Here is a 114894-nt window from a genome sequence, read left to right as displayed (position 1 = left end):
CACCCCCTTGGTAGATCGCTTCGCATCTCGAACCAACCACAAAGTCCCTCAGTTCTGTTCCAGGCTTCAGGCCCACGGCAGACTGGCATCGGATGCCTTCCTCCTGGACTGGGGGGAGGGTCTGCTGTATGCTTATCCTCCCATACCTCTGGTGGGGAAGACTTTGTTGAAACTCAAGCAAGACCGAGGCACCATGATTCTGATTGCTCCTTTTTGGCCACGTCAGATCTGGTTCCCTCTTCTTCTGGAGTTGTCCTCCGAAGAACCGTGGAGATTGGAGTGTTTCCCGACCCTCATCACACAGGACGAAGGGGCGCTTCTGCATCCCAACCTTCGGTCCCTGGCTCTCACGGCCTGGATGTTGAGAGCGTAGACTTTGCCTCTTTGGGTTTGTCAGAGGGTGTCTCCCGCATCTTGCTTGCTTCCAGGAAAGATTCCACTAAGAGGAGTTACTTCTTTCTATGGAGGAGGTTTGCCGTCTGGTGTGACAGCAAGGCCCTAGATCCTCGCTCTTGTCCTACACAGACCCTGCTTGAATACCTTCTGCACTTGTCTGAGTCTGGTCTCAAGACCAACTCTGTAAGGGTTCACCTTAGTGCGATCAGTGCATACCATTACCGTGTGGAAGGTAAGCCGATCTCAGGACAGCCTTTAGTTGTTCGCTTCATGAGAGGTTTGCTTTTGTCAAAGCCCCCTGTCAAGCCTCCTACAGTGTCATGGGATCTCAATGTCGTTCTCATCCAGCTGATGAAACCTCCTTTTGAGCCACTGAATTCCTGCCATCTGAAGTACTTGACCTGGAAGGTCATTTTCTTGGTGGCAGTTACTTCAGCTCGTAGAGTCAGTGAGCTCCAGGCCCTGGTAGCCCAGGCCCCTTACACCAAATTTCATCATAGAGTAGTCCTCCGCACACACCCTAAGTTCTTGCCAAAGGTTGTGTCGGAGTTCCATCTGAACCAGTCAATTGTCTTGCCAACATTCTTTCCCCGTCCTCATTCCTGCCCTGCTGAACGTCAGCTGCACACATTGGACTGCAAAAGAGCATTGGCCTTCTATCTGGAGCGGACACAGCCCAACAGACAGTCCGCCCAATTGTTTGTTTCTTTTGATCCCAACAGGAGGAGAGTGGCTGTGGGGAAACGCACCATATCCAATTGGCTAGCAGATTGCATTTCCTTCACTTACGCCCAGGCTGGGCTGGCTTTTGAATGTCATGTCACGGCTCATAATGTTAGAGCCATGGCAGCGTCGGTAGCCCACTTGAAGTCAGCCACTATTGAAGAGATTTGCAAAGCTGCGACGTGGTCATCTGTCCACACATTCACATCTCATTACTGCCTGTAACAGGATACCCGACGCGACAGTCGGTTCGGGCAGTCAGTGCTTCAGAATCTGTTCGGGGTTTAGAATCCAACTCCACCCCCCTAGGCCCATGTTTATTCTGTTCCAGGCTACACTCTTAGTTAGTTGGATAAGTTTTTAGGTCAATCTCAGTTATGTCCTCGCCGTTGCGAGGCCCAATTGACCATGTTTGTTGTTTTGAGTGAGCCTGGGGGCTAGGGATACCCCATCAGTGAGAACAAGCAGCCTGCTTGTCCTCGGAGAAAGCGAATGCTACATACCTGTAGAAGGTATTCTCCGAGGACAGCAGGCTGATTGTTCTCACAAACCCGCCTGCCTCCCCTTTGGAGTTGTGTCTTCCCTTCTCTTTGTCTTGCTACATATGAGACTGGCCGGCACGAGCCGGTTTCGGGCGGGAAGACGGCCGCGCATGCGCGGTGCGCATCGGCGCGCAAGGGCTAGCAAAGACTTTGCTAGTGAAGATTCCGGATTGGAGGGGCTGCTGTGGACGTCACCCATCAGTGAGAACAATCAGCCTGCTGTCCTCGGAGAATACCTTCTACAGGTATGTAGCATTCGCTTTACAGTAATTCTATAGGTAAAACATAGCAGCTAATCGTTTCTCAGTCATGCTACGCATACAATTTCCACCACACTCCCACAGTCTCATACCTGAAATGGCCAAGTGTTTTCCTCACAGTGCCTCACTTGACATCCGAAAAACTAGTCACAGACCAACTAATATAGCTGTTGTGACATCAGACGCTATCAGGCTGGTGACCAATGGTTGACCGAGTTTAGTAAAAATGACATCAAGCTATACATGAGTTTAAACCAATTGCCTAATCTGAAAATCCACTTTTGCTCCTGTTGGAGTAGAATCCTTCGAAAATCACCGCCCCTAACAAAGCAGAACACTGCTTGCAAGACCACACATTTTAAATAGAAAATTGTATGCTTGTGCTGTGTGCAATGTGTTACTGAAATTCAACAATTCTGTAGTCATACGGAAGGCTGATAAAGGTGGAGCTATAGTGCTCCAGGATAAAGATGATTATATTGCAGAGATTCAGAGATAGTTGCAAGTTAGTTCCGACTACAAGGTTACTTCCTGTTCCGGGGCAGAGGGAGCAGGGAACCAGCGGAGCCACACAGCTACTCCCAGCAGCTAAGAATGCACCCTGGAGGTGGAGGTTGATGTGCGGGGGGGGGGGGGGGGGGGGGGGTCGTTGCTCCAGAGGGGTGTCGTGCTGCACCCTGGGGGGACGGATGCCGCTGTACCCGGGCGGGGGTGCACAACAGCGATCCGCCCCTGGTGGCAGCCAAGCAAGGATCGTCACTGATCCCCTGGTAAATTGGGATTCAGAATTTCCTGAGGGGATTTTTATATAACTCTCCAGATTTTGTGTTCTAGGGCAGTTCTGGAGTACCCCCTTGCCAGTCAGTTTTTCAGGATATCCACAATAAATATGCATGCCATTGATTTGCATATACTGCCTCCATTACATGCAAATCTTTTTCATGTAGATTGTGGATAACCTGAAAACCTGAATGGCAAGGGGGTACTCCAGGACCAACTAGGGAAACACTTCTCTAGGTCCCACTGTAATATTTCTAGCACTGTCTTTTCATAGATGGGTTAGGGCTGTTATGGTGTGGTAAGTTTTCAGTATAGGTTTTGGGTGTCTTTTTGCAGGGGTTTGTGTTATTTCACAGTGTCTATTTGACTAGTGTTCTTCACATCCTGTAGAGTCACCACACAAACAAAAGCCCATCTTGATTTAAACAAGGTGTCTAGCAGTGGAAGGACTGGGTGTGCTATTCCTGAGGTGATGGTCACGATTTTAATATTTTTATTTGAAGTTAAGAAGACAGGTTGCCTGCTCTGGCCAATTCAGGGACCTCTTCTGTGTCCTGCCTCCTGATGTAACTTACTGTTTCTTTGTAGGCAGGATGCAACAGCGACAACCTGTATTAATCGTTGCCCGTCACAGCCCCTGAGCAACAACACAGACACTGCTGTCTAGCTGACACCAACCAGCGCCTATTTTATAAAAGTCTGCTCCCCCTGAGATGAAAACCTGGCTAGGCCTCTGGGTGGGATTGCCTGTAAATCCTGGTGGAGACTTTTAATTTTGTTGGCAAAGTATGCAGCAAAATCATTGCAGTTCAGTTTAGACTGGGCAGACTGGTTCTGTTGTGGGGGTTGCAGTAGGCTGTTTACTATAATGAACAGCTGCTTGGTTGAATTGGCAGCCTGTGCAATGCATTGAGAGAAATACTGTTTTTTGGTTGCTGTTAAGGCTTGGCGGTACTTTGCCATGTGCGTCCTGCAGTTTAGCCTGTCTTCATCCAGGTGAGATTTGCGCCATCTCCTTTTCAGTTTTCGTCCTTCGTGTTTAAGGATCCGAAGAAGGATACCTGTTTAACCTTAAGTCAATGGAGGAAAAGAGATATTGTGAGGGTCGGGACTCTGTGGGAACTGGATCCTGACCTTTTGAAGGGTTCTTTTACTGAGGATGTGCTTAATTAACAAAAGGACTGAAATGTATCTTTTAAGGAAATGTAATCTTTTTATGTACCTTTTGGCAATTATGCCAAATGAATGACATATCCTAGATGAAATATTCCAGTTCTTTGTGCTTTGAGCTGAGAAACTCTATATAAGTGCCTGGTCTAAAAGGCAAGGGTGGGCACTGACAGTCTTGGGTCTCTGGGGAGCCACAGGCTTAGTAAGTGCCTCACTTGCTGTTTTTCCCTTTGGCTTATGTATCCAATTTCCCCCTGCTTATTCTTGCTAAGAAACTAGTTTCTGCTTTGCTACTAAATTTGTAAGAATAAACAGTAAAATGTGATGATTGTTTTGTTTGTAGTTATCTTTTTGTGGTTGCCCAGGCTGGTGCAGTAGCGTAGCTATGGGTGGGCCTAGGTGGACACAGGCCCACCCATTCCTGGCTCAGGCCCACCCTGTGTGGTCTTCAAAATAGTTCAGCAGCGGCTGCCTCGCTCTCCTCTCTTCCTCTTCTTCATGCCCAGATCTGGCATTTGTCTCCCATCTGCAGCTCCACAACACACCCTTTCCCTGTTCTACCTCAGCACCTTCCTTTTACCATGCCCTGCCATCACTGACATCACTTCCTGTTTCCTCCCTGGCAGGACGAGGCAAAGGGAAGCATGTGGGGCTGGCCATGCAATGGATGTACATAGCTGCTGTCGAAAGTACGGAGGTATGGGTTTAGTTTCAGAGAGGGGGAGATGCTGGATATGGCCAGAGGAGTGGGAGAAAGATGCAGGACAAAGGGGGGGGGGGGGGGGTTTGGAAGGCCTACCCATCCAAACTCTGGGCCCACCCAAAATGAAAGTTCTGGCTACGCCCCTGGGCTGGTGTCCAAGAAAAATACAGCTGAAAGTATTTGGTTTGGGTAGGGGCTGGGTTTTGGTTCTGTGATCCATACAGCTCTGACAGGCCCCAACAGAAGTGAAACCTTTTGTAGCCTTGACAGTGAAAGAAGCCCATGAGAAAATTGTTTGGACCTCTGATTTATGCAGTGATATATTACAAAAATGCACTTGCCTTTTTTATTACTATTTCACAGGGGGTATTGAATAATGAGGGAAGGGCTTTCTTCATGCAGAAGTTACATTACATTGAGGACTTATATCCCGCTAATACCTGTTCAGTTCTAAGCGGTTTACAATCATCTTAGGGTTTTTTAATTTAGAACATTCCTCTGAGAATTATAGTAGGTTGCTTATGGGGTAGATAGGATACTGGTTAGAGTATGTGTTGCTTAAATAGGAGGGTTTTGATCTTTTTTCTGTCCAGTATCAGTCCTTTGAATGTATGACTAGAAACAAAAACATATACTTATTTATTCAATATCACAATTACTCATGTACACAACCTTTTAGGGTGGATAGTGTTCACAATGAGTTCTTTTTATTATCCACCAGAAAGGAAAGATAAGAGTTTTCAGTTTTGTCACAGTATAAGTAATCACAAGAACAAAACTAAGAAAACCAATGGACTTATAGCCCATTTAGTTATGGTTAAAAAAAGAGATCTGCATCATGCAGACTGCTTGAAACAAAATATATATTTTTATTTTGACTTATAAAATCACTTGTTCCTGAAACATGCTCAAAACAGAATAATCCATTTGTGTATTTAAAATGTAAACTTCTACAAAACAGATGAAGTGAAGTTGTAGGTCCATGTGTCCCAATGAAAGGAGAGTTTAATTTTACTTCCATTTAATTACAGTATATTCTATCTTTATAACACCAGGCTTCCCAAGGCAGATTACAACAGTTAAGATGAACCCGTCTGGAAATAGGATATCCTCACTGAAATTAGGCCATCTGTATTGTATAGAACAGTGTAGAAAAATGAGCATAAAATACAGAGATTATAACTGCTGTTTCTACCAGCTACAATAATTTTTTAAGCTGTTTTAGTAATATTCAATTTTTATTTCATGATATTTCTAACACTGTTTTCACTCAGAAGGTCTGCAGTTATTCCCCCCAGAAGGGCTGCTTCCTCCTGGATCCAGCACCTCCAACATTGCTGCATGTATCTGGATCTAGCACTGTTTTCACTCATAAAAGCTACATCCACTTGGATCCTACCCTTATTCCTTACACCCCCCCCCCCCCCAAGAAGGGCTGCTTTCCCCTGGATCCAGCACTTATTCCACCCAGAAGAGCTGCATCCACCTTGATCCTGCTCTCATTCCCCCCAGAAGGGCCCTATTCCCCTGGATCTAGCACTTACCCCCCCCCCCCCCCCCAAGGATCCAGCACTGTTTTCTTCCAGAAGAGCTGCAGCCCCTCGGATCCAGCAATCATTTCCCCCAAAAGGGCTGCATCCTCCTGAATCCAGCACTCATTCATCTGCAAAATTGCTGCATCTACCTGGATCCAGCACTTGTTCGCCTCAAACATTGCTGCATCTGCCTGGATCCAGCACTATTTTCTCTCACAAAGGGCTGCAGCCTCCTGGATCCTGCACTCAATCACTCTCAAAAGTGCTGCTTCCTTGTCATCAAGCAGATGAAGCCATTATGTATGGGTTGTGTCCATCAACCAGCAGGGGGAGATAGAGAGCACTCAACTTTTCACAGTGCCTCATGGCCAGCCAGCTCCACTGCCTCTTCAGTATTCTCTATCTTCCCAAGCAGGGTGGCTGCAGCTTCTTCGAGCTCCATCAAAAATCTGCCTGGGGGTGGCTCCTGGCTTGCCAGTTGTTAGCCGGGGTGTTAGAGGCTATAGCAGCTTCACTTTGAAGGCACATAGGTTAGCCCTTTCCCTGCCTTACCCATGCCCCCGTGGATGTGGACATATTAACTTGCTTTTCCCTGTCCTTTCCCACTCAGTGGATGCAGCGGTCGGGGTGGTTAGGAGGACAAGGAAGGGCCTTTTCCACTTGGGCTTCAAGCAGTCAGACTCGTCCCATTCTTTCACCCATACTTCATCCCCCACCCGAAACTGGTGCGTAGGGCTAGTAAGGACCAAGGGCCCTACACTCTCAGTGTACTGTTGGATGTCCTGCACTACATCACGTAAGGCTTTCAGCTGGTTTACTAGGGAACTCTCACCCTGTATCTGCAAGGAATCAGGGAAGGAAGGCAGAGGTGGTGGCCTGGAGTACATCATTTTATATGGGGTGAGACCAGTAGCTTTGGGTGTGCACCTAAGGTGCAGCAATGCTAAGGGGAGCAGGTCGGGCCATTTGGATTTGGCTTCTTGGCATAGTTTAGCTAGCTGGTTCTTCAGGGATCAGTTGGCTCTTTCCACTACCCCACTGCTCTGGGGTCTCCAGGCACAATGTAGCTTCCAATCGAGGCCCAATCTAGTACTAAGTTGCTGGGTCACTTCACTGGCAAATGCAGGCCCGTTATCAGAGTTGATCTGTTTAGGGAGACCGTATCGAGGCAAGATGTAGTGAATGAGTAAGGAAGTAACTTCTTTAGCCATCTCCGTCCTGGTGGGTACAGCTTCAATCCATCCGGTGTACGTACATACTGCCACGAGGATAGCTTTGTAGCCCCGGGCCGGTGGCATGTGCGTGAAGTCAACCTGGCAGACTTGGAATGGGCTGGTGCCCTGGAGGATGTGGCCAGGAGCAGGACCTGGTCCTGTCCATGGGTTGTTCCAGGTGCAAGTTGTGCACCGACTGGAAGCATTCTTGGTCCAGAGGGATAGTTTGTTGACGTAGTAGGTCTTCTCGAGCAGGCGTCCCAAGGCGTCTCTGCCCAGGTGGGTGCGGTTGTGTGCTTCCCTGACCACCGTCCAGGCCAGGGCTTCGGGTATCCATATTCGGCCATCCTGTAGTAGCCACCATCCATTTCGCGATTCCAGGCCCTCTTGCCGGGCCCACTCGGTTTCTTGTGGGGCATAGATGGGGGCCTCTGTGGGGAGATGGACGAAAAGCACGGGGTCAGAGGAATGAGGGAGCTGACTCGCCCTTTTGGCTGCATCATCCACCCGCTGATTTCCCCGGGCAATGGGGTCCGTCCGACCTGTGTGAGCCCTGCAGTGTATCACAGCTACCTTCTTTGGTTTCCATACAGCCTCGAGTAGTTGGCAGATCTCAGTGGTGTTTGCGAGCCCTTTTCCCTCAGCTGTTAAGAAGCCTCTTTCTTTGTACAAGGCCCCGTGTACCTGGAGGGTGAGGAAGGCATATTTGGAATCAGTGTAAATGTTCACAATTTTTCCTTCTGCCCAGAGGAGGGCCCTAGTGAGGGCGATCAATTCGGCTTTCTGGGATGATGTTCCGGGTGGCAGGGCCATTGCCTCGATCACATGATCCTCAGATACGATGGCATAGCCAGCTCTCCGGATTCCTTCGATCACTTGGCTACTTCCGTCCGTGAACAAAGTGATTCCCCCCTGCCAAGGCTGATCTTTAAGGTCGGGTCTGCTAGAATGTACAGTGGCCATTACCTCTTCACAGTCATGGAGTGGTGGTTCCGGAGCCGGGAGAAGGGTAGCAGGGTTTAGGTTGGTGGTGTCCTGGATTTGCACCTCCGGATTCTCGCATAGGAGGGCTTGGTACTTGACTAGTCGGGAGTTAGTCATCCATCGGGGCCCATGGCTCTCGAGCAGGCCACGGATGGTATGGGGCCACAAGGAGCGTCTGGCCAAAGGTGAGTTTGTTGGCCTCGTGTATCAACAGACATGCAGCTGCAATGCTTCGAAGACACCCCGGCCAACCTCTTGCCACGTTGTCCATGCCCTTGGAAAGGTATGCTACAGGTCGTTGCCAGGTGCCAACCATTTGGGTGAGGACCCCAAGTGCCAACCCCTTCTTCTCGTCGACAAACAAGTGGAACGGTTTAGTCACATCTGGCAATCCGAGCGCTGACGGGGCCACTAGGGCCTCTTTGAGGTCCTGAAGAGCCTTCAGTTCGTGTTTCTCCCACTGCAGGGTTTGGCCCTCGAGTTCAGGTCCCTTCAGCTTGGTGTATAAGTCCTGGGTCAAAACAGCGAAATTAATGATCCAGATCCAGCAGTATCCAGCTGCTCCTAGTAGCGCACGCAGTTCTTTCTTATTTGCAGGAATGGGTTGGTTGCGGATAGCTTGGGTACGGGGTGTACCGAGCCTTCGGGTTCCTTCTTGGAGGCGAAATCCCAGATACTCGACTTCGATCTCACATATCTGGGCTTTCTTTCGGCTGGCTCGGTACCCTTGAGCTTCCAGGGTTTTCAAGAGGTAAAGGGTAGCTTCTGCACAATCCGTGTACGTTTCCCGGGCCACCAACAGGTCGTCTACATACTGGACGACAGGCCCGTACTCGCACTGGTAGATCTTCAAGTCTTGGGCAAGTTGATCTCCGAAGAGAGTGGGTGAGTTCTTGAATCCCTGGGGGAGTCGGGTCCACGTGAATTGCTGCTTGCTCCCAGTTTGTAAGTCTTCCCACGTGAAGGCAAACAACTGCTGGCTATCAGCAGCAAGAGGGATGGAGAAGAAAGTGATCAATGACACTGTACCACTTGGTTTGGGCTGGCACTTGGGCTGGAATGGAATACGGGTTGGGTACAAGGGCAACTATGTCGGCCACCTGGTTGTTGACCTTCCTCAGGTCCTGGACAGGTCTGTACTCTGACGTCCCTGGCTTCTTGACGGGCAACAATGGGGTGTTCCAGGCTGATCTGGCCAGTCTGAGGACCCCTTGTTGAAGAAGTTTCTGTAGGTGCGTCTGCATACTGTGTCGGGCCGCATAGGGAATGTGGTACTGGCCCTGATTGACGATCTGGGCATGTGGTTTGAGTTCGACCCAGATGGGGATGGCGTTGACTGCAAGTCCTCCGTGGTTCACTTCTGCCCACACGCCGGGCACCCCGGCCATGAGGGTTCTCCTCTGCCGTGCGAAAGGGGTATCCTGGCAATAGCGGCAGTCGTCGGGGCCTGCAAGCAGGGGGGCGTGTAGTCTCCATTCTTCTCGGACAGGGCAGATAAGTGTTACTGGCCGGCCTTCGAACTGGGCTTCTACTTCTCCCGTAGCCTTGAATCTTAAGGTGGCTTGGAGCTTGCACAGTAGGTCCCGGCCAATCAGGGGGACTGGACACTCGGGGATATGTATGAACTGATGAGACACCATCGTTCCTCCGATTTGGACATGGCGCTCCTTGAGGAGCGGGGCCATGAGGGACTTTCCTGAGGCTCCCACAATCGGTATGGTTTCTTTCGTGGGAGGGGCTATGGCAGTGGTGATGACAGATCGTTGGGCCCCTGTGTCTAATAGGGCCCTCATTAGTTGTGTCCCCACTTGGATTTCCACCAGAGGGTCAGTGGGGACTCTGCCCTCCCGGTCACTTCATGCGGAATAGCCCTGGGCCGCGTCGAGGGCCATCTGCCACTCCTGTGGTTCAGTATGTCCCCGGCCTCGGCCTCGCTGCCCTTGCCTGGGGCCTCTTGGGCGGTCGTCGTCCACCCCCTCTCGATTCTGGTCTCGTGGCTTCTCCGGGCAGTCCGCCCACCAGTGCCCTTCTTGTCGGCAGTTGGCGCACTGGTTCCGTCCTATAGGGGACCTCGTCCCTCTACCCCTTCGGCCCCTTCCCCTGCCGCGTGGTCTTGATCCCAGGCGCTCTTCCAGCACAGCAGCCAGTACATCCGCATTTTCACGCATCCGTTTACTTGCCTCTTTTCGGGCCTCGGATTTCTCTTCCTGATCGCGGTATCCGAACACGCGATCGGCTATAGCCTTCAGTTGGCTTATGCTCATCCCCTCAAATCCTTCAGTCTTCTGGAGTTTCTTTCTAATGTCTGGCGCCGACTGGCTAACAAAGCTCATGACCACTGTGGGGACATTTTTTGGATCTTCGGGATTTATTGGGCTGTGCCTTCTATACGCCTCCATCAGGCGTTCTAGGAAATCCCCTGGGCTTTCATGTTTCTGTTGAACAACGTTGTGGATTTTTCCCATATTAGTGATTTTCTGTTTTCCCTTTTTCAAGGCCGTTAGATAGGCCTGCTGGTACTGGCGGTTGCGGTTCTGGCCATCCTCAGTCCGGTAATCCCAATCAGGACGTGCGGTGGGCACCTCCCTTCTTAAGCGGTCTTCTGTCTGCACTTCGTCCGTGTGGGCTCTCCTGACTGCTTCTTCCATATTCTGTTGTAGCAGGCGGCGTTCTTCAGTGGTCAGGATGTGGGCACTCAACTGCCTGAGATCACCCCAGGTCGGGTTGTAACTGTATATTATGCCCTCCACCAGTTCTACAAGTTGTTCAGGTTTTTGTTCGTAGGAAGGTCCATGCACCTTCCAGTTATACAGGTCAGCACTAGAGAATGGGACGTGGGTGTAGACTGTTGACTTGATGGGCTGGCCTTCCGGGGTCGGAGTGTACGTTGTTGATTGTCGAATCGGAAACAGGTCGGCGACATCCGCTCGCTGGCTTGGAGGAAGGGTACTTATTGGGCTCGACTGGGGAAATCGAGTTATCGGTTTAGTAACCCTCTGACTTTTCCTGGAAGTTCCGGGGGCTGCGGATTCGGGAGTTTCTTCAGCGTCCGACTCTGGGGCGGAGGCCCCGGCGGTACTCTGGCCCTCTGCCAAGTTCGCGAGGTTGGGATATATGGGACTGTAGGGGGGTGGCGCTGGGTCCTCCTCATAGGCCTCTGCCGTACTGAGTATAGGGGCCTTCTGAACCTTTTCAGGATTTTGGGAGCCCTGAGCTTTCTCTCGGATATCTTTCGGAGGTCTTGGGAGGGTACTAGTGGTACGGGGCGTAGTTTCCACGGTAGGGGTATTTCCTACGGCCTTTGCGACGGCCAGTGTAACAGGGGATGTAATGGCCCTGGGCGGGGCTTGGGCGTTCAGCCTGGTGGGCGGGGCTTGGGCTCTCAACTTGGTCTTGTGACCCTTCTTCTGTCTTATCACCATGAGGGCGGCCTTTTCCACTTTATGCTGGGCCCAGGCCGGCGGGTTCCGGACTACGTTAAGCCATCCTTCCACATATGGGATATCCTCGGGACAGCCTGGGTTTCCCTCAACTATAACAACATTCATGACTGCAGCCACTTTCTCATATTCGAATGACCCTTCCGGTGGCCAGTCGACAAATCTCCCTAATCCGGGCCACATAAATTTACATCGCTGTATTATCCCGGCTCTACTGCATTGTTCCTGGTCGAACACTTCGCTAAAGTGTTCCGTCATTAAGTCTAACGGAGTAGACCCACCCCCGCCCATCCTAACCTGAGTGCCAAAGGATAGGAGACAGACAAAGGGGGAAAGGGATGGTGGAGGAGTAAGTGGTCTCGTTCCACCAGACACAAAAGGGTCAACAGTCAGCCTGACCGGAATGCGGTCTCCTGATCCGAAACTGCAGGCCCACTCACTCAACTTTCACACGCCACAAGAAACCCTCCCGTTCGGTTCCTTCTCGGAGCCTAGTGGGTTTCGGGACCTAGTCCGTACTAGACACTGTCTAAGAGGGAGATCAAGCCTCTCTTCAACCCTTTACCGGGTCGGTCAACTACCCAGAGTATACTCGCCTGTCCGTCGTCCTCGGACGTGGCCTACCGTCGCGCTCTTCTCCAGAGATTAAAAAAAAAAAAAAAAAAAGGTGTCTTGGTGGAACCACACAGCCCCGCCACCAGCCAGCCCTCTATCCGTCTATCCGCCCTCCCTCGGAGGTGGACGCTGAACTCAGCGGTGGCCACTCACCACCGGCTCGGGGGGGGGGGGGGCGATTACCCGACCCGACTGCGGCGGGGGAGGGGAAAGAATATAATCCGTTTCCCTCTATGTGCTCCTGGCTGGCTCGCCAGAAAGATGTAACAGGACCCTCAGCTAAGTAAATCAGGAGACAAGAGGCAAATGGTTCCGAAAGCAAGGCAGCTTTATTGCTAGCAATGTACAGCACTGCGTTCAGTCTCAGGATACTGTGTGTCAGAACCCAGCTGACACTTACATTTATACCTCCCCTATGGGCCTGCGCATTTGGCCCCTTATACATCACAGCTGTCATGCGCAGTAAACATTTGTAGTTCTTGTAGTTCTTACAGTACATACACACGTCATAACACTGAAATGAAACTGGCAAGGAAAACGAAACTTATCACTCCGTTTTAGCACACACACACATAATCACACAATGCTTCTCTCACAGAGCTGATAAGGAAGGCTCAGAGATGCAGGGTGGGAGTGGCAACACTCCCAGACTATCCTTCATTCATGTAGCGCCTACGTGCAAGCTGACTTTGTGTACAAGCCTTGGCTATTAAAAGTTACAAGCGATTATCTACTGCCCTGCATTCTGTCTCAAACAGTTATTCCAGCCTCTTTAGCATATTACAGGCAAGAGCTGACAATTTGTAGGTAAGGCACAGTGCAAGAGAATATAAAAAGTTCTGCAAAAGCTCTGGTCTGGAATGTGGTACAAAATAGCCAAAGTCCTTGACCAAATCCGCACAGGTCTTGAGGTAGTCCCATCAGTCGTAAACCGGCACCGATACAGGCCAGATCCGGTCATCACTCCTACACAGGCACATTGGTTCACCTTTCCTTGCCTTTCCCACTCATCTAAGCCTCCGGAGTTCTTATTACCTCTGCTTTCCTCACAGCGTTTAAAAAAAAAAAATGGAACAGAGGTTTTCCTTTGATTCTTCTATGGGACCGGAGCTGTGATACTCGGTCCGGTGAGGTAAGAGTGTTTTCTAACTCCTCCGGGGTGGGCCCGCGATCGGGGCGTTTTTGGCACAAAACCGCCATTTTGAATTTTCCCGCCGTTTTTGGCGATGGCTGCAGAGAATGTAAAGCGCTGTTCCCGGTGTGGCAAGCGCAAATCAGCAGCGGGGCTCTGTAAACCGTGCTGTACAGGTGTAAAAGCCAGCCTGAGCATGGCGAGCGATGATTCTTCCCGCTCAGAGCTGGCAGCTGACGCCATTTTGAATTCTCCGCATGGCGCGGCCTCCGTAGAGACAGAGAGCCCTGAGTCTGGGGGGGGGGGGGGGGGACCTCGAATTGAGGCTATTCAGGGAGCGGCTAGCCCCGGACGGGATCTGGGTGCCCAGGGCGAGTTTTTCTCCCCTGATTTTGTGTTATTATTGCATAAAGCATACATGCTGAAAAGAGCTCTCCCTCAAGGGTCGTCTGAGGCCCCTTCTATTGTCCCCCACAGTGGATTCTGGCCTGGGACTGCCCGCTGAGGCTATTTCCCCTGATAATTGGCATAAAGAAAAGTGTAGAAGGGCTAATTCCCCTTCAGATTGTGGTGCACCTCCTTTCCCCCCCTCCCCCCGTGGTCGGGCTGTGAGGATTCGGAGAGTTCTGGCAGGCCTTCATGGTCTGAGGAGCCAGAGTCAGGTGCAAAATTACCACAGAATCTGGATAATCCCTCCGCGGTGAGGATTTTCCACCGTGATGAGCTGCCAGCGCTTATTTCAGATGCCCTACAGGTCCTTCCTGTTGAAGAGCCTGACAGTGGCACGGCCTCCTCTGTAAATCCTAGGATGGCTAGTACCAAAAAGCCTGCTCGAGCCTTTCCTTTGCATGACTCCATCCAAGAGCTTATTTCCGCTCAGTGGGCTGACCCCGAGGGACCTTTGAAAGTTTCCAGGGCTATGGGGCAATTATACCCTCTGCATGAGGAGCATTTGGCTCGCTTTGCAATGCCTAAAGTAGATGCCCTAGTCACTGCAGTGACAAAGAGAACTATCCTCCCTGTGGAAGGAGGAGTTGCCCTGAAGGATATACAAGACCGTAGGCTGGAAGCAGCACTTAAACCAGTAATGGGCAACCTTGTGAGCTTGGTGTGTCAAAATTCGCCAAAAAAACGAGCATAACTCGGGTGGTGTGTCACTTCGAGAAAAAAAACATAATTTCGCGATATTTATAGTTTAAATAACAAAAATGTATAATTGTAATATATAACTGTATTTAATAAACCAAAAACTAATTATTTAACTTACCTGCTTAGTGACTTCTTTGTTCATCTGTCAGTCGGTTTCTTTTGTTGGTCTTGATATTATTTAACTTGTGTGGAGTGCCGTGAACTAAGATAAGTGAGGGGGAGGGGGAATTCTTTAACTAATCTGCCTATTAGTGACTTTTTTTTGCTGAATTTCATTGGCTAAATCTTCAATTGAAGGTTGGTATTTTGTACACTTCAAGCCCAAGCAAGCGCTACTAACTTCATCTGTCAATCTGTTTATTTTGTTGGTTTTGATATTATTTAACGCTGAGAATAAGGTTTCACAAAAGTACGTAGAGGGAAAAATTGTGAGTAAAGCCATTGCTATATTTTTCAGGGTGCTAAAAGTGTCTGGTAATCGGTTCCAGGCACTCCAAATTTCCTGTTCGTAGTGGCACTCCTCTTGATTCTCCAAGCGGCACCTTTCTAGATTCTCAAGCTTTGACCTCAAGTCGACAAACACCTGAGCCCAGATGCTGTCTTGAAATTCTACAAGTTGCATCTCCAAATCATCAATTTGCATCCATTGGAAACCATTTAATTCCAAACTACTGTAGACTACTACATCAGGATACTTAATTATTTTCATGGTCTGTTCTAGGCTTCTAAATTGATTAAATCTATCACTGAACTGGTCAAGTAACGAGTCTAAAACATGCTGGTACTTTATATGCAAGGGTTCCATTTCATTTTGTATAGCTGCACTGGCCTTCTCAAAATACTTTGTTACTCGAGGAAAATACTTATAAGTTTTAGTTTTTACATCTCGCTTGAAAATTTTAAGTTTACTTTCAAAAGCTTTTATGTATCCAAACATAACGTCAATACTTTTGCCAAAACCTTGTAACTTTAAGTTCAGTTCATTAATATGAACAGAGAGATCTGTAAAAAACATCAGGGTGTTGACCCACTTATCATCATTGAGCTGAGGAAAGTTTCCCAGATCCTTATCCTCAAGAAATACCTTAATTTCTTCAAAGCACTCCACAAAGCGCTCAAGAACTTTGCCTCTGCTCAGCCATCTTACATTATTGTACATCAGCAGTCCAATGTAGGTGGAATCAACCTCCAGTAAAAGTGCAGAAAATTCTCGCTTGTGAAGGGGGCGAGCAGCTATTAAATTAACTATTTTTGTAACAACTGACATTAAGTCATTTAAGTCAGTGAATTTCTACTGAGTGATAACTCAGATATTCTCTTAATAATTGCATCTTTATTCTGCATATCGTGAAATAGAACTGGTGCACATCTTAGGAGAGTTTCTTTAATAAATTCTCCCTCACTGAGTGCTTTTCTATGCTGAGCTATGGAGTGAGCAATGCTCAAACTTGCAGATGTTAAATTTGTAGAACCTTTTACAAATTTAAGGATGGAATTAGATTGGCTCTTATAAAAGTGTAGCTGCCTGGAAATGTATTCCTTCCTTTCATCCTCACTTTTTTTCAAGAGCTGGGAATGATTAGTTTCAAAATGTCTATTTATATTCCACGTTCTGCTTACTACTGTTTCAGTACATAGAACGCAAAATGATCTGCCATTTTTTTCTATAATGCCATACATCTAAGTCCATGTCTCTTGAAAGGGTCGGCTACTGCTACTACCACTTCCTTTACTTAACCTTGTTTTTTTTATTTTTTGGGTTCTCCATCAGGGGGGCAGTGACAGAAGATAGAATTATAGATAGCCTGTTAGCCCTGCAGGCAATTAGGGGTTAACTAGCCTAACTGACCACCTTATGTAAATTAAGATGGCTGCCGCTATTTCTAATGGCGGGAAACGGCACCCATAGCACATGCCCTCGCCTCGCCCAGCCTCCCCCTCACCTATCTCAGTAATGATGGTCAATTAGAAATCCACGACATCCCAGAACAGTAGATTGGATGATGGTTGCTGTGGCTATGTGGTTGCTGGTAATGGCGATCACAGGGCCCCCAGAGATGCGTCCCCCACGGCATTCCGCTGCTGTCTGCTCCGCCGGCTGGAAGTGAGGTCATAGATCCCCTAACGGCCGTGCAGGAGCCGGGGCAGAGGGAGCAGCAGGGAGGGAACGAGAGGAGGACTCGGAGGGAGCCAATAGGAGCGCACACGGCACCCCCCCAGCGGGTAAACATGCACCGGGGGGGGGGTGATTTCGCTGGGGGGGAGGTCGCGCTGCATCTGGGGGGGGGGGCGCATCTGCGATCCGCCCCGGGTGTCAGCAAGGAACGCCGCTGCTTCTCTGTATGCGGCCACATGCGGCCGCGTGTCACCGAAAATGGCTACGCGTGTCAGTACTGACACACGTGTCATAGGTTCGCCATCAGGGACTTAAAAGGTCCTTTGAAATTGCAGGTCTTACTGTTCGGCCGTCTGCATGCAGTTGTTATGCTGCTAGAGCCTGCCTGGCGTGGTTGCAACAGGCAGTGGAACAGCCCGGAGATTGGGCAGAGCCCTTCTCGGATGTGGCTCCGCGGCTGGAGTCAGCCTTGTCCTTTTTGGCTGATGCCCTTTATGATATTGTCAGAGCTTTGGCTAAACAAATGTCAGTAGCAGTGGCGGCTCGCCGTCTTATTTGGCTACGACATTGGGCAGCGGACATTGCCTCTAAGCAAAGGTTGGTGAAGTTGCCCTTTCAAGGCCTTCTCCGATTTGGTGAGGAGTTGGGAAAAAAAAATTTGTTAAAGGCCTGGGAGATCCTAAACCCCAGCGCTTGCCCGAAGATAGGCCAAGGCCTTCCTCCAAGGGCCAGGCGGTCCACTCCTCTTATAGACCTCGCTTCCGTGAAGCTAGAAGGTACCGCCCGGGGCGTTCTGTTGGGTTCACTTCTTGTGCCCGTTTTTCAGCAGAGGAATTCCTTTCGCTCGGACAAGCGTTCCGCAGCCACCGGCTCTAGGCCTGGAGTTCAGGGGCGACCCTCTCAATGATGGTGCGCCGGCCCCCTCCTCGCTTCCTGTCATCGGAGGACGTCTTTCCCTCTTTGCCGAGGAGTGGGCCAATATTTCCTCAGATCAGTGGGGTCTGGACCTGATCAGAGATGGCTACAGAATAGAATTCAACGCCCCAGGAAGAGACGTGTTTGTGGAGTCCTGATGCGGTTCTGCCGCCAAATGGGTGGCGGTAGAGGAAACTTTGCAAGGTCTGATTCAGTTAGGGGCCGTGTCCCCGTTACCTCCCGCCGAACACGGCTACGGCCGATACTCCATCTACTTTGTGGTGCCGCGAAAAGGTGGGTCTTTTCGTCCTATTCTGGACTTAAAAGAATTAAACAAGTCCCTGAGAGTGCGGCATTTCCACATGGAAACCCTGCGCTCCGTCATTGCTGCGGTACAGCCAGGAGAGTTTCTCACGTCTCGAGACCTGAAAGAAGCTTACTTGCACATACCAATTTGGCCCCCGCACCAGAAGTTTCTGAGGTTTGCGATGTTGGGAAAACATTTCCAGTTCCGGGCCTTGCCTTTTGGCCTTGCCACAGCTCCCCGAACCTTTTCGAAGGTCATGGTGGTAGTAGCTGCTTTGCTCAGGCGAGAAGGTATCAGGGTTCACCCGTACCTAGACGACTGGCTCATCAGAGCAGACTCTGTAACAGAGAGCTATCAAGCTACAACCAGAGTGGTCTCAGTACTTCAATCTCTAGGCTGGGTCGTCAATATGGCCAAAAGTCACCTGACCCCCTCGCAATCTCTAGAATATTTGGGGGCCAGGTTCGCCACAGACTCGGGATATGTATACCTACCCGAGCTAAGGCGGTGCAAGCTTCAGAATCAGGTCCGTCTGCTCCTGAGGATGCCCCGCCCGCAAGCTTGGGACATTGTCCAGTTGCTGGGATCGATGACAGCCCCATTGGAAGTGGTGCCCTGGGCGAGAGCGCACCTGAGACCTCTACAGTATTCCCTACTTCAAAGATGGTCTCCAGTTTCTCAGGATTATCAATGCAGACTTTCTTGGCTCCCTGCGGCCCGACTCAGCATGGAGTGGTGGCTCTCAGACAGCATGCTGCGGCGAGGAACGCCGCTGCCGCTCCCCGATTGGTGTCTAGTAGTGACAGATGTCAGCCTGAAGGGCTGGGGTGCACATTGCAAGGGGAAGCATGCCCAGGGTCTATGGACACCCGAGGAGTCGGAGTGGTCCATCAACCGCCTGGAGTTGAAAGCGGTGTTTCAGGCGCTTCTGGACTTTCAAGTGACCCTGGAAGGATTGGCTGTCAGAGTGATGTCGGACAACATGACAGCAGTGGCCTACATAAATCGACAAGGCGGCACTTGGTGCAGAGCACTGGCCGCGCAGGCCGAACAGATTTGCCACTGGGCCGAGCTGCATCTTCAGTTTCTGTCGGCAGCTCACATTGCAGGTCAGAGCAACGTGCAAGCCGATTATCTAAGCAGGCATCAGATCGATCCAGCAGAATGGGAACTTGCAGACGAAGTATTCCTGCAGATATGTGCCAAATGGGGCAAGCCCGTGATGGATCTTATGGTGACAAGTTCAAATGCCAAAGTCCCGTGCTTCTTCAGCAGACGGAGAGATCCTCGCTCGGCAGGGTTGGATGCCTTGACTCAGCCCTGGCCTCCGGGCCTACTATATGTGTTCCCTCCGTGGCCCTTGATAGGGCGCGTGCTCCTGTGGATTCGGCTGCACCCAGGAGAAGTGGTCCTCATCGCCCCGGATTGGTCCAGGAGGCCATGGTATGCGGACTCCCGACAGATGCTAGTGGAGGCTCCCCTTCCTTTACCTCTGGTACCGAACCTGTTGTCACAGGGCCCGGTAGCCATGGAGGACGCCTGCCGCTTTGGTCTTATGGCATGGCGATTGAGAGGGCGCAATTGAGGGACAAAGGCTATTCAAACACAGTCATTTTCACTCTCCTGCAGGCCCGCAAGCGTTCCACTTCCGTGGCTTATGCCAGGATTTGGCACCAGTTTGAGTCTTGGTGTGCTTCAAAAGCGATCACACCCATGCGGGCTCCTGTCTCGCCGATTCTGGACTTTTTGCAGGATGGTGTACAAATAGGCTTGGCCTATAATTCCCTGCGGGTGCAAGTGGTAGCGTTGGCCTCCCTTCGTGGTAAGGTTGAAGGCGTGTCTTTAGCTGCTCATCCAGATGTGGCACGGTTTCTTAGTGGGGTGCTTCGGCTCCGGCCTTCCGTGCGAGCACCCTGTCCAGCTTGGAACCTGGGGCTAGTTTTGAAGGCCCTGCAGGCTTCTCCTTTTGAGCCGCTTCGGTGAGCATCGGAGAAAGATTTGACACTAAAGACCGTTTTTCCTGTGGCCATTACTTCGGCGAGACGGGTGTCAGAGCTCCAGGCGCTGTCCTGTAGAGACCCATTTCTGCAATTCTCAGAGTCCGGGGTCACGGTTCGGACCGTGCCTTCCTTCATGCCTAAGGTGGTTTTAGCGTTTCACCTAAACCAGCCTATTTTCTTGCCCTCCTTTGATAAGGAGGAGTTTCCAGAATCTTTTGGGCAGTTGCACCTGTTGGATGTGCGCAGGACTCTGCTGCAGTATCTGCGAGTTACTATCTCTTTCAGGATCTATGATCATCTGTTTGTTTTGCTATCAGGTCCTCACAGAGGGTCTCCAGCGTCTAAAGCCACTATTGCCCGCTGGCTCAAAGAAACTATCTTTTCAGCTTATCTGCTTGCCAGCCGGTCTCCGCCTGTAGCCTTTAAGGCGCATTCTACCAGAGCGATTTCTTCCTCTTGGGGCTGAAACTGGAGCACTCTCTCGTCAAGAGATATGCAGTGCAGCAACATGGGCTTCAAAGCTCTCTTTTGCCCGACATTACAGGCTGGATGTGGCTGCTAGGACGGATGCGCATTTTGGAGCACAAGTGCTAGCGCGTGGTGTGACCTGTTCCTACCCTATATAGGGATTGCTTTGTTACATCCCATACGTAATGGCTTCATCTGCTTGATGACAAGGAAGGGAAAATTAGGTTCTTACCTTGGTAATTTTCTTTCCTTTAGTCATAGCAGATGAAGCCTTGAGCCCTCCCTGTATGATTGTCTGTATGCTGTGAATCTGTTTCAGGTTCTGTTCTTGTTTCCTGAAGTTCCTTCCTTGGGAGAAAGTTGGAAAACAGTCTTCAGGATTCATGTTCACTTATAGGAGGATGAGTCCATTCCCTCCAGTTTATGTTTTGGAGGATGAGTTTATTCCGTCCAGGAGGTTGCGTGTATCCCCTCCAGTTATACAATAAGGAGGACGAGTTTATTCCCTCCAGGAGGATGTGTACATTCCCTCCTTTTGAGTTCATGCCCTTGTTAAGGGGCCATCATTCGCTGTGAGGAAAGTTCATGTTATTCCCATTGCGGTTTGCCATACTGCTTTGGAAGCTTCAAATACTGAAGAGGCAGTGGAGCTGGCTGGCCATGAGGCACTGTGAAAAGTTGAGTGCTCTCTAGCTCCCCCTGCTGGTTGATGGACACAACCCATACATAATGGCTTCATCTGCTATGACTAAAGGAAAGAAAATTACCAAGGTAAGAACCTAATTTTCCCATCTACCTGGATCAGGAACTGTTTTATCTCAGTGGGGCTGCATCCATCTGGATCCTACACTCTCCCCCCCCCCCCCCCCGGAAGGGCTCTATTTCCCTGGATCCAGCACTCATTTACTCCAAAAGTGTGGCATCTATGTAGATCCAGGACTGTTTTATGTAAGATGGGAAGCATCCCCCAGAATCCAACACTGTCTTTTCTCTGAAGGGCTACATCCACCTGGATCCATAACTGTTTTCTGTCAGAAAGGCTGCAGCCAACCTGGAACCAGCACTAATTATCTTTAGAAGGGTTGCTGACTCCTGGATCCAGTACCAATTCATTTTAGAAGGTCTGCATCCTCCTGGATCCAGCACCAATTCTCTTTAAAAGGGTGCGTCCTTCCAGGCACTGATTCTCTTTAGAAGGGCTGCAGCCACATGCATCCAGCACTTATTCCTCCCAGAAGGACAAATTCCCCTTGGATAAAACAAAGCTGGAGCCAGGTGAATGCAACCCCCCTGGGGAAAATAAGAGCTTGATCAAGGAGAATCCCTTCTAGGGCGAATAAGTGCTGGATCCAGGTGCATGTAGCCCTTCTGGGAGAAAATAGTGCTAGATCCAGGGTGCTAGGGCCTCTTGGGGGAATAACTGCTGGATCCAGGAGGATGCAGCTCTTGGGGGAGGGGGGGTGCTGGATCCTGGGGAACGCGGCCATTCTGGGAGAAAACTGTGCTAGCTTCTGGGAGGAATGAATGCTGGATCCAGGCGGAAGCAGCCCTTCTGAGTAAAAACAGTGCTGAATTCAGGTAGATGCAGCAATTGTGGAGGTGGATGAGTGCTGGATCCAAGAGGAAAGACCTCTAATGGGGGGGGGGGGGGCATGGGGGGATAAGTGATGGATCTAAGTGCATGCAGCCCTTTTGGGTGAAAATCGTGCTGGTCCAGGGTGATAGGGCCCTTCTGGGGTGGGGGGGATAAGTGCTGGATCCAGGGGGAAGGAGCTCTTCTGGGGGGGAATAAGTGCTCTGGATCCAGGTGCATACAGCCCTTCTGGGAGAAAATAGTGCTGGATCCAGGGTGCTAGGGTCCATGGGTGGAGGGATGAGTGCTGGATCCAGGGAGATGCAGCCCTTCAGGGGGCAATGAGTGCTGCATCCAGGGCATTGCGGCCCTTGTAGGGGAGAATGAGTGCTGGATCCAAGGGGGTGCAGTGCAGCCCTTCTGGAGGAAAACAGTGCAAATAAGTGCTGGAGCAGGAAGGCTCCGTCCCTTCTTTAGCGAAGGCAGGGCCATGCCAACACAGTAAGCGGGGTAAGCAATGCAGGGGGGCGCCGACCTCTGAAGGGCGCCTACCATTTCCTGAGGTCAGCTCACTTGCAAAATGTTTTACCTGAAGCTGTGATTCTTCTTTCTCCCCTGCCCTCCCCTCTTCGACCGCAGTGCTCACTGAGGCAGGCAGACTCTGCTGAAGTTATTTGAAAGAATACAACCAGTGCTATATATGTCTTTGGTGTGGGACGAACTCCTCATTCAGGGTGAGCTTGAACAACATTCAAATTAAAGAGAACAGCCAGGTTTGGAGGGAGGTGTGCAAGTGAGACTGGGGAGAAATAAAAACTAAATAGTGTAATTGTTAAAATCTGTAAGTGGTTCAAAGTTTTTTTGTTTTTTTTTCTCTGAGCTTGTACACCAGAGGAGGGCATGACTGCAATGATGTTTGCATAATTATCAGGTAACCGGATAGCTACAGCTAAAAGCCATTTCATTGGCTGATGGTTCCAACAGTAGTTTCAGAGGAAGTTTAGCTGACGTAGTGTAGAAGAGCTGGTAAGTGAAAATCTGATTGTTTTTTTTGGTGTTTGTTTTTATATAAAAGATTCTCCATGGATAGGAAGAGTCTGTGATATGTGAAAATATATTTTGCTTTAATGAAATTGCTAAACTTTAGAGTCAGAGACTTATCAATGATCAGAAAAAGAAAGTCACCAGACAACAAAGGTAGAGAAAAATCATTTTATTTTAATTTTAGTGTTTGGAATATGTCCACATTGAGAATTTACGTCTGCTATCTTATTTTGCAATGTATAGCAATTTGTTTCTAAGAATATTGCTGACAATTCCTGTCAGTGTGGCAAGTGGTGAGCGATCATTTTCACGGTTAAAAATCATAAAAAACTAGTAAAAAATGCCCGTTTCAAAAGGGAAGGAAATGGGCGCTAGCAAGGCCATCCCCCACCCTCCCTCCCTCACTGTTCCAGACTCTGCCGTCCCTCCGTTTTCACCCCCCCTTTCCGCGACCCAGTCGACCCCCTTCTCGGCGAAAACCGTCCCCCGCCACCGTCCAGTACCTGTGCTGACGGGGGACCCCAACCCCCATCAGCAGAAGTCCTGTGCTGGCCTTCAGGGCGTTGCTTCTTCAATGATTTTGTGTCCAAGTTGCTCTGCATGCATCTGACATCAGACGCACGCAGAGGAACTTGAACCGAAGATCACTGAAGAAGCAACGGCGCGAAGGCCAGCACAGGACTTCGGCTGATGGGGGTTGGGGTCCCCCGTCAGCACAGGTACTGGACGGCGGTGGGGGACGGTTTTCGCCGAGAAGGGGGGTGCAGTGGGCTGTAACACTGCTCCGCGTGTTTCCCTACTCCTCCCCTTGCTTTGTTATCAGCTGTCACTGACGTCAGTGCGTGCCTGCCTAGCAGACCACCTCCGAGGAAGGCATGGTCCCAGGCACATCCTGTTGGAGGTGAGAATTATTATATAGGATTATTTGCGATCAAGTATTTCGCAAGAAAGGCTTGTAAGCCTTGCCATGATTGCTATTGAGAATGATATATGTGCCCAGTTAGATATCAAAGATTTAATTACTAATTTTGTGAACATGAAAGCACGAAAAGCTAAGTGGTTGTAAACCCTCTATTTGTTCAGCAATCCCATAAAGATGCACTCCATCTTTCAGCTCCTATTTCCTTTGCATCTTGTGCCACACGGGGGGGGGGGGGGGGGGGGGGGGGGGCGCCAACTGATAGTCTGCAGGGGGCACCAGAGACCCTAGGCACGGCCCTGGGCGAAGGACTGCAATACTCTAAACAAAACAGCGCTCCGTTTTTAAGGTGGTTCTCTGAGAATCCGGAAGATCTGGAGGATCTAGGTTTTACCTTCCTCCGTATAGACTATTCTAGCTTTACCCTATTTCCTTGAACAAAGGAGATGAAGTCTTGATCTGTAAGTCCTAACAAGCGATTTAGCACAGTAACTGAAATAAAATAAGAACCATAGTAAGAGAGTTTAATCAGGAAGAGAACAAATGAGAGAGAACACCAGGCGTAAATCTTCCAGCTTCAGATCAATATATCCTGGGTTCGGAGGAGTGAGATTCATTCCTGTCATAATCGGTCGAAAACTAAGCAACTGGAAGACGTCGACCCTTCTATAAATCCTTGGAACAAGGAAGGGAAAGTTAGGTTAAAAGTTCCATCCAACCCTTGTCTTGTTTCCAAACCTACAATTTTGGGGCCAGGGGGAAGAACAAAACAAGACGCTCGTTTCCCTAGCAACAGCAGTAGCGTAGGATCCGGCAACGCCCACAAGTACGCTAGAGGGCGGAGATTCGGTGCCGACGTCGGAGCCAAGCACGGGACTCTCTCTGGCACTCAGCAGTGACGTAGAGCGAGCAGATGCCGTTGGCTGGGTAAGGGGTTGGTTGGCAGTGCGGGTGGGTTCCTGGTGGTGAGTGTTTGTCCTCCCCCCCCCCCCCCCCCCATTTCCCGCGTCTTTTCGGCTTCGCACGCTGGAGCCGTTTACAACAACATAAGGTTGAGGGTGGGCAGCTTGCTCCCTAGGCTGAACAGCGGCGGCGGCCTGAGCCTTGTCCGGGAAGGAGAGAGCACGGCGGCGTCCGGCCTGTCTGATGCTCTGGTGGTAGTTGTTATGGGCCGGGCCTGGGGGTGCCTCGCAGCCCTCTTTGTGGGTGTTTAATGTGAGAAGGGGGAGGGGAGTTGTAGGCCACATCTTTCACAGACCTGGGTCAAGGAGTTGTGTAAGGAGGGAGAAAAAAATGTGTTAATATTGCCAGTCAAGGAAGAGAGAAGGGTGGGAGCTCTCTCCTCCCCTACTTCACCCTTGTAAGCAAGTAAAAGTACTATTTAGAATAGTTCGATCGTTCTGATAAACTGCCGGCACCGTTAGCGTGCTCCTTTATACAGTAATTGGCTGACTGGCTAACCCACACTGGTTGCTGCTGACGCCTGTTTAACCCCTCTGTTTGAGCATCAGATCTTACTGAATAATGATTTTATTCTGTTTTGTTTATTCAGGTTACAGGAGAAGTGGAAAGAGACGCTAAGGGACTTCTCTCTCTCACTGTGACTTTTCACATGTCACCCAAAAAGGAGCAAGGCTATATGAGGTGGTCACTATGGGTGACTGAGAGCCGCACAAATTTGTACCTTTTCTCTTAGGGCAGGGCGTGTTTTATCTCCTTTAGGAGCTCCTAGTAGTCACTACAGACAAAGAGAAATGGAAGAAAAGGAACGGTGTGACCAGTCATTTTATTGAAGATTGAATATTAATTTGGGTTGGGGAAGGGGGATTCACTACAGCTACTCCTCCCTGTTCTCCTCTTCCCAATACACACAGTCTATTTTGTTGTGCTGGAAGTGTACCTCAAACTCTGTGACCTTACTTGTTGGCAGCATTCCACTAAGTTCTCAGAAGCCAATGTGGAAATAGTAAACTGGTTTGCTGATTGGGAAGGAAAGCTGCCGTTTTGGTGTTTGCTTTGTTATACTTCTTGGAAAGAAGAAACCAAGCAAGGATTACTGGGATTCAAATGATGAAACTGTAACTAAGCTCTTGCAACTCCAGAATAGGAGATTACAGGAATCTGAACCCCCTGAGGGCCCAAAAATGAGTTGTATGCCATGGAAAGGTGATAAATTGAAATTGGAATCAGAGCTTCAGGCACCCCTTCAGATTTACCATGAGAAACAGCGCCGTGAGCTTTGTGCACTCCATGCACTCAACAATGTCTTCCAGGATGGAAATGCTTTCACCCGGGAGACTTTGCAGGACATTTTTCAGAGGTATGCCCCAAACAGTGTGACTTGTTTTTATGACTGGGGTTTGAAGGTGAGGACATTACCATTTATGATATTTTGTACATATGGCTGCTGGTATACAATTTTTTAGATGGGGAGAGAAGGGAAATGCTCGTCTAGGTACTTAATTTTTCCACTTTCACGGCCTCTTGTGTGTTTTCTGCTTTAAGGCAATAACCATTACATAAGGGGGAAAACATTAGTCCCTTCTAAACATACTTACATGGCAAGCTTTAGTATAGTGTTGCTGTTGACTTCAAAGTAACATTTTTCTCTTACATCTTGCTGTGCATAAATTATTGGTAACTCTTGGCCTGCTCAGATGCAAGTTCTGTAGGTTGCTGTGGAGAGGATTTTAGTTTGTAATCTGGGCCTGGCCCCTACTCACTGGGTTGATAGGGGCATGGGATGCAGTAGAAGCAGTGTTGACAATCTATAGAGGAAAGGGGGAAAAAGCCGCAGTCATTGATCAACATAATTTTCTAATGACTACACCCAGGGACAGCTAAATATCTTTGGCCCTTAGTCAATGGCTGGACTGAGTTGGTAGAGTTATGTGAAAATAAAAAATCCTGGATAATTTTAAGTAGCAGGGTTATGGGGTCCTTTTACCAAGCTGTGTTAAAAAGTGGCCAGTGCTGGTGGCAGCGCATGGGTTTTTCGTGCACTGTGGCCATTTTTAGCATGGCAGTAAAATGGATGCCTTGTCATATTTTTCTCTAATATTACACACTAATTTCCCCATTAGTGTGTGCCATTACAGCAGGAGCTCTTATCACCACCTATTTAGGAGGCAGTAAGGGCTTCCATGCCACTCCCAGCTAATCGGGTAGCGTGTGGTAATGTGTCTGTGCAACCCAATTAGCACAGATATGCCTACTTTCTACCCATGGGCATGCCTCCCGTGCTGGAAAATAATAAAACAATTTTTCCAGTTTAGGATTAGTGCATGCTAAGTGGAAAACTACCTCGGGACACCTCTGTGTGTCCCGTGTTAGGCTTACTGAGCCTTAGTAAAAGTGCTCCAAAGTGAGCTGGGAGGAGATAATGGAGAAAAATCTTTGAATAGTGGTGATTGAAGGCTTCTGGCTCTTGAACCTATTGAAGATCACTAGTTTATTTTTATTTTAGTTACATTTGTACCCCGCACTTTCCCACTCATGGCAGGCTCAATTTAGGCAGGCAATGGAGGGTTAAGTGGCTTGCCCAGAGTCACAAGGAGCTGCCTGTGCCGGGAATCGAACTCAGTTCCTCAGTTCCCCAGGACCAAAGTCCACCACTCTAACCACTAAGTAACCTAGTGAACCAAAGGAAACTGGTTCAGAAAAAATGTAATTCTCATACTTAAAATTTATTGGGTCTACAACTTATGTACCCAAGAGGTCACTTGTAGTTGGTTGAATAGTAATGGAATCTTGGAATTGGAGTATGTGGAGATCTGTATTCTAGCTGTGTGTATGGTTAAGTAGAATAGAATAGCTTTTGCTTGCTCTGGACTACTGTTTGTTCCATGTTGTGGTATATACTTGAGCTTTCTCCTTGTTCACAGATTGTCACCAAACACAATGGCAATGCCACAAAAGAAGAGCATGCTGGGTAATGGAAACTACGATGTCAACGTGATTATGGCAGCACTTCAGACCAAAGGATATGAAGCTGTGTGGTGGGACAAAAGAAGGTAGCTAGAACTGTGGGGCCATCAATATCTGATACATAAAACTGACACACAGAGGAGTTGAATTAGCACAGGTTTGAAACTTGTGATCAGTAATGCCAATTGCTAAGGCTTAAACCCTGGCTACTGTTCATTCACACATCTTTCATATGTATTCATAATTCAGTCATCTATAAAACATCTGTCAAAAATGAACAGTATCTGTTGTAATTGACCTGCATGCTATTAAGTTTCTTACAAAACTGTATTCAAGAGGTGGGCAGGTTTGTGAATAATCAAAGGAGGGGGAAAGTGGGCTATTAGAGATGCCAATTTTTCCCAGGTTTTTTTTTTTTTTTTTTTTTTTGGGGGGGGGGGGGGAGTGCATTTCTCTAATAGCCATGTTTCCTCTCCCTCCCTGAACAAGCAGGAGATGAATAAATATGAAAGATACTCTCCCCTTCAGATTGACATTTTAAAGATGATTTAAAAGGTCTGTTAACCCTATCATTATTTTGGACAGTGACCAGTCCAGGTCACAAGTACTTGGCAGGATCCCAAGGAGTAAATGGTTAAAATAGTGACTTTCCAAAGCGTACATGATTATTAATTGTTCATGGACTTTTCCTCCTGGAACTTGTCTACATTTCTCTCTTTAATCCAGCCATGCTAACGCCTTTGACCACATCTTCTGGCAACAAATTCCACAGTATATTGAGTGAACTTTTTTTAAATTTTGTTTTAAATGCACTGTTTTCCAAGCTGAAGAGTCCTAATCTTTTTTTTTTTCATAGGGACACTGTTCCATCTCCTTTATTTTGGTTGCCCTTCTCTATACCTTTTCTAGGTTGACTATATATATTTTTTATTTTAGATGGGGCAACCAGAACTGTGCATGTGTTCAAGGTGCACTCGCAACATGGATTGATAAAAACATTATAATTTGTCATTTTACAATTCATTTCTTTATAACTTCCAGGTATTCTATTTGCCTTTGCCTTTTTAACTACCACCACACTCCAAACTTGAGGATTTCAATGTGTTTTTTAGTGACTCCAAGATCCTTTTCTTGGGTGCTGGCTCCTCATGTGGCATCCAGCCTCGTACATCTATAAGTTAAAATTATTATTTTCTTTATGCATTACGTTGTACTTGACCAAATTAAATTTCATCTACCATTTGTTTCAACATTTGTTTTGTTGATGATGCATCAAAATAAACAGCCAACAAGCTCAAAATACAACATATTACAAACCCAATTGTCTGAGTAAGAGCAAGACAATAATCACATCAACTATTTTAGCACTTTTCTTCCCACTCTATCCAATCCCATGGTCTACCCCTCCCTCAGGTTTTTTAAAAGGTCTGTTTGTTAAAGTAGCAGTATATGAAACACAGGAAATCACATTTTAAAATGATTATATGATCTGACAACAAAGAAGTCAAAGTTCAGTATAGCTGTGTATACCATTCAATATTTTGTAAGTCCTTCAACAAACCAACTAATAACCCAGGCAAGAGGCTTTGTTTCTTATAGCCTCCCATTTCCCAGGTAAACTGTGTTTATGGATGACAAGAGCCAAACAACATCATTGCTCTAGAACATACACCGCTTCAAATCTCAAGAACACTCAATATAGATATAGGGTCAGACATCAAAATACGAGACATGCTTCTTATCTCTAGTCGTAGACCCTTGATTCTGCTAATCAGTAATAACTATAGTAGAAAACATATGGGAAACATTCCAATTAGGATACACTAATATATAGACTTTCCCATCTGTGTAAAAGAACTGTTAACTTGTAGTTCCACCATGCCTCTATCTTTCCCTTTATATGTAAATTGTGCATATTAAGAAACATATAAGGCAACCTAATACCAATATAAGACTAATTGTTGGCATGTCTTGCATAATTAAACTGCTTAAAAAACTAGTCTTCTATACCTACCCCCCCCCCCAACTCAGGAAAGACAAGATAAAAAAATTCATCTGCCATTTAGATATTCAATCCAACCAGTCATTCCAGGTCTTCTGCAACTCCTCTCAGTCCACTTACAACTTTAAATTTGCAGATGACAAAATTATTCAGTTGCTTCCATTCATTTCCTCTTCTAGATAATTTTGTAAATATGTTAAAAATCACTGATCTTAGTACAGATCTCTGGGACATGCCACTATTTCCTTTCTTATAACTCACCTTGAGCTACAGGTGAAAAAAAGTCTGAGCCAAATCCAAAAATCCCTTCCATTTTTCCACTGAGTACTATTTAGTCCAATGCTCTTTCCTGTCCTTTAGCAGATTTCCAACCCACGACAGGGCGTCACCTTTTATCCCTTTAATTTCTTCAGGAATCTCTCAAGGGGGGGGACTTCATATTTTCAGAAAGCAGTTGATAACACTGTATCACCTTTATCCACGTTTGTTTACACTTCCAAAATATGTGGTAAACTTCCTTTGCTAAATCCATGTTAGCTCAATGCCATTAAGCCATATCTATTCAAATGGCCCAATAATTTTGTTTTTCAGAATGGTGGCTATCATTTTGCCTGGCACTAGCCTTGATCACCAGTCTGTAGGGGCTCTTTTACTAAAGGGTGGTAGGGCTACTGAGCACCAAAACAGCACCACCGTGGGGCATGCTGAGGCATCCTGCAGTATTGCTGTGGTCAGTGCACGTCAATCCCTGCAGTAGAAAATAGAAATTATTTTCTAGCGTGGGGGGGGGGGGGGGCAGTGCGAGGAGTAGGCATGCCATGTGCTAATCAGGTAGTGCAGGTACATTACCACATGCTAGCCCTTACTGCCTCCTAAATAGGTGACGGTAAGAGCTCCCAGCAGTAATGATCACAAGCTAATGGGGAAATTAGCACGTGGCCATTTAAAAACAAAACTGAATTCAGCCATTTTTCACCAGCTGTGCTAGAAAGTGGCCAGTGCAATCAGCAAACCCATGTGCTAACTGCAGCGTGGCTTAGTAAAAGGACCCCTTTAGTTTCTTGTCACCTTGGATCCCTTTTTAATACTGGTGTTAACAGTGGCCTTCTTTCAGTCCTCTGATACCATAGTTGATTTTGATAATTACATTTTACTAATAGGTCTGCAGTTCTTTCAGAACTCAGGATTGTAAATCATCTGGTCCTCCCCTGGGTGACTCGTTTTTCTTTATTTTGTAACTTTGCTCCATTATATCCAGTTGCTCTGTAATATGCTTCAGTTTTTCTGAATCAGCACCATCCGAGTGTTTTCATTGTGGGTATTATCTCTCTCCCTCCCCGCTTTTTGTTTTTCAGCGATGGCCTTGTCCTCTGGGTGCCCCTTTTACCCTTTTGTCATTTAACAGTTCAATTAATTTCTTCACAGGCTTTTTGTGTCAAATATACTTGGCAAAAGTTCTTACTAATTTTTTTTTTCCTCTGTGGCTATCTTCTTTTGGCCTGCCTTAATACTTCTGACTTTTGTCATTCTTTGTTCCTTTCTTCATTTTGGGTCCAATGAGTTCATTACTTTACCATTTAACCATAATGTTTTGTTTAACCCACAGTATTTGATCTAGGCTTTGAAGATATTTTCAAATAATGTGCTTGCCATATACAAGCTTTTAACCTTTGCTACAACTCCTTTTATTTTCTTTCTAACTAGTTTAATCATGTTATCATTAGTTGCAGTTTTCCTTAATGTCTTCTCTTGCTAAGGAGTAAAAGGTGGATTTCTGAGGGAGCTTCATTGGTTGCCAGTTTGTGCAGAATTATGTATAAATTACTATGTTTAACTTTTTCAAAATCATTTATAGACTTGCTCCAGTTTATTGGCTCTGGCACAAGTTGCCATTTCTGGGCAGTCTATTTAGATCTATTGGATTGAATGTCCTGCAGTTTCCATCTGTCCCAAAATTTTGTCAGTATTTTTAGATTCTCCTTGAAAACCTATTTGTACAGTTGTTGGCTTGTGCCTGGAAATGAGTAATATGTAGGGTATTTTTGTCTAGGAACAGTGTTCCACTTCTTTGATGTAGATAACATTTAAGTTTTTCTGGAGTTGTTTTTATGCGATGCTGTATTATTGCTTGTAGTGATGGTGTGCTTTATTTTCTATCTTTATAGAAATGTGATTTTGTGTTGTACAAGTGTTTTGTAATGTTTGTAGGTATATTTTGAGAGTTTTTTTTACATTGCCTGGGTAAAGTGTTTTATATTTTCACGTTTATACCATACTCTGCCTTGAATTCATGGTTGGCTAAGTGGATAATACATTACTAGATTAAATGCCACAGTTTATATGACCTGAATTGGCTCAAACTCTGCTGCACTATGCAGTCTCACTGACTCCCTCACATAGTGGCTAGGCATTTCCTGTTCGGTCCTGGGAAAGGACCAGAAGGATGCCATAAGCCCCTTAGAGCCAGGGGGAAATAGAAAACTATGAAGTTGATAACCAGCTGTTAGAAGATGACATAGCACTTTTGGAATCACAACCCCAGAGTGAGGCAAGCATTTCTAGACAGCGACCTTCAGTTCATGGCCTTATCTCATGAGCTGTGCATTGGCAATTTGCATCTGAGTGATAACATCCTCAAGGTAGTGGGACATGACCACTTCAGTTCATGTCTTATTTTTAGTAGGACTTTGAATGTAGCCTCTACAGTGGCAAGTGTGGATTCAATGGAATCAGCTTTCTCATCTGTCTGGGAAAATAAACTTAAATCAATGCATCACTTCTCCAGTGGTGGTCCAGCCTTGAAAATCTAAAAGAAAGTTGCCTCCTTTAAGAAGCGGTAGATCCAAATCACCTTTACAAAACCCTTGCATCCCCTTCACCTCAAAGATGCAGATGGACACCTAGGCTCAGATGCACTAAACTTTAACGACCCTTTAACGAAGAAATTTTTAACCGTAGCATGCATTAAAGGCCATTTTCCGACGACGCTAGCAGCTAACGAAAACGGAATGCAAACAAGTAACTATCATTGTAATGTGGACAATTTGGGATGCACTAACCATACCGACGATTGCACCGAATCATTTACCGCGATATATTTAACGTGAGGTCAGAGCTGTTGTTAAGGCCTGAGCTGCTCCCCGCTTCCCCCTGCAGCATAAAAATCCAAGCTGGCATATTTGAAAATATAAGTGAGATTAAATAAAAATGCTACCAATAAAGAACGACAAGGTGGATGCAGTACTTCATAGGCTTGCTTGCTTGTTTTGAGTGAACAGGGATGACATGACAGCTGCAGCATAAAAATCCAAACTTTAGCAGCCCCAGCCCCAGCCCCCCTCCCTTCCTTTCTTCCTTTGCTCTCCGCTTCCCCCTGCATGAAAAATCAAAAATTTTAGCAGCTCCGACCCCCCCCCTTCCTCTATTCCTTCTCTCTACTCTTTCTCCTGTAGCTCCGCCTCCCGCCATTCTCCGCCCCATGCCACGCCCCTGAGGTCATCGCCGCCGCTCCCCCCTCCACCTTACCGGGCCCGCGCAGCGCCTCTCACCTCTGTGTGAAGGCGCTGCACGGGCAAGAAGAACATCTGATCGCCGCCGAGTCTTCAGGACGTCTCTCGTTCCCTGACCTGGGCCCGCCCCCGTCTGACGTAAGTAACCTACGTAGGTTACTTACGTCAGACGGGGGTGGGCCCAGGTCAGGGAAGGAGAGACGTCCTGAAGACTCGGCGGCGATCAGATGTTCTTCTTGCCCGTGCAGCGCCTTCACACAGAGGTGAGAGGCGCTGCGCGGGCCCGGTAAGGCGGAGGGGGGGAGCGGCGGGGCACGGGGGCGGAGGATGGCGGGAGGCTGAGCTGCGGGAGGAAGGGAGGGGGTTGGGGCTGCTAAAATTTTGATTTTTCATGCAGGGAGCAGCGGGGACCTCGGGGGGGGGGGGGGGCAAGGCCGTCCATACAGGACGCTCCTGACGCGCGCCTTTGCCCCCTCCCGATCCTTTTTTGATTTTTGTTTTGATTTCTATTTAATGCAGGGGGAAGCGGGGAGCCACGTGTTTGTGTTGGTTTTTTTGTTGTTGTTTTGACATTTGTGGCATGTGCAGAGCAGCCAGCATAATGCTTGGCTGCTCTGCGCATGCTTTAGGGGCCGATTACCGACGGGGATTACACCAGTTTAACGAATTTTTAATGCATTGTACTTTACAATATCGCACCGAACATGTGCGACTTGTTTTTTTGGTGCATTCTTCGTTTTTTCAAATTCATTAAGGAATTTTACGTTTTAGATTCTTTTACTTTTGGTTGATGCATCTGGGCCCAAGTGATATGTGCATCACTGGAGCTTTAAGCAGTTTTCCATAGCCTCAAGGCATTTTATTAGTGATGTCAAAACAAGAAAGTCAAAATCAAAGCAGACAACGAAGTGGCAATGTTTTGCATCAACAGAGAGGTAAAGCACCCCACACACAGCAGTTAAAATTGGAATCTTGTACTTTCAATTGCAGATCAACTTCAAAGTACTTTAATAGAGCAATCAATTGGTAAACAGGCTCAGTTGTCAGTTAGGGCCTTCCCAAGAGGTGTCTTGATGACCAGTCTTTCCTCAACGTTTTTGATCATTGCACCCCTGTGGTCTTCACCTCACAGACCAACAAAATTGTTCCAAGAGGCAGCAAAGGGCAGACTATCCCAAGCCACCTTCAGCATTCCCTGGAGAAAGGAGATCCTTTATGCATTTCCACTGGTGTTCCTAATTAGGGTTATTTCAGAAAATTCTGTATGATCAGGTATATGGCATACTTACAGCCCAATGTTTGGTTGTAGCCGGTCAGTTTTGGTTCTTATTGTTATTAATGCTATTTCAAGACCTGCTTATCCACTTATATTGCAAATCCCTCCTGCTATGTCAGAATGAAGACAACTCTATTTCAACCTGAACTCCTTATCACTGATGGCATGGATCTTGAAAGCCAATTAATAACCTCCATGCCATTATCAGAAGATGCACCTACTATACTAAAAGCTTCTATAAACTAGATATGAGCAAATCATATAGTTCAAAGTGGTTTCCAAATGATGCTCACATAGATCCCAAAACTCTGCCGTCTGCCCTCTTTCCCTCCTATTATTGAACCTTTCAACTTTAAATTTAAAGACATACTCAGTACAGCTGCACTTTGACAGCAGTTGCCACTTATGAACTAATTGGGAAAACAGCCAATCTCCACCCACTCTTTAGTCACTAGATCCATGTTCAAGAATCCTTTCATGAAACTGCCCATAAAGCATCCTCCTCGACCCTGGTATCTAAATATAGTATGCATTCAGCTATCAAACTATTTTTTCCCAATAAGTATCTTGTACTAGGTTCTTAATGGTCATACACAAGTAACAGTAAACATTAGATATGAATCTTTTTTTTTTTGTTTTCTGTAAGCCTTTACAACCTCGTGCACTTTAACAACCATACCATCTTACCAACCCCTTTCAATATATATAATTCATTGTGGATACTCTGAAAACCTGACTGGCTGGGGTGCCTCCAGAACCAGGTTTGGTATCCACTGGTCTAGACGATCTCCTTTATCTTTCAAACACTGGTCTGAAGACTGTTTTAGTACATTGTCTTCTGGTACTGCTAGTAACGTACCATGACAAACTGGATCATTCATATATCTGTCTCCACCCATTGGTGTCCTGTTTTATGAAAAGGCTCTTTTACACTAAATTGCAAGTTTGAGACCCGGCTCTCGCATTGGGACCTTAAATGTTGTGCTCTTGCAACTACTCCAACCTCATTTCAAGCAGATGGTCCAGGCTTCCCTCACCCATCCTACAAAAAGACTGTATTTGACTAGAAGAAGGGTTGGTGCACTAGTGCCTGGAATTCACTATGTACTGTACATTTAATTTATGCACAACAAGGTTATTTTGCATGCCAAATTCTTTCCCAAAGTCATTTGGGCTCCAATGCTCAAATTCTGGCACTGTTCTGAATAGTACTGTTAAAATACTACCAGAACATCACAGAACAACAACACCCTAATGCTTGATGCTAATGAGATGCAAATATAGGTGCATTCATAGCGTTGAGCATTAGGGAGTTTTGGGGGGGGGGGGGGGGTGGAGAAGAGTGCCATGGTAAGCTCGGCTCCTGTGTGCACGTGCCTGGTAAAACCTGTAAGTGAAGCAGACATTGGCTTCTGTTTTCTGTGGTCTGAATATATTTGAATCATTTTTATTGAAGAATGATAACAGAACATAGGTACAAAAACAATGAAATGGGTCGTCATTCTGGTTAACAACCTTTCTTTCCAGTCCTCCTATTCCTAGGTCTCGCACATGACTTGATGTAAAGAAAGGCTAACAGAGAATACTCTGCATCTATATAAAGAATGCAACAGAAGAAACCTCTTTCCCCCCACCCTCCCTTCCTGTCCCCGCCCAACCTCAATTACAGTATCCACAACATGGGCGGCCTAATTAGGGTGGGGTTTGGGTTTTTTTTTTTTAAGCTTAAGACGCTTATATTTACTACTACTACTTATCATTTCTATAGCGCTACTAGATGTACGCAGCGCTGTACACTTGAACATGAAGAGACAGTCCCTGCTCGACAGAGCTTACAATCTAATTAGGACAGACACACAGGACAAACAAGAAATAAGGGAATATTAAAGTGAGGATGATAAAATAAGGGTTCAGATGCAAGAAACCGAAGCCAATGTGTGCTTTCGCTTAGTTCTGCTGTTTTTCACAGGCAGCTTTTCAGGGCTTGCACGAGCTTCCTTCTTCCAAAAGCAATCAAAACTGGCAGATTTTGCAGAGAAAAAAATCATGAGGGAAGCATGAGAATCATGAGATCCTCTCTTCTACCTTAATGCTTGCTCTGCCTCCCGTTTTATTTTGCAGCAATAAGGCAGTTTTGTTTCAGGTGCTCTTTTCTGAGCATTGGGGAGGAATACAAAATGACCTAATTTACATGAGCTTAACTGCATTTGCAAGCTATCTGCACTAGTGCCTGGTGTGCTCGTTTCCCATACTGAACCCCTCTGAACTTTCAGTGCTAAAGTGGCACTAATGGCCTCCAGCACACGCATTTACTTTCGAGCATTGAGGCCTCAGACTTTCACATCAACCAATCCATTATCCTACTTGTCGTCCCCACCCACAAAGCCTCGTTTCCAGCATGGCTGAACAGTCCCTGCATACTTTGGGGCTTGGCTTTGCTATCTCTAGAGCACTTCTATTCTACATCAGATTGCTGTCATTTTGTGACCTACGATCCAAATAACCCTGGAGCACCAGTATCTAAGCACACAATACCTCGCTGGATATCAGAATTAATTCATATATGTCAAATGTCATAAGAACATGTCAACACAGGGTTTCCTTCTCCAGGATCAGTAACAGCTCAGCTCGGAGCAGTGTGCATGTCCATTGCGCACTTTCTATCAGCAACCACTGAAAACATATTCAGAACAGCCACTTGATTCTCAAAATAGTACTCTATCAATGTTTCCTCTCAATGTGATACTTCATTTGTATAGTCAGTACTCCATAATCTAGTTGCCATTTAACTAAATACTTCCCTGTGTTTTTTCCTACATAGCTTGGGTTGTCTGTTCTCTGCAACTTCTTCTCGGACAGCCCTCAGCTTTGGAATCACCAACAAGTGTGCATGCATTGTTGTTGATGGTGAAAGCATAATTGCTTACTTGTAACAGGGATTCTCCATAGACAACAGGGAAATGCAGTCGCACTCCTGTCCACCTTCCTCACTTCTCTTCCATCATCTTCTACAGCTTTGATATAAACTGAGGTAAAGGGGAGGAGCCCAGCTTAGGTGGGGACACTTGTGCATGCATGGGGACCCTAAAACAAAAAAAAAATTCTGAGGTAGAGAGTATTGCCCATGATGCTCCCATAAGACATAACAATCAAGTGTGGCTGCATTCCCCTGCTATCGATGGAGAACCCTGATACAGATGAGCATCTACACTATTTTTGGTAGCAGTCGCATCAGCCTGCAAGATCACTGAGCTCCAGGTCTTAGTAACTGATTCACCTTACACAACAATAGAGTGTGGTCCTGTGCACACATTTTGAGTTTCTTCCTAAGGTACTGTCAGAATTCCATCTTAACAACTAATTGTTCTATGAACATTTTTTCCAAAACCTCATGCCCACAAAAGTATACCTTTTGGACTGCACTTATTGACCCCGCTTCTGTCACACTCCAGTTTTAAAATGCTCAAGTCCCCTTTCTAGTCATTGCTGCTTCTGTATAGGCTATGATGAGAAGCAACACAGCAATGCTAGATTCACCGATTTCTAGATTCACCACACACTTTGAACTGCAAGAGAGGCTTGGCCGCCTATCTGGAGCAGCCCAAAGCCCATAGAAAGTCCATCAGTCTTTTTGTTTTGTTTGACCCAAACAAGACAGGGGCTGCCATTAGCAAATTCACTCTCTTCAAATTGGCTAGCAGACTGCATTTCTTTCACTTAAGCCCAGATTGGGTTGACTCTAGAGGGTCACAACACAGGTCATAATATTCAGAGTTATGGCTGCACCAGTAGCGTGCTTTAGGTCATGAGATCAGCATCCATAGGAGATTTTCAAAGCCACAAAGTGGTCTTTAGTCCACACAGTCACATCACATTACCATTTGGAACAGGACTCCTGATGCAACAGTTGTTTTGGCCAGATGCTCCTTCAGAATTGATTAGAGATTTAGAATCGAGAGCCCCCCCCCTCCAAAAAACAAAAAAAAAAGAAATTTGAGATATTGCTTCTTGTATGATGTTTCATTTTATTCCCATTTTTTGTTGAAGGCAGCCTCTAGCTAGGAATGCCCGCATATGAGACTCTTGCTTTCCTGCTTGTCCTCTGAGAAAATGAAGATACTTTCCTGTAGCAGGTGTTCTCCAAGGACAGCAGGCTATATAGTCTCACATACCCTCCCTCCTCCCCTTTGGACTAGGACAGTGGGAGGACGTGTGTGCTGACACTTTCTAAAAAAAAAAAAAATTTTGTTGTAAGCAAACTGAAATGAATTCCCAAGCCGCCTGCTGGATGACATCACCCACATGTGAGAGTATGTATCCTGCTGTCCTTGGAAAATACCTGTAATAGGTAAGTAACTTATTCCACTATCACTGTTTTCTCCTAGTACTGAACAATCTTTAGGAATGTACAGATGTACAGTGCTAGAATATAAAGCTGTATACCTTCAATTTCAGCTGACATCTTTTTAAAAACTGAAGTATTCTCTGATTTCGGGAGTGTTCTTCCACCCCCACCCCCCCAAAATGTCTTGCAGCTACCTCCCCTCTGATGCAGCTTGGTTGGGGACTGGGGAGTTGAACAAGCTTTCTTGTGGCATGTTTCCAGTCCTTGTTCTCAAGAAAATAAGAAAATAATTTTTATTTCTTCTAGTTAATATGGTGTATAGGCCTGTTAATGAGATATATATATATATATATATATATATATATATATATATATGTCTTCAAATTCAGCCCTCTGCTGAATGTGTGAGATAAAATAATTTAAAAATCAGGTTAACCTGTATTTTGATGATTCTGAAAAGCAGACCCATTTGCACATTTTGAGGGTGGAAGTTGAAGACCCATGTGTTAATGTCTAGGGAGAAATGTGTGATGTGGAAGGAGTTGCATGTGCTTTGAGGTGACTATTGCAGTGCTACATGGTGCTGATAGTTGTCATTCTGACTCCCAGGGATGTTGGTGTTATCGCTCTTAGCCAGGTGATGGGCTTCATCATGAATCTGCCATCCAGCCTAAGTTGGGGCCCTGTGAAACTCCCACTAAAACGTCAGCACTGGATCTGTATCCGTGAGGTCGGTGGCATCTATTACAACCTTGATTCCAAGCTAAAGATGCCTGAGAAGATTGGCAGTGAGGAAGAGCTCAGGTACCAGTGGGGCAGGGAATCTGTTCTGTGTGTGTTGCAGATAGCATGATATATGCTTTTTGATTGTTTGCATCCTGAGATTGCCAGGAAATTGAATGGACAGTGTTTCACATTGGTATTTGTTTAGACCAGAGGTTCTCAATCCATTCCTTAGGAAACACGCATTCAGCCAGGTTTCCAGGATATCCAACATTAAATATGCATGAGGTTTGCATGCAGTGGAGGCAGTGTATTCAAATCTCTCTTTTATTCATTGTGAGTATCCTGAAAACCTGACTGGCGTAGGTATGTCCCAAGGACTTGGTTGAGAACCATTAATTTAGACTGATAAGTGATCATATAAGCACATAAAGCAGTGCCATACTGGGAAAAGACCAAGGGTCTATCAAGCCCAACATCCTGTCTCCAACAGCGGCCAATCCAGGCTTCAAGAAACCCAGCAACCCCCCCCCCCCCCCCCCCCCCCCCCCCCCCCAAAAAAAAAAAAAAATATATATATATATATATTTTTAATAATGTTCAATGGACTTTTCCTTCAGGAATCTGTCCAAACCCCCCTTAAACTCCGTAAGACCAGCTGCTGTCACTGCATTCTCCTGCAACGAGTCCCAGAGTCCAACTACACGCTACCATATTCTAGCTTCATCTTGTGTCCCCTGGTTCTATTGTTTGAAAGTGTAAACAAACGCTTCACATCTGTCCGCTTTACTCCGCTCATTATCTTGTAGACTTCTATCATATCACCCATCAGCCGCCTTTTCTCCAAGCTGAGGAGCCCTAACCTTCTCAGCCTTTCCTCATAGGGAAGTCGTTCCATCCCTTTTATCATTTTTGTCGCCCTTCTCTGCACCTTCTCCAATTCCTTTATATCTTTTTTTTGAGATGCGGCGACCAGAATTGGACACAATATTCGAGGTGTGGTCGCACCATGGAGCGATACAACAGCATTATAATATCCTTGTGTTTGTTTTCCATCCCTTTCCTAATAATACTCAACATTCTGTGTGCTTTCTTAGCCGCCGCAGCACACTGAGCAGAAGTTTTCAACGTCTTATCAACGATGACTTCCAGATCCCTTTCTAGGTCTGTGACTGCTAGCGCAGAACCTTGCATGACATAGTTGTAGTTCGGGTTCCTCTTTTTTTTTTTTTAATTAATTTTTATTGTCACCAATGCGATACATAGGCCCATCTACAATGTTGCAGGTAGTATCAAAAGCAATTCCATACAGTAGATAGCCTGAACAGCATCCAATAATAAACAAAGATTTAACAACTTAGGTTTTGTAATGTCATAAACGTGTCGGCTTTTTAAAATACCCCCTATCCATTCATCTCAAACATCCCATTCCCTCCCATTCCTTCTCACACCAGTCACTTCAGAAAAACACCCTGCCTCCTTCCCTCCCATACCATCCCCGCCACCTTCCCTCTTTACCCTAACTGCTGTAAACAATCTGTCCACACCTTCGAATATTGCTTGTTTATGGTTTTTAGAGATTTGGCATAGATCCGGCTTTCATATTTGCCGACTTCCTGCATCCTGGTCTTCCAGGCTTCAATTGGTACACTCTCAGCGGAGGTCCAAAATTGCAAAATAGTCTTTTTGACTAGCAGTAATGTCATATATGTGAATCTCCTGTATGGTTGCAATAGGCCCTGTGTCAACAAAAGAGTTTGATCTCCCAGTAGTAATGTTGTATAGTCCCACTCTATCTGCTTGTGAGTGACCTGGTGTATTATTTGAAATGCCTCATTCCAGATAGATAGGCTCGAGCACTCCAAAAAAGAGTGGAGAAAGGTACCCCCTAGTTCGGGTTCCTCTTACCCACATGCATCACTTTACACTTGTCAACATTGAACTTCTATCTGCCACTTGGACGCCCAATCCCCCAATCTCGCGAGGTCCTCCTGTAATCTTTCTCACACCTCCTGCGACTTGACAACCCTGAATAACTTTGTGCCGTCTGCGAATTTAATTACCTCACTAGTTACTCCCATCTCTAGGTCATTTATAAATATGTTAAAAAGCAGTGGTCCCAGCACAGACCCCTGCGGGACCCCACTAACTACCCTTCTCCACTGAGAATACTGACCATTCAATCCTACTCTCTGCTTCCTATCTTTCAACCAACTCTTAATACATAGTAATACCCTACCTCCGATCCCATGACTCTCCAGTTTCCTCTGGAGTCTTTCATGAGGCACTTTGTCAAACGCCTTCTGAAAATCCAGATACATAGTATCCACCGGCTCCCCATTGTCCACTTGTTTGTTCATCCCCTCAAAAAAATGCAGTAGATTGGTGAGTCAAGACTTCCCTTCACTAAATCCGTGCTGACTTTGTCTCGTCAGCCCGTGTTTTTGTATGTGCTCTGTAATTTTATTCTTAACTAGTAAAAAATACCCGTTTCTGTTTTAAAGGAAACGGGCGCTAGCAAGGTTATATTCATTAATTTTTTTACCTGGGGCGCTGTTGCTGGGGTGTTCTGGGAGGTGGAAGAAGTGGGGGCTGGTGTCCGCAGCGGGGTTTCTTTGGCAAGGCTGGTGCAGAGCTGAGGTAGTATCTCAGCTGGGGCAGCGATCCTGGCCATATCGGGCTGAGTTGGGAGGTAAGTGCGGGCGGCGATTTGGGGCCGTGCCTGGACGCGTTCCCGCAGCGGTGATCTGGGGAAGGTGGCCGGAGCGTCGGTGGCATTTTTGCAGCCGCTTGAAGAGAGAAGGGGCGGTCCGGACCAGAGTTGTCGGCCGCAAGAGGAGCAGGTGCAGGGGCGGCGTGAGGAAGCGGAGAGGTCCCTCCAGTGGGGATTTGGGCGGTCGGTGGCGTTGGAGCGGCGTGGACCAGCTATTTGGCGGTGCTGGGCGTGTGCCAGTTCATGGGATTCGATCAGCTGTGTGGGGTTTTTTTCTCACCTGTGATCACGTCATAATGCAGCCACTGACGTCAGTCTGATCTACGGAGCCTAGCAGACCAACTCCGAGGGAGCCACGGTCCCAGGCAAGACAGAACGTTGGAGGTGAGAATTATTATATAGGATAAAAGCCTCTTACCATTTTGCCTGGTACTGACGTCAGACTCACCGGTCTATAATTTCACGGATCTCCTCTGGAACCTTTTTAAAAAATCGGCATAACATTGGCTACCCTCCAGTCTTTGGCACCACACCTGATTTTAGGGATAGATTGCATATTACTAATAGTAGCTGTACAAGTTCATTTTTCAGTTCTGTTAATATTCTGGGATGAATACCATCTGGTCTTGGTGATTTACTACTCTTCAGTTTGCAGAACTGACCCATTACATCCTCCTAAGTTTACAGAGAATTCATTTAGTTCCTCTGACTCGCCTGCTTCAAATACCCTTTCCGGCACCGGTGTCCCTCCCAAATCCTCCTCAGCGAAGACAGACGCAAAGAATTCATTTAATTTCTCCGCATGGCTATGTCTTCCCTGATCGCCCCTTTAACACCACTTCTGTCCAGCCGGCTTCCTGCTTTTAATGTATCTAAAACATTTTTTACTATGTATTTTAGCTTCTAATGCTCGGCATTCCTATTTTCAGTCGGTTCTCTTCTCCATTTTCTGAAGGATTGTTATTTGGCTCTAATGGCGTCCTTTGCCTTACTGTTTAGCCACGCCAGCTGACGTTTGGTCTTTTTTCCTCTTTCTAATACGCGGAATATATTTGTCCTGTACCTCTAGGATGGTGTTTTTGAACAGCATCCACGCCTGATGCAAGTATTTTACCCTGTGAGCTGCTCCTTTGTCTTTTTTTCACCATTTTTCTCATTTTATCATAATCACCTTTTCTAAAGTTAAACGCTAGTGTATTTGATTTCCTAAGTTCACTTCCTTCAAAACCAATATCAAAACTGATCATATTAATGATCACTGTTATCAAGTGGCCCTTGCACCGTTACCCCCCGCACTAGATCATGAGCTCCACTAAGGACTAAGTCTAGTATTTTTCCTTCTCTTGTCTGCTCCTGAACCAGCTGTTCCATGAAGCTGTCCTTGATTTCATCAAGAAATTTTATCTCCCTGGCCTGTACCGATGTTACATTAACCCAGTCTATATCCAGATAATTGAAATTGCCCATTTTATTTGCTTCCCTAATTTCCTTTGGCATTGCTGCTTCCATCTGCTCGTCCTGGCCAGGTGGACGGTAGTACACTCCTATCACCATTCCCCCCCCCCCCCCCCCCCCCCCTTTTTCACGTTCAATTTCGATCCAAAAAGATTCCAATAAGGGTTTTGTATCCTGCAATATTTGCAGCCTATCTTAGTCAAGGTTCTCATTAATATACAGTGTTACCCCTCCTCCAATCCTATCTACCCTATCTCTACGATATAATTTATAGCCCGTTATGACTGTGTCCCACTGGTTGTCTTCCTTCCACCAGGTCTCAGAGATGCCTATAATATCCAATTTTTCATTTTGTGCAATGTATTCCAGCTCTCCTACCTTATGTCTCAGGCTGCTTGCATTTGTGTATAGACATTTCAATGCATGCTTGTTGCTCAGTTTTATATCACGTTTAATACATGGCATTATTAATGTTATATTCTGTCTGGTTATTATTAATTTTATTTAAGGCCATCTGATCCACTACGGTGTCTTTGACATCCTTACTTACAAGGAACTTTTTCTTCCCTGTTTGGGTGATAACCTCAAAAGATACCTTATCCTGAACCATGCACTTTTGAGCGACTGTTGGCCTTCCCCCCCCCCCCCCCCCCCCCCCCCCCCCCCCCCCCCCCCCGTTTCTAGTTTAAAAGCTGTTCTAGTTCCTTTTTAAATGTTGACGCCAACAGCCTGGTCCCTCCCTGGTTAAGGTGAAGCCCATCAGATCGGAATAGGCGCTCCCTTCCCCAGAATGCTGCCCAGTTCCTGACAAATCCAAAACCCTCATCCCCGCACCACCGTCTCATCCATGCATTGAGACTCTGGATCTCTGCCTGTCGCTTGGGCCCTGCGCATGGAACAGGTAGTATTTCAGAAAATGCTGGAATCCTATCTGTTAAGCTACGTTACTCAGCACACTCGTGTTAGGAACTAAACCCAGCCCAGCCCCCAAACACAGGAATCACAGTTTCAGAGAAAAAGAAAAAAGTACCCAGCAGAAATAGAGCACAAATTTTAGTTTTTAGGCAATAGGATAACAGACAGGTTTAAAGAGGACACACCCTAGTATAACAGCAGCATTTTTTTTCTTTTTTTGCTCAGCTCACAGGTCAGGCAGTCTGCCCCCTTTCTCCTCTTTATGTAGTCTTTACCTGACTGCATACAATTAGCCCCTCCTCCCACGTGGTGCTAAGATCCCTGCTGGAATCCTATCTGTTAAGCTAGGTTACTCAGCACACTCCTGTCAGGAACTAAACCCAGCCCTAGAGAACTCCGCCCAGCCCCCAAACAGTTTACTGAAATGGCCACACTAGTTGCTTCAGAATTTGTTTAATGATCTGAAGCAGTTTAGACATACACGCATATTAGTGTTATTTGATATCTCGTAGCTTAAATTACAAAAGTGAAACCATAATGATTTAACATTGTTATTACCAGTGCTTTTTTGTAGGAAAAAAAGGTGCCGGTACTCATGGTCGGGGTCACCACATATGGCTCCACCCCTATGATAGCCACACCCCTTATACCAGCCATGGCACATATAAACAGACATCTTTGAAAATATTATACTAGTATAGAAGAAAAAAAAATAACTTGTGATTTTTTTTTTTTCATTATAAATAATTTCTGTAAGCTATTACAGCTCCAGCATACCCAATGCAAAATAAGACAGCAGATGTAAATTCTCAAATTGAACATATTCCAAACACTAAAATGAAAATAAAATGATTTTTTCTACCTTTGTTGTCTGGTGACTTTGTTTTTCTATCCATATTGGTCCCAGTCTCTGATTCTGCTGCTCTTTTCTCTTAACTCAGTTTCCAGGGTTTCCTTTCTGTTTATTTCTTTACTTTCCTCCTTTCTTCATTTCTTGGCCCCTACATCCATAAGTAAAAGCTGGGTCCTCCTCCGTGGAATTGACTGGAGAAGGTATAACGTGGATCCAGCTTTTGCCTAATTTCTCCATCCGTGTGCAGTTTTTCTCTTCTCTTCCCTTTCCCTCATCTCTATCCATGTGCATCTTCTTTTTTTTTTTTTTTTTTCTTTCCTTCCTTTCCTCCATCCATGTTCAGCACTTCTCCTTTCTCCTCCCCTCCATCCATGTGCAGCATTTCTCCTCTCTGTTCCCTCCCCTGTATCCATATAAAGCAATAATTCTCTCTCCCCTCTCCTCCATCCAAGTCCAGCATTTTCTCTCTCACCGCCAACCCCTCCATCCATCCATGTCCAGCACTTCTCTATCTCCTGCTCTCCTCTCCATCCATGTCCAGCATGTCTCCTCTCTCCTCTGCCCTCCCATCCATGTCTAGCGATTCTCCTCCCTTCCCTGCCCTCCCCTCCCATCCATGTCCAACATGTCTCCTTTCTCCTCTGTCCTCCCCTCCATGTCCAGTATTAGGCATATTTTCAAAGCACTTAGCCTTCCAAAGTTCCATAGAAACCTATGGAACTTTGGAAGGCTAAGTGCTTTGAAAATATGCCTCTGTCTCCTCTCTCCTCTGCCCTCCCCTCCATGTCCAGTATGTCTCCTCTCTCCTCTGCCCTGCCCTCCCCTCCATGTCTCCTCTCTCCTCTGCCCTCCCCTCCATGTCTCATGTCTCCTCTCTCCTCTCCCCTCCCCTCCATGTCTCCTCTCATCTCTGCCCTCCCCTCCATGTCTCCTCTCTCCTCTGCCCTCCCATCCCATCCATGTCCAGCGATTCTCTTTTGCCCCCTATCCTTCCATGTCCACTGACTCGCCCCACCTGCCCGCCCTCACTTGCCTGCTCCCTTCCGTTCGTGTACATGGCTGTGCTCCCTGTGTTGCAAAACTTTTTTGTTTACCGAATTTGCGGCGAACTGGCAGTGAAAGCAGCAGGCAAGCTCGCCTCCTCGTCGCTCGCTTCCCTTCCCTTTCAGCGCGTCCTGCCCTCGCGGAAAGGAAATTATATCGGAGGAGGGCGGGACGCACTGAGAGGGAAGTGAAGCGAGTGACGATGAGGCGAGCCTGCCTGCCTGCTGCTTTCACTGCCAGTTCGTCGCAACTTTGGGTAAACAAAAGTTTTGCAACGCAGGGAGCACGGCCAGGTGCACGAATGGAAGGGAGCAGGCAGGTGAGCCGGACCGCACAAAAAAGGTGTCGGTATGCTGTATCGGCACAAAAAACAAGCACTGGTTATTACCAAACAACCTCACTCCCATTTCTTAACATAATTCAGCTGGTGGGCCAAACTATTAGTTCCCCTCTTTTGTGGAGGTGTATATTTTGTGTTTGAGGAATCCTGTAGAGTTTTTGAAAGCTGCTCCTCATTCGCTGTTGCCAGCCTCGGTGAATCTAGCACTGCGGTTTTGCTTCTCATCAGAGCCTATACAGACATGAGAAGCAGCAATAACTGAAGAGGGGACTCGAGCATTTTAAAACTGGGGTGTGACAGAAGCAGGGTCAGTAAGTACATAAAAAATTAAATTGTCTAGATAGCTAATAATGCGCAAAGTGCCCATTTTTCATATTTAGTTTTTAAATTATATCTGTAAAACACATTTTAGAATTATACACGGGTTTTACTTTTCCAAATTACATCTTTTCCACGTGGGCCTTATGCCCAGTGTGCAGTGTCTTAAATGTTCTGCAGAGGAAAACTCTTTTTTTTTTTTTTTTTTTTTTTTTAATTCTCTGTGGAGCTGTCCGAAGGTACAGGCCTTTTGGAGTGAATTAATTGATGATTTTTTTTTTTGTGACTGCCATGAACCTATTGACCCCGCGGGTTTGTTTATTGGGAGCGGTAGCTGCTGGGAACTGTAGGTGGGAAAGAGAAATGTCTTTTTATTTCGCAAGTTGAGGTTTATAGCTCTTATCTTACAGGTTTGGGTTTCAGGAGATAGCCCTTCTTTATGGGGATGGAGGAACCAGGTGCATACATTAGCCCTTTGGGAAGCTCGGGATGCCTCTTTCTCTCCCAAGCTCATGCAGAGAGATCTGCTTATTTGGGAATCTTATCTTTCTGTTTTATCATCTTCAGGATGTAGTTCTCTGTTAAATCAATTGTGTCCATGAGTGGTCAAGGATTAGGTGGGTTGAGTTTGGGTGTCTTGGGGAGGAGCCTCTTGTAGTTGAGAGCCCTCAAGCATGGTGAGCTCTGGGAGCCTATAAGAACCTTGATCTCTCTATAATTTCGTTAGGGGGGGAGCGGAGTGGCCTTTTTTTTTTTTTTTTTTTCAAAGGGTTGGGATGGGGGAGTTTGAGAATTGAATGATATAATATTGTTAAAAGTTTGATGACTTATCGTATCCTTTATTTTTCTCCTATGAGTGGTGATCTTTGACTTTTTGTATCTATTTTTTTTTTACAAAAAGTGTGTTTACCTTATACCGTCACCAATAAAATAGTGGAAACATAAATTATATCTGTAAAGGAGACAGCAGCATTACCGCCTAAACGTATTTACAAGATTTGCATCCCAATAACAAATTTCACACATGCTTAAACTTTAGAAGAAGGCTGTAGGAATACAACCACTGTTTAAACTACAGTGTAGAATTATATTGGGCTGCCTTTATTCTGCCCTGCAATGGCAGAAGGAAATAAGTCCACTTATGCTCAAAAAATAATCTGTAAGCTAGGGAGTATATCTTATCATAATGTATATTGTACTTCTGCATAGCTTCTTACAGGATCCCCAGTATTTCAGAGGAGAAAGAGCAATAAGTTCATTACAAATTTACCAAGCAAAACATGTTTTTACAACCAGAATGAACTTAATACTGCCTTGAAATGGCAGAGGAGTTGTCTTAACCTAGTAATGTAGTAAATGGTAGCAGATAGACTCGCATAAAAACAAAGACAGGATACTATATATTTACATATTCTCTGAGGGCAAGCAGGCCATGTTATTTTCACACTTAGGTGCATACTATACCTTTAAGAGCTTATGCGAGTGCCTTTTCGCCTACCATGAGAGTGCAGGACCATCAGTCTCTCTTCATCTGTGGTGAGGAGAGAACATTGGTGCTCGTGGCTCCTCACAGTGTCTGATCTTTTTTTATTTTATTTTTTTTTTGTCCTTTGAACTTTACCTGCTTATTCTTTTTCCCTTTTCGGGATATTTCTCTCCTTCCCTTATAGGTTTAGTAGATTTTTGTTTCCTTTATTTTTCTTGGGCTCCTTAGGCCCTCTTAGGCCTGAGCTTCAGCCAGGATCTATACTCCTTTTCTTTTACCATCAAGTCGTTTGATTTGGCCATAGCTGTTTTCCGTTCCATGTTATCAGAGGTTCCCAGTGGCTTCAAGTGCTGTGCTCGGTGCAATCGGACCGTCTCTGGGGCTGACGCCCATTCCTGGTGTATCCAGTGTTTGGGGCTAGACCATAGCTCTACCAACTGTTTTGCTTGCATATGCAGAAAAGAACACAGTTATCCAGAAAGACTAGGAGAGAGAGAATTTTTGGGGCTGGGACTGAATTGTCGATGTCTGTCGGCATTTGCATTGGGGACCCATTTCTGATGCTGGGAGTGGGCGTGTATCGAGCAGATCATCAATAAAATAGTGGAAACTTGCTCGATACTTGTCCGCTTTGCAGGGCCCCTAGGACTAGTCAGCATTGAACCCGACACCGAGACGACGTGAGGATTCAATATCGGCCTTGTAGGCACCGAGGGGTGGTGATGCTAGGCATCAGGTAAAACCCAAAAAGCACAAGCATCGATCCCCTTCAACGCCTGGTGCCAGGATCACCGGGGCACAGAGGGATCTGGTACATGAGAAGCGTTGACACCTAGAGGAGCACTCCCTGTCTATCAAGGAGGTGCCTGCATTGGGATCCCCATGTAGCCAGGACCAGGTACTTGAGTCAACGCCGGCACTTCAGGCTGTCTCTGAACCGACATCCAGCCTTTTCTGATTTCGACCCTCAATAAGCATATCCGGGCTATCCTCTAGGAGCACTTGGCAGGGATTCTTCAGCCGTGCATTGGCAGCAGGGTGCTTGCGCCAGCCATGCTTCTACCTGCTGCCTTGCAGGGCTCTCAGCCTGAGGTTACCAGTGCAGGGGTTGTGTGTGGTACTGTCATCCACAGCCACCCATGTGGGTACCCCCTCAATGTCGAGGGTGGAGCCTGTCTTGACGCTATTCCAGGCAAGGATTTGATTCCTCATACTTAAGGAGGCTGAGTTTCAGCTCTCCCATGAAGTTTTGTTTTTTTTTGTGCTGAAACATACAGAACGCTTATGGCATCTGATGAAGATCCAAGGAACTTCTCATAGGAGGAGTCCTATCCCATCAGACCCCAGTAGATGAGGGATGAAAATCTCCACCTGAGAGCCTCTCCTTCCCAGCTTTTGTGAAAGAAATGGTGGCTGCCGTTCCAGTTTATTTGGAGATGGAGGACAAGCCCAGGCTGAGATGTTTGAGGTCCTGGACTATGACACTCCTCCTAAAGAGGCTGTGGCTGTCTTGCTTCACAAGATCTTGTGTGATGTTCAGGTGAAGAACTTGGGAGTCCCCTCTGTTGGTCCCTGTCCTCCCCAAGAAGATTGACACCATGTATCAGATCCAGAGTTCCCCTGGGTTTGCTAAGCCACAGATGCCTCCTCATTCCCTAGTACTGGAATCTACGCTCAAACGAGCCAGAAGTTCGGGACCCCTAGACAGAGAAGCTCAAACTCTGGATTCCTTTGGGTGGAAAATGTATCTGTCCTCGGTTCTCATATCCCATATACAGTCATACCAGCTCTACATGAGCCTCTGCTTGCAGAACCCTGATGCACAGTATGACTGATGGCGGATTCTGTTCCATCAGAGCAGTCCAGATCCTCTTTGCTTGCTGGCCAAACAGCAGAAGGTGTGTTGTAAATTCCTGGTCAGGGACACTAATGATACTTGTGGCATCCAGGATTTCTGCCCAAAGTATGGTGGTGTGCAGACTCTCATGGCTGCGTGTTTGACTTGGACCCCGCGATCCAGCAGAGATTGGTGGATGCCATGTGTTGAGGGGATAATCTTTTTATGGAGAGAAGGTGAAGGTGGTCACGGACCTTATCAAAAAAACACAGATACCATTGACACTCTCCTGCTGGATGCCTTATACACCCTTCTCATCCAGGAGGTTTTCGGGCAAATCAAAGAGAGGTCCCTACTACTTCAAAGGCAAAGGTAAACGTCTTCTGTCCTCCTTAGCAGACCCAGCCCCAGTGTGCTCGTTCTCATCAACAGCATGTGCCTAAGGCCCAGCCGGCTCCCCAGTCAAAACGCGGGATGAGTTTTTGATTGACTCTAGCAGAGTATAGCTGCCATAAAAGTGACAGTTCTAGATGACCTACTGGTGGGTTGGGGAGAGGAAAGGCGGCTGAGTTTGTTTTTTCCCATGAAAGGTGGCCCCTTGCAACCTCCAACCAGTGGGTTCTTCAAGTAGTCTGTCTCAGTTACGCCTTACATTGGCATCAGAGACCACCAAATTGCCCACCAAGAGCATCTGGTTTCAGCTTTCAGCACAGGGAGGTACTTGCAGAGGAACTCTCTGCTTTTCTAAATTCCCATGCGGTCGAGCCCGTTCCACCAGGGGAAGAAGGGAAGGGATTCTATTCCAGTATTTTCTTGTCCCAAAGAAGACGGGGGGGGGGGGATGCGTCCCATCATAGACCTCAGGGCACTGAACAGATTCCTGGTCAAAGAAAAGTTCAGGATGGTTTCCCTGGATAGCCTTCTCCCAGTGGTTCAGGCTCAGGATTGGCTGTGCTCTCTGGAATTAAAGGATGCCTACACATATATCCCGATACTTTCAGATCGCAGGAAATGTGTTATATAACATTTTATAGCCCTAGCCTTATCAGTTCAAAGTGGTTTACAGAATCAAAGAAATTGGATGCAACCTTCTGGGAATTACAAATTCAAACAAGTGAAAAACAAGAACCAAAAAGTACCACAATTAAGACATAGTTCGCAGGAACAGATAAGTTTTCAGGTTCTTTCTAAATATAGTATATTGTGAAAAACATCGCAGAACTTGAGGTAGAGTTCCAGAAAGAGGCCATCTGGTAAGGAAAAGTGGCAAAAAAATCTTTTTTTTTTTTTTTTTTTTTTTTTTTTTTAGTAGTAACCTTAGGAAATTGTAAGAAAAATTAATGTGTCTGAGATCTATGGAGGATTACTAAGTCCATGTACAAAGGGGCTACTCCTGACAGAATCTTAAATATCATCATACATACTTTTAATTTGATAAGTTCTTTAATTGTTAGCCAGTGTAATTTCAGATAATCTTTTACTGAATCATAATGTGTTGCCATAAATAAGTCTGCCATATTTTGCATGACCTGCAATCGATCTAATTTCAAGGAGCTGCCAGTTAGTGCTTAATTGCAATAATCAAATCTGGCTAACACTAATGCACAAATAATCTAGACATGTCAGGTTCAAAAAGTTTCTTAATTCCGTTTCCTTAAAATATAGTAAGTTTTCTTCAAGAACCTATTATAGGCAGACATAATTTTATACGTGATAACGTTTCAGCGCAAGTTGAAGAACATGGGAGAAAGACAATGATGCCATCCACATAGATATAATGTGCAAAATGGAATTTATCTAATACATGCCCAATGATCTCATCAGTACTTTAAATAACGGGGATAGCGGTGATCCCTGGGGCACACCATTTGCAGTTTCCCATTTTTCAGACAGTACCCCATCTTTCTTAACACTATAACTTTTTGTCAGGAAGCCTTGCAACCAAGTGAGAGCTTTAGCTTGTATTCCACATTGATGGCACATATAAATTAAAATCTCCCAACCAACCAGGTCAGATGCGCTGGATAGATCAAATTGTAAAACAGCACATTGACCCTCTACTCCACGTTTGTTTCCCCTGTGCATTTAGCATACCAATTACTGTCTCGTGCTATAGTTTTCTAAAACCGGATTGGGTATTGTGGAGCAACTCATGATAGTGAGTATAATATATCAAGCATTCCGTGACATGTCCTTCTATTACCTTAATAAATAAGGGATTGGAGGCTACAGGTCTATAGTTTTTAACCTCGACAAGACTAGCCTTAGGATTCTTTGGGATGGGAGTAAGAACAATTTCATTCCCCATAGATGGAAATAAACCTTTTTGTAAATGAAAATTTACCCAATCAGCGGGTCCAGAAATTTTACAGAAGGAGTTTTAAATACATAAGGTGGGCAACTGTTCAACTGACAAAACGATTTTGCAAATTTCATTAACAACTTGGATGTAGTAGAAAAATCAGTATTAACACTAGCAGGTAATTGAAGTCTAAATTGTCAAATCTTATCCTGAAAATAAAAAGCTAAATCTGACACTAATGGCCCTTTCAAATTGGAAGTATTTAGGATAGAATCTGAGTTAGTTAAATTCTCAGGTTTCGGCTGGGAACACATTACTTTCAGTATTGCGTGCTGCCTTTTGGCGTCAGCTCCCAAGGTTTTCACCAAATGTCTAGCGGTAGTTTCAGCATCACTGTGAAGACTGGGAGTCCATGTATTTCCCTACCTGGACGATTGGCTGGTGAAGAGCACGTCAAAGGACAATGCTCAGGAGTCCATGCGGAGAACTACTTGGGTGCTAAAGTAACTAGGGTTTGTTACTCAAGTGCTATCTTCTCCCGGTTCAGCGATTGGAGTTCATTGGAGCCCTGTTAGATACATCTGGCGCAAGCTTTTCTCCCTGTGCCAAGGGCGGATGCTCTTGTCACAATTGCCAGCCGAGTTCCAACCAGCCAGCAGGTCACAGCCTGGCAGATGTTGAGGTTGCTAGGCCACATGTCCTCCCATGACACACCTCCACATGAGAACTGCCCAGTGGACCCTAGCTTCCCAGTGGTGTCGAGCCTCAGAGAACCTAGCAGATGTCATCCAAGTGACACCCAAATTGGTACAATTCGTACACTAGTGGACACTTCAATCCAATGTGACTATGGGACTCCTATTCCAAATTTTGCAGTCCCAGAAGGTTCTGACGATGGATGCATCTCCCGTCAGATGGGAGGTTCATTTAGATGAGCTTCACAGTTGAGCTGCTTGGTCAGCTACGGAGATAAATCTTCACATCAACCTTATGAAGCTCCGGGCAGTCTGGAATGCTCTAAATGCTTTCAGTGATCGGCTGTTCAACAGAATTGTACTCATTCAAATTGACAATCAGGTGCAATATATTACACCAACAAGCATGGGGTGTACTAGATCATACCATCTGTGTCAAGAGGCCGTCCAAATGTGACAGTGGGCTGTCCACGACAGGATAGTTCTCAGAGCATGTATCTGGCGGGTAAATCCAATAGCCTGCCCGACAGACTGAGCAGGGTCATGCAACCGTATGAGTGGTGGCTCAGCATGGGCGTTGCTTGCAAAATTTTCTTAGTGTGGGGCACCCCCCCCCCCCCCCCCCCCGGGTAGATCTCTCTGCCACTGTACAATCACAAAGTCCCTCAGTACTGTTCCAGACTCGGAGCACACGACAGACTAGCATTGAGTGTCTTCTCTACATTGGGGGAACAGCTTTCTGTATGCATATCCTCCCATCCCTCTTGTGGGGAAGACTTTGCTGAAACTTGAGCAAGACTGGGGAGCCATGATTCTGATGACCCCATATTGGCCCAGACAGATCTAGTTTCCTCTTCTGGAATTATTCTCTAAAGAACCTTGAAAATTGGAGTGTTTCCGACCCTCATAATGCAGAATGAGGGATCTCCTGCTCCATCCCAACCTCAATCTTTGACCCTCACAGTCTGGATGTTGAGAACTTAGAATTTGCTTCCTTGCATCATCCAGAGGGTATCTCCAGGGTCTTGCTGGCTTCCAAGAAAGATTCTGGGACGGTCCATTAAATCCTGCATCCTGTTGCCAACAGTGGCCAATCCAGGTTACAAGTACCGGGCAAGATCCCAAAACAGTACAATACATTCTATGCTGTTTGTCCTAGAAATAAGCAGTGGATTTTCCCCAAGTCCATTTTAATAATGGCTTATGGACTTTTAGGAAGCTGTACAAATCTTTTTTTAAACCTCGCCAAGCTAACTGCTTTTACTACATTCTCTGGCAGCGAATTCGAGTTTAATTACATTGAGGTGTTACTCTTTCAAATGGAGTAGTTTTGCCATCTGCCCTACACAGACCCTGCTTGAATACTGATGATATTAAGAATATATATGAAAATAATGGTGTACCCCAGGAGTATCAAGGGTTAAATAATGGAATAAAAGAATAAGATATGAAATGGGACATGTATTGTCTCAGCAAGTTGTGTAAGCTGTACCTTGCAACTAAGAACCAAAGCAGATGTTGGAAAGTACCAAAATGAACCTATGCAAACAGAAATTAACAAGAAACTAGGTTGTTTATGTACATCTGTGCAGCCTTTTGTAACCCCCTGACCCTTAAGAACATTGCAGATATAAGCAGTACATAATGTTGGCTAGTTCTAAACAGAGTACCTTATTCTTGTAAATCATATAATAACCAGGGACTTTACTGGACTTGGTAAGGTTGTTGTTGAACTTTGCTGATAAGCAGAATATAATGTAATGTAAGCAGAATAGAACCTAACAAATGATTTTTCAGAGTTTGTGTCCCATGATTTGTGATGTAAACCTGCTGTCCGATTAATCCATGCTATAATGTTTTTCAATAAAAGAGCAAGGAGCCTGAGTGTAGCTGTGAGAGTCCCATGTGAATTCACTGATTGAGATGTGGGGCTCTCGCCTTAGGTATATATGTGTATAGCAATCAGCGGTGTGTGTGGATTTCTTGGCCTTTCCTAGAGATGGGAGTAAAGAGCCAGGTATGTAACCTACCCAGGTACGAGTAACAAGCAATCAATACCTTCTGCTCCTCTGAGTCTGGTTTTAAGACGAACTCTATAAGGGTTCACCTCGGTGCAGTTAGTACTTACCATCATATCTGGACCTCCTTTGCTTCATGAGAGGTTTGTTTTTGATAAAGCCCCCTGTCAAACCTCTGCCTGTGTCATGGAACCTCAGCGTCATCCTCACCCAGCTTATGAAAGCTCCTTTTGAGCCACTAGATTCCTGTTCACTGAATTTCTTAATCTGGAAGGTCTTGTTTTTGGTGGCTGTTACTTCAGCTTACAGGGTCGGTGAGCTTCAGGCCTTAGTAACGGATCCGCCTTACACAAACTTTCTTCATAACAGAGTAGATCTGCACACACATCCTATGTTCCTGCCTAAGGTTGTGTTGGAATTCCATCCAAATCAGTCTATCGTCCTTCCAACATTCTTTCCCAAACCTCCTAGTGAAAGCGCATTGCACATCTTGGACTCCAAGCAAGTATTGGCCTTTTACTTGGAGCGGACTAGGCCCTACAGACAATCATAAGTACATAAGTACATAAGTAGTGCCATACTGGGAAAGACCAAAGGTCCATCTAGCCCAGCATCCTGTCACCGACAGTGGCCAATCCAGGTCAAGGGCACCTGGCACGCTCCCCAAACGTAAAAACATTCCAGACAAGTTATACCTAAAAATGCGGAATTTTTCCAAGTCCATTTAATAGCGGTCTATGGACTTGTCCTTTAGGAATCTATCTAACCCCTTTTTAAACTCCGTCAAGCTAACCGCCCGTACCACGTTCTCCGGCAACGAATTCCAGAGTCTAATTACACATTGGGTGAAGAAAATTTTTCTCCGATTCGTTTTAAATTTACCACACTGTAGCTTCAACTCATGCCCTCTAGTCCTAGTATTTTTGGATAGCGTGAACAGTCGCTTCACATCCACCCGATCCATTCCACTCATTATTTTATACACTTCTATCATATCTCCCCTCAGCCGTCTCTTCTCCAAGCTGAAAAGCCCTAGCCTTCTCAGCCTCTCTTCATAGGAAAGTCGTCCCATCCCCACTATCATTTTCGTCGCCCTTCGCTGTACCTTTTCCAATTCTACTATATCTTTTTTGAGATACGGAGACCAGTACTGAACACAATACTCCAGGTGCGGTCGCACCATGGAGCGATACAATGGCATTATAACATCCGCACACCTGGACTCCATACCCTTCCTAATAACACCCAACATTCTATTCGCTTTCCTAGCCGCAGCAGCACACTGAGCAGAAGGTTTCAGCGTATCATCGACGACGACACCCAGATCCCTTTCTTGATCCGTAACTCCTAACGCGGAACCTTGCAAGACGTAGCTATAATTCGGGTTCCTCTTACCCACATGCATCACTTTGCACTTGTCAACATTGAACTTCATCTGCCACTTGCACGCCCATTCTCCCAGTCTCGCAAGGTCCTCCTGTAATCGTTCACATTCCTCCTGCGACTTGACGACCCTGAATAATTTTGTGTCATCGGCGAATTTAATTACCTCACTAGTTATTCCCATCTCTAGGTCATTTATAAATACATTAAAAAGCAACGGACCCAGCACAGACCCCTGCGGGACCCCACTAACTACCCTCCTCCACTGAGAATACTGGCCACGCAATCCTACTCTCTGCTTCCTATCTTTCAACCAGTTCTTAATCCATAATAATACCCTACCTCCGATTCCATGACTCTGCAATTTCTTCAGGAGTCTTTCGTGCGGCACTTTGTCAAACGCCTTCTGAAAATCCAGATATACAATATCAACCGGCTCCCCATTGTCCACATGTTTGCTTACCCCCTCAAAAAAATGCATTAGATTGGTGAGGCAAGACTTCCCTTCACTAAATCCGTGCTGACTTTGTCTCATCAGTCCATGTTTTTGTATATGCTCTGCAATTTTATTCTTAATAATAGCCTCCACCATCTTGCCCGGCACCGACGTCAGACTCACCGGTCTATAATTTCCCGGATCTCCTCTGGAACCCTTCTTAAAAATCGGAGTAACATTGGCTACCCTCCAGTCTTCCGGTACTACACTCGATTTTAGGGACAGATTGCATATTTCTAACAGTAGCTCCGCAAGTTCATTTTTTAGTTCTATTAATACTCTGGGATGAATACCATCAGGTCCCGGTGATTTACTACTCTTCAGCTTGCTGAACTGACCCATTACACCTTTTTATTTCTTTTGATCCCAACAGGATGGAGGTCACCATTGGGGAAATGCACCATCTCTAATTGGCTGGCAGATTGTATTTTTCACTTAAGCCCAGACTTTTGTGGGTCATAATGTCAAAGCCATGGTGGCATCGGAGGCCCAGTTGAGATCAGCCTCTATAGAAGAGATTTGCAAAGCTGCAATCTGGTCTTCAGTCCACATATTCACATCTCGCAATTTCCTTGAACAAGATACCCAACGTGATACTCTGTTTGCAGACAGTTCTGCAGAACTTGTGTAATCCTGGCCCCTGCCCCTAGGGAGGGGACTACACTTCAGCCTTAGAGAAGTTCTCCTTTCTTGGAGAAAAGCTCTTTGACTGTGTTTAACCTTATACCTATTCATCCTTATCAGACAAGGATGCAAGACTGCCTGCTACAGGTAAATGTCTTCGCTTTTTGTCATTTATTAGGGGTGTACTGAATATTCATATTCAATTTGGTTCGGTCCCAAATGATCCTCAGAGTGCATTATTTGTATTCAACTCAGTAGTGATTTAAATTCAAATACGAATAATCTGGGGCTCTACTGCGCTAAATCCTACTGAAATAAACTTGATATCTGATTCCACGTTGTTTCTTTTGTTATTTGTTATGTTAAAGCTCAATGCCCATAATAATTTTCATATTCATATTCGGCATAGTAAAATATGCTATTTGGTACAGCTCTAATATTTATGGAATGATGCCATCAGTTTCCCAGATTTTGTACAACCATCTAAACTCTGTCTTTTAGGTAGATTTGTGGTGTGCATATTTTGGCTGTATTAAATGCTTTAACAGTTTTGCCTTTGAATTGACTAAAGCAAATCCAAAGCATAAATGTAGTACTACTTGTGGTTCTAAAGGCAAGGTGTTCTGGGCACTCTGTTTAATGTATCAGTAGATTATAAACAGATTATTTTGGATGCTTGCATACATATTAACTGTTCTGCAGATTTGCAGTATTTCAAGGTTGAAATAATTTTACTTGGATTATACATGATCTGAGTAATTTATAGGCAGTCTGGGGACAAACAGGATGGCAGCATACTAGCTGGTGTGAGCGTTGATCTAAAAGTTTTTTTTTCTTTGGAGTTTTTGCTTACTGCCTTAAAAGGGAGGGGGTTTTGTGATGCCCCCCAGCCCCTCTACTCTGAATCAGGAGCTGAGTTAAGGAGCATCAGCATCGCTGGGAGAGGAAGTGTCACTTCCCACCTCCATCCCACAATGGAGCGGTGGTACAAAAGTTCCGGTGATGCAGCAGAATTGTCAGTGCTGACCAATGAGGTCAGCCAAAACACCAAAGTGGAAGGGTCTGCTCACAAGGGAATGCCAATTTGAGGATCTGTGATTGCAGTGGGGGAGAGAGGAGATAACGGTGCTCAAGTATTGTGCAGTAGCTAATCTAATATCAGGTTCAGAAGTGGTGGAGAATATGTTGGAGCCACTTCAGTTTCTGTTGATCTACCAGAACTGAGTCAATCATGTATTATAACTCTGGAATTTGTCCGATCTTCATTGGTAAGACTTAATACTTCTATTAATTCTTGTGTAAGAGATGTTTCTGTAGTGGCAAAGAATGTTGAAAGACTGGCTTAGTCAGTGTGACGAGAGCAGGAATACAGAATTGAGTGGAGTTGGTTGAAAAATATATTGTGTACATTAAAGGAGAGAATGCTGTTATAAGACAGACAGTTGGAGCAATTTGAGAATGGGCACAGGAATCTTAATCTACAGTTTTGAATTTCCCAAAGGTTATGGGGCAAACTCCTGGAGAATTTCAAAAACTCCATATGTGTTTAATCTGGGATATCACCATATAATATCTACTATGCCCAAGGCTGAAGGAGTACTAGAAATGATTAGTAGTAGTACTGTGGAAGATTTAAAAAAAAGTGCTATAATTATATCTCCAGATAATCTGTATTTAACAGCTTTGTTGAAGCAGTCTGTTATAGAAACTGCTAATAGAGCCACTTACAGTTTCTTTTGTTTTCTCAAGATGTAGACCTAATGAAATTCTTCTGTAATTCTCAAGTTTTGTTCTGGGTCAGCATATTTGAGCCTTTCCAGATTTAACAAGAGAATGTCATCAACTTTGGAAATTTTCTTGCTTTATATCAAGATCTTAATTTTTTTTTCTTTTTCCTTTTATTTTCAAATTTCCATGTAAATGCATGGTAAAATCAGGAATTATCTGAGGTACTTTTTTGACCCTGAACGTTTTAAAAACTGTTCTGGACACCAGAAGAGTCATTAGTGCAGCTGTAGCATAACATAAGAATAGCCATACTAGGCCAGACCAATGGTCCATCTAACCCAGTGTACTGCTCATTTTGTTAGCTTCCCTAATTTCTAGAGGGTGTCTGTTAATGCTATGTGGCAGAAATTTCAAGTTCTAAAACTATGGGGAAAAGGGTATGGAGACTAGTTAATAAAGTTTGTTTTTTTTTATTCTGTCTTTATCAATAACCTACAACTCCTGTTTTAAACACCAGTCTTTAAATTGCCAAAGCACAGAGCAAAATAATGTTCATTTACCAGAGGAATGTGCTCTTCTCTCAGAACTTCTCAGATGACATCATCCACATATGAGAATGTATCCCGATTCCTCAGAACACTTTTTCTCATTTGTGCAAACTGTCATAGAGCATATTGTACATGCATGGTATGTGATGTATTGGAATACATGGTCTACAATACATCTTAACTTTAAAATGAAAAATTTGTAAAGGGAGTAGGCAGTTTGTTCTAAAGCAGTAGTTCTCAACCTTTTTTTCAGTCAGGACACACCCAATAGGCAGTGCTTGCATACATGACATGCATCATGCATGACCCTCACAGACCTTTGGTCTGATACAGTATGGACATTCTTGTGAATGCAGAACATGTTTATAGTCATAAGAAACCCCCCCCCCCCCCACAACAGATGCAAGTCATAACTAGCGTATTTTCTCCATAGAAGTTATCAAACAAAAAATATCATGTGAGTTTCTATGTATTATGATTCTCAAGCCGTCTGAGTAATGCAACATAAATGTCTCCACTACCAGGCACATTGTGAAATAATATAAAACCTGAAAATATCGTAATATATATGCAGCAGACCTACCGTGCTACAGTGATATTAATTTCTATGAATCCTTCCTATAAATAGGCAGCACTACAAATATTACATCGGGTCCTAGAACACCAGTACATCTACTACTGGTAAATTAGAACAAGTGGACTGCCACAGAGTTCTACACAGAAACTATTTGCAAACAGAATACCATATCTCAGTCACACCTAAAACATAAATAGAACCTCACCAAATACAAAACAAGGGATCACAAATTAGAAATAAAAATATAAAGACAAAAATAGAACTGGGGAACCCCAAGAAGTCAAGCTAGGCAGGTGCCACAACATAAGAGAAATAAAACAGAAATGAATTTCCAATAAAATGCAGAGAGTTCCGTGATTCACACTTCCCAAAGATAACATATTCCACCTAATAAATTCAAAATAAAACTCCTTTTTTCCCCCTACCTTTGAGATCTAGGCATTTAATTTTTCCAAGAATGTCGGTCCCAGTTTCTTTTTTCTGCTTTCTTGTCTTGTGTTTTGCTCTCTTTCCAGTGGGTGCTGACCATTTGACCTTTCTCCACTTTCTATTTTACTACTACTACTTAACATTTATAAAGCGCTACCAGGGTTATGCAGCGCTGTACAATTTAATACAGAGGACAGGTTTTTGTTTTTTTTTCCATTCCCTCACTTAATCTATCTGACAGGTATCCTCTTTCTCTGTTCTGTCTGCCCACTAAAATTTCACCCTCACTCTTCAGTGCTCCACCTATATTTCACCCACCTATCAACTTTCAATTTCCTCCTCTTACCCTCTAGCTCTCCTACCTTCACCATCCTCCACTCGCTGATCTACTTGAGAACCCCCATGGTCTCTATCACATGGTTCTGCCATGCTAGGCATCTCCCCTCAATCTTCCCTCCTAAACCCTTGTAGCCCAGGATCTCCTCTTTCTCCACCTATACTTGTAGCCCAGCATTGTCCTGTCACACTCACTCCTCTCCTCCACTCCTGTTTTTCTGTCTGTCTTGGAGGGGAAATGAGCTGCAGGAAGCTCAGCCTGGCAGCCATTTGATGCAGCTACACAAATCCTGATACCCTGCTCCTTCCGGGGTTGTGTAGAAGCTTGGTCAGGGCAGTTAGCTGCCTACACAACCTGGGAAGGAGCACAGCATCAAGATTTTGTGTATCTGTATCTCCTCCCTCTCTTGCATCCCCTGCAATCCAACATCTATCTCATGCTTGTGCTCTCCCCCTTTTCTCCCCAGCTGTCCCTATGGTGTGACATCACTTCTGTCCCCCACCCCCTGCAGGTCCTGCACCCCTCTCTCTCTTCCCCTCTTCCTCCACCACTTCCCCATGGGTTAAGCACCTTTCCCTCATTCTCCTTCAGCCAGCTAGCCCACCCCCCCAGGCTGTTAAATATGAGTTGTTTGCCTGCAGGGTTGCGACTTCCTGTTTACATGAAGGCGTCGCCTAGATAGGATTTTACATAGTGCTGGGGAGGAGCCGGCTGTCTTGGTACATGTGGGTAGCAGTGACATAGGAAAATGTTTGAGAGAGGTTCTGAAAGCCAAATTTAGACTCCTAGGTAGAAAGCTCAAATCCAGAACCTCTAGGGTAGCATTTTCTGAAGTGCTACCCGTTCCACGCACAGGGTCCAAGAGACAGGCAGAGCTCTGGAGTCTCAATTCGTGGATGAGATGATGGTGCATGGAGGAGGGTTTTAGATTTGTTAGGAACTGGGAAACATTCTGGGGAAGGGGGAACCTATTCCGAAAGGATGGGCTCCACCTTAACCAGGGTGGGGCCAGGCTGCTGGCATCAGCATTTAAAAAGGAGATAGAGCAGCTTTTAAACTACAACCTTGGGGGAAGGCCGACAGTCACTCAAAAGCGCAAGGGTTGGGATCAGGTAACTTTTAAAGATATCACCAAAACAGGGAAGATAGGGTATCCCGATAGTGAGGTTGCAAAAGAGATCGTAGTAGATCAGGTGTCCTTAAATAAAAATCAGACCATAGCTTTAAATTGGAAGCAGAAAGAGGGCCCCACTATACACAATTGGATAATGAAACTAGGGGTGATATCCTCAATGAAAAAGTTGACTGATCGCTGTTGGGGAAAATATAATTCATCAGCAGATGAATGGGCACACTTGCATGTAATTCTTAATCATTGCACCTGAATAAGGGCTGGGAATGTTAGGAAGGAGCGGGGGGGGGGGGGATTAGGGTTAGGGGGGAGGGGGTCATATATAAATGTAAAACTATTGATGACGGAGTAAAGTGTTAATGTTTAGATCTATGTTATAAGATTGAATGGAGGAGAAATCGAAATTTTGTAATTTTGTTAGCAGTGTTGAATCATCAATAAAAAAATATTTAAAATTAAAAAAAAAAAATCAGACAAAAGATTGCAAATTAATACTGTCAAGTACTGAACATGATTTAAATAGGAACAACAAACATAGTTTGAAATATCTATATGCGAATGCCAGGAGCCTAAGAAATAAGATGGGAAAGTTAGAATATAGTGCATTAAATGAAAATATAGATGTAATAGGCATCTCTGAGACCTAGTGGATGGAGGATAACTAGTGGGACACTGTTATAACGGGGTACAAATTATATCGTAGTGATAGGGTGGATCGAATTGGTGGAGGGGTAGCATTGTATGTTAATGAGAGCCTTGAATCAAATAGATTGAAAGTTCTGCAGGAAACAAAACACATCTTGGAATCCCTATGGATTGAAATTCTATGTGTAAAGGGGAAAAGGATAGTGATAGGATTGTACTACCGTCCGCCTGGCAAGGATGAACAGATGGATTTAGAAATGTTAAAGGAAATTAGGGAAGCAAACTGGGCAACATAATAATAATGGGTGATTTCAATTACCCCAATAATGACTGGGTAAATGTAACATCGAGGCATGCTAAGGAGGTAAAATTCCTTGACGAAATCAAGGACTGCTTTATGGCGCAGCTGGTACAGGAGCTGATGAGAGAAGGAAAAATTCTAGACCTAGTCCTTAGTGGAGCGCATGATCTAGTGCGGGAGGTAATGATAACAGTGATCATAATATCAAATTTCATATTAGCTTTGAAGTAATTGTACACAGGAAATCCAATATGTTAGCGTTTAACTTTAAAAAAAGGAGACTATGATAAAATGAGGAGAACAGTGAAAAAAAAACTTGGAGTCGCTTCGCGGGACAAAAATTTACATCAGGCATAGATGCTGTTCAAAAACACCATCCTGGAAGCCCAGGCCAAATATATTTGGACAGAAGACCAAACAACAGCCAGCATAGTTAAAAAGTGAGGTGAAGGAAGCAATTAGAGCTAAAAGAAAATCCTTCAGAAAATGGAAGAAGGAACCAACTGAAAATAATAAGAAACAGCATAAGGAATGTCAAGTCAAATGCAAAGCGCTGATAAGGAAGGCAAAGAGGGACTTTGAAAAAAAGATTGCGTTGGAGGCAAAAACACATAGTAAAATTTTTTTTAGGTATATTAAAAGCAGGAAGCCAGCAAAATAATCAGTTGGACCGCTAGATGACTGAGGGGTAAAAGTGGCGATCAGGGAAGACAAAGCCATAGTTGAGAGATTAAATTAATTCTTTGCTTCGGTCTTCACCGAGAAGGATTTGGGAGAGATACCGGTGCCAGAAATGGTATTCAAAGCTGACGAGTCAGAGAAACTTAATGAAATTTCTATAGACCTAGAGGATGTAATGGGGCAATTTGACAAACTGAAGAGTAGCAAATCTCCTGGATTGGATGGTATTCATCCCAGAGTACTGATAGAACTGAAAAATGAACTTGCAGAACTATTGTTATTATTATGTAATTTATCCTTTAGTAGAGAGGTGTGGTAACCATGTTAGTCCACTTTTAAAGGTAATCAATAGAAATAAAACATGGAAAAGAAAATAAGATGATACCTTTTTTATTAGTAAAAAAGGTATCATCTTATTTTCTTTTCCATGTTTTATTTTGTCTAATTTATCCTTAAAATCAAGTGTGGTACCGGAATATTGTAGGGTGACCAGTGTAACGCCGATTTTTAAAAAAGGTTCCAGAGTAGATCCAGGAAATTATAGACCGGTGAGTCGTACATCGGTGCCGGGCAGAATGGTAGAGACTGTTATAAAGAACAAAATTACAGAGCATATTCAAAAGCATGGATTAATGAGACAAAGCCAACATGGATTTAGTGAAGGGAAATCTTGCCTCACCAATCTATTACATTTCTTTGAAGGGGTGAACAAACATGTGGATAAAGGTGAGCCGGTTGATATTGTGTATTTGGATTATCAGAAAGTGTTTGAGAGAGTACCTCATGAAAGACTCCAGAGGAAATTGGAGAGTTATGGGTTAGGAGGTAGTGTCCTATTGTGGATTAAAAACTGGTGAAAGGATAAAAAACAGAGAGTAGGGTTAAATGGTCTGATTCTCAATGGAGAAGGGTAGTTAGTGGAGTTCCCCAGGGGTCTGTGCTGGGACCGCTGTTTTTTAACGTATTTCTAAATTACCTAGAGATGGGGGTAACTAGTGAGGTAATTAAATTTGCTGACGACACAAAGTTATTCAAAGTAGTTAAATCGCAAGAGGATTGTGAAAAATTACAGGAGGATCTTACGAGTCTGGTTGTCTAAATGGCAGATGACATTTAATGTGAGCAAGTTCAAAGTGATGCATGTGGGAAAGAGGAACCTGAATTATAGCTATGTCATGCAAGGTTCCACGTTAGGAATCACCAACTAAGAAAGGGATCTAGGTGTCGTCGATGATACGTTGAAACCTTCTGCTCAGTGTGCTGCTACGGCAAAGAAAGCAAATAGAATGTTAGGTATTATTAGGAAAGGAATTGAAAACAAAATGAGGATGTTATAATGCCTTTGTATAGCTCCATGGTGCGACCGCACCTCAAATATTGTGTTCAATTCTGGTTGCCGCATCGTAAAAAAGATAGTGGAATTAGAAAAGGTGCAGAGAAGGGTGACGAAAATGATAAATGGAATGGGACGACTTCCCTATGAGGAAAAGCTAAAGCGGCTGGGGCTCTTCAGCTTGGAGTAAAGACAGCTGAGGGGGGATATGATAGAGGTCTATAAAATAATGAGTGGAGTGGAACAGGTAGATGTGAAGCGTCTGTTTACGCTTTCCAAAAATACTAGGACTAGGGGGCATGCGATGAAGCTACAATGTAGTAAATTTAAAATGAATCGGAGACATTTTTTCTTCACTCAACGTGTACTTGAACTCTGGAATTCGTTGCTAGAGAATGTGGTAAAGGCAGTTAGCTTAGCAGAGTTTAAAAAAGGTTTTGACGGCTTCCTAAAGGAAAAGTCCATAGACCATTATTAAATTGGACTTGGGGAAAATATTTCTGGGATAAGCAGCATATAATGTTCTGTACTTTTTTGGGGGATCTTGCCAGGTATGTGACCTGGATTGGCCACTGTTGGAAACAGGATGCTGGGCTTGATGGACCTTTGGTCTGTTCCAGTATGGCAGTACTTATGAGTTCTGGCCCTGCAACACACCAGTTGAGAGCTGCTGCTCTAAAGGCAATCATAGTGGCATTACAGTACTGGGATAGCAGAGGAACCTCCAGCCTACTGGAACTGGCGAAATATGCTTCATTCACTTATGATGATGGAATGACAGGAAACATTAAGGTCTTCAAAGAGAAAAGTTTCCTTGCCATTTATAGGAGAATTATATAGATACTCTAGTACTGTGGGCAGAAAGTTTAGTCCTAAACAGCATCAAAGGTGAGGAGGCTTAGGATTTTCCTCTTATTTTATTTATTTATTTGAGACATTTGTTTTGTTCCCCTTCATTTATCATTTAAGAGCAGTTTACAACAATACAATAATGTTAACCATCAACCAAACCTGTAATGGGAACACAATAGAAGGGGATACTGGACAATAAGACATTAGAAAACTGTGAAACAGAAGAGATAAAACAGGACTCTGCATGCGAGTTCCTCTAAGTGACATCAAAATCTATAGATCAGCAAAATAAAATATTTAATTAGTTCTCTGTTTTAAAAGCTTATCTAAACAACTGTTTTTAATCCTGGCTTAAATTTCTTGTATGATCTTCCTTGCATAGCTATGAGGGAAGAGAATTCCATAATGTTGGAGCCACACAATTAAATGCAGTATGATGAGAAGAATCTAGCCAATATCTCTTGTGCGATGGCACTACCAGGTTGGTTCAGGAGAACTATCTCGAGGCACAGGATGACTGATAGGGAATCAGCAAGGAATGCATGTATAATAAGCTCTATGAGCCATTATCTAGATCATATTTAAGATATTTTCTCTCACCCAGTGGCTTAAATTTCTTGTATGATCTTCCTTGCATAGCTATGAGGGAAGAGAATTTCATAATGTTGGAGCCACACAATTAAATGCAGTATGATGAGAAGAATCTAGCACTCCACTACTCACTTTTCCCTCATCCGAACGAATTCCATTAACCACCACCCTCTGGCGTCTGTCCGTCAACCAGTTCACCACTTCGGGTCCTATCTTCAACCTGTCAAGTTTATTCAAGAGCCTCCTTTGGGGAACTGTGTCAAAAGCTTTGCTGAAATCTAAGTAGATTACGTCTATAGCATGTCCCTGATTCAACTCCGGTCACCCAGTCAAAGAATTCAATGAGATTCATTTGGCATGATTTACCTTTGGTAAAACCATGTTGTCTCGGATCTTGCAACTTATTGGCTTCCAGGAAATTCACTATCCTTTCCTTCAGCATTGCTTCCATTACTTTTCCAATAACCGAAGTGAGGCTTACCGGCCTGTAGTTTCCAGCTTCTTCCCTATCACCACTTTTGTGAAGAGGGACTAAGTCCGCCGTTCTCCAATCCCACGGTACTTCTCCCATCACCAAGGATTTATTAAACAAATCTTTAAGAGAACCCACCAGAACCTCTCTGAGCTTTCTCAATATCCTGGGGTGGATCCCGTCCGGTTCCATGGCTTTGTCCACCTTTAGATTTTCAAGTTGTTCATACATATTCTTCAGTGAACAGTGCTCTATCCACTCCATTCTCATTTGTGCTTTTGCCAGTCAATTGTGGTCCTTCTCCAGGATTTTCTTCAGTGAAAACAGAACAAAAGTATCTATTTAGCAAATTTGCTTTTTCTTCATCATTATCTACATAGCAGTTTGCAGCATCTTTCAGTCTCACAATTCCCTTTTTAGTCTTCCTCCTTTCACTAATATACCTGAAGAAATTTTTGTCACCCCTCCTTACATTTCTAGCCATTTGTTCTTCCGCTTGCGCTTTCGCCAGACGTATCTCTCTCTTGGCTTCTTTCAGTTTCATCCGGTATTCCTCCCTGTGTTCCTCTTCTTGAGTTTTTCTGTATTTTAGGAACGCCAACTCTTTAGCCTTTATTTTCTCATCCATTTGCTTGGAGAACCATATCGGGTTCCTTTTTCTCTTGCTTTTATTTACTCTCCTTACATAAAGGTTTGTGGCCCTATTTATAGCTTCTTTCAGCCTGGACCACTGTCCTTCCACTTCTTGTTCGCCCTCCCAGCCCATCAGCTCCTTCCTCAGGTATTCCCCCATTTTACTAAAGTCAGCATGCTTGAAATCCAGGACTTTGAGTTTTGAGTGGCCGCCCTCCACTTCAGCTGTCATATCAAACCATACTGTTTGATGGTCACTGCTGCCCAGGTGGGCACTCACTCGGACATTTGACACACTATCCCCATTTGTGAGCACTAGATCCAGAGTCACTCCCTCCCTCGTGGGTTCCGTCACCATTTGACTGAGCAGAACACTTTGAAAAGCATGCACGATCTCTCTACTTCTTTTCGATTCCACTGATGGAACCTTCCAGTCTACATCCGGCAGATTGAAATCTCCCAGCAACAGCACCTCTCTCTTTTTTCCCAACTTTCAAATATCTGAGAGCAGATCTTTATCTAGTTCCTCCAATTGTGTCGGGGGTCTGTAGACAACACCCACATGGACAGAGGTTCTATCATCTCTTTTTAGGGTGATCCATATTGCTTCTTCCTTTCCCCAGGTCCCTGTCATTTCAGTCGCTGCGATATCCTTTCTCACATACAGAGCTACTCCTCCACCTTTATGACCATCTCTATCCTTCCTAAATAGATTATAGCTTGGTATGTTTGAATGGGAACCATTGAGCCACGTCTCCATGATTGCAACAACGTCTAAGTCTGCCTCCAACATTAGGGCTTGAAGGTCATGAACTTTATTGCTTAGACTGCGAGCATTTGTGGTCATCGCTTTCCATCTACATTTCCTGGTATGTGTTTCAACATATGACATAATTGATTGTAGCCTCTTTAATCGTGAGTCTACATTCAGGCAGTTTTTATTTGTATAAGGACATATTTACTGCAGCAGCAGTTTTCCTCCATCTGTGCGATGAAGCCAAGTCCTTTGTAAACCACACACTATTTGTAGAGGGGGTGGTTTTAAGTCTTTGGGGCCATCTTGTCTAAAACTTGAGTTAAGGTTTTATACCAAGATTCCACCTTAAGTGACAAATCTTCTAGTGATTGAGATGAGGCCAAAACACATGATGGCAAATTCATTTCAATCAATTGCTAAAATATTTTTATAGGAATATTTAGGTATTTGTCAACATACATGTGCAAATTCGATCCTATATTTTATGTTTAAATCATTTTTATTAGAACTACAACATTCAGACCATCATCATCACATAAATTTCTGTGTGTATAATACAGCCTGTTGCATTGCAGTCAATGTATACAATACAAATACATATCCAATGTTTTTTTGCTTTTTGCTATTTTAATCCCACCCACAATGTCAAGATATCCCTTAACCCCATGCTCGCCCCTGTATGTTCCCTCCCCCCCTCCGACCTTCCCCCCTCCCCCCCTTCCTGTATGCATATATCTTATACGTGAGCTCATCCATTCTCCGACGAACCCCAGGGCAGTCCATTTATCACTTGGCTACGTGCCCGGGGCGATATCTTGTTTATGTATTTCCCCCAGGCGCTTAAGAACCGCATCTGTCGCTTTGGTTTCAGCCGTGCCCTCCTTGCTTCCCAAAGCATTAGTTGATGCAGCCTGTTCCTCCAATACCAATGAGAGGGAGGCACGTCCGCCACCCAGTGGTTGAGAATGCATTTTTTTTCCCCACTATGCATGCTTTACTCATAAACACCCGTTCCCCTTGAGTACCTACCCCCCACTGCCAGGGGATGCCCAGTAACATTTTTGCAAAGGTGAGAGCAACCGGATACCCTAGCACCTCTCCCATGTACAGTGGGGGAAATAAGTATTTGATCCCTTGCTGATTTTGTAAGTTTGCCCACTGACCAAGACATGAGCAGCCCATAATTGAAGGGTAGGTTATTGGTAACAGTGAGAGATAGCACATCACAAATTAAATCCGGAAAATCACATTGTGGAAAGTATATGAATTTATTTGCATTCTGCAGAGGGAAATAAGTATTTGATCCCCCACCAACCAGTAAGAGATCTGGCCCCTACAGACCAGGTAGATGCTCCAAATCAACTCGTTACCTGCATGACAGACAGCTGTCGGCAATGGTCACCTGTATGAAAGACACCTGTCCACAGACTCAGTGAATCAGTCAGACTCTAACCTCTACAAAATGGCCAAGAGCAAGGAGCTGTCTAAGGATGTCAGGGACAAGATCATACACCTGCACAAGGCTGGAATGGGCTACAAAACCATCAGTAAGACGCTGGGCGAGAAGGAGACAACTGTTGGTGCCATAGTAAGAAAATGGAAGAAGTACAAAATGACTGTCAATCGACAAAGATCTGGGGCTCCACGCAAAATCTCACCTCGTGGGGTATCCTTGATCATGAGGAAGGTTAGAAATCAGCCTACAACTACAAGGGGGAACTTGTCAATGATCTCAAGGCAGCTGGGACCACTGTCACCACGAAAACCATTGGTAACACATTACGACATAACGGATTGCAATCCTGCAGTGCCCGCAAGGTCCCCCTGCTCCGGAAGGCACATGTGAAGGCCCGTCTGAAGTTTGCCAGTGAACACCTGGATGATGCCGAGAGTGATTGGGAGAAGGTGCTGTGGTCAGATGAGACAAAAATTGAGCTCTTTGGCATGAACTCAACTCGCCGTGTTTGGAGGAAGAGAAATGCTGCCTATGACCCAAAGAACACCGTCCCCACTGTCAAGCATGGAGGTGGAAATGTTATGTTTTGGGAGTGTTTCTCTGCTAAGGGCACAGGACTACTTCACCGCATCAATGGGAGAATGGATGGGGCCATGTACCGTACAATTCTGAGTGACAACCTCCTTCCCTCCGCCAGGGCCTTAAAAATGGGTCGTGGCTGGGTCTTCCAGCACGACAATGACCCAAAACATACAGCCAAGGCAACAAAGGAGTGGCTCAGGAAGAAGCACATTAGGGTCATGGAGTGGCCTAGCCAGTCACCAGACCTTAATCCCATTGAAAACTTATGGAGGGAGCTGAAGCTGCGAGTTGCCAAGCGACAGCCCAGAACTCTTAATGATTTAGAGATGATCTACAAAGAGGAGTGGACCAAAATTCCTCCTGACATGTGTGCAAACCTCATCATCAACTACAGAAGACGTCTGACCGCTGTGCTTGCCAACAAGGGTTTTGCCACCAAGTATTAGGTCTTGTTTGCCAGAGGGATTAAATACTTATTTCCCTCTGCAGAATGCAAATAAATTCATATACTTTCCACAATGTGATTTTCCGGATTTAATTTGTGATGTGCTATCTCTCACTGTTACCAATAACCTACCCTTCAATTATGGGCTGCTCATGTCTTTGTCAGTGGGCAAACTTACAAAATCAGCAAGGGATCAAATACTTATTTCCCCCACTGTAATTACCCAGTCTCCACCAAAAGGCTTTAAGAGTTCTACACTGCCATAGGCAATGTGCCAAAGTTGCATTGTTCTGTTTACGTTTCAGGCAACTGTCCGAAGGCACTACTTTAGCATGGCAAAGCCCGTCTGGGAGAGAAGTACGCTCTATGTAGGATTCTATACTGGCACTCTTGTAATTCTGCACTGTGAACCACCTTCGGTATGCCCATCAGTGCTTGTTTTATGTGACGCTCAGAAATTTGTTACTGTACTTCCGCACTCCACCTCGTTGCCACCTCTGATACCTGCCTTTCTGGTTGCCCCTTCTCCAGTTCCCTGCGGAACCATGAGACCGAGACCTGGCCCAATGCATCGCCCTCCATAAATTCCCTGAGCTGTCTCCCAAATCTGAGGGACAGCCCCCTCCTTTGCTAGGCTATGCACATAATGTGTTAATTGATGATAGGCCAGAAGCTCCGCCAATCCCCCCGAACATCTTTGTTGGAAGTCCGCCAGTGAGATCAAGGTACCATCCTCTTGAAGGAAGCTCTCTATTAGCTCTACGCCCTGTTCCAGCAATTTGTGGAACACTGCATTTTCCCTGCCTGGGGTGAAATCATCATTCCCAGCTATTGAAAGGAATACACTGGAAGTTGGGTCCTGTCCCCACCTTTGCAACAGCTCCCGTCACATATACCACAACGGCCCCAGCAGCATACTTTCTCTAAGTCTGACAGGCAACTGTCCTTTCCGCTTAACATGTAATAAATTGTTCAGATGCCACAGACAGAAATACGCCCTCTCCATTCCCATATTCGTGTATGTGGTCGTGCCCAGGATCCAATCCCGCAGATGTCGCAGGAGGCATGCCTGGTTGTATGCCCGCATATCTGGCTGTCCTAGCCCCCCCCCCCCCCTCCAGTTCCCTAATAGGTATTGCCAGTTCATCTTGGGTTTCTTGCCGGCCCAACAAAACTTCATCACTATTCTTCTGAGTGCCCCCAGTTCCCGCCTTGCCAACCTGAGAGGTAGAACCTGTAGTACGTAGAGCCAGCGCGGGAATACTATCATACAGAACAGCTGTATCCGTCCCGCTAGCGACACAGGGAACATAGACCATCTTGCCAATTGCTCTTTTGTGTCATTTAGCAATTTAGCAACATTGAGATCATAAATCTTCCTGGTATCCATTGGAAGTTGTATTCCCAGATATCTAAAAGACCCCTGCGCCCATCTCAAAGGAAACCCATCCCCCCACTCCTTTTGGAGCTCTTCAGAACTGGCTAGGGCCTCTGACTTCAAGAGATTCAGCCGAAACCCCGAAAAGTCCCCATACTCCTCTAAGCTTTCCATAAGATATGTCAGGGAGCGCTTCGGGTCTGTGATTAGCACCAACAGATCATCCGCAAATGCAGCTGTCTTGAAGGTATGTTCTCGAATCGCCACCCCTCGGATATCCACATTATTTTGGATCTCTCTCAAAAGGGGGTCTAGCGCTAGGATAAATAAAAGCGGTGACAATGGACAACCTTGTCTTGTACCTCTCCCTATTGGGAACCAGTCAGACTGCAGACCATTCGCATATATCTGCGCCTGAGGGGCTGCATACAGTGTTCTCACCGCCCTCTCGAATGAACCTGTGATACCATAAGCCCGCAGTACTCCAAACAGATAGCTCCAGTCCACTCTGTCGAACACTTTCTTAGCGTCGAAGCTTATGAGCAAAGCCGGGGTCTGTTCTGTTCTAACTCTCTCTAACGCGACCCATATCCGCCTCATGTGCTTAGCTATCACCGTCCCACAGGTAAATCCCACTTGAAAGTCCATGACCAAGGTTGGTAGGTACTTCGCTAAGCGATTTGCCAAGATCTTTGCCAGGAATTTTAACTCAACGTTCAGCAGTTAAATTGGTCTGTACGAGTCCGGTCTATCTTCTGGTTTACCTGCCTTTGGTAGCACACTGATTTGTGCTCTATTAAGATGCTGTGGCATCTGCCCCTGCTGGATGGCTACATTAAATACCTCCGTGAGCGGGCCAGGAACCTCCCACTTTTGTTGGCAAACCTGTATAACTGGTACTTATAATATATGTTCGCTTTCTGGGTCCTCTCCTGCAGAAGTTCATTTAGGGTCTGTTGTGTCTCCAACAGTCGCCTTCGCGTTCCCAAATCATGACCCTGGCCGTACTTCTTTCTCAATGCCACCACCTGCCTCTCCAATCTATACACCTCCCTATTCCTTGCTCTCTTTTTGAAGGCCAGATAAGAAATGATGTCCCCCGTGAGGACAACCTTTCTCCCAAAAGAGAACTGGGTCTGACCTATGTTGTTCATTGTGAGAACTATACTCTTTCCATTTCTCCACCAGGAAAGGCATAAATTGAGCATCCCGATACAGATATGCGGGAAAGCACCAGGTCCCCAATGTGGGTCTCCCCCCTCCCAGCTGGATCGGCGTTCTCACCCAAGCTTGATTAGAAACCATGATTGGTCCTATCTGAGCTTCCTCCACTTTAGTGATAAGCTCCCTTGAAAGCATTATATAGTCTATTCTAGACAGTGTGTGGTGAGCTCTGGAAAGGTGTGTAAAGTCTTTATCGGGTGTAAAATTCTCCATACATCTACCAGCTCTAATGTGTCACATAATCTAGAGGTACCTCTCTCCCTTCTGGCCAACTCCTTCCCTGTTGGTTTAGATCTATCCCACAGTGGGTCCATCATTCAAGTCCCCTCCCACCACAAGTGGTATTTCACCCATTGCATGGATTTTGCGAATAAGCTGCGTGACAAACTGCTTGTCATAAGTATTTGGAGCGTATATGTTGCACAGCAATAAGGGACTGAAGCGAGGACGTACCTTCCCCCTGGGTCAGCCACCACTCTTTTGACCTCCACGTTGAGGTTTTTCCTAATTAAGATCACTACTCCTCCCTTTTTTTAACCGCTGATGCTTCATATAATTCCCCCACCCACCAGGTTTTCAGCTTATTGTGTTCTTCCCGTGTAAGATGTGTTTCTTGCAAAAATGCTATGGACACTTTCTTATCATTCAATGCTTTCAATATTTTCTGTCTCTTGACCGGAGAGGATATACCCCCCACATTCCATGTTATTATCTGTAAGGTTGTCATGTCACACCTCTCTCTGTATTGCACCACTCCACTACATGTCTTCTTCCCTGCAATATGCACCAAGAGTGTCCCAGCCCCACCCTCTCAGCCCGATATAGGTTCCTCTTCAGCCTTATTCGGCCTACCCTCAAGTCCCTTCTCAATCTCACCAAACCCCAACAGACATATAGGAAGTTCCCCTCCCTCCCCCCCCCCCCCCTCTGTTCCCGCTTTCCACCCACTCATGCCTCTAGGCGTAACTTCCTACTTTACCGAAGCTAGGGCGCCTCTAAAACTCTTGACTATCCAAACCCCTCATGTTCTTCCTGACACCCCTATGCTCACCAGACCTTTGGCTTAAAATTAAGTCCAGTATAGAGGTCCATTCTTTTTATGTCCTTCGTAAGGGACCTTTGTTCTTCCCGGATTAGCACCTTGGTGTATCTGGATTCTGCGCCCGGTGATCCATGCTCCAGCCGACAACTGGTCCAGCTGCAAACTTGCATTAACCAGACAACAACTCACAGCTTCTTTAGAAACTTCCTTCATTGTGCCCTTGAGGCTCCAAACTCTCCACTCTCCGCACCAGTTTATCTCCGCTGTAACTTTTAACTTATAATCCAACAATGCAAAGTAAAAGTCTCTATGCCCACCATTATTGCTCTGTTGAGTTTTGCTCCATTCAGTTAGCTTCCTCTTAGGTCTCAACCTTCGCGGCCTGTGGCAAGCATCCTCTCAACGTATGTATTTGCCTCCTCCACCTTCTCAAAATACACTGCCTGCCCGTTTTCCATCAGTTTGAGCTTGGCCGGGTACAGAAGGCTAAATCTGTATTTAAGTCCAAACAACTTCGTACATAATGGCGCAAAATTTTCCGTGCCGCAGACACTGCTGTGGAATAGTCTTGAAAGCATAATATTTTTTTTGCCTTTGTATTCAAGGTGTTTCCCAGTGCGCAGTTCCTGGAGAATAAGCATTTTGTGGGCATAATTTAAAATCTTGAATATTACCACTCTGGGTCGTCCCGCGTCGTCTCTTCTCTGGCCGAGCCTGTGCGCTCTTTCAACCCTCAACGCTGTCGACATCTCCTTGTTTCCAAGCGCTTCCGGCAACCATTTTTCTAAGCATGTGCTTAGATTCCACTCGGGCAACGCTTCAGGCAGCCCCACGAGGCGAAGATTATTCCTCCTCGAGCGGTTCTCGAGGTCGTCGAGCTTCGCCTCCACCTCCGCAAGGTGCGCCCGGATTCTTGGCTGCTTCTCTGAGACTTTAAGTAAATCTTCTTCCGCCTGCCCGACACACTGCTGTACCACCTGCAATTCATTAATCAGCTGCGTATTTCTCTCGGTCAGCCCTTCAAGCTTGTCCAAAATGAGCTGGAGCTTGACTCCCACCGCCTGTTCTACCGCTGCCTTTACTTCCTCGGTAATCTCTGCCGCCCATAGCAAACTGGGCGATGGCAACGCTGGCGGTCTTATCCGCCATTTTGTCCGCGGCGCGGGTTTTTTCTTTGAGCTGCTTCCGAGCTGTTTTTACTGCCATCCGCTCCGACTCGAGCTCCGCGTATTTCAAAAAACGTTCGCGGTGTGCCCCCTTCAAGTTCTGTGGCACTTATTCAATGGTTAGGCTGCTACTAGTGCTGATTTGTACTGGCGCCCCGGAGCTGCTCTTCCTCACAGCTCCATGCCCCCACCGGAAGTCCTCGATCCTATATTTTAAAAGAAAATGATCTGTCCAGAGTATCAGAATAATAGAGGAATCATACACCTTTAACTGTGCATTGATAGCCACTATATCTAAGCAGTGGCCATCACAATATGTAGCCTGAGTAAATTGTAAAGAGAACCTTAATGAATCTAGTAAAGTTTTGGTCAAGTTCTGTGGGTATAACTATCTAAATTAAAATTCAAGAAGATTATATGCTTAACATGTCAAGAAATGACATATTAGAGCAAGGTGCTTGGTAAAAGAGAATACAATGGCGTTCTGAACTAGTTATATGTAATACTAATGTTTCTTGATCTCTGTTGGTAACAGATTGGGATGAAGAAGTAGAGTTAAATATTTCCTGGAGAGTGTGTGTAAAGTCCCCTGCTTTTTCCTTGGGTGTAGGGGACATGAGGGGATAGGGAAGGTATGATGGAGAGTACATATGAATAGAGGGAGCTACAGGAGCTTGGGCTTCCTTTATATAGAGTGAAGGAATTGTTTGACAGGGAAGGGGGGGGGGGAGACTTTTTTTGGGAGAAAATTATGTTCTAAGGTAAGCTATACAATTTTGACAACATGCTAGTTATTGTTGAAATTGGATTATGCTTTGTATTAGTTGTATCTTCTTTGCCAGTTTAGAAATAAACAGATTTAAAACAAAAAGAAAAATGTTTCCATATTCCTGTTTCCTTATTCCTTTTTGTCTGGTCTCTTACAGGAAATTTTTAAAATACCAGCTTAGAGGAAAGAACTGTGAACTCTTATTGGTTGTCCCTGAAGAGGTGGCAGTTCACCAGCGCTGGAGGACCGATGTATGATTAGTTTCAGTTGAAATGTGGACAGTGGTTGTTCAGTATGCTCTCTGACTTCAGGTTCTTTCTCTTCTACATGTGCACATTTACTGGGCAAGATCACCTTTTTCCCTTACCACTTGCATGGAAGAGACCTATCTGCACTTGTTAAGTGTCACTCCAAATCTCTTTGGGAAGAGGTGGTTTGTCCTTGTGTTGGTGCTCTAACATGTTGTATTTGGTGGAATAACTTCAGCTAGATCATGGACCAGTGGGGATCAGCTCCAGATGGAGGGAATCCATGTTACCACAACAATGATTTTCATAACAGAATGACACTTATTAGGTTGTACATAACGATGCATTGTATTTGATGTCCCACTCCAATAAATACCTTGTGGGGCTTATAATCCTGCTTAACAAATACAAAATGTATATCCCGTCCCTCAAACATCTTAGAGCCACACAGTCTGCAAAATATTTAATCAAACTTCAGTCCTTATTTAATTTTTTTGTCCTCTTTGTTGATGGTGGAAGAGTTTGGATATGTATACCAGAAACACTTTACTGTCAGCCTTTTTTCTTCCGCTGGAATTCATAGTCATTCAGTAGAAGATCTGCCTGTTCTTTCTACACAAGTGAATGGTTAATACATTGATCTGTGACAAAGTGTAAGGAATCCGGTTGACTGAGCAGTCTACAGTAGTTTCAGGCATACACAGTATATCCAGTAGCCATAATTGGGGGGGGGGGGGAAATACTGAAAATGGAATGGAGAGTTAAATGTGGTGGATAGATGAAGTGTTTTAGTGGAAAAACTCTTGTGTCCTTTTGTTTCACATCTGTATGTGTTGTCTGATCTGTTGATGAGGTCTTGCTACTAACTGGTTGCTTGACCTTGTGTTGAAGAAAGAAGACTCTGCTAAGGCCCCATATTCTGCATCGCAAAAAAAAAAAAAAAAAAAGCTAGTTCTTTTACCTATTCTAGTGTGTATAATCCAAAGGAAGGGGAATCTCAGGAAATGTTCATGAACAGACAGATGTGAAGATAGATATATCTATCTTGTGTATTAAACATTTTTTAATCCATAATAATGTCTTTCCTGAAGAGGCATTGAACTTGTTCAGAGCTACATAACTTTTGTATGTCAGTTTTTTTAGATTTTGATGGATTGGACATTAAGAGTAAGGAAAAGCAGTCCCATAGCAGCCCTCAGAAGTGTTGATCAGGTTTAGGGAATGCTGAAAAGCAGATTTTACTAGGGAAGGTTGGTGGTATTCCCTCTTCAAATGCATGTTTAGAGTTTGTGTTGTACGGATAAGAGGGTTTTACTTGGCACCTTATGCATTTTAGAAGTACTTCCCCTTCATTGTGGATGGAATAGAGCCCCTTTGCTATACAGTGAATGTGGGCTGAGAATATGCACTACATTTTGTTTTTTCTACAGCCTCATCAAGGTAGTGGTTGACACTAGGAAGTAAAGGCTTCACAGAATCATCAATTTAGGGTTAATAGGTAAAGGTGCAATGAGACATCGAAACAAGTCTTATAGATGCTGATTTGACAGTTGTGATGCCCCTTATAAAAGCATCAACTTATGGTAAATTGAGCAATAAAATAATTTCCTCATATTGAAGTATGAGAAATGCAGGACTATTTTGCAGGATTTGGAGAAGGTGAGGGAGAAGTTGTGGTTGCAGCCAGGTAGTGAGAAGCTGCTTGTGTGATGTCTGTTGGTTTTGAGTGTCTAGACCAGTGGTTCTCAAACCTGGTCCTGGAGGCAACCCAGCTAGTCAGAATATCCACAATGACTATTCTTGAGAGAGATTGCATGCACTGCCTCCACGGTATGGTGTACCTCCAGGACCAGGTTTGGGAACCACTGATCTAGACAGAACTTAAAAGCCAGGGCTGGTGTTTTATACATACTGGGGCACACTGCAGAAATTTTGGAGGGAGCCCCTAAGGCTCACTGGATAGGCTATGCCTTCCTCAGTTTTGAGCAAGCTCTGGGGCCCCTTAGATCCTGGGGTGCTAGTGCAGTTGCTCTGCTTAGAAGCTTGCCGGAGGCTTAATGGCCCTGCATGACATAGTTTATTGAATCACCTATAGCAATCATGAGAAGCCTGGAGAGAACAAAAGGGTATCTGTAAGTTATCAGAAGGGGAAACCCTTTGCAGTTAGGAAGGATGTTGGCACTCACTTTTAAATAAATGAGCAGTGCTGTCTTGGAGCGAATATTTCTTGTATAAATAGGGATCAACCCATATGATGTTGAGGAGCATTCTAGTATTTTGCATCAGCATAGTCAACACCAGCACAGAATGGTGTTTACTTCTACCACCACTATAGACCTGTTATTTGCTGGGGGCTGCTAGACAAATGCCATGATGAGTGCTGCTTGTCTAGTACAACATTGCCAACTGGTTACCATTAGGGTGCCCCCCCCCCCCCCACACACACACGCACACTCACTCTTGATTTCAAAATACTAATGAAAAGTGCATTTTTCCCCAAAGGTCATTGTAGGTTTAAAGGACTGCAGAGACGTTGGGGTGGGTTGCTACTGGCTGCTCAAACTGAACCAAATTATTTTTGCACAATAGTTAAGCCATTTATGACAGCACCTTATCAATATGGATAAGAACTAGAAAAATCTAGTATGAACACACTCTCTTTTAGTGGAACAGCAGTCTGAGGGTTGAACACATGGGGAAATATTTCAGGAGATGTTCAGAGATAATAAAATGATACTGAATTATTGCACAGACTGATTTTTTGCATAGGCGTTGTGACAAGGTGATCTTGGGCTTTAGAATGGCTACTGTGTCCCTTTGAGGATTTTGTAGAATCACATCAAGTTGATATTTGGAAGCAGGAGAATTGAGAAACTCAAATGCCAGACAAGTGATTGAAAAAAAAAAAAAAAAAGCTTTCATTCTTGCTCATAATTACAGGGCTAAGCTTTTACTCTTTGGCCATAATATAATCCTGTATTGCTGCATGCATTATTGAATATGGGACAGAAATGGGATTCATTGGGGAGAGAAACTTTTTTTAAACTTCTTTTTGGTTGTGCTGTTTACAGAGAAAATGTATATTTTGTTAACCAAATATAAAACCTCCATATGTACAATCAAATTTGTCAGCCTGAATTGTTCTCTAATAAAGTATGTAAAAAAAAATACAATTTCTATGTTTGGGGTATTTTCCCTACCCCCCCCCCCCCCCCCAGTCACTGTCTTTAGATCAGGTTTACCTTCAGCTGGTTTTATTGAATTATACCACAACAGTGCTTGCAATAGTCTTGTCATTTAACCACAATGACCTCTGAGAGAGAGTTCACTTTGCATTTCTTGGCTCATATATGTCAGTTTTGCTTTATGGGGCTAACTCATATACATTATTATGTTCTGCACATAAGGCACGTTTTTATTTGTGAAAAATGGCTGCTATAAAATTACATGTGGGTATGCATACAAGAAACCACTTTTACACAATCTGTATGTAGATATTCCAGTTTTGGTGGAGGTGGGACAGGATTAAAGTGTACTCATATTCCCCCTAGATGCATATTTTATAAAATATCATGTCCTGAGAAGGCTGCAAGTTGAAAAAGTTCTGAGACACCCTAGTAGATTAACCCTAGGAATTACTAACAATATTTGGCAGCGGGGGCCATCATCTACTACTGCCCACAGTGGTGAAAGAGTCCAGTGCTTGATGGCAATGAATCAAAGAGTCATAGACCTGCAAGAGTTTACTGTTACAGGAGCTGACCAGACCCCGCACAAGATGGAGCCAGACATACCTTGTGGTAAGCTGTGGGTGGGGGTAGGAGCCTGCAGCTGCACAGGCAAGAAGTGGAATTTGATGCTTACTGCCACCATTGAGTCGCAAGGGGATATTAAAGAAGCTAAGCAGCCTTTAAAAGAGGGGAGGGGGAGAGGATGGAATTGGATGAACAGCAGAAACTCCCACAGCATTGCAATGGCAAGTGATGGAGCTGGAAAGCAACAATAAAAGCCTTGAGAAAAAGTTATTGAGCTAGAGAATGAGTCCTAAAGGTGCAGTTTTAGGTGGAGGGGTCTTGCAGCAACTGTGTTTGTAGATTGTGTAGATGTTATGAAAAATGGTGGGTGGAGGGGAGAGACTGCAAAAATGTTGAAAGAATACACAGTGCTCAGAGCACCGCAAATTAATCTGCTATGAAGTCTCATAGCATACTACCATGAGTGTATGGTTAAGGAGGAGATCTTGATGAAAGCATGTATGCTGGGGCCCATCTCGTACAAAGGACACAAAATGTAAGTATATGGAGACATCTCGCCATACCCTTGAAATTCCCTCCCCCCCCCCCCCCCCATTTTTTTAAAACTATTAAATCACACGTAAGCTGTGGATATTAGGTATTACTGTTCATTATTGAGGGCCACTTAAATTACTTCTTTAGCAGCTGAGCTTCCAGAGCTGAGAAAAGCTGAATTGAAGTGAGTATCAGAGATAAAAGTCTGGAGGAGAGGTGGTGTCAGTGAGAAACAAAAAGAATGAAGAAAAGTGTGTGTGCCCCCTGGATTTGGATATTGCTACAGCTCACCAAGTAATATGAAACAGTTAATGGGGAAGGGGGCCCAGCACATCTGAGCAATGTTGGGTTATCTTGCACCTCACATGGGATGGGTACTGTACAAGGTTTGATGGGGAGGCTACTGGGTCGAGCTACATGTTCCTAGGAGAGACCATGGGGTTTGTATAAATGCTAAATAGTAGTAGTAGTAGTAGATGTCATCTCGGGGAAAGGCATCACATCTTCTGGACTAGCTTTGGTAGCAAAGTCAGGAAAAGGGGACGGGAATGGGCAGGAGAGGTGGGGGTGGTAAATGGATGATTCTATAAAGATAAAATATGAGAGACATGGATACTGGGGTGTGGGAGAGGGGGGAAATGACAGGTGTTGACCTTTGTGAACTTAAAAGTAAAAGGGTTAAATGACAGTTGTTCAAATAAGCCAAGAAGTTGGGAGTAGATGTATTTTCAAAGCATTTAGACTTGCAAAGTTACATAATAGTGTATTTTCAAAGCACTTAGACTTACAAAGTTCCATAGTAACCTATGGAACTTTGTATGTTTAAGTGCTTTGAAAAGGAGCCCCATAAGGGGAAGGAGATGGGACTTGAAATACTGCCTTTTAGTGGTTACAATCAAAGTGGTTTACATATTCAGGTACTTATTTTGTGCCTACGGTAATGGAGGGTTAAGTGACTTGCTCAGAGTCACAAAGAGCTGTAGTTGAAATTGAACTCAGGTTGCTGCACTAACAGGCTACTCCATTGAGGAAACCTATCTACCCAGATGAAACAAGGATCTGCGTAAAGATGGGTTTTCCTACCTATACTTTGCTTCAAATTTATTTGTTGCATTTGTAGCCCACATTTTCCCACCTATTTGCAGGGTCAATGTGGCTTACATAGTGCCAGAAATGCATTTGCAGACTCCAAAATACAAAGTGGTGTGGTAATAAAAGTTTGTGTGGAACAGTCAACGGAAGTTGTGTTATGTCCAGTACGTACTTTACTTTTGTTGTGTTGCAGAGATCAGGCTTTTAGGTCAGGAAAGGTAGGGGGCGAGGGTGTTGACTAGGGTAGGGTCTAATGTACAGATTATAGCTCAGGAGGTGGTTAGGGAATGGAGAAGGTGGTAAAATTAGATATGTCAGATTATCATGTTTATGAATGTGTATACTGTCAGTGGTCAAGCAGCCTTCCTAGAAAAGATTATTTTATTTATTTATTGCATTTGTATTTAGAGGTACTTCTGCAATATGTAGTGGGCCAAATAATTGTTGGGGAAGACTAGGACCCAGAAAGATACAAGGGGTAGTTAGGCAGTTCCATAGTTTTATAGATATGTGGAGGTGAGGTGACCTCACCTAACTGTGAGAGATTGTACCTTTTTATCAAGCATGCATAACAGTTATTCCAGCTTAGCTATATACAGAGGTAGGGAATGTGGTAGAGATTAGGCTAGAGTCTGCTATAGCTTGGTCTGACCACCCTTCTGTTATAATTAGGTGGCAGGTATGAAGAATGGGAAGTTAAAACACCCTGTTAAAGGATCAAGATATTCATGAGAAAGTCCAGTAAGTGATTGAGTATTTAGGGTTCAATGATAATAGGGAACGGGCCAGGGAATGCTTTGAGATTGCCAAAGTGGTTTTGCAGGGAAAGTTAATTTGGTGTGGAGCCAAAAAAAAAAAAAAGAAGGCTGGGAAAGAAGATAAGAAGAGAGCTGAGTGAAATATATAGAGTTGTACACTTTTTTTTTTTTTTTCGGGGGGGGGGGGGGCGGCGGGATGTAAATATCAATGTCTCTATAATTTTACTTATGTTGACTAAGAAACAAGATTGCTGCACTTATAAATATTATTAATAAAATAAAACCTCAACTGCCCGGGGATGGTTCACAACGCCTACTCCCCGATAGCGGCTACTATTCAAAATAAAGCCCAGAAAACCTGGAGCAAGGGAAAACAACTCCACTAGGGAGAAAAAAAAAATGTTGCTCCCAGTTTTTTTGGGAGCAACATTTTTTCTATCCCTAGTGGAGTTGTTTTCCCTGCTCTGAGTTTTCTGAGCTTTATTTTGAAAAACCAGTGATAGTAGCCATCAGGGAATAGGTGTTGTGAACCATCCCCGGGCAGATGAGGTTTTATTTTAATAATATTTATGAGTCTGGCAATCTTGTTTCTCAACATAAGCAAAATTGTATAGAGACATTGATATATAGAGGTATGTCATAGTAGGCTAGGATCAGGTACACTACTGAGGGAATTAGAAATGGACAAGGAGTATGCATACGAATAATATCAACTTCAGCTGAAGCTGACCCAAGTAAAACAAAAATATTTTGAAGCAGGAAATAAGGTTGGCAAGTTTAAACAAGCAGAAACATCAAATTTATATTGCACATTAGGAGTCAAACAGGAGACACAGGAGTGAAGGGATACAGATGAGGTTTTACCCAGTTCTATCACAATCTGTATAGAGAAGGACAGTGGTCAGAGGAACAAGCTACAAAAATATTTCCTGCAACTGAGAATGGAAGACCTTGAGATTCTGAATCAACCTGTCAGAGGTGATGAGGTGATTAAAGCCATCTAATCCCTTGAGGGGTAAAACTCTGGACTTAGATGGCTTTATACCAACATTCTATAAAGCAGTCAGGTGGACCCTGAAAAGGATATTAGGTTAACAGTTCTAGATATGAGAAAGGTTGTGAACATGAGAGCTGCCTACATAGCAATAATAGCAAGGATGGAAAAGAAAAAAAACTGTGTGTGTATGTGGGGGGGGGGGGGGGGGTCTTATTGGACCATCTCTGTGCTTAATATTGATATAAAAATCTTTGTCTAGATCTTGACCACCTGTCTTCAGAGGGTGATCCACCTGTTGGTACACACAGACCAATCTGGATTTATACCAGGAAGACAGTAGTCCTGTAATCAAAAAATAGAAACCACCAACCCAAAAGAAGGGCTCTAGTTTCCAAGGTGATTATATTATTTACTTTAAATAAATAACAAAAAAGTTTTAGAAAAAATATAAACAACTCTTTATTAATCCACCAATATATCCATATCTCAGAATTAGCTGAAAAATAATGTATACTCCTCTCAAACCATTCCACAAAGGAATAATAGAAGGGAGCAGTTGTTACGGCAATTTGAGTGTTGTGGAATATCGCACGTTTAAATATTTGTGTGAGACTTTTCACTCACTTCTATCATTCCTTTGTGGAATAGTTTCTTTTCATGCTGGAGCTATTTTCAGTTTTCTTCAGAGAATTTTGAGATATGGATATTTTGGTGGATTAATAAAGAGTTGTTTAAAGAAATTTAAAAACAAACTTTTTAGAAAAATATTAAGTAAATAAGAATATCACCTCCTTGAAAACTAAGTTTATACCAGGAAGGCAAGCCTCTGATAATGGAAGGTTTTTAAGTTGGCAGATGCAGCAGAGAGTGGAGCGGGCGCTGTTCTTGGCCTTGGATTCTAAGAAAGTGATAGTGTCAGCTGGAAGTTCATTTTTAAGGTATTGGAGATGGGGTGGGAGATATTTTATGCAATGGATTATAGTGCTACCTTGGAGGAGTGAGGTCTTCTAAAAGAAGAGCATCACCCTGGTGCAGCTGGAAATAATCCTGTAGACAGGACCAGCACAGCAGGGGATGCAATATCGTCTTGCACTGAGAATGTGTCTCCAGGAGCTAAAATCCAGGAGGGAAGGGTTAGGACGGCTGTTGTACTTAGTGATTCAATTATTAGGCATGTAGATAGGTGGGTGACTGGTGGATATGAGGATCGCCTGGTCACTTGCCCGCCTGGTGCGAAGGTGGCAGACCTCATAAGTCACCTAGATAGGATTTTAGATAGTGCTGGGGCGGAGCTGGCTGTCTTGGTACATGTGGGTACCAATGACAAAGGAAAATGTGGGAGAGAGGTTCTGGAAGCCAAATTTAGGCTCCTAGGTAGAAAGCTCAAATCCAAAACCTCTAGGGTAGTATTTTCCAAAGTGCTACCCGTTCCACGTGCAGCAGAGCTCTGGAGCCTCAATGAGTGGATGAGGTGATGGTGCAGGGAGGAGGGTTTTAGATTTGTAAGCATCTGGGCAACATTCTGGGGAAGGGTGAGCCTATTCCGGAAGGATGGGGTTCACCTTAACCAGGATGAGACCAGGCTGCTGGCATCGGCATTTAAAAAGGAGATAGAGCAGCGTTTATACTAGAACGTGGGGGAAGGCTGATAATCGTTCAAAAATGCATGGTTCGGAGCAAGGTATCTTTCAAAGTCACCAAAACAGGGAAGATAGGGTATCCCGATAGCGAGGTTGCAAAAGAGACCATAGTAGATCAGGTGTCCTTAAATAAAAATCAGACAAAAGATTGCAAATTAACTCTGTCAGCTACTGAGCAAGATGTAAATAGGAACAAGAAACATAGTTTAAAATGTCTATATGTGAATACCAGAGGCCTCAGAAATAAGATGGGAGAGAGAGAATATATTGCACTAAATGAAAAATTAGATATACTAGGCATCTCTGAGACCTGCTGGAAGGTGGATAACCAGTGGGACACTGTCATACCAGGATACAAATTATATTGTATTCAATAGAAATCAAACAAAATAAAACATGGAAAAGAAAATAAGATGCTACCTTTTTTATTGGACATAACTTAATACATTTCTTGATTAGCTTTCAAAGCTAATCAAGAAATGTATTAAGTTATGTCCAATAAAAAAGGTACATCTTATTTTCTTTTCCATGTTTTATTTTGTTTGATTTCTATTGATAACATTAAGAGTGGACTAACACGGCTACCACACTCCTCTAAATTATATTGTAGTAATAGGGCGGATCTAATTGGTGAAGGGGTGGCATTGTATGTTAAGGAGGGCCTTGAATCAAATTGAAATTCTATAGGAAACAGTACACATTTTGAAATCCCTATGGATTGAAATTCCATGTGTAAAGGGAAAATGATAGTGATAGGAGTGTACTACCATCCACCTGGACAGGATGAACAGATGAATGTAGAAATGCTATCAGAATTTAGGGAGGCTAACAAACTGGGCAACACAATAATAATGGGTGATTTCAATTACCACTGAAAATGTAGGGAATCTGTAGAACTCGATACACCCAATAGTAATTAATTCTACATCAATTTATTCTGTATCTGGAGAATTGAATTATGTTATTCACTAAAAAAAATAGTGGAGAAAAAGACCTCAGTGTGAATCAGAGACACTCCAATTTGAAAGATATACCTTCATTTGCAAAGAGGGCTCCTTTTAATCATAAATCAAAAAAAACCTCCACATTTATGTATATAAAATGCCTATCCACGATACAGAAATTAGAAGAGACTATAACTTATCTTGGATGAAGCTTTCAATGAACCTGCCAATCCTTCAGTGAAATACGATCAGACTCCCGATAATTTCTTTTAAATCCCAACAGGGGTTCCCTGTTTCCCTGCTTCAGGGGGAAAAAACAATTTTAAGGGGACACATCCATGACAGCAATTTCAATTCACCACCGCCCATCTCTCCTGGCTTTTCACAAATTCAATTCTCCAGATACGGAATAAATTGATGTAGAATTAATTATTATTGGGTGATTTAAATTTACCCCAATATTGACTGGGTAAATGTAACAGGCCATGCTAGGGAGGTAAAATTTCTTGAAATCAAGGACTGCTTTATGGAGCAGCTGATACAGGAGCCAACAAGAGAAGGAAACATTTTAGACCTAGTCCTTAGTGGAGAACATGATCTGGTGCAGGAGGTAATGGCGTTGGGGCCATTTTATAACAGTGATCATAATATGATCAGATTTGATATCAGCTTTCGATTAAGTACACACAGAAAAGCCAGTACGTTATCATTTAACTTTCAAAAAGGAAACTATGATAAAATGAGAAGAACGGTGAAAAATAATTTAGAGGAGCAGTTGTGAAGGTCAAAAATGTACATCAGGCGTGGATGCTGTTCAAAAATATCATCCTTGACGCCCAGTCCAAATATATTCTATATATTAAAAAAGGAGGAGGGAAGACCAAATGACAGCCGGCATGTTAAAAAGTGAAGTGAAGGAAGCTATTAGAGCTAAAATAAAATCCTTCAGAAAATGGAAGAAAAAACCGACTGAAAGTAATAAGAAACAGCATAAGGAATGGCAAGTCAAAGCGCTGATAAGGAAGGCAACAATGGGCTTTGAAAAACAGATTTCGTTGGAGGCCAAAACACATAGTAAAAAATTTTTTTAGGTATATTACAAGCAAGAAGCTGGCAAAAGAATCGGACCACTAGATGACTGAGGGGTAAAAGTGGCAACCAGGGAAGACAAAGCCATAACAGAGAGATTAAATGAATTCTTTGGTTTGGTCTTCACAGAGGAAGATTTGGGTGGGATACCGGTGCCAGAAAAGCTGATGAGTCAGAGAAACTGAATGAAATCTCTATAAACCTGGAGGATGTAATGGCGCAATTTGACAAACTGAAGAGTGGCAAATTGCCTGGACTAGATGATATTCATCCCAGAGTACTGATAGAATTGAAAAGTGAACTTGCAGAACTATTGTTAGTAATAAGTAATTTATCTTTAAAATCAAGCATGGTACTGGAAGATTGGAGGGTGGCCAATGTAATGCCGATTTTTTTTTTAAAGGTTCCAGAGGAGATCCGGGAAATTATAGATCGGTGGGCCTGACGTCTGTGCCAGGCAAAATGGTAGAGACTATTATAAGAACAAAATTACAGAGCATATTCAAAAGCATGGATTAATGAGACAAAGCCAACATGGATTTAGTGAAGGGAAATCTTACCTCACCAATTTATTACATTTCTTTGAAGGGGTGAACAAAAATGTGGATAAAGGTGAGCCGGTCAATATTGTGTAACTGGATTTTCAAAAGATGTTTGACAAAGTACCTCATAAAAGACTCCAGAGGAAATTGGAGAGTCATGAGATAGTATGTAGTGTCCTATTGTGGATTAAAAACTGATTAAAGGATAGAAAACAGAGTAGGGTTAAATAGTCAGTATTCTCAATGGAGAAGGGTAGATGGTGGGGTTCTCCAGGGGTCTGTGCTGGGACCATTTTTAACATATTTATAAATGATCTAGAGATGGGAGTAACTAGTGAGGTAATTAAATTTGTTGATGACACAAAGTTATTCAAAGTTGTTAAATCACAAGAGGATTGTGAAAAATTACATGAGGACCTTACGAGACTGGGAGACTGGGCATCTAAATGGCAGATGACATTTAATGTGAGCAAGTGCAAAGTGATGCATGTGGGAAAGAGGAACCCAAATTATAGCTACATAATGCAAAGTTCTACATTAGGAGTCACCGACCAGGAAAGGGATCTAGGTGTCGTCATTAATGATACGTTGAAACCCTCTGCTCAGTGTGCAGCAGCAGCTAAAAAAAAACAAACAATGTTAGGTATTATTAGGAAAGGAATGGAAAACAAAAATTAGGTCATTATAATGCCTTTGTATTGCTCCATGGTTTAACCGCACCTCAAATATTGTGTTCAATTCTGGTCACTGCATCTTAAAAAATAATATAGTGAATTAGAAAAGGTACAGAGAAAGGTGACAAAATGATTAAGGGGATGTGACGACTTCCCTAAGAGGAAAGGCTAAAGCAGCTAGGGCTCTTCAACTTGGAGATCTATAAAATAATGAGTGGAATGGAATGGGTAGATGTTAATTGCTTGTTTACTCTTTCCAAAAATACTAGGACTAGGGGGTACGCAATGAAGCTACAAAGTAGTAAATTTAAAACAAATTGGAGAAAATTTTTCTTCACTTGACCTCTAAATAAACTCTGAAATTTGTTGCCAGAGAATGTAGTAAAAGCAGTTAGCTTAGCGGGGTTTAAAAAAGTTTTGGATGGCTTCCTAAAGGAAAAGGCCATAGACTATTATTAAAATGTACTTGGGGGAAATCCACTGCTTATTTCTAGGATAAGCTCACTTAATTCAAAACCAAAATGACATACAAGCTCATTTTCAAAGCACTTAGCCTCCCAAAGTTCCATAGAAACCTATGGAACTTTGGAAGGCTAAGTGCTTTGAAAATATGCCTCTTGGTCTACTCACCAATAAGTGACCAACTTAATATCAAAAGAGTAGACAACCAGTTCACTACTACTTAGGTGTAACGGGGAGAAAAAGTCTCATACTGTCACAGGAACTTATCACTCTTATTCAACACTCTATAAGTGGGTGAAGCCCTTATGTGACTCATATAATCATTGACTGAAAACCCCCCACCTACCAAATGTCACATAAGTATTTTTGTATTTATTTGTAATTTTATATTTTTTAACTTATTTAACTTTGCTTCTTCCCTATTGAAATGGCTGGCAATAAATAATTAGCAGTGGGGGAAAAAATAGTAAAGCCACTAATCTGCACAGTCTACACAATTTGCGAGCTCTCCAAACCCTGGCAGGCTCCCATTTTGCTAATGTTTTGTCAAGGGATTTGAGCAATTGCAGACCTGCTGAAAAGAAAAACCAGGCAATAGCATATCAGACACAAAAGTAAACTTAATTCAATGTAACCTGGCTGTTACTCACAAAATGTAAACCCACTGTGTAACCCTGCTGCTAAGTAAAAAAACATCAATGGTGACAGCGTCTTTTAACTGCTTGTTCACCGGAAAATTGTAAAACATATGACGGGAACTGGCAAAGAAGTGGCAGCAAATAACAAAGAGCTCACATGTAGCAGCTCCAATGTACACTTGTTTTGAGACCCGATGGTTCCAGTGACTAAACTGTATATCCAAAACAGCTCCCTCTGTAACAATGTCTTATTTATGTCGCCTCCGCAACATGATGGTAAAATATGATCAATGGCCATTGTTCAAGTCTCTCATAGACTTGTTACTGTAAAGTCTATATATCTTGAGAGTATAACCTTGGCACACCAATCACACCTGAAGTCTCTATTATTTTTCTGAAGTCTCTTTTATTTGAATAAATCACAGATAATTTACTCACAGTCAGATGTTCAGAAGTGCTGCCCCAGGGCACAGAGACTCCATAATTCTGAGAGCTGTTTCAGTGGTTGGAGGTGAGAAATAGTTGAGCAGATAGAAGTATCTCAGAGCTGGGTGACTGGAATGTGCGATATCTCATTAGGGAGGAGATAATTTCAAGGTAAAAAACCAAGTTCGTTGCAGGGAGTTTCAGCAGGACAGAGCAGTCAGAAGTAAGATGGTGAATACCTCATGTCTGTAGCAAGATGTTGAAATGCCTCATGGCTGAAGGGACAAAGAGGATAGGAAGCCTCAGGGAGGAGCAGGTAAAGACCAATGGGGACAGAGCCTGCCATCGGGTAGCAAGGGGTGGTCCTAGAGGATGACTCTCGATTGGAGGGAAAGGTCATACCTGGCGGACCTCTCAGGACAGAGATAGTCAGACTGACCAGGAAATGATAGCAAGTAGACACAGGAGCCAAGCTTGGCTGAGAGGTCTGAGCAGCCTCACAACCAGTGGTAACCGTTCTTATACAGACAGACAAGTGTGGTTGCATTGCCTGTGAACTACATTACGCACAATGCCTTGCTCACATATCTTTGCAGAGGAAACTGCAGCAGTGAAAGTCCTTAGATATGAGAATAACAGTAAAAGCATTTACACACATTTTAGAATCACATTATAAACTAGTGCAAGGCTGTCAGAGGAGAGAACAGCCATACAAACCAAGTCCTTGAACTTGTGAGAATATTGTACACAATGCTGGACAAGAGGAGCTTCTACATGGTGTGTGGAAATCCGAGACTGGTGTTCAGTCATCCTCACATGCAGAGACCTTCTGGTTTTACCAACATAAATCTTGTTACAAGGACATCTTCTTAAATAAATGACATTAGTGGCCTGATAGGTCGTATGATGTTTCAATTGATATGTCTTCTTGTCCACACTAATTTAAAAAACTACTGGCCTGTATTGTTACTGAACAGGTTTTACAATTCGGCTTATTACATTTAAAGTGTCCATTTGGCTACTTATCAACCACCACTACTTCATGTTTCATGGCCAATTGTGCAGGACTTAGTAATTTTTTAAGATTTCTAGAGCGAGAAAAAGCTATCCATAAATGATGGTCAGTAAAGGCTAGGTGAGTTCTCATAATATCCCAGTGTTGGAGTGGAGGAGTAGCCTAGTGGTTTGTGCAGCGGACTCTGATCCTGGGGAACTGGGTTCAATTCCCACTGCAGCTCCTTGTGACTCTGGGCAAGTCACTTAACCCTCCATTGCCCCAGGTATGAATAAGTACCTGTATATACTATGTAAACCACCTTGAATGTAGTTACAGAAAGGCAGTATATCAAGCCCCATTCCCCTTATCATTCCAGATATAAGCCTCATTACAAAGATTACTGTCAGATCTATAGATGCAGGTTGGTGTTTACCCTGTAACAAAAGGTCCCTGTCATTATATTTGGCACATTGGTAAGCTTGCCGTAACACCTTCAGAGGGTAATTTCTTTGAGGTTGCAGTGAAATCTACTAGCTTGTGACTTGAAATCTTGATCCAAAGTGCAGATGCGGCGAAACTGCAAAAATTGTGAAAAAAGCAAACTTTCACATACTGATCTTGGATGACAACTATTGAATTCCAATATAGTATTCTTGTCAGTTGGTTTCACAAACACTTTGGTCAAAAAACTGTGGTTGACAAATTGTATATCAAACAGAGCGAAGGGCGACTAAAATGATAACAGGGATGGGACAACTTCCCTATGAAGAAAGACTAAGGAGGCTAGGGCTTTTCAGTTTGAAGAAGAGACGGCTGAGGGGAGACATGATAGAGGCATATAAAATATTGAGTGGAGTGGAACAGGTGGATGTGAAGCGTCTGTTCACGTTTTCCAAAAATACTAGGACTAGGGGGCACGTGATGAAACTACAGTGTAGTAAATTTAAAACAAATCGGATAAAATTTTTCTTCACCCAACGCATAATTAAACTCTGGAATTCGTTGCCACAGAACGTGGTGAAGGCGGTTAGCTTGGCAGAGTTTAAAAAGGGGTTAGACGGTTTCCTAAAGGACAAGTCCATAAACCACTACTAAATGGACTTGGGAAAAATCCACAATTCCAGGAATAACATGTATAGAATGTTTGTACATTTGAGAAGCTTGCCAGGTGCCCTTGGCCTGGATTGGCCACTGTTGTGGACAGGATGCTGGGCTTGATGGACCCTTGGTCTTTTCCTAGTGTGGCATTACTTATGTACTTATCCAAAAACTGAATATCATCTCCCAGAGCATAAAAACATCGTCAATGTAGCATCGCCATAGAAGAACATTAGATTTAAAAGGTGGGTTTCAAAATCTGCCTCAGGAATTCGGGTACAGCTGCAACTGAAAGAGAAACAAAGATGCTACACGGCATTAAAAAAATGGACACTGCAGTGATCAAACTTTAAATGCTCCATGGCAGGAAATGACATCATTCAAACAGTAATACAAAATGTGCAATCTAAACAAATTTTGATTAGGTGATAATAAGATAAGGATGAATATAGAAAATAATCCCACTTTATACTAAAAGAATAAAATCCTCTCAGCCATGGTATCAGGCCGGTTTAAAATTATGCAGACAACAGGTGCGTAGAGCAGAGCGTTTGTGAAGAAAAAATAATTCAATGGAATTGAGAAATAATTGTAAACAATGCCAGAACTTAGTGGAGAGTTTCACTTGGAAAACAGGGACCCCTTTGCATTTATACAGTTAAGCCATTATGTTAACTCATTACCTAAAAAAAGATTTTATCAGTAACAGTGTGGGAATGTTTTAATACAATGTTCGTGCTTGATGCGCAGGGTAAGATTCCGTCAAAGTATTTCCACGCTCATTTAAGAGACCATTTACAATCAACAGACTTCACCCGGATGGCGCAACAATGGACTAGAGAATTGGCCTTCTCGGTAAATCCAGAGAGTATCAAGAACACCTTGATAGGTACTTACAAACTGACAGAAAACGCTTGTTGATGGGAACTACAGTATAAGTTTATGTTCCGTCTACATGTGTCGCTGAGAAGAGCGTTCCGGGCCACTCTGCGAGATTCAGACACCTGCCCTAAGTGTGGGAAAGCTAATGCAAATCTGGGCCACATGGTTTGGACCTGTCCAGGTATTCAGAAGTTTTGGAGACTTTTATCGTTGCATGTTTCCTCAATGTGGGGAATTTGGTGGCGTATTTCCCCAGGACAGTTGTTTGGTGATTACAACACACGGGGGCTGGCACGGTCCGGCTCTCGTTTGTTCCTACATAAAGCTCTGCTGATGGCAAAAAAAATAATTTTACAACTCTGGTTGACTTCGGACTTTCCAACAGTATCACAATGGCGCTCGTTGATGATCTACATGTGTTCATTTGAACGTAGTGGTATCTCTGATCTTGCAGGATCCAAGGGAGACAAATTCTGCTCAGTTTGGGCACATTTTTGGGATACCTTGACTCCAGTAGCTCCTAGTAGAGTGTTAAATTCCTGAGGTGGGGGGGAGGGAGGGAGTTTGGGGGGGAGGGAGAGAGGTGGAGGGGAGGGAGAAAACGCTACAAAATGTTGATTAATGTTATCTGAACTGAACAAGGATATGTTTGGTATTGTACTATATCTCTGTTATGATAAGCACTGCCTTGTTTTGTGTATTCATGTCAATAAACATGAGTTAAAAAAATTAGCTAAGATCTCGTATTTTTCGAAACAAATACAAGCGGCATCAAATTCATCTAAACAATTATTCTTTATAATGAATCAACTGACAAGTAAACCTAAACTGGCTATCAAAGAGTGTTTTATAGAGTCCAAAGTTTTGGCCAAATTCTTCTTATTTAAAATAGACACACTAAGAGCCAACTTGATTAAGTTAGCAGTACCAGAGACGATATGTACTACATTATTGCAAGAACAATGGACTACATTTGAGATTCCACCTTCAACCTCTTTTTTAATTACTATCTCACAACTTTCACTAACTTATAACTCATTAGATCCAATACCATCACCCTGATTAAAAAACTCCTTTCTAGAAGTGCAAACTTATCTTTATTCGATCATTACTAAAAGCCTCATAGAGGGACTAGTCCCCCAAGCTCTTAAAGAGGCTTTGGTTAGGCCGATATTAAAGAAACCTACATTAGATCCCCAGTCTCCGGGAAACTATCATCCAGTTTCCAATTTACCATGCATATCTAAAATATTGGAAACAGTCATGTTTAAACAACTGCAATCCTATGTTGAGACGAATAATTTATTACACCCCAGATAATCAGGATTTAGAAAAGGTTACAGCACAGAAACGGTTTTAACATCATTTTTTTAAATTAATTTTTATTGTCACCAATGCGATACATAGGCACATCTACAATGTTGCAAGTGGTATCAAAAGCAGTTCCATACAGTAGATAGCCTGAACAGCATCCAATAATAAACAGAGATTTAACAACTTAGGTTTTGTAATCCCATAGACGTATTGGCTTTTTAGATTAACATCATTTTTAAGTGACATTTATTCCTGATTAGAGCAAGGATATATTGCATTAGTTGTTTCACTAGATCTGTCCACAGCTTTCGATCTGATAGATCATACTCTACTATTACAACAGTTAAAGGAAATTGGGATTTCAGGTACAATTTATAACTAGTTTGCTTCCTACCTTACAAATTGTTTGTTCAAAGTTACTCAAAACCAATCTACCTCAAATTCATACTTCAGTTTGTGTGGGGTACCACAAGGATCAGTTTTGTCTCCTATGTTATTTAATTTATATGTTATCCGCTTATGAATAAAAACTAATACCTGAAGATTGGATAAGCAATGAAAGCGGACTGACTTCCTTCTAATTCATTATGTGAAGGCAATAAACATTGATCTAACGCAAATACAAAACTGTCTTGAGAAGGTGGCTGACTGGCTAATAAAGCATAAACTAGTATTGAATCCAGAAAAAACGATAACATCATGAATAACGGGTTCGGGACCTATTCCAACTTTAATACCAATTCTGTTTGGCAAACAAATACCTACGGTACAATCATTTAGATACCTAGGTATTATTATTGACTCCTCTTTATCTTTTAATGAGCAAATTTCCGATGTGACAAAGAAATCTTTTATCAACTATGTAAACTACGCTCGATCAGAAATTCCTTAGATAAACCATCCCTGCATACTTTAATCTATGCCTATATTCTATCACGTTTAGATTATTATAATATAGTGAATACAGGTCTTTCAAAACTGAATTTAAAACGCCTACAGATGATACAAAACACTGCAGCTCGTATCATCTGTAGAGCATCAAAATATGATAGGATTACTCCACTACTATATCAATTGCACTGGCTACCAATGGAAGCAAGGTTAAAATTTAAAGTTTTGACACTAACACATAAAGCTTTTTATTCACTCAGTCCATCATATTTGTCTAACCTTATTATCCCCTATACTCCAACTCGGACACTTCGGTCGTTGACAGATAATAGACTTGTAATTCCTTCTCCATCTAAAGCTAGATGGGAATCAACACGGACATCGGCATTTTTCTTTCTAGCCCCGTCTCTTTGGAATTGTCTTCCTAAAGAACTTAGGCTTGAGGATTCTTATACTCATTTTCGTAAAGTTTTAAAAACATATCTTTTTTGAGAGTCAGTTGAAACAAACATTTAAAACAGAAATAAAGGATAAACTAAGAAAAAAATTTGTAGTTTTGTGTTTTTACTAATGTTTTTATAACTACAGTCTGTGAAATCTGCATGTGTGTTGTCTTTTTGTAGTGCTTTCCTATCACAAATGGATTTCAGAGTATGTTTATCTATTGTTTTAATATTATTTTATACTGTAAACCCTTCTGATTTACTTTTGTAATAAGTGACGGTCTAGTAAATGAATAAACAAGTAAATTAATAAACGATAAAAGAAATGATGGAACCCGAGTTCTTGAGGTAGATTTCAAAACATTTCAATGTAATCCACATTGAGAGGGGGAGGTATGTTTTTTTTTTTTTTTTGGGGGGGGGGGGGGTCATTGTAAAACTAAAACTCCATGACCAATCACAGCTGAGCTGTGATCGGAAGCTTGCCCCAGCCATGTGAAAGCAACAAGTGTGACCTCAGACGGTGTCTATTACTGGTGTGGCAGGAAAACAGAGGTCCTCCATCAGAGAGAGTGATTTTGTAGTGCAACACTGCAGCTGCAGCTTTCAGGCCTGCCCCTGTGGCTATATGTAGTGAGGACCCCAGCCCAGCACTGGGAGAAGCAATCGGTACCCACCCGCCAAAAAGCTGCTGGAGCCTGGAGGATTGCCTGGTCCTTTGTGAGCCCAGTGGAACTGTTCTACAGCCCAGCCCAGCCCAGCCAGGTTACAAAAATAAAATCCTTCAAAAATATATTTTGTACTCATATTTAAAAACAACAAAGTGTTTGGCTCCGTTGTTTGAATCTAGATAGGACTGTTAGAGTTGTTGTTGTTGGAATACAATTTTGTACATGCCCCCCCCCCCCAAAAAAAAAAAAATAAAATAAAAATAAAGCAAAACTGTCTTAAATTAAATCCAATAAAATGCTTTAGCTTTGTTTAAATTTAGATATAGGACAGGGATTTTTTTCCCCCTTGGCCTTGCTGTAAAAAGTTGTGATCGAACAAAACTAAAATGGAATTTTGGTCTTTATATTTTGTATTCCAGTAACTACTCCTGTGGGAATTCTGTGCAATGCAAAATTTGCACATTGGGTGGCATGTGCCATGGGGGAGGTTTCTGCACCAGAAGGAGGGTAATCTAAGGAAGCTGGTTTATGAAGCAGCCCCTGGGCATATGAGAGGCCAGCTCTGAGAAATGCACACTGCCACAATCCATTATTTCTGGCAAAGATCCCAGATATAAGTAGAGCATAGCCAACTGTTCAAGGTCATAAACTGGAGCATAGCACATGACTTATACTGCAGAGAATGGCATGAGCTCTAGAGCTAGCCACAAAAGCTAATAAACAAAACAAGCTAGATGTTTTTGTGCTATGTGTTTATCTTTTTGGTCCATTAAAAAAAAAGTCCAATTGAAAAATGCACAAAATCAAGCCATTGGGATGTAGGAGGAGCCAGAATTCTTAGTAGACTAGCCACACAGACATCCCAGAAGAGCAGTGGGACACCGTAGGTGGCACTGCAGTGGACTTCACATAAAGGCTCCTAGGTACACATCTCACCGTTACCCCCCCCCCCCCCCCACCACCACACACACTTATATTGTACGGTGAGCCTTCCAAAACCCACCAAAAAGCCTACTATACCCAACTGTACACCACTACAACAACCCTTATGGCTGCAGGTGTCACCTACATGTGGGTACAGTAGGTTTTTGGTGGGCTTTGGAGGGCTCACACTTTCCACCACAAGTGTAACAATTAAAGCGGGATATGGGCCTGGGTCCCCTTCTCTACAGTGCACTGCACCGACCACTAGACTACTCCAGGGATCTGCTTGCTGCTCTAAATAGGACTGGCTGTAACATCTGAGGCAGTCAAAAAGGCTGGTATGTGTTGTTTCTTTCACATCTTTGAGGGGTAGGAGAGGGTCAGTGACCACTGAAGGAGTCGTTCTTTTATTCCTCCAGTAGTTATCTGGTCATTTAGGGCACTTTTTTGTGACTTAGTCATTATTAAAACAGGTCTAGCTCAAAACTTCTTAGCTTTAGTCCTGGACATTTTTGTTTTGCTCTGTTATGGCAGAAAAATGTATTAGGAACACCCTAATCCCGCCTCTAACACCCCCACCCCCCAACACACATCCTTGAGATTTCGATGCAGTGCAGACAAATTGCATAGATAAACGCAATGGTGCACTGATATAAGCGCTGCCTTCTGCTATTTCCGGAAACCTTCTCTGAATAGTGTTCCACCTACATGGGAAGCTGTTTAGAGAACGTTTCTGGGGCAGGCTGAAGGCAGCGCTTACATTGCTGATGCTGCCAGTGGGCCTGAAAGCTTTGAAGCCTGCATAGCAGGGCGAGGGTGGAGAGAGGAGGGAAAGCAATATCAGACCAAAGGGATGAAGAAAGGATGATGCAATGCCAGACAGAAGGGGAAGGGGGGTGGAGAGAGATGCCAGACCACAGGGGAAGGGGAAAGGGGGGTAGAGAGAGGAGGAAAAGTGATGCCAGACCACAGGGGAAATAGAAGTGGAAAGGGGGTGAAGAAAGGAGGGAAAGCGATGCCAGACCACAGGGAAAGGGAGATGGAGAGAAGTGGGAGAGCGATGTGATGCCAGACCACAGGGGAAGGGAAAAGGGGGGAAGGAGAGAGAGAGAGAGATGGCAGATCTCAGGGGAAGGGGAAAAGGATGGAGAGAGGAGGAAGAGCAATGCCAGACCAAAGGGTAAGGAGGAAACGAGAGCAAGGATGAAGAGTTGGGAAAGAGAGGGGGGCAGGGAGGGGAGAGAGAGAGAGGTGGGATGTATGAGGAAGGGGAGACTGGGAAAAAGCTGGATTTGGGGAGGGGGAGAACAAAATGCAGTATTATGGGGCAGGGGAGAGAAGAGGGAGAGATGCTCCCCCTTCTTTCTCCCTCTCTCCTGCACTCCTACCTCAGGGCTAGCAACATGGAAACTGGGGGGGGGGGGGGGGGGGAGGGAGGGATGAGGACACAGAGGGCAGATGCTGAACATGGGGGGGAATAGGGACAGGAACATAGAGGGGAGGTTATGGACAAGAGAGATAGGGAGCCAGAGAGAATGATGGTGAACACGAAGAGAGAAAAAAAGTAAAGTAGACAGGAGATACTGGAAAACAGAAGATAGATGGGGATGGGGGTTGGGAACAGCGAGAGGAGAGATAAAGATGGAATGCATCATGTAAAAAGGAGAGAGGAGGGCACAGTCTGGATAAAGTAGTATTGTAGCTATTGAAGCTGTGGTAATAAAGAGAAAATGAAAATGAAGTGATCTTTTATTGGACTATTTTTCAGGGGCGTAGCTACGGGTGGGCCTGGATGGGCCGAGGCCCACCCAATTTAGCCTCAGGCCCGCCCGCCCGCTCGCCCACCCAGAGGCAGAGTCCGTCCGTATCTTCGAATCCTCGCCCGCAGCGACGAACTGGTGGGCGGGGCACCAGTGCGCCACTCCAGTAGTAAAAGCAGCAAGCCGGCAGGTTTGAGTCTGTCCTTCACTTCCCTGCCCTCTCTGCGTCCTGCCCGCCCAAAGGAAATGACATCAGAGGAAGGCGGGATGCAGAGAGGGCAGGGAAGCGAAGGACGGAGGTGAACCTGCCAGCTTGCTGCTTTTACTACTGGCGCCCCACCCGCCAGTTCGCCGCTGCAACCTCGGGAGTGGAGTGCAAGTGAGTTAGCCTATCAAGTCCACTGTAAGGAAGCCATTTGGTAACTCTCTGTTTCTACTCCCCCGCGCAGCCGTCACTGTTCATTCAAAACACAGCAAGCAAACCTGTGAGCTGCTGCATCCACGTTGTCGTTCTTTGCCAAGAGAGATGAAAGATGCTGCGAAGGGGGGGGGGGGGAAGACGCTGGATAGAATGGGGAAGGGGATGGAAAGAAACAGGATGGGCAGGGGAGAGAGGAGAATTGCTGGACAACAGGGATTGATGGAGGGGACAGGGGAGAGAGGAAATTTGCTGGAGATGGATGGAGGAGAAGGCAGGGGAGAATGGAGAGTTGCTGGACATGGATGGATGGAGAGGAGGGCAGGGGAGAGAATAGAAATCGCTGGACATGGAGTGGAGGGCAGGGGAAGGAGGAGAATTGCTGGGGATGGATGGAGGGGAAGGGGAGAGAGGAAATTTTCTGGATATGGGTGGATGGAGGAGAGGGCAGGGGAGAATGGAGAGTTGCTGGACAGATGGATGGAGGGAAGGGGAGATGTGCTGGATATGCAGAGGGTTGAAGCGAAGGAGAGAGGTGCTGGACATGTAGGGGGGCTGGATGAAAGGGAAAGAGGTGCTGGACATCTAGTGGGGGCTGGATGAAAGGGAGAGAGATGCTGGACATGTGGGGGGGGGGGGGGGCTGAAGGAGAGGTGCTGGATATGCAGATGATGGCTGAAAGGAAAGGAGACAGATGTGGACCTGCAAGGAGGGCTGGAACAAAGGGAGAAAGGTGCTGGACCTATGGGAGGTGTTAGAGGGAAGGGAGAGAGGTGCAGGGAGAAAGAGCCAGATGCATAAGGGGAAAGAGAGGAAGAGAAGCTGGTTGGGGGGTGGGATCAGAGAGGAGAGGGACACATTGGTGTGTGTGGAGGAGGGAGAAAGGGGACATAGGGAAGTATACAGATACAGAAGGGAGATGATGGGCATTAGGTGGGAGCATGGGGACAGGGACACAAATGTGAGATGCTGTATGGGGATGGCACATGGGCACAGAGGGGTAATGCCTGACAAGGGGGGGGACGGAGATATGGAATAGAGATAAAATGCTGGACACTGGAGAGGGGGGGGGTATATGGACATGGGGGGGGGGAGATACCAGACAAGGGGGAGAATAGGAACACAGAAGGGATATGCTGGGCATGGGGTGCATAGGTGCACAGAGGAATGATGATGGATGAGGGGATATGAACACAGGTGAGATACTGGACAAGGAAATGTAGGAAAACAGAGATGGGAGATGGATGATGGACATGGAGAAAGAAGAAATTTCAAATAGACAGGAGACCCTGGCAAGTGAGTTAAGAGAAGACAGAGGGAAGCAGAAACCAGAGACTGGGACGAATATGATTTGAGAAATAAAATGACCAGACAACAAAAAGGTATAACAGTTATTTTATTTTCAATGTTGTGAATATAATATGTTGGATTTGGAATGTACATCTTGCCAAAGTTGATGTTAAACATAGCTAGGAAAGGACCCCAAAGTCCATTACCAGGCTGCGCCTTCAGCTTCCAGCATGCAGGCTTTCTATGGCCAAGGAACCAAGCACAATTGCCCTAGTTGCATCCCCTAACACCATCCCTGGCATGTGCCATCTTTATATTTTGCACAGGAGCAAATGCCTTTCTTGTTTCTCTGGTGTTGTACTAGATGCAAGGTCTAGTTTCTTGGGGTTTCCGTTTAATTTATATTTCTAGAGTTTGTGGTCACTTATTCTGTATTTGGCATTTGTGTCCTGTATGTGTGACTGAAGTATTCTGTTAGCATGAAGTTTCCATGTAGCATTCTGTAGTAATTTGGCTTGTTCAGTTTTCCTAACATAGTAACATAATAGATGACGGCAGAAAAAGACATGCACGGTCAATCTAGTCTGCCCACGATAAACTCATATGTGTATACCTTACCTTGATTTGTACCTGTCTTTTTCAGGGCACAGATCGTATAAGTCTGTCCAGCAGTATTTCCCGCCTCCCAACCACCAGTCCCGCCTCCCATCACCGGCTCTGGCACAGACCCCGTATAGGTCTGCCCTCCCCTATCCTAGCCTCTCAACCACCAACCCCTCTTCCCCCCGCCACCCAATTTCAGCTAAGCTTCTGTGGATCCATTCCTTCTGCACAGGATTCCTTTATGCCTATCCCACGCATGTTTCCTGATAAATGTATTTGTATTTTAGGGCCATACTATAATATTTAAGGCACTTCTTTTTCATAGGTAGGATCTTTGTTTTTGGAAGTTAGTGTTGGCATAGTAGCATTTGCTCTAGGTTCTGAGTGACTTTTGTTTTATAGATTTTTTAAAATTAATTTATAATATGTCTGTAATTGAGATTACACTAGCAACCATAATTTCTTTGTATGATGAGTTTTAAGGAGAATTGTCCTTGCTGTGCTCTGTATCCATTGTTGTTGGAGGGCCAGGAGGTTCTCTGGATACAGAATGTGTTTGGCTTCAATACCATATATGTGTTGGAGGACTATGGTTCAATGGGGCTGAATAGTTCAGTCTATTGTACTTCCCTTAGCTCTCAATTGGCCTGCAGCCACTGAAGCCTGCACTGCAACCCTCATTGAAGTTATGGGGAGTGTGGTAGGGACAGAGCATGGGTGCATCAGGTTGCTGTTTTTTCTCTTTCAAAAAAGTTGGCAAATCTAGTGCCCACCCATCCAACCTGTTGGCCCACCCAAAAATTGCCTTCTGGCTACGCCACTGCTATTTTTAATGTTCATGAAATTGTTTGCCTGCTTTCTCAGCAATTGTTGGGGGATGAAGCTCCAGATGCTCCATATGAATTGGAAAGGGCACACAGGTCTTTGAGGGCCCCTTCTCCAAAGAAGCCAAGGGATGTGGAGGGGCATAATCGAAAGGCGCCGGCCATCTCTATGGGCGGCCATCTCCGGTGCCGCAAGCGGGCGGAGCCAACCGTATTTTTGAAAAAGATGGCCGGCCATCTTTTTCTTCGCTAATATGGTTGGGCCCAGCCAAATGTTAGAGTTCACCGGGTTTGAGATCGCCGGCATCAGTTTTCGGCCATAATGGAAAAAAATGCCGGCGATCTCAAACCCGGCGAAATCTAAGGCATTTGGTCATGGGAGGAGCCAGCATTTGTAGTGCACTGGCCCCCCTGACATGCCAGGACACCAACCAGGCACCCTAGGGGGCACTTCTAAAAATTAAAAAAATAAAAATAGCTCCCAGGTGCATAGCTCCCTTCCCTTGGTTGTTTAGCCCCCCAAATCCCCCCCAAAACACACTCCCCACAACTCTACACCATTACCATAGCCCTAAGGGGTGAAGCGGGGCACCTAGATGTGGGTACAGTGGGTTTTGGATTTTTTTGGAGGGCTCAACATTTACCACCACAAGTGTAACAGGTAGGGGGGGGGGATGGGCCTGGGTTCATCTGTCTGAAGTGCACTGCGCCCACTAAAAACTTCTCCAGGGACTTGCATACTGCTATCAGGGAGCTGGGTATGACATTTGAGGCTGGCATAGAGGCTGGCAAAAAAGTGTTTTTTTGTTTTTGTTTTTTTGGTGGGAGGGGGTTGGTGACCACTGGGGGAGTAAGGGGAGGTCATCCCCAATTCCCTCCGGTGGTCATCTGGTCAGTTGGTACACTTTTTTGAAGCTTGGTCATGACAAAAATGGGACCAAGTGCCGGCGAAATACTCATCAAGCCTGGCTTTTTTTTTTCCATTATCAGGCGAAGCCGGCCATCTCGTGAGCATGCCCCCGTCCCGCCTTCACTACCCTACCAACACGCCCCTTTGATGTTTCACCGGCTCCGGGATGGAAAGCAGTTGAACCCGGCCAAAATCAGCTTTCAATAATACCGATTTGGCCGGACTCAGGAGATCGCCGGCCACCTCCCGATTTGTGTCGGAAGATGGCCGGCATTCACTTTCGAAAATAAGGATAGTGACATAGTGGTTCGCTTTGCCCGATATGTTTGCTGATAAGGAATTTCTATTTAAGTGTACTCACAAACTTACCTCCTTTGTTTCAAGATGTGGAAGTTCAGCTATTCCAGAACCTGTTTGCTTTCACACTAGCTAAGTGTCGGGGCCTCAAGCAGACCATCAAATATAAGTGTAGCTTTCCCTTTGCACCTTGTTTTCCTTTGGCGGGAAAGCTATGTAAGGTTCGCACATTGGAAGAAGCTCGCCAGAAGCTTATGGAAGGAGGGTTTTCAGTGCCACCAACTTCAGTGTCTTCTTTTCAGTCATCCTCTCGACCAAGGCCACCAAGGAGTCGGAAGGCCTCGCCTAGAATGCACAATAAGTGTTGATCTGCTTCACTCTACTTGACTGGACTTTGTTGTACTTTGTAGTCGGGGTTTTTCTATTTTAGTGCACTAGCAGTTTTGATGTTTTTTCACTGTTGTGCATCAAGAGGGGCTTTGATATGCTCAGTTTCCTGCTCATGGGGGGATAGTATTTAACTAGCTATGTTTTTATTCTTGCTGTAACTGGGGCTTGGGGGCAGGAGTTGGGTTTCTTAAGTCTTGAATGAGCTCTCAGGTTTTGAAATTGGGAGTAGGTTTTCTGTTTGTTTTTGTTTTTTTGTGGGGAGTGGAGGTAGGGGTTGGCGGGTCAGGGGTTTTTCAGCTTGGGGATGGTTTGTTTTGTTACTGGGGGTATGGTGGGTTGTAAAGCAATATGTCCAGTTGCTGTTATATTTTTGGGCTATGTTGGCTATGCCTCCCTCTTTGCCTTCCTTATCAGCGCTTTGCATTTGACTTGACATTCCGTATGCTGTTTCTTATTATTTTCAGTCGGTTCCTTCTTCCATTTTCTGAAGGATTTTCTTTTAGCTCTAATAGCTTCCTTCACCTCACTTTTTAATCATGCTGGCTGTCATTTGGTCTTCCGTCCTCCTTTTTTAATACGTGGAATATATTTGGCCTGGGCTTCCAGGATGGTGTGTTTGAACAGCATCCACACCTGATGTAAATTTTTGTCCCTCAAAGCCACTCCTCTGATAGAGGATTTTGGCAGAAGCCACTCCTCTAAGTTTGATAGAGGATTTTGGCAGAAATATGACACACTCACCTACGAAGGGACTCCAAAGAAAATTTTTTAGGATTATTCGGCAACTCTGCAGGAGAGAAGGTGCCGCCACTTTTTCCGATTTGCAATAAATAATCTTAAGAGGAAAGCAAGTGAGGTTCCTTTTCCTATATCCGGCGCTGCTTAAAGCTTACCATCAGGGAAAATAGAACACATTTTCAGCCCCGACTGCAGCCCAAAAATATATGTTTCTTCCCACAGTAAGTCAGTGAGGAATGTTACCCGACTCAAAAACTGCAAAAAGAGCAAGGTTTGAAGCAATTAAAATGAACGTGTACCTATGCTCACAATGTAGTAATGTTAAGAATGCTGTTTTTGAAATATGGTATACTGCTGATTATTCTTTCTGGGATGGGTGGGTATATCTCTCTATATATAAAACACACCTCCAACGTTCTAATGAAGCCTCCACAAGTCCCAATGTTCTAACTGCATGGTGGTGAAACCACAATTTGCCCATGAGTGTTTGTCCCGCCCTCGTGTCAAACGTGATGATGTCGAGGGCGGAGCAATGGCACTCAACCAATCGCAGGGGCAGACATCGATATACACCACAACGAGCCAGGCAGGGGGAGGAGTAGGGAAACACGCTCCGCGTTTCTCTACTCCTCTCCCTGCCTATGAAACAACTCACAGAGCCCCCCACCTCCGTGCAACACCCAAGCCCCTCCATGCCAGCGCATCACACAAGCCCTCCCCCCCCGACGCAACACCCAAGCCCCTCCCCCCGCCCTACCAGAACAAAATACCCACTGACACAATGTCTCCGCAAACTAACACAAGTTGCCTACCACTCGAAACAACCCCACAAACACAAAACGCACCCTGCGTAAAACCACAAAAACACTAACACTCACACAGACACACACGCAATCAGCCACACACAGACAGCATCTCTCCCACTGACACACACACATGTCCGGCACGTAACAGATGACTCTCGACCAGGTTACAGGCAGGACGAACCAGAGCACCCGGCCAGCGGAAAACACACAATTAAGCACGAGACTCCAACAATACTGCACTGTTAACACACGCATGCGAAAAACATCGCTTAACAACGGAATTCCTGCCAAGCATATTTTAATAATTGCTTTATCAATATTTGACTTCTCTGCTTCACGTGTTCCAGAATACGGGCGCAACACTTACAGCTTCCCTAAAACCGAACCGCCGCAAGTCCTTCCACGAGTCAAAACCATGATTTACAAGCTAAGGGACCCTTAACGACACACAACAATCATTCCTTTAAAAAAAACAAACTGCCCACTTTACTCATACAACGATCGGAAGGAGAGTAAAATCGCAATGCAACATCTGAATTACAAAAAAACGACTGCTAAAAAGTAGCATTGAAAAAAACAAACTGCAGTCAACAGGATGTCCTTAGCTTTCACATTGTGGATAGAAATGCACCATATAGATCTCTCCTCTCCATTTTCACTTCCATTACCTTACTTCCTTGGTACTTTCTTAAAAAACAAAAAAAAAAATTGACAATAATACAACTTACATACATACACAGTAATAATTATGCCCAAACATCAAAGAAAATCTCACCAACAAATGGCTCAAATGGTTGTGTTAAGTGATGCACAATTTGACTGTGGTCACCCCATTATGACCCTAGCCTTGCACACTCTCATTCACACAGACACACACACAAACCCTTACACTCTCTCTCTCACACAGACACACACACACTTTCCCTGTAACACACACACACAAACACACACAGACACACACACACTTACACTCTCTCTCACACACACGCGCACTCTGTCACACAGACACACACACACACGGCTCAAATGGTTGTGCTATGCTATGTAAAATTTCACAGCTATCTCTTCATTTTGACCCTAGCCTTGCACACTCTTTCACACAGACGCAGAAACACACACAAACTTACACTTTCTCTCTCACACACACACACGCGCCCACACACACATATACACACGCTCTCTCTCACATACACACACACACTTTCTCTGTCTCACACATACACACACACACATACATACATATACATACACTACAAATACAAATTTTTAAAAACCATGGTCTTTGTCTTTTTAAAATGCTTTATATTCATGTAAGCCGCATTGAGCCTGCCATGAGTGGGAAAGCGCGGGGTACAAATGTAACAAAAATAAATAAATAGATAAATAAATGTCAAACAGAAAAAAAAGAAAGAAAAAACCTTGCTAGCGCCCGTTTCATTTGTTTACGAAACGGGCCTTTTTTTACTAGTATTTATATAATTCTCACCTCCAATTCTGAAGCTCACTGTGTGGCAGGGAAACACTGAAGCCCTGTATTGTTCTAGGCTGTCAGCACCACTCACTCTCACTCTCACTCATAGACCCGCCCTCAGCCAACCCCCATCCAGACATAATTCACAACCCCAACGTTCTAATGAAGCCAGAAGCTCCACCCACTTCCGTGCTGGTGTAGACCACTGTTCCCCCATGAGTGTGCCCCGCCCTCGCGTCACAACGTTATGACGTCAAGGGCGGAGCACTGACAGTCACCCAATGGGCTGCAGTGTAGCTCCGCCCTCGCATCAACACGCGATGACGTCGACGGCAGGGCGGTTTGAGGCAGAAGGCACACAAAACTGCGACGGACGCAGGGGGAGGAGCAGGAATACAAAACCACACAAAACCGCGACCCACGCAGGGGGAGGAGTACTCCTTCCCTGCCCCCCTCCTTTGCGCATCACCCAACCCCCTCCCCCCCAAGCACATACTTCCCAAGGAATCGCCATGCCACTCATCAACAGTGCCCACAGGGAAAGCAGCTTGCCAGACAGCATGGAGGAACTGTGAAGGGAGGGAACCTACAGAGACAGGCAGGAAGGGACAGCTCATTGCCAGAGAGCCTCACAGAAACACTGAAGAATCTTTTCTAAACAGAACCGAAGCAGCTCTGTCTAACACAGAAGGAAACAGCAGGAAGGTATGTGCAACATACAAATGGATAGAAAGTGTGACAGCCTGCATCAGGATAGCTTAGGAACCTCTCAGGGCACAGATGGCAAATAGCCTGGTACAGCCAGGCTCCCGGGAAAACCCCCTCAACTACAGAAACCAGGATTACGAGAGCCTGAGGAGCACCTGCCTGACAGAGAAGAAGCTGTTTGAGGATCCCAAATTCCCTGTCTCTCACACATTCTTATCTCTCACACTGTATCACATTCACTCTCTATGTGCCACACAGTCACTCACACACTCTCTTGGTCTCATACACTCAGTCTCACAGACAGTCTGTGTGTCACACACACTCTCGCACACACTGTATCTGGGTGAAACACACTCTCTCTCACACTGTGTCTCACAATCGCACTTGCACACACTCATTCTCACACACACTCTCTCTCTCTCACAAACTTGCACCCAGACTCAGTCTCTCTCACATACACTCAGGGCCGTGCTGATGCGGTAAGCGCCGCAGGGGGGCACTTGCCTTCGAGGGGCGCCACTGCCCTGCCGTCCATCTGCTCACTTGCAAAATCTTTCACCTGAACTTGTGATTCTCCTATCTCCGCTGCCCTCCCCTTTTCATGCAAAGGAGCAGTATTAATTGAGGAAGGCTCTTCAAGTTACATGAGAATACAACCAGATTGCTATTTATGCTTCGGTTTGGGGCTAGCTCCTCAGTCAGGGTGAATTTCAGAGCTTGAAACAGCATTCAAATTAAAGAGAACCTGAAATTTTAAAAGTGCTAAAAATAAGTTTAAAAAGCATTTGCCTTAAATCTAATTGCAGAATTGAGGTGCTGGGAGTCTGTACTTGGTTGTCATATGCTCAGATTTGTTTAAATCATATGCAAATTAGTCCGGTGTTTTCACTAAACATTCCCATGAGTGTCTGTATGTTAATCTGCATTCAAATAGAGCTCTCTTATTGGATGATCAGCTTCTGTTAAGAAATCTGCCCGGGAAGTGAACAGAGTGAGAGCTGTCCTTTGCCAAGAGAGACATCCAGCTGTGACTTCCTGTGTTTGTTGACTGAAGTTATAAAAGAGTGCCTGATTGTGGTAAATGAGAAAATATAAGTGAAAAGAGATTGTTGGCGATTGAAGTTTCTCTAGTGAGAAAAAGATCTGAATATTTCAGGATTACTTGAAGTTTATGAAGAATAGAAAAGGGTGAATTTCAGTTTAAGAGTGTTTAAATCCTGTAAGCTATATAAAGGCTAGGTAGATTTAAGTGACTGTAAGCAAGGAAACCTTAATATTTGATCTGAAATAAATATTTGATCTGAGATAGTTGATCAGAGATAAATGTTTGATCTGAATTATATCCTTTGGTGCAAAGGAGATTAGAATGCAATAGAGTATTTCTTTCTGTTTACCAGTACAGTCAAATAATTCCATTCCACTTAAATAATTTTTTGTTATATATATGAGGGAGTAGTATCTGGATTTATTGTAAATCAAATTGATTCCATTCACAGGAATTCATATTCACCTTCATGCATTCATCCGATATTATCTTTTAAGGATGAAGTTTTATTTTATGTTCACTCTGTCTCTTGTGAGCTGAGCACAGTTAGTTTCCTCGGCTGGCACGACTACATATTAGAGGTATTTTGATACTGTGTGAAGTTTTACCACAGACGGGTGACATATATAAAACATTCTCCTTGGATAGGATGTGATATGTGAAAATACATTTTGCTTTAATGAAATTGCTAAACTTTAGAGTCAGAGACTTATCAATGAGGGATAGGAAATACTGCTGGGCAGACTTATACGGTCTGTGCCCTGAAAAAGACAGGTACAAATTCAAGATATGAGTTTATCTTGGGCAGACTAGATGGACCATGCAGGTCTTTTTCTGCCGTCATCTACTATGTTACAGTGCTATTTTTTCCTGAGGTCCGGCTTACTTGCCTGCTCCCTTCTGTTCCTGCTCTGCTGGATGGGGGGGGGGGGGGGGGGGGCGCCAACCGATAGTCTGCAGGGGGGCACCAGAGACCCTAGGCACGGCCCTGCATACACTCTCTCAAACATACACACTCCGAGGAAAACCTTGCTAGTACCCATTTCATTTGTGACAGAACAGGGCCTTTTTTACTAGTATACATATATTTTACTAAATGTCTTCATTTAGTTTAGGGGAAGGAGTGGGGAGAAGTTTAGTTAGGGTTTGGATTTGTTTTGAAAGTTAAACTTGAACCAGAGTATTGTGTATTTGCTTGTCTACTCAATTCTTTAATAAAGGATTTAACAAAGTCTGCCCCCATATGTTTATGAGAAAGATCACTGACCATTTTAGTAGCCACCCTCTAGACCAACTCCATCCTATTTCTATCTTTTTGACGGTGTGGTCTCCAGAATTGTACACAGTACCCTAAATGTAGCACCTCAATTTTCCTGCTGACCATTCCTCTCCCTATACACCCCACCATCTTTCTGACTTTTGCTGTTTGGCCACCTTAAGATCATATACAACCACTCCGAAGTCTCGCTCCAATTTCATGCACAGAATTACTTCACCTCCTAAAGCGTACCACTCCCTTGCATTTTTGTAGCCCAAATGCATGACCCTGAATGTTTCAGCATTAAATCCTAGCTGACAGCAGACCCCCTACTCAATAATTAGATTAGCTGAATAATACTAACTGTGACCTGATGTTTTACTTTGCATTGCCATCTAGTTATATTTGTGAAGGTAGATAATATAAGGGGACGTAGAGGGGAGGTGGGAGTGAGCCAGTGGGAAGATGATCTTCATATTTAAAACTTTGTTTAGTGGAGAGACCACATGATGTGTTGAGCAGAGTGGACGTGCGCTTGCTCCTTTGCAGGGGTCCCGCACCCTTCCTTGCCTAAACCACCGAAGGAAACAATTAGAGGTGAAATCACCCAGATAATCTGGGTGAAGTACATGGACAAATTCCTCTCGCCTAAAGAAAGCTGTATGTCAAGCAAAGGAGTTAAGACAGAGCATGAGCTACTTTGAGGAAGACCGGACAAGATGGCAGCCACAGAATCCCCAGCAGTGCCTGTATTCACACCAGCGGCACCTGTATTCATGGCAGCCCGGTTAAAGCAAATAGCAGCAGCAGTGGGACAAGCTTTAGAACCAAGGCTGGAGAATATTTCAAGTCAATTGGCGAAATTTGAAGGATTACTAGCAGATGCTAACAAGCACACCACTGAGATAGAGAGAATCTCCACACTTGAAGACACAGAGATGAAAGCAGCGCAGCGCCGGAACTAACAGCTCTAGAGAATCAATTGCAAGTAATCGCTGCCCACCTAGATGATATGGCGAATTGTACTCGCAGAAACAATCTTAGAATAGTAGGTCTCCCCGAGTCGTTTCCAGAAGAATCTTTGGGCACACAGAGTGTTGGTTGCATGTGGTCGCCCTCTCTGACAGCGTAGGCCCCCTATGCCTGGAGCGTGCCCACTGAGTGGGGTGCTGCCAGGAGGGAGGCAACCATCCCCATGTAATACTGGTGAAAGTACATAATTATATTCATAAATTGGAAATTCTTAGAGGATTTTGGCAGAAATATGACACACTCACCTACGAAGGGACTCCAAAGAAAATTTTTTAGGATTATTCGGCAACTCTGCAGGAGCAAAGGCACCGCTTTTTCCTATTTGCAATAATCTTAGAGGAAAGCAAGTGAGGTTCCGTTTCCTATATCCGGCACTACTTAAAGTTTACCATCAGGGAAAATGGAACACATTTTCAGCCTTGACTGCAGCCCAAAAGTATATGTTTCTTCCCACAGTAAGTCAGTGAGGAATGTTACCCGACTCAAAAACTGCAAAAAGAGGAAGGTTTAAAGCAATTAAAATGAACATGTACCTATGCGCATAATGTATTAATGTTAAGAATGCTGTTTTTGAAAGATGGTATACTGCTGATTATTCTTTCTGGGATGGGGGGTGCAGGACCCCATCCATCAGGTGTGGTTCTCTCTGGTCCCAACTACTGCTAGATGTGGTAGGACAGATTTGGGTTCCGATTGGGGGTAGTTACTAAGAGGATGGGAGGGAGAGAGGGAAATGTGGGGATTGTATCCAGGAATGAATGGGAAGCACGTGGACAAAATTCTGCAACCTCAGAGCTGAAGGGAATGTACACAGGCAGGTTGATGTGAAGAAATTGTATGGTTTTGCTCCTGGGTGAGGCTGGGCAGAGCAACTAAAGTTTTCTTGTTATGTTAAACTTGTATCTAGATAAAAACACTGAGCAGTAAGCAATCAGAAATTATAAGAATGATCTTTTGGAATGTCTGTGGTATTCACTTGCTCATAAAGAGAACTAAACTTTTAGAAGCGCTAAATCGACATAAAGCAGATGTAATATGCCTTCAAGAAATACGGCTATCCTTAGCTGAGCACAAGAAGCTACAGAGACAATGGGTGGGACAGGTGTTTTGCTCCCCAGCTACAGGGGATGGCTATCTTGGTGTGGAAAACAGTGAAATGCATCACCTATTAATTGTTTCAACATACTATGGGGCACTATGTAGGCGTACTCCCAAAATTTACAAGGAAAAGACATAATTCTAGTAGGGGTCTATGATCCAGTACCCAGAGAGAGAACCTTCTATTCCCAGTTATTACGAGAATGTCAACAATATGCTAAAATCCCCCTCATAGTAGCGGATGATATGAACTCAGTCTATAACCCGGAGCTAGATTGTTCATCCGGGGCATCACTTAAACAGGGAGGCATCACTTAAACAGGGAGGGTCAGGTAGTTACCATCTTTCTGCACTGTGCTGGATCTACTTGATCACATTTTCATGCGCAGTTCATTATTCACACAGGTATTAGGTGCCTCGATTGGACCCAAGGAGATCTCAGACCATGCTATGGTATGGATAGACTTAAGATTCCTCTCCCTATTTCAGGCAACAGACAGGGTAGCGTTCCCCTCTGTGCTTTACGGATCCCCAGACTGTTTAGAGTATTTGCAAAAATACTGGGCTAATTTTGAATATAACAATTGTCAACACATTGAAGACCCAGAGCTGTTTTGGCCCACGAGTAACGCAGTTATGAGGGGGGATAATTATCTCATACATAAGTGCATGCAAAAAAAGATTGGCTCAAGGAGTTATAACACTGGAATATAAATTACACGCAGCCAAAACAACATATGTGGCCTGTTCTACCCCTGAAGCATTTGAAGCGATGCAATCAACCTGTGTGGTTTTAAATATACACCTCCACGAGCGAGCCTCTCATACAATGTATTATAAACACCAGATTTTTCTGCTTTGCTGACAAAGTGGGCGCTCTTCCAGCCCAGGTGGCACACCCATGAGGGGGTCCACACTATATACCCACAATCCACACACGAGCGGGCCATCTCACATCAAAAATAGAAGAAACAGCAGAGGTGTTTCACTTCCCACTTCAAGTGACTATACATTAACCCGGATGAACCCAGGTCAACAACTGATAACATAGGAAATATCTGGAGAACTCAGGTATACCTACATTTTAGGGAGAATTCCAAACACTACTTAAATCGACCTGTAACAGGGAAAGAGATCCAGGAGGTGATTAAGAACCTAAAATTACATTCTTCTCACAGTCCAGATGGCTTCACTGGGGAATATTATAAATTGCTCCAGAATAAATTAGTAAGGCCTCTAGAGGTCTATTACAAATTAGTAGAAGTCCAGATGTTTCCCACATAAGAAAATATGGCATTAGTGTACTTCCAAAGCCAGGCCGTTCACCTGAGTAGCCCAGAAACTTCAGCCCAATCTCTCTAATGAATGCAGATTTGAAAATCTTAGCATGTATCCTGGCTTCTAGATTGGCACAGGATTTATCAGATGTAATCCACAGAGACCAAATGGGGTTTATAAAACGAAGACACTCGGTTATTAATATGCGGAAACTGTCAATGGAGGGAGATTCCTCTTTTGGTGACAAGCCTAGATGCAAAGAGCATTTGACCATGTTTTCTGGCCCTTTCTTTTCGAGACCTTAAACTATGTGGGAGTCTTGGGCTGGTTTTCACAAGCAGTGGGGGTGTGCTTTGTAACAGTCTTGAGTGCAATGCCACTAGGTAATGGTATTCACACCACATCCTTTTCTATTCATTGTGGCACAAGACAGGGGTGTCCACTAGCTCCCTTGCTTTTCATTCCTACATTAGATCCCCTGTTGTGTGTGCTGAGAAAGATTAAGAAGTTGAAGGGAGTGTCTATCCACTCACAAGAGTTGAAAGTTATGGCCTTTGCAGATGATATCCTTTTAACACTCACGGACCCACAAAGATCTTTACCTGAACTATTACAAGTGATCTCC

The 114894-nt window shown here is 44.4% G+C and overlaps 1 protein-coding gene across 2 annotated transcripts; it reads left to right on the top strand.

Annotated features, from left to right (window-relative positions):
• The first annotated feature begins 24831 nt into the window (after window positions 1-24831).
• Window positions 24832-78300, top strand: JOSD1 (Josephin domain containing 1). Of its 2 annotated transcripts, none has more exons than XM_030210823.1 (5): window positions 24832-24912; window positions 25538-26305; window positions 27870-27998; window positions 39654-39848; window positions 77482-78300. In XM_030210823.1, exons 2-5 carry the CDS (start codon window positions 26130-26132, stop codon window positions 77579-77581), a joined length of 600 nt encoding a protein of 199 aa, XP_030066683.1. In that variant the 5' UTR covers window positions 24832-24912; window positions 25538-26129; the 3' UTR covers window positions 77582-78300. The 2 variants fall into 2 exon arrangements, with proteins under 2 accessions (XP_030066683.1, XP_030066680.1); XM_030210820.1 differs by having other exon boundaries at window positions 24895-24950.
• Window positions 78301-114894: the final 36594 nt, after the last annotated feature.

This window comes from Microcaecilia unicolor, chromosome 1 (assembly GCF_901765095.1).
Source record: "Microcaecilia unicolor chromosome 1, aMicUni1.1, whole genome shotgun sequence".
Classification (NCBI taxonomy): Eukaryota; Metazoa; Chordata; class Amphibia; order Gymnophiona; family Siphonopidae; genus Microcaecilia; species Microcaecilia unicolor.
Note: the sequence above shows the minus strand (reverse complement) of the source record. Positions and strands in the feature narration are given on the sequence as shown.

Excerpts from the sequence above, each read along its gene's own strand:
- JOSD1 (XM_030210823.1), top strand. The coding sequence starts at position 26,130 with ATGAGTTGTATGCCATGGAAAGGTGATAAATTGAAATTGGAATCAGAG. Across the intron at positions 27,999-39,653 it reads GTGTGGTGGGACAAAAGAAG|GGATGTTGGTGTTATCGCTC; the intron begins GTAGCTAGAACT and ends TCTGACTCCCAG. Across the intron at positions 39,849-77,481 it reads GGCAGTGAGGAAGAGCTCAG|GAAATTTTTAAAATACCAGC; the intron begins GTACCAGTGGGG and ends GGTCTCTTACAG.